This window comes from Danaus plexippus, chromosome Z (assembly GCF_018135715.1).
Source record: "Danaus plexippus chromosome Z, MEX_DaPlex, whole genome shotgun sequence".
Classification (NCBI taxonomy): Eukaryota; Metazoa; Arthropoda; class Insecta; order Lepidoptera; family Nymphalidae; genus Danaus; species Danaus plexippus.
This window is the reverse complement of record NC_083559.1, coordinates 3,329,779-3,446,096: the sequence shown is the minus strand read 5'-3', so window position 1 is coordinate 3,446,096 and position 116,318 is coordinate 3,329,779. Positions and strand designations below refer to the sequence as shown.

At 32.7% G+C, this 116,318-nt stretch overlaps 6 protein-coding genes and 2 long non-coding RNA genes across 25 annotated transcripts; 3 read left to right on the top strand and 5 right to left on the bottom strand.

Moving 5' to 3' along the window:
- Window positions 1–5,276: 5,276 nt before the first annotated feature.
- LOC116777512 (USP6 N-terminal-like protein) lies at window positions 5,277–15,304 on the bottom strand. Of its 5 annotated transcripts, none has more exons than XM_032671106.2 (7): window positions 15,015–15,303; window positions 14,757–14,944; window positions 12,767–13,595; window positions 12,462–12,697; window positions 10,958–11,019; window positions 7,434–7,626; window positions 5,277–6,578 (listed from the first exon to the last, which is right to left on the bottom strand). In XM_032671106.2, exons 2-7 carry the CDS (start codon window positions 14,897–14,899, stop codon window positions 6,227–6,229), a joined length of 1,815 nt encoding a protein of 604 aa, XP_032526997.1. In that variant the 5' UTR covers window positions 14,900–14,944; window positions 15,015–15,303; the 3' UTR covers window positions 5,277–6,226. The 5 variants fall into 5 exon arrangements, with proteins under 5 accessions (XP_032526997.1, XP_032526998.1, XP_032527000.1 ...); XM_032671107.2 differs by having other exon boundaries at window positions 15,153–15,302; XM_032671109.2 differs by having other exon boundaries at window positions 7,443–7,626; window positions 14,757–15,304.
- Window positions 15,305–17,091: 1,787 nt separating this feature from the next.
- On the top strand, window positions 17,092–25,439 carry LOC116777751 (medium-chain specific acyl-CoA dehydrogenase, mitochondrial). 3 transcript variants are annotated; one of them, XM_032671456.2, is made up of 10 exons: window positions 17,092–17,351; window positions 18,070–18,166; window positions 19,050–19,217; window positions 19,966–20,069; window positions 22,439–22,519; window positions 22,760–22,890; window positions 23,151–23,259; window positions 23,996–24,136; window positions 24,261–24,450; window positions 24,965–25,439. In XM_032671456.2, exons 1-10 carry the CDS (start codon window positions 17,334–17,336, stop codon window positions 25,198–25,200), a joined length of 1,275 nt encoding a protein of 424 aa, XP_032527347.1. In that variant the 5' UTR covers window positions 17,092–17,333; the 3' UTR covers window positions 25,201–25,439. The 3 variants fall into 3 exon arrangements, with proteins under 3 accessions (XP_032527347.1, XP_032527349.1, XP_032527348.1); XM_032671458.2 differs by lacking the exon at window positions 19,966–20,069 and adding an exon at window positions 19,537–19,637; XM_032671457.2 differs by lacking the exon at window positions 19,966–20,069 and adding an exon at window positions 21,654–21,754 and having other exon boundaries at window positions 17,093–17,351.
- Window positions 25,440–26,022: 583 nt separating this feature from the next.
- Window positions 26,023–26,546, bottom strand: LOC133319908 (uncharacterized). Its single transcript, XR_009753366.1, has 2 exons — window positions 26,459–26,546; window positions 26,023–26,279 (listed from the first exon to the last, which is right to left on the bottom strand). It is a non-coding gene; the product is annotated as an uncharacterized LOC133319908 (long non-coding RNA).
- Window positions 26,547–27,274: 728 nt separating this feature from the next.
- On the top strand, window positions 27,275–74,574 carry LOC116777749 (nuclear hormone receptor FTZ-F1). 4 transcript variants are annotated; one of them, XM_032671453.2, is made up of 9 exons: window positions 27,275–27,654; window positions 56,476–56,769; window positions 65,256–65,878; window positions 67,983–68,241; window positions 68,378–68,478; window positions 68,744–68,886; window positions 69,371–69,430; window positions 69,864–69,913; window positions 70,205–74,574. In XM_032671453.2, the coding sequence occupies exons 1-8, from the start codon at window positions 27,474–27,476 to the stop codon at window positions 69,910–69,912; spliced, it is 1,710 nt and encodes a 569-aa protein (XP_032527344.2). In that variant the 5' UTR covers window positions 27,275–27,473; the 3' UTR covers window position 69,913; window positions 70,205–74,574. The 4 variants fall into 4 exon arrangements, with proteins under 4 accessions (XP_032527344.2, XP_032527343.2, XP_032527346.1 ...); XM_032671452.2 differs by lacking the exon at window positions 27,275–27,654 and having other exon boundaries at window positions 55,901–56,769; XM_032671454.2 differs by lacking the exons at window positions 27,275–27,654; window positions 69,864–69,913 and having other exon boundaries at window positions 55,902–56,769.
- LOC116777752 (uncharacterized) lies at window positions 61,604–66,955 on the bottom strand. The gene is made up of 2 exons (XR_004354078.2): window positions 66,273–66,955; window positions 61,604–61,826 (listed from the first exon to the last, which is right to left on the bottom strand). It is a non-coding gene; the product is annotated as an uncharacterized LOC116777752 (long non-coding RNA).
- A 92-nt stretch (window positions 74,575–74,666) lies between the features above and the next one.
- On the bottom strand, window positions 74,667–76,349 carry LOC116777552 (3-hydroxyacyl-CoA dehydrogenase type-2). Its single transcript, XM_032671170.2, has 6 exons — window positions 76,188–76,349; window positions 75,938–76,102; window positions 75,657–75,821; window positions 75,408–75,536; window positions 75,236–75,344; window positions 74,667–75,060 (listed from the first exon to the last, which is right to left on the bottom strand). Exons 1-6 carry the CDS (start codon window positions 76,194–76,196, stop codon window positions 74,873–74,875), a joined length of 765 nt encoding a protein of 254 aa, XP_032527061.1. The 5' UTR covers window positions 76,197–76,349; the 3' UTR covers window positions 74,667–74,872.
- Window positions 76,350–79,183: 2,834 nt separating this feature from the next.
- On the top strand, window positions 79,184–84,925 carry LOC116777138 (fibrinogen C domain-containing protein 1-like). 2 transcript variants are annotated; one of them, XM_032670517.2, is made up of 8 exons: window positions 79,184–79,875; window positions 81,263–81,413; window positions 81,814–81,909; window positions 82,244–82,400; window positions 82,476–82,740; window positions 82,907–83,033; window positions 83,235–83,394; window positions 83,958–84,925. In XM_032670517.2, the coding sequence occupies exons 1-8, from the start codon at window positions 79,272–79,274 to the stop codon at window positions 84,099–84,101; spliced, it is 1,704 nt and encodes a 567-aa protein (XP_032526408.1). In that variant the 5' UTR covers window positions 79,184–79,271; the 3' UTR covers window positions 84,102–84,925. The 2 variants fall into 2 exon arrangements, with proteins under 2 accessions (XP_032526408.1, XP_032526409.1); XM_032670518.2 differs by lacking the exon at window positions 79,184–79,875 and adding an exon at window positions 80,542–81,156.
- Window positions 84,926–86,275: 1,350 nt separating this feature from the next.
- Window positions 86,276–102,772, bottom strand: LOC116777137 (polyhomeotic-proximal chromatin protein-like). Of its 8 annotated transcripts, none has more exons than XM_061526120.1 (28): window positions 102,520–102,772; window positions 100,344–100,998; window positions 100,047–100,211; window positions 99,731–99,949; window positions 99,237–99,389; window positions 98,663–98,785; window positions 97,558–97,649; window positions 97,052–97,199; window positions 96,418–96,508; window positions 95,151–95,320; window positions 94,691–94,813; window positions 93,455–93,650; window positions 93,068–93,231; window positions 92,849–92,958; window positions 92,645–92,762; window positions 92,449–92,566; window positions 92,115–92,224; window positions 91,574–91,672; window positions 91,340–91,426; window positions 89,035–89,217; window positions 88,453–88,582; window positions 88,126–88,247; window positions 87,785–87,914; window positions 87,561–87,652; window positions 87,406–87,487; window positions 87,142–87,299; window positions 86,411–86,627; window positions 86,276–86,330 (listed from the first exon to the last, which is right to left on the bottom strand). In XM_061526120.1, the coding sequence occupies exons 1-27, from the start codon at window positions 102,552–102,554 to the stop codon at window positions 86,412–86,414; spliced, it is 4,089 nt and encodes a 1,362-aa protein (XP_061382104.1). In that variant the 5' UTR covers window positions 102,555–102,772; the 3' UTR covers window positions 86,276–86,330; window position 86,411. The 8 variants fall into 8 exon arrangements, with proteins under 8 accessions (XP_061382104.1, XP_061382108.1, XP_061382103.1 ...); XM_061526124.1 differs by having other exon boundaries at window positions 92,849–92,955; XM_061526119.1 differs by lacking the exon at window positions 102,520–102,772 and adding an exon at window positions 101,399–101,468 and having other exon boundaries at window positions 92,449–92,563.
- Window positions 102,773–116,318: the final 13,546 nt, after the last annotated feature.

The following is a 116,318-nucleotide window of genomic DNA, read 5'->3' as shown; positions in this document are numbered from 1 at the left end:
ATCTTAAAAAAAATCCATGATTTTCTCGAGTTCAACGTGTTTTTTACGAAAGGCATTTTGTTCTCATTATAAATCTATTAAGAATTATTGTAGGCATATATTACAATAAGGGTCATAATCATAGCCCTATTGGTGTCCACTGCTGAGCAAAGGCCTCTTCTCACATGGAGTAGGTTAGAGTATTAATCACCACGCTGGCTCAAGTTGGATTGGCGATTTCAACTTACACTTCTAAATTATCAATCCAGGTTTCCTCACGATGTTTACCTTCACCGTCTGTCAGCGTTGTCTAAATATTCTTAGAAAGTAGACATAACTCGGACAAAAACCACACAAACTTGCCAGGTTACGAACCCGCGCCCTCATCCATGACTGATGACAGGCACGCCTTTACCACTAAGCCAGCACGACAAAATTAAACATTGAGGGTATTATGTAAAAAAAACACAAAATGGAATCTACAATTTATTAAAACAGTACACAGCTTTCACATTGATACAAGCTCAGTTAAACCACCGACCAGATATTGGAAAATCAGTAAAAAAAAATAATTATAATAATAATAAAACAGACAAAATTATACAATAATGATTATAATTTATGGCTATAATAAAATACACGCAAATAATTTTAATTTAAATGGTAACTTAATTACAATACGTCTAACCCAATTCAGTAAGCTCGGCTTGAGTTGGCATCTTTGAAACATGATATAGTTTACAAATTTCATTAATACATTATAGTCGAAACGGATGTATTAAATGATGTCGTGTTATAAGGGTGGGAATCTTCAAAGCGGATGACTTTAAGAAAAACATTAATATGCTTAGCACGCATATGCCACACAGCATGCGAAGCTCGTGTAAAACGATTGCCTTTTTTAATACTACATGCGAAAATGTATGAACGTAAAACTGCTAAGACCACGTAAGTAGTATAACAGTGCTGTTTGATAAACATACTGATACGTAATCTATGAGCTGAATTAAAAAAAAAAAACTTAACTAATAAAAAAAAAAGTCATAATGAAAACTGTAAACGATACACAACTATTAATTCCGATCGGGTGTATTGTGAGAAGCGTGTTTGAATTAATTTGTACGGGTCTCTTTCATACTCTGTTAACCTATTGCATGAATTCAAGCATCTATATACTAATCACTTCATCACGTAAACTTTAATAAGGCTTTTAATTATTGGAAGAAAACTGTTTACAATTTAATCACTCTGTTCGTTAATCTCAAATATAAAAGAGAATATAATTCTGAATCGGATCCCTATAAAATCATTTCCATGGCAAATATAAAGATTCTCTTTATGTTCCGATCGCTGGTTATAAATCTACAAAGATTTCAAAAACTTTCACATTTCCTAAGTCCGACACTATCATCTCCCGTTTCGTTTTCCTCCTGCATATGCAAGCGAGTCCTAATCTGTGTAGGTATATTTGGGAGCCGTATCTGCCACGAAAATGTAACGTCCTAAACCCGCTCACGGTATTCGAGAAATCAATCAAAACTAACTATTAATATTTAAATACTTCTCCGTCTAAATATGAGTATATAACGAATCAAATGATGTCTTATAAATAATTTATCAGTTGTATTTTTATAACATCTCTTAGATTATAGGCCGCGACGCGAAAAAAATATCGGCGAGAACATTTATTTCTAGCACCTTCGACTATTTATCACGATATCTATTTAATACGTTATAAAATATTTTCACAATAACACTGTTATTTATTTGACATATAATAATATCGGCGTGATTCTATTTTAATTTTTTATTTTCGAACATACTAACATATACGTTGTAATTTACAAACCACCTAAGAGTCGTGTACACGGGACAAACTAACAACGTGTATGTTGAACACTTATATTGTAAGGCTAGTTAAAATCTTCAAAAAAATCACTAAACCGTTGTCAAGAAATCAATGCTCAGTCTATATTCGAACAACTAACGTTTCATAAAAAATTATTGCTTCTTCGAGTGTACTTATGTGTTCTATATAGGGCTTATTACATTGGTTATTTCCACTTCACGCGACATCATACGCATCGCAAAGTAACTTTACTTACCCCGGCGACGATGCGTACATGCCTTTATACACAATACGCAGAAGAGGTAGGCAGAATAATCGAACGTCCACAACAATAACAATAGATTTAAAAAAAAAAATCCACATTTCAAAATGTTGATTCCTACACGTGAATTTATCTATTACGAGGAAGGCATTAGACATACGATCTATTGAAAATATATTCAACAAACTTTATATAAACGAGAAGATTCTTTAATAGCTAGTACTAATTAGGTATCATAATTTTCACGACGTTTGTTGCGAACTAAACTCTGTCAACACACAAAATGAAACTTACATACTATTGAGAGGTCATAAATGTTTGCGTTTATATACAATTCGTGTGCATTTTTCACTATAAAATATAAAAAGCCTCAAACAACACAAAAAAAAAATTCAATATGTACAATGAAATAGCTTTTAAAGCTGGCGTCCACATACAGCAGAGTCATTTATAAAAGTATATATATATATATTATAATACTATGTTCTTGTACCGTATTATTAAAAATTTTAAAATAATTTGAGCATCAATTCTTTACAAACGTCTGTAATATTCGATGTTCTATTATATCGTTTTATACTCTGTGATGGAAATTGTTTTTTTTTTGTTTTTTTTTTTTGACACCCGCATGAGATTTCGCATCGAAAGGTCAGGACAAAAAAAAATCAACTGGACGGAAATGTTGAATGTTTTTATAAAATGATATGAAACGAGGCTGTGCGGGAATAAAATTATTTCGTTGTCTGTCAATGAAGCACTTGATTATACGGATATATTATTACGGTGTATCTTATTTGTCTGCACGCACTACAGCTTTAGAACAGCCGAATATTAAGTGAGTATTGGAATTAGAGGTAATGATAAGATAACAATATCAGTGTAATAAACGAGTAAAGCTAAAACTACCAGCTAGCTATGGACCCGCAAACGAACTCGTACGACCCAACGCAATCCCTAGCGACGTACCAAGCATCCATCCTAACGAAACACTAATAGATCCATTACCCGGCTACATATTAAATATAATTACATTACATTGGAATGTGCTATAAAATTTTAATATTCTGTGTATTTGAATAATTACGACCTCGCTTTGACGTCATAGAAACGAAGAAGGCACACTAAAACTAACCCAAGACGTTACGAATTAACACCTCTATATTTGTAGTGCCGTACAGCTACCACTAGTCTGAACGATCACACTTCAAACGGATAGTTAATAGTTTTTTTTTTTTCATCAATAAATCATCGTGTTAGTATTACGCGATAGTATCAATGTAGATTTATGAATGAAAATATTAAGACTCCGTATAAATTGCGACGATTCAATACTATGGTAAGAGTGCATTTCGTAAACACAGTAATCGTCTTAACGAAGATTCACGAAAATCTACGAGGTCTCCGTTTTTAACAATCCAGCCGCGTGAGTACGGGTTATCGACCTTTCAGGCACGTACTAAATAACAAAAAAGTGCGTTTTTTTTTCTAAATATGCTAAGCAATAAAAAAAAATGATCCTTAAAAAAAATATACAATTATTAATTACATGACATGTACATGCGCAATCCGTGTTTGCACTATTCAAATACAATGCATTGTTTGTAAATAAAAATAATGATGGCACATATTTTTTTGATATTTTTGGATAACGCTTTCCAAATAAACAGATCGAATAAGTAGCTTTGTTATAATATATTTGAGCGAGGATATTATAATTTACAAAAAAAAAAAAAAAACAAAAACAGAGATTCCTTTAAAAGATCATAAGTGCCACAAGTTATCACAAATCACAGACTTTTCGCTTTCCGCTTTAACAATCGAAACAGCTGATTCGAATATATCGCTACACGAGAGTTATAGAGGGTGCAGACGAGAAGTCTCTATTAAAATAGTATAAATATATTGTACTAACCACATTTACTTCATAAAACATTTTCGCTCCTTGTAAGAATCGAAGCGGTTGTACTTGATGCGTTGTTACAATGTTTTTTTTTTATTTAAAAAAAAAAAACTCCGACAAAACAGAATTAGAGTAGAGAGTAACGGTTATTTTATTTTCATCGTCAATCAATTTTTAAAGTACAATATGTACTTTATGACATAGATTACATGAAAATATTTCGTCATAATATAGCGCGTATTACGTTTTTAGATTTTAATAAAAGCAAACAATATTGGAAGATCGTCAAAGTCATAAAAGAAAATACGCCGCAATAAAAATGTCTCAATGAGATTATTAAGATGTGTAATTCTGTCAACACATATATATATATATATATGTGTGTGTGTGTTATAAAGTGAGAGACAAGTCATCTTTGATTTATGAAAAACAGAAATGAAATGATTTCAGTTTCCGAGTCCAGGACATAAGATTCAAATGTTCTATATCCTGTAAGCTTAACACGAGTTTGCATTGTCATCATATACGAAGCGTCTCGCGTTCCTCATTCAACAACTAACGTTAATGAACGAGGGTTTATGAACGAAAAACTATTAACGCTCCGCATTTGTAAAGTATATTTGACTGTATTGACAAATTATAAATAAATTTAAATGAAACTAATATTTTTCGAATATTTTTTCGGATTTTAAAATAATAAAAATTATAAATAAGCTTCCGACGTTTCTAAATGGAGCTGCAACGAAAATTATCCGAAACCAATACATATTTTTGTTGGTCAATATAAAACATAGATCAAATCGTTTCCTAGAACGATCTTAAAAACAATATACATACTAATAAAATAATATTATTATTTTTCATAATTTCTGAACGCGTAACGGAATGTCTTTTCATATTAAAATAATGTAGGGACAGAAATGATATTCAGTCTAGAATTTTTATAACATATTAAAATTAATCTGGAGTTTTGTTACAATACCAAAATTATATTATTTTTTTTTTGGATACGACAGTAAAAACCTACTTAAATAATTATTAATTATAAATTTTAAATGATAGCACTCACAAGTTATGGCATTAATTGCACGCTTAGTCCAAGCTTGCATAGGAGCCTGTCGTTTCTCTACAATGACCTAATATAATACATTAGAGTGAGACTTTTGAAAGAATAAACTTACGAATGGACTAGGCATGAAAAAAGTTATGTTATACCCAAAAAAAAATCACTAACGAAATTTTAATACCACGATGACTTGGTTATCATGTTTAATATTAAACATAGCTTTACATATTTCCAAGTTAACCATGTTTTTTTTTTTTTTTGGTAGGCATTTCGTTTGTATCCCGAATAATGTACGCTTGTACATTCCAGTGTTAGGACTTAATAAAACAGGGCTAACCTTATTGATTCTCTTGTAAACAAAAAAAGGGGTCTTTTTAAAAAAAAAAAAGGATTTCTTAATGAAGCAAACAGATTCTAAAATCTATAACGTTTCTTGCTTCGTCTTAAGCAAATTGTGACGAAAGTAGAACTTTTTTTTACAATAATTTAAAATTGATTTTTCATATAATTCTCGACATCCAGATCCAACGTATTTTGGATCATAATTTCACCATATAAAATTGCCATAATTTTGGTGCCTCATGTTATTTAGTGAGAGTGCTTTTAAATAATACCCCTCCCCTTCATTTGTGTAGGTAGTAAAAATTGCATAGTAAAACTAATGACCGACCGTTTTTAATTTTTTTCATTTCTGAACGACTTTTTTAAGGGGATTTTTGAATGGACAACTACATATTAATGCAAGTGCAACATAAAATTGCAAAACCACCAATGGCACTTCACTAAAACTACGGTTTTCCGATACATAGTTATCTTATTAAGCAGATATAACAAAGACGGTCACTATAACGAAATAATCATATTATATATATAAAAAGCATATATATATATATATATATATATATATATGTGTGGAATGAGATTCGCTAAGACAATAATAAAATAAATATTTCCATACTAACTTATAAATATATATATAACATATTACAATAATAATGTTTCTTTACTCTTCGTATTCCATTATTTTAAAGTTTCTAGCCCTAAACAACTTTGCAAACACATCTACCTCCACCGCCTGTAGCTGAACTAATCAAAGCAAACTCGGGCAATATATAAAATACTAAAATATGACAAGTAAATCAGGAAAACGGTGTTATACGATGATTATGACTACTTATATTCATACATTCCTGGATGGGAGTCGATGTAGCGAGGTGATATTATGCGGCCGGAGTCCACTATCGGCGTCAGGAGCTCCTCCGAGGAAACTTGGATCCGGATCCTATTGTCCGGTACATTGCTGCCGTTGGTGTAGAAGTTTAGGGAGACAGGCTTGTGGTGCTCGTATTTATATTTGGATGGACTGACCGGCTGTAGGTGTGAAGGGCTCGCGAGGGGATTGTATGTGACGTGGATCCTGACCACGTCCTCTGACGGCGAGGCAGATGGTGGGTATGGAGTCGCCCTGGGCGTCGACTGGGCGGTTGGCAACCATTGCACGCTCAAACTACAGTTCCCGCAGCTGTAATGTTCACGCAAATCAATTTGGATTATATATAAAAATTTCATCACAGCCAGCTTTCTGCAACTACGCGAAGCCACTACGAGTGGTAGGGTATTCACTCTAAAGCAGTGTCGAGAATTTTTTGTAGTACAATATAAAAATTTTTTTTTGGACATTACTCTATACAGATCTTAATAGAAGAATTCAAATTTATAACAATAATTGTACCGATTATTTGTATATTTTTCTATCCATTTCTCCTTCAACCTGAAGCTATTTCAAAAATTATTCATGATACTAAAAGAAACACACAATGAGCTGATCCAAAGATCTTTATATTAGCTGTACCTAAAACATTCAACACCGACAAAACATGTGATGACATCAAACACGAAACGTGCAATCAAACATTCTCGTAACCTTCAAGTTAATCTCTACAGCGTATGAACAGCGTCGGTGACCGACTGGACACTGAGATAACATCCGCAAACAAAACAACGATGGTGGTCTTTATGTGTGTTGACATTTGATGGCATTACAAAGCAATCGTTAGCCGAGTTACTTTACGATCGCTGCGGCATGAGCTTGGTTATCCAACAGTGAGCTACCGACCCACCTTACTCTTACCGAAAATCTGTTAAACTCAGTCTTATAATCTCCCGGACGTAGCTAAGTATATGTCTTAGTTTGTGATCGCCAGCTCTGCCACCGGATCGCTTTACTGCGGTCCCTTTGACCCCACCTTGAGTACCGGATATCGTTACGGTAATACATTCAATAACATCGACAATTATACAAGTGTTTTCTCGTATGACATGATAAAAGGAAGGGGGTGGTCTGTGAGAGGTTCGTGATCTAGTGCGTCTATCTCACCCATCTGACCCAGTGCCGTCGTCGCTGATGTTGCTGTGGGTGTCCAGCGAATTGTCGGGAGCGTGGGACCTCCCGCTGGAGAACACGCTGAGGTCAGCGGTACTGGTCACGCTGGTGTCAGCGAGGGACCTCCTAGACCCCAAAACGGACACCGAGTCCTCGCACCGCACACCACTCGCTACGCCGCTATGATCTAGAAAACCACTACAACCTTGAATCCTTTATCATCTAGACCCCTCTCAACTATGGTTGCAGTTCTTCAATGAACTAAGTTTTGGTCTTGCCACAACTGATAGCTATGTTTGTCAAAATTAAATAATTTAATTATATCGTCGCAATGATTACTGAAATTAATAATAAATAAAATATATATGAAAAATTGAGAATTTAAACTGAAAATAATGATATAATTGGATATATAATTGTGCATGTAAAGCAAGCTCACCAATTTTGGCTTAAAGATGTATCATGATGTATATGAATGCAACCGAAACTAAGATAAGCAATTTATAAGTACTGGCCATAAATTCAATATTTTAAATAAAAAAAAAACTGAGGCATCGATACCGTAAAACATTAATTACGTGTTGTAATTGTAATAAGATTAATAAATATTTTTGTGTCGTGTCATTATACCCGCCATTAAATACAACTGTCACCTGTCACATGTCATCTGTCAAGTTAAATCATTCACACGACAGTAACTATAGACAAAATTGTATTCATTATAAGATACAGTTACAAAAATTCAAAAATATACATTATCATTAAAAAAAATATTCTAGACTTTTGATACTATTGTTACATCTTATTTAAATTAACAGTTACATGGAATGTCATGAAAATTAGAAATCTCTCTATTTTAATAGGTTTACTCGTAACCGATGATTTAATTTTACTGAAGTATCAAATTAATCGAGACCTCTGTGTTATAATTCATAAACTTATTCATCGAAATTAGACATCACATTGGTTTAGCGTCACACGAGGACATTTCTAAGGCATTGAATTTGTGGCCAGCCATTTAAAAAACACAGAAAAAATCATGCAAAATACACTTACCTCTAGACGGGAACGCGCACACAATCATAAGCAAAAAATGTGCCCAAAAGAACACATGCAAGTGTGACAAAAAAATCTCTGCTCGCAACCTAATCGAATTAACAACCCTTTAGTATTAACAACGGTCTAGCGTTCTCATTGTTTCCTGCGGCGAATTTTGGTATTGTCTTTGATCAGATAGTTCGGTGGTGTCTTGGTATAGGATGGGAAGGGTATGTCATTCAGGATGTTCATCGAGGCTTGGGATGTGTGGAGAGGTACAGCATTTTCATCTAAACGTAAAATTATTTCTTGAATTATATTTAAAATATTTAATTACGAACTATTTAGAAACTGAAGACTTATTTTAATAATTAATACGGCAATACTGCTGCGATATAACGTGGGCGAGTGCTAAAAATCTACCATGATATGTTATATTAAATATATAAGCAAATCATAGAAATAGAAGTGCTGTTTAAAATATCTATGTGATTTCTAAACAACTGTTACTTCTAGAACATACCATGAATAAGGTATATTGTAACTACTTTGACGTGTCTTCAGATCACAATTGGCGGCAAAACTAAAATAAAAAAATTATACTTTTAATGTGCCACCCTAGAACAGTATGACTAGGATTTATATTTCATCTAATAAAATACGTTAACATAGACAAAAATATATATTTAAATTTCCATGTCTTCATTTTCTAAACGTTAATAACATTAACACTCAATGTTTTAGATATAAACAATATAAATAATACCATAAAAAGCAGACACAATGTATAAAAAAAAGATGATAGGGGTGGGTTTATGTGTTGATGGCAATGACGAACAATTGAAACATCGATTAAAACAATTTCAATTAGGTATGGAGCAGAGATTCAATGATGATTTGACAAACAACGTCAAAATGCAACTGTTTTGACGTGTCAACGTCTACGTCACTAATTAAATAACCGGTACAATGTTAAACAAACAAAATCGTCCCAAAGTAAATGTTTATGTGTTTGTTAGTATCAATAAGAGATGTCTCATTAAATTAAGCGTGTTAATTACTGCGTGTTAATGACATAAACCCACCTCCGTACCACCATACATGCTGGTGCACAAAATGAACGAAAAAAATAAATACAGTGAAGTTTCGAGATACGGGGGTCGCCGAGCATATTGCTACCGATACACTGACGCTAGCATACATCACATGAAATAACTAATAAAAACTATATAATACAACAAATCTAAACGAATTTTTATTTTACAGGAATCGAATTTAACCAACGAAATGTATCGTTTGTACTGTTTGAAAAACTTAGGTTCCGATCTCTAAGGTGGCTGAATGAAATATTAAAACTTTAAATTTAATTAATTTAATATGAACACATGTACTATAAGTAAAATATAGATTTTTTTTAAAAAATAATAATGTAAGAAATTATTTCTGTATACCTACTATATGAAGTTATAATTTGGCTCTCCACATATTAATACTTAAATTCGATTTGGCTGCCTATAATGACATTATTAAATTTTATACCTCATATAATAATATATCATCAAATATTGGCAAGAAATATTTAAGTTAAAGTATTAAAAGGGCAGAAAGGAATATTAACAATAACATATCTATATTTACAGTCATGAATAGATTCCTTGTAATATCTTACCTAACAATCTAATTATTGAAATAACAATGTCGTATAAGCAACATACAAGCACCCCATTATATACAAACTTAACATCTGCTTTCACATAAATCTCCCATACAATTTTTTAATTTATAAAAAATGGGGAAACTTTTTCATATTGCATTGTTCATCCGATTAAGTATGTGTATGATTAAATCATTTTTTATATATTCTATTCATAACTATCTCTTCATACATTAATCTATTTGAATTTGTGTGTAACTTCCTCGTTAATATACATTTTCTTCTTATAATTAATACTATATCCAAGTGAGCTTCAAAAACTTCAATTTATGATTTTTATATGTGATTGTTATATCAGATCCTATAACTTCTATAGTGAGGGTTTTATTCACAGGAATACTATGTAAACAATGTATCTCAAATACAGAGAATACATGATGTGTTCGATTTGTACTTGAAGGTAAATCACATTTATTTTTAAAAAACTAATGTAGCAATTAATATGATTATCTAAACAAAATGGCGAAAACAATATAATGGAATTTATAATACAATAGCTAACTATAATCATTAATTAACAATGATCAGCATGCATTATAACTATGTATAGACTCAGCGAAATATCAAGCGGCATAGTTTTTTTCTATTCAACATCTGATTTAAATATAATCACAGTTAAACAATAACGATAATATTATATATATATATATATATATATATATATATAATATAATTTCTTTACTTAATTAATATATAAATCAGATGTGAGTTTATAAATGTGTGAAGTGATCTGAGAGGGAGTCATCGGTTGACAGTGACTCGTTACCTGACACGGTGTCACTTTGGGATACTCGGAGTTCCTGAAGCTCCAACGCTGCTTTCTCACGTCTGAAAAAAGGTAAATATCTGTATCATTAAAACTCCAATAAAATAAAGAAAAACAAAACAAACATGAAAATACGGTTGAAAAAAATATTTTAATTTCTACCAGATTATCTATGGTCTGAAGTTAGGGATGGTTGAAGTTCATATCCTTGGGTGGTGGATATTACCAGAAAGCAAAGTTCAGTAATTAGATACTAAAGATATGACCCTGATAGGAATATTACAGAGGCAGATTAAGCAGGCGCTGGACTTATATGGCCGGTTGATCTGCTATGGTCTCTGAAGTATGTTTATTTAAAGCGAATTTAAGTATTAATATGTTATGCATATAGTTCCATGTTTTGTTACATTGGCTGCATTTAATGGGAAGTGTAATAATCAGTTCTTCGTAAGTAGTTTAATACTAAAGACAAACAAGTTAAAACAAGCCACATCCAGTTTTTTTGGGCCGTAGAAAAAACTTTTCTTATAATTAACCTTACACTGGATCTTCACCTTAAATTATGCTTAAATATACAAGCATACAACAGAACTATCCATAATTATCAAGTTTAATAGCTATAGATATTAGGCAGTGTTCATATACTGAAGATTTTTTTATTTTATTGCCGACCGTTAGTGCTTCTCGACATCTATTGACAATAACATAAACATTTCAGACAATATTTATAAACCATGAAGAATTACAAGACATTTGTGTGAGTTTTATAGTTTCTGAGCACCGCTATCAGTGATGATTCAGATTTTTTTTATGTTGGATCAAATAATAGAAATAACATAAGGTCTGATTCAACACAAATTCAAGTCAGAATAAAATGTAATGTATTATTCTAGTACTATTCATACAATAGGGACAGTTGTGATTATTAATACTAAAAACTAATTCAATGAAAAATCCTTTTTATGTTTGTAGTAACGACTTATAAAAAATGTATGTGGTATCTCTATTCTAAAATGGAACAGATTTTTGACTTTAATAGTTTATCAGCTGACACAGTAAATATGAAAAGTAATTTCTAAAGTCACTAAATATAAAACAAATATATATATATATATATATATATATATGTGTGTGTGTGTGTGCGTTTCCTGCCCTATACATTAAATATATTATCCTTATAATTTTATATAGCTGACAGATTATCAAGACTTTTTATTATATTTTTACCAAAATAAAGACTTAAGATTCCAAACATGTTTACAATAAGTATGCATTATGTATTTTAAAGTAACCCTTTATGGCTAATAATAGCTATGGTTAGCTAAAAAAAATTTTGAATTCAACAAACCACTCTATACTTTTTCATTGATATATACAATACTTGTTTAATATATTTTATCATTACTGCATTGCACCGTCACTTTACATTATAGGGCCGTAAAAGATTAGCGTTCCGGAAAAAATCGTACATATATATATATATATGACTATATGACTTATGTACCTCAATATGACAGTGGCTCTGGCTTGCTTCTCGGTCTCCGAGAAATTTTCAGCCCTCTGACCTATTTTGGCCTTCTTATCCGGCTCCACGAATGCCCCTAGTTGTCGTTGGGGCAGTTCCGAGGGCGGTGGCGGCCCCGGATAATCAATCTTGGCTCTCTTCAACTCATCCATGGAACGCTCCAAATGGTGAATGACTATATCGTCCTCGTAACCGAAATCTTTATGAAGCTTAACCTGAAAACGTCAGCCAATTAACCATTTTATCGACATCTTATCGGAATGTGTCGGACACTATAATGATACCTGAATATAATTAACTATAAGATCCATGTCATTCAGCTTCATTATTGCCTTCTTGTGGAGTTTCAGTATTGTGTATGCCATCGCTGTGATAACGCGTTCCCCATCGAGAAGATATATATCCCACACTCTCAAACACAAACTGAATGGCACTCGTTCGACAAAGCACACAAAGAACCATTTGAGAGAATAAAGAATAGCGTCAAGGCCGAACTTATCGAAGTGTTGTTTCAGCTTTGGCATGAATTTCGTTAATATTTTATCGTGATGCTCTAAAAATCTCGTTAACTTCGGGAATCCCTCTACGTACAATCCGTGCATGGCATATTTTTTATCAGACAATAGAATTGCCAGTGCCCAAAACGCATCCTCCTCGTCCATGTACATTAACAGCACCCCGGCTAAACCGGACATACCCTGACAGTAGCCAACTTCAGAATTATACATACTATAGGCACAAAGGACATTAAACAGAGAGCACTGTTTCTCAGAATACCGTTCCCTATAGAACTGATGTTCACGGAACTGTCTGTTCACATCAGAATCTATTTGTCTTACATCCGTGGACCATTGCTTTGCAAGTCTAAGCATCTCCTGGTATTTCCCAACGTTTGTAGATTTCATTGAGTTAACATTCAGCAGCTTACACCATATCTTTATTCGTAGTGAATTTGGAATGCCTTTATATATTCTCCTGTGAAGTTTCTCTCTTGTGGCCGGCGTATCCCAGGAGCCGAGCATTTTAACCCATTTCTTCTCTCTTTCGACTTCCACATTGACTTTTTGCGGAGCCGTCTTGTGCAACAAACGCTCATCATGGATGAAACCATATCTGAAAATATTATTACAAATATAAATATTTATACCACTACAACTCACCTTGTCATTATTTATATAATGAGATTGTAATATACTGAAAACAAATTCATTAAAACTAGTCGCAAAGTAAAAAAACACAAGCACTAATGCTATTTATACAGCCTTATATAAATGATAAATTTATTAATTTATTAAATATGTTAGTTATTACTTTTGTATGGTTTTAAGTTATAAACAAGTTGAGTTTTAGATTTAGTAATATATTTTCAACTTCTATTCTAGAGTAATACCAATTGACACTTGTTTTACATATAATTTGTACATCATATTAAATAAAAAATAAATTTATTATTTATTAGCGAATTTTACTTCAATTTTTACAAGAAAGTCTCTATATATTTGTGAAGTATTTATGCTTAGCTGTTGCTGTGAATGTTTTGATAGCAATTACAGCAAGAATATTTCAAAGCTATTAAAAAGTTATACCAGAGGTTGTAATGAGATTTAATTATACATATTACACTACTTACTTAAGCACAACACATATTATCTGTTAAATAAAATCTAGAAGAGGCTTACTTCATACTTAAATGGTATGGAATTAAGCAAATTCATGTCAAAAGCTTATTGTAATAAGTGTTTTATCAAACAATAACAATCATTTCGAACATTTTACCAAAAAACAAATGGTTTTTTAAAACCATTATATGACCAATGAGTTTAAGAGGTATAGAAATCAATTCATACAGATGACTTTATCCCCGAGTAAATTGTTGCATAGCTAAATAATAAGACTAGTTTTATACTCAAAATATTAATGAGGCACTGAAACAAAGTAGTGGCTGATGCAAATGTATTAGAAATCGCAATGCTGATTTTATACTCTACTAGAGATACTATATGATAGTCTAAAAACTTCAGTCTGAAGCTAAGCAAATATTCTACATATTAAGAATAAAAATGAATATTATTGGATGTTTATACTCAAAATAACTGAACAATTGCCATGCCTTTCACATCTGTGATTTTTAAATATTCTTTAGTCATTGGTGTAAAATAAAAAATAATAATCGCATAGGATAAAGTGTTAACAGAAGTTGTGGTACGAAATAAGATTTTAGCTTAATTTATATATATGAAGTAAATATAAATTATAATGAAATCATTAAAATACCTATCAGTTTTATGATAATCTTCAAACTCGGGATCCTCCCAGGGGTCTATTTGACCGACGAGATTCTCGCGTCCCCTTTCGTATCTCTGAAAGATACGCTCCCGCTCCTCGGAAGCCCGTGCCAACAGAGCCTCCTCATTCATAACCCAGCCTGCTTGTGCCACATACCGATTCAACACCTACACGACCTAGAATCGTTTAACCGACTTACTAATGCGCCACTTGTGCTTCTTAACTTTCAGTCACACTATCACCCACATCTCAGACTTTTAACTTATCTCGCCCGTAACATTTTGAATGACTTTTTAATAATTTTTACTGCAGTCTTAGTTCATGGACGCCTTTTCTAAACAAATTCAAACCACGGAATAATAGATCATCTGTTGGATAACATACCGCGAACTAGAACAAAATGCTCTTTTTGTATACTATGTTTGAACATAAAAGACATTTCTTAAATTAATCATTTTTAACATAATATTATATTTTTAACGCCATAGAAACTACACGTCCCATGGAGTTTCGAGATATCAAAAATTAACTACAATTATGCTTTTATTATCTGTGCTGTTAGCGTATCTATAACCAAGGAAACGCCCCTTACAGACAGATACAGATACAGATTGTAAACTTTGTTTATGATTTTAAATTTTATTTATTTAAAGTATAAATAAATTTCTTTCAATTTCACACAATAAATTAAATCATACAAATCAAAAACCCATTGTTAAACATAAAATTTAAGTATTGTATCCCAAAAGTTAGAAATATGTTTTTATTTCCATTGTTCTATCAGTTTACCCCCTATACAAACTCCTCTATGGTACTCAAGATATATTAATCTGTTCTGTAGACAACATTTATTTCCACTAACATTATATTTTGATAACTAACCCAATAGTTTTAAAGATAAATATAAATATATAAACTAGCGTTACAATAACGTGTTGGGATATTTTATTGCTTATATATTATGAAAATATAATTTAGTTTAATAATTGAATACAGAATACAAAAACTCGATAACATATTTGAACCACCCATGTTTTTAGATTTAGGGTCGTAACTTCTTGCGTAACTACTACTAAAATACACTACATTATAATAAAACACGTCACATTTTCACACCACGCTAATTATTTACCATCATGAGAAGTGTATATTATAATAGATTTTTCAGTAGCATTAAAAATTTAATGTTCCAAACTTTAATATTGTATGGCATAGTGTTTTACTTTTCTTTTTTTCCACATTCATCAAAAAGAACCGGGAATATTATTCTTTTTGCGGACAAATCTCCAGGGTCTAGAAATTATAAAAACCATTCTTGAACAGACCTAAAGAGATATTTTCCATAGAAATGGGTGGACATTGGATGTTTGTCGTAAAGACGCAACTTTCCCAGTTTAAGTTTAAACTCTAACATGATAATAGTTTTAATTAACATAGAAGGTCAGCCTTTCTTATTTTATGAAAAGTACCAGTGAAGCAAAAGTTTCTATTAAGCCTGCAGTGCAAAAGTTATCCTCGCATTTTGCCACATAAGAAACCAGGAAAAGGAACGAGGTCCTAGTAAATGGTAATAAACCTGTTAGTCTCACGGTACTGTATTCTACTTGTGTACATAGATATAGAATAGTACGGAACATTACGTTTATACTAAGTTTCTGGAATACAATATGCATAGTGATTACCTTACCTTTTAGTAATTATCTCCTGAATATGACCTAATAGATGATAACATCTACATTACCGCAGTGAGATGCATTAAGACGTCAATAGATACAAAAGTAGACGAATCGCTTTGTTCTCTGTTGTGGATCTTTCCGGTGCTAAATCCTCTAGTAAGGGTAATACGCTACTTCGTTACTAAAAATTGGGAATGGTTTTGTGATGACATATTTTTATAAAGGTATGAATATCGTTTAAGTACCTATGTTTCTTTATATTTACACTATTACTTTTTTTACAGCCATGGAAAGAAAATTATTGTTTATATATATCTATTTGTTAATTTTTCTACTAGAGACCATTGGTTATTTAATTTGTAGCATTTGATAATAATTATGCATTTTTTGACTCGATTACCATTATGTTGCTTTAAAACAAATATGATTTATATCGCATCTTACAGGTTCCAAAAAAATTATAACATCAGGAAAATGCTTTTACAAATTTAATAGAAGTAACTAAACTAAATACAGTAAAATATGGAATACATAAACTTCGGTAGTAATTACTTGGTATTTCTCATATCGATTTTAGCGGGAGAAACCGATATTTAAAAGATCGGAGAATCGAAATATCGAACGCATGATACACTTTTGTTATCATCCGCCACTTGGCGTTTAAATAGCGAAAGAGCGTGGCGAAACTCACTATTGGTTGACTTGTTTGGTTTGTTATTAGTCTTGGAGGCTGGAGCAGTATTAGCTCCGACTAAAAACAAATTACTACTGATAGAATTTAAAACGGACTATCAGTTAGTCGTTATATTGCTCTAATAATTTAGCAAAAAAGTTTAGTGGCACTGGGCCCAATAGTTAAGTTTCATTTTAAAATCACTTCTTAATCAACATGAATCCTCTCACACAAGTAAGTAGTTATTTCTTTATTTTATTGAATTATGTCGTAGACTGAGTAAGTTAATAACAATTTTGCTATTCTCGATTCTTACAATTTTGTAATAATGATGTTCGCCATAATAAATACAAAGTTCAGTTTATGTAATTATATTTTCCCAACGTAGTCCAAAGTTCAATGTCCTCTTTAAAAAACGTTTATGTTTGTTAACGAGCAGAAGGTTTTTAATTAAAATTAACTTATAGCAAATGTTAATTTTTTAAGTATTTTACTTGGTATTTTGTATATTTCGTAATTTCTCAAAATTTTACTGCCTATTAAATTGTTTGAAAATTTTGGTTTTTCGAATACTTAAACATTACAATTCATTTACATTATTTTGTTATATTTTATTACATTTTAACACAATGCATGTATTAATTATTATTACTTATTGTGCATTGAGAAGAAAAAGTCTAAGTTGCTACTTGTACAATTTTACAGTAATTAAGTTTCTTTGTTAGAGGCACTCTCCGACGTGATGCATTGTATGCAAAATAATTGCATTTTTTACCAAACTTGTTGTTTTTAATTAACTGTAAAGCTGTCATTAGCTATCATTCAAATAAGACTAACAAGGTGCACCACACCGTTGCACGGATGAAGGCCATATTATAAAAAACAGTATGTATGCCGTATGAACTATTACTGATATTTTATATGTGATAGTTTAATTGTGACTATGTTGCAGGTGGTAAGGGCAACTCGTCCACTGTACCGTAAGCTGTCCACAACAGCGACGCTAGCATCGGCTCCAAAACCCATACCGCCAACAGGGTTATGTTTCGGTAATACAATTATTATGTTTTTAGACTTTGCTATTTTAAGTCATGTCTTACGTACTTCAATGTCTATCTTATCATGGATTTAACTTCTAAATAATCATAAAATTTTATTTATCATCCACCTTCACATCTAATATGATATACAATAGGTGGTACAACATAATTTTACTCCTTTTATCACATAATTAATCTGTTATAAATTTAACTGATTATAAAGGGCGAGCTTATGTTGAAAAATAATAAAAGTTATCTAAACATGAACGCAGTAACTCTCAAAAGTTTGTGTACTGTTTTAAAAAAATTTTATTCAAATATGTTTTTTATATTGTTGGCTCTATATTATGAAATATTATGGATGATATCTGTGTGAGTGTAGGGACATGGTAACAAAATTAAATGATTCGTAATGCAGTTCTGCAATACTTGAAGTGCATTCCGCAAGAATACTCAAATACAGTTGCTTTTATGTGTTTATCCAAGCTTTGCATCTTTATTGCCAAATCGAATGTTCGAATTACCAATGTAAAAGAAGTTGTGCCTTGAATCTTATATAAGTTATATATATTAAAATGTCAAATTTCATTTTTATTTATAATAATAGTTAGCTAAATTCAAATTATCTGTTTGATCATATTATTTTCATAATATCAAATAAATTTAATGCCATGAAAACAAAAAATTGTGAATATATACCAAAAAATTTCAATGATGATGTCTGTTTGAATACAAAAAAAAAATCTTTTTGATTAATATCAATATTTTTTGGTATCAAAGTCATATAATAAGTTAAGAGTTGTGGTTATTGGAAAACTTATAAACTGGTAAAGTGATGATAAAACTTTCTCAACTCGTACAAGCTGGGTCAAGTTTAACTTATTGTTTACAGAGTTAAGCGAAGAGCAGAAAGCGTTGCAGGATCTGGCTCGGAAGTTCACCAAAGAGGAGATCATACCGGTGGCTGCTCAATACGATAAGAGCGGGGAATACCCGTGGCCGATCGTGAAGAAAGCATGGGAAGTCGGCCTCATGAATGGCCACATCCCAGAACATTGTGGTAATGTTATCTTGCCATAAACATTACTTTGATTATAATCCTTAATCAGCTTATGTAACTCGTTTCGAAACTTACATTTGGCACGTGTAAAATTTACATAAAATTTACATCTTTTAAATAAACTACTCTGGGTTCCTTTCTTTTTTCCGTCAAATTTAAAAACTTGTAAAATTTGTCACAATTTTAATATATGTAGCATGTAGGTTGTCAAAACTGCAGTTGTCTATGGTGACCTCACTTGTAACTCGGGTTGGAAGCTAACTACTACTATTTGTTTATGGTAGGGTCTCAAAGTATATTAAAAATATAATTTCCACAGGAGGTTTAGGTTTAGGTGTGTCGGACAGTTGTCTTGTGTGTGAAGAGTTGGCCTTTGGCTGTGCCGGTATTATGACGGCGATTTATATCACCGAAGTTGGAGTGAGCATTACTGAATCGTTGACTTAGTTGTTAATGCATGTTTATAGTTAAAGTAGGCCTGCACTGTTTGTTACTGAACATTGAACGGTTTTTTTTTTACTTTGAGATTCTTTTCTTTCTTGGGCGGGTCTTTTTTATTTCATTTGTTCTAATTTGTGAAGAGGGATGTCATGCGGGCGTGTTTTATTCTTTCTTTTTGTCATTCCATATCAAGTTAAACTTATATACGAAATAAATGTATTTTCGTTCATATAAATAATGCTCAGCTTTTTATCGGCTACAATAAAGTATGTCTTTTAGTGTAGTAGTTGAATAGTACTAATTTCAGGGGGCATTGGGAACTTCGGAGTTTTTGACGAATGCATTATCGGTGAAGAGTTCTCCTTTGGGTGTACCGGGATAGCCACTGCCGTTGGCGGGACGGGTTTGGGAGTAAGTCTCAACATTTAAAATGCGTAGACCAGGTGTAGGAGCCGACATTTGTACGTTATGTTTCCCAGGTCTCGTTTTGGAGATTTATGTCTGTATACGTTTATTTTAAATATCCGTGTTTTATTTGTTTTTTTTTTTTTTTTTTAATTTAAAGCAATGATTGTTGAGCTTAAAATTGAATTGAAATCCGAGAGAAAATTTGACGATCTCTCGATTATTGAGATTCAGTCGCTTTACCATTCAAGCTGGTGCTCTGCCTCAATTCGGTGAATTAAGCGTTCTATAAATTTAACACTCACTTCGTGCGAATCCCGCTTTTTCTTACAGCCCGTTAACATTATCGGTTTTTAAACCGGTATAACGACAGTCAAGCACTATCCAGTCACCACTAATAACATACATTAATAATAATTATCTATAAATTATTCGGTTGTAATACATAATACTATTGATAGTATAAATTACTGTAAATGTTTTTTTTTTTTTTGTATATCTTGTCTAGAATTTTGTTATATCAATATTTTTATACGCTTCAATAGTCATTACGGACTTATTTTATATGCATCATTAAGGTTTTATTTCTCATTTAAGCACTTATTGCAAGCTATTACTGGACTTCAATCACGCTTAGCTTAATTTTGTTGTCAAACAAATTTATGGTCCTATCCCTCTCATTTGTGGATGTTGTTTTCAAAATTTAAGTTTTCTAGAATTCTGCATACTTTTATTTTTGCATTATGCTAATTTGACACATTGTGATCAATGAAGAACTCGCGAATTGCTTAGTATTAGAAAATACAACAAAATATATTATTAAATGTTGCCAATTTATTTGAAATTATTAACTAATTCAATGAAGAGTGTTGCTGGGAGAAAAAAATAATAAAAATGACATTGGTGTTCCATGTCAGCCAGATATAATTTTTCGATTCACAACATAACAACTTTATGATATATTTAATCTTTTGTCTTAATTCTCAACGATAAGTATTTATTTTTTCATTATAAATTTCGTACTTTCTGATATTCCCATTGTTGTTGGAACTAAAATGTTGGAGATATTTTACTAATTATAATAATTTACCCTACATATGTTGTAACTGAAAAAAGTTAGTGGGCGTTTTTTGCATTAAATCACTTCATATAATTACATACCATATAATAATCTCTGGCAGACATACAATCTTTGCATAAGTCTAAACTACCATTTACATTATACAAATACTTCCATAATAAGTAATAACTTCATTCGGACTTGGTGTTTAAATTACCTATGCCATACATTATATACTTTTTTAATATATAATCTTATTATATATTGAGATTTAGCTACAATCGGTTACGATAATTGACTTGCACTGCACAACATATGACATTGTTTAAATGTAACTAATATTTTTCGGAATTACTACGCGTATTTTATTATTTTTAAAACCTACCTACTCCCGATTTATCGGTTACTTTTCAGCAACCGCGATCACGGGCAGGGATGTGAATTGAGATTGATTTATCGCAATAAGTTTTTTGGGTGTAGGTGATTTCGAACATCAAGGTCACCGTCTAAAGTGGGTATTGATCTTTTAGGTGGTATGGACGTTGGTGTATTTGATGGGTGTTTGGTTGCCGAAGAGTTGGCATTCGGATGTACGGGGATCATGACAGCAATGGAAGCAAGCGGTCTGGGTGTGAGTGTTATGCTGTTACTGTTACGCTACTTGCAGCTTCGCTTCCCTCATCCATTAATTCAACCCAAATTATAATTACATCGACATAATTTCTAACACGTATTAACTTAAATGCATTTATATGTCTAATATAAGTCATCCGACCCGCATGTCATATTAAAAATCGTTGTTCTATTACTCCAAAACGTGATCTAAATTATATATTTCTATAATTACTCGCTATTAACGTGCCTATCATCGGCACCATTACCGTGAGTTTGTGTTAAACGTTACACGGACATTTTTAAGTTTAACATTCATATGTTAGATTAATAATGAAAATTGTAAGCCGTTCTGTGTACTACGACTACGCAAACTCGTGGACTACCGAGATATCATAGTTTTGAAAAGTATTCTAGTAATGCGTTACAATTTTTTATTATTTCATAATATAACCAAATTGTAATATGACATTTAGATTTGTAATTAACTGTCATCTAAATTAATTGAGTCAATTGTATTTTAATAACTTCTAAATTAAATTCACATTAAATTTATAATGATAATAAAGTGCATATTTATAGTATGGATAACAAATTGAAAATATAAATGTCGTTCGTCTCTATTGGTCTCGATAGCATTGTTTTTTTTTATGATTTCCTGCTCCCGAAATGTTTCTTTTCTTACAAGCCGTCCGTGTTTTAGCAAACCCCCGTCATCATAGCCGGTAACAAGGAACAACAGAAGAAATACCTCGGCAGGCTGATTGATGAGCCCTTAGTGGCGGTAAGTGTAACCCCAAATAAAATATACATAACCTAAATTCAGTTTTTATTATGAATGAAATACTTTTCATATTAGAACAATTACTTTGGATATATTTCATTGTATTGATCTTCCTGGTATCAGTGAATTCAGTGTTACAGTCTGTATAAAGATTACTTTAAATTGACAATGAATTTGGTTTAACATCGTAATAACGTCAGTTTGTATGAACAATTATTATATTATATTGTCTAAACTCAGGCGTACTGTGTAACTGAACCGGGTGCCGGTTCAGACGTGGCCGGCGTCAAGACCAAGGCTGAGAAGAAAGGCGACGAATGGATCCTCAATGGTCAGAAAATGTGGATAACCAACGGCGGTGTAGCCAACTGGTAATGAACTATCTTTATAAAACAAACGAAACCGTGACATTTGATGACAGTTGTCTTCATACCATAGACAATACTTAGACCAGTGCTGAATTAGACCATAGAGAAAACACTGTTTAAAAATGAGCAAGCATAAAAGTAATTAATTTTAAATAAAACAGAACAGAATATGTATCAAGCATTAATAATACAAATTAATAGCGTTAAGATCTCTAATATTGTCATTTCAATGATTTTTTTAATGATGTCCTCATGTATACAAGGTACTTCGTGCTGGCTCGTACGAATCCTGATCCGAAGTGTCCAGCCAGCAAGGCCTTCACCGGCTTCATCGTGGAGAGAGATTGGCCTGGAGTTGTTCCTGGACGCAAAGTTAGTATCGAACACACATATTTTTTACGTTCTATATTTATGCGTAGACTTTTCTTAAAGCATGATAAAATTAGGTAATATCATCACCCCTTCATTTCTTTTACATACAGAATTATTGTTGTAACTATAAATATTTTTGGTTTACAAACTAAAAAATCAGAAGCTTTTCTAAGTTTGAAAATAAAGAAACTAAATTTTATCGATACTATTTTGTGAGATGTTTCTTACGTTTTTATTATGATGTATAAATACAATTATTACTTTAAGAATAAAGTTAATTTCAGTATAATTTAATTATATTTCGATTATTCTCTGGTAATTTTTAGTCCGACTTACTTCGTATCAACAAATATTAAGAACACTATCAAGTACAAGAAAATTAATGACCTAATTTGTAATTTTCAAACATCGTCATATTCTTGTGTATTGTATGTTTGACTATATCTAAAACCTGCTACTTGCGTTCAAAAATGGGAACATATGAAGCAAAATCGGTGAAATAATATTTTAGGGGTTATGATGAAACAAAACATTTCGTTCTTTTTTATATTTTTTATGCACAAAACTTTTGTTTTAGCTTGAAAATTATACTACCAAATATCATTTCTTTACGTATGTATAAAAAATTGCTGCTAATTGGGATGTATTTTATGATAATATTTGTAAACAATTTCTTACAACTTTTCAAAAAAATATCTTCTAAGAATTTTTTTTACCGTATTCCATATAAATACAGGAGCAGAACATGGGCCAGCGCGCGTCTGACACTCGCGGTATAACCTTTGAGGATGTCCGCATACCTAAAGAAAATGTCCTCATTGGTGAGGGCGCTGGTTTCAAGATAGCCATGGGAGCCTTCGACAAAACACGCCCACCGGTATTTATACTAATAATATATATATAGTATATATGAAATTAATATTTTTTTTTATAAGAAAATTCAGTTTCAATATTACTATTGCCTAATATTTACAATTATATAATAATCATCGTTATCACAGGTTGCCGCAGGAGCCACAGGTTTGGCCACTCGAGCTTTACACGAGGCCACTAAATACTCTTTGGAACGCAAGACTTTTGGGGTGCCAATCGCTCATCACCAAGCGGTTGCCTTTATGCTAGCTGATATGGCCATCGGTGTGGAAACTGCTAGACTGGCCTGGCAGAAGTCTGCATGGATGGTAGACCACGGTACGGTCTCTTTGAATTAAGAATATCTCATATTTGTTCTCTATTAGACAGCTCATAACACAATTCAATCGGCTTGTCCGTACTTACCAACAATAATTAATGTCATAATGTATCTATGTTAATATTTAATAGAAAAAATTAGAATGTAAGGGTGAAGTCACAATAGTAGTTATCTGTAGGCAGGCAATTGAATTTTTTAAACAAATTTTTGGTTTATATAATGATATTATATAAAAATAATATAAAAGAGCTTGGTCGCTGTGACCTACATATTATCTTTAAAGCAAGTGCTCACATCTTGGTATGTGTATTTTTTGTTTTAATCAAAAAAATAGCTAACTTTTATAATATGTAATTCTCAGAAAAGATATTTAATAAATGAAGGTTTTCTAAAACATAGTTACTCCTAAAATCTTTTGTGCCGATCTGATCCTGGTCCACTTCAATAATGAACGGATTAAATTATACGCCTTCTTCAGCAGCTACATATTAATATTTATATCAATTATTTCAGGCCAAAAGAACACAGTCTTGGCGTCTGTCGCTAAATGCTTTGCGTCCGAAGTGGCAAACAAGTCGGCCGCTGATGCAGTCCAAATATTTGGAGGAAACGGTTTCAATACAGAATATCCAGTAGAGAAACTTATGCGCGACGCTAAAATATACCAGATATATGAAGGAACTTCCCAAATACAGAGACTCATCATCTCCAGGGAGATTCTCACGGCAGCCAAGCAGAGTAACGCATAATGTATTCTGTTATTATGATTTGTAAAACTTCTATTGTCTATATTCATATATACAAAGTTTTGTAACATGTTTTTTGTAAATCACAACATATAATATGCTTCATGGTTTTTAATATGCTTTTTAGATGATAAGCAAGTTTGGATTGTTATTTTTACCGGTTTAAGAAATAAATTACATTATACCTTTTGGAACAAAGTATTTATGAATGTTAAGAGAAATTAAATAGTTTGTTATATTTATTTATTTTTTACTTTTTTAAAAAAAGAATTCATTTCATCAATCCCGATCACATGTCAAATCTGTCGGACAATTAGAAAAAAAGTATAATGAGAATGAGAATTATAATAAAGTACTCAAAATTATAATTCAGCCAAAAAATAAAAACATTTAAATTGGCAACCTATTTCATGATTAAGGTGTGAATGTGGCCATAGCATAAAAAAAAGGAATGAGAAAAAAATTAAATCATTCTAAGTAGAATTAAAATAATTTGAATAGTAACATTTTCTTACTGCTCTGAACTAGAATTTCAATAGGTTGTTATTGGCACGTGTATACAGGGTTGACAATTGAGATTTTTTAACTAATACCAAAATTTTATACATGAAATGTTATCACCCGACTGGTCTTATTAATGGAAAAATATTTTTATTTTTCCAGTACCTTATTAATTTTTGGAATTAATAGATATAAATCATTTAAAAAACCCATATACGTATATTTTTTAGTGGAGTCCTTATTTTATAAGTAAATACTAGTTTGGAGGTTTTAACATTTTGATGGAATTCAATGAAGATAGGAATGATAAATAATATAGTTCCGTTTCAATGACAAATTAATCTTAAACTATGCTTCTTAAATTATATTATAAATTTCATCGACCTCTAATAATGTATTTTATAAATACTGACATATTAGTAGATATGGCCAAATAGGTAAAATAAAGGCCTCATTTAGAAAATAATTAAAATAAAAAACAATTCCTTTTTTCTTCATTTGTTTTCGCCTAGATAGCGCTTGGATGTTATTCTACCCTTTAGTAGCTGCAAATAAAGCCGTAGGTGATGAACACACCATCTCTGCAACATACCGTTCATTTTAGTCTTGAGTACACCAAAATTATCAAATGAAGCAAACAAACTGTCCTAGTCCTTTTCATTACCTCTTAACATGTCTTTAAAATAGCTCTTAACTGTTTACGTATACTTTTCTAAGTAATTTTTATTGATCAATGCTTTATATTTGTAGGACAACTTACCCGTGCTTATTGGATGTTTCTTTTTTATCCACATACTTATTAAATATGAATTTGGACACAAAGTTGTCAACCATCGGTAATGTATATGTCAAATGTCAAAGTCTATTTGCTTCTAGGTTGTTTTTAATTAATTAATATTTTTACACAATTAATGATTTAGCTTCAAAGAATATTTTTTATAAAATTTTTAATAACTTATTTTTCTAAGTTATTTAAAAATAATTTTGTTAATTATTTATTCTTTATTTCAACTGGCAACTGAATGTTATTAGTTTGTTCAATAGATGGCGTTTCTTTAAACCGGATGTTATAATCAAATTAGGTTATTTAAAAAGTATTAAAGTTGTTTTAATTGAAAGTAATATTATTATTACGCATGAAACAAAAAAAACATTAATTTATTTTGATTATTTAAAAACGAAATATTTAAATTGTTTCAGTTTATGCATATTTTTTGATCGCACTCAAACAGATTGACCTACATTCAAAGCCCTTGTGAAAGAATTGTGCAATAGAAACGGACATTTATTACACAACTCAACGTATTCATAAGCAAATGTATTCATTTTGCACTGTTTAAAAGATTTTTTACAAAATAAACCCTCTTGAGATAGAGCATTTAAGTACTCTTAAAGTATTGTTCTTTCTCATACAAGATTATATTAAGCGCATTTATTAGATTAAAAATAACACAATTAAATATTCGATAATTTTACTGGATATTTAAAAAAAATAGGCCATGACACACTTTTTTCGAATTAGGTTAATTTCTTACTGCCCTTTACCGACTTATTTCAATGTCAGTCATGAGTAGAGTAGCTCTATTGAACCCGAGTTATGTCGGATTATCAAAGTGTAAGTGAAGTGGCCTAGAGACCTACATTTAGTGTTTTATAGGGAATTATTGATATTTATGTAAAAAAATTGAGATACAATATTTTTCTAAACGTAGTAGATGACATTTTACTTTTCTTGCGGACAGCTAAATTTAGTTGTTTCGCTTAACCGTCCATAAATGATGCATGAAGACTCTCCGAAAATGAGTGTTACGCAGGGTCTGAACGCTTCGATGAGCCAGCCAAAGAGTGATATGGTGTTGGAGGGCACTGTGGAATATGAAATGACTTCCACAGAGGCTAAGCCGAGCGAAAATATACAAATGGACCTTAAAATTGCGTATGCAGATCCTTTAAATGGTACGTACACTTGTTCTGCTATTTACATATTATTAGTTATGTCTACATTTCTACAAGAACCTATTTATAGATTACATTGATTCAGCCGGATGTGATCGTTGACGAAGTTTAAGGCATAAATTTCATCACAGACCTTTAAGAGATCATTTAAAAAGAATAATAGTAAAACGTGATATTATAATACATAAACATGTACCTATATTAGATAATATGATTCGTATTAGAGTCCACTTAGATTTATTGCTCTCAATAAACTTGTTTTAGGACATGAGGCCTCTGGTAATGTTTTATTAATACTTATATTCAAAGCGGACAAGTGCTGGTTGTATAATAATTACATTGCATTGTGGAGACTAGAGGTAGAGGCTACCTGCTCGGTACATTCGGTCGCACGGTGTGGCAACGTCGCATTGGCTTTTCGCGCTATCCTACAATAGAATGGGTTATGTGAAACGGTGTTTTTAGTCATTGAAACCAGTTGCTGTAGATAAAGTAACTAAAATTATAATAGCGTTCCGTCACTGAGCGTGTCGTCACTTGCGATCGCTTGATGGCATCATGGTACTTGGTATGCCGGTGGTGCGCTCGCCGGCGATGCTTCTTGATTTCGTTCGGTGTCAGTGGGGCACGTTTGATTTCTGCGGTCCGCAGTGCATGACTACTGACTACAATACACGTCTCTTACATGATGTTGAGTAATAGTCCTGACGTGAATAATGTCAATTGCGCATATATAAAAAAAAGCTACAAGATGTCGTTTTGTGGCTAAGGCTTATTTTATAAAATATTTTAGTTTTACATTCGTACGTTACGATCTATAATGTAAAATTAATGATTATTGTTATTCATAATGAGAAACGATTAATTTTGGATCATCTGATATTATGCAGTTTCTAAAACAAATTCTAAAAATATAAAACAAACATTCATATTAGTTAAAGGCATCACTGTTTTGTTGGTATTGCTTTGTTCGGAAAAAGTATGACTACTTGTAAGTTAATTGAAACTGAAAAACATTCGCCACTAGATGGCATTGCCAGTGCCTTCCGAGTTAACGATACATTTAACATCAGCTCCACTTATCAAACGAAATCTTCATCATGTCAGTAGTTATATTATACTATTATATGTAAAAAAATATCGTTGAAATTCAATAAACGATTTACTTGTAGCATATTAAACTGACATTTTTTTTTATTATTTGGAGTGTGCTAGCAACTTTTTTTATTATTATTACAGCGTAACAATTAGCTAGATTATGAGAAATAATTATTTTATTAGGTAACAGGTGTATATATTGAGACGATAATTTCGAATTATTCTCGTGTATTTAGCAATAAACAGCAAAATATAATTTTCAATTTTATATAATATGTCCAAGTACACTTGAATTTCTTGTTTCTTAAATTTGAAGAGCCAATTGTAAGTAGTATAACGATATTATTTTTCCTAAAAATTTATGTTCCCAGATAAAAACAGTTCCACATAATACATATCTAGGACGGGCCTGGCTGCAGTCGAAACTATATTCATATAAAAATTTTTATTGAGCAGGTCGAATTCACTTCTAGTGTTATAACTCAGTGACTGATTGGTTTGACATTGTTATGCATTTGCAACGAGTATGGTCAGTTAAGTTGATGGAAAAAATAAGGGTTATGTTTTATTAACTGTCGGAAGCCGTGGACGAGACTTGTAATTTTGTGGGCTAGCTCTGTTCCAGTCACAAATTTCCTGATATGTCAGGAGTCACTGGCTGTGACCAACAGGTGGTTATCATTAAACCAGTCTTCCAGAAACCTTATGTTAAAGCATATCAAGTGGCTTTTTTATTTTATTTTTTTCATAATTTGTAAATAATATATACTGAATACGGTTTTTTTTATTCATCGCTAAGCCCAAAGTTATAGGTCGTTTAACTAAAGGAAGAATTTTTTGACATCTATAATTATGGCGTTCGTTAACGTAACGCGTATCGTTATTCCAAATTGTTCACATTGTCCCAAAGTTTCGATTACTAATTGGACTTCAAGATAAGGAAATGATCACGGGCGCTTTCATCTCGTCGGCCCGTGGCCATGGTTGCTGAAAAGTAAGGGTAACGTCTAGAAATTTAGAAATAACATAATAAAAAACGCGTTGTTCTCCGAAAACCTTAATGTCATTGGAATGTATATTCCTATCCGTAAAAAAATTGATATATTTTTTTTTAATGAAAATTTTTATTATAGAGCAGAGATTCATTAGTTTAATGATTACTAAAACATTAGTGACGTTAATTACTTTGAGGTATTTCAATACAAACCTCAACTTTGGCTAAGGATAAAAAAAAAAATACTTATTTAAAAAAATTACATTCGTTACAAAACCCCATTAAAACGTCCCCCGGATGATTAATATCACGATAAGTTCAATTAAAAAATTATATTACTGAGTAATTTCTTTGTTTGACATCATATATATTATATTAGCTTGGGACATTATGTAAACTTATGACAAAACAGTACTTAGGTATATCAAGTTATTGTGACTGAGTTTAAAATTCTCCGCCTAGGTGATTTTGACATTATACGATAGAAAAAAATTATACATCATAGTACATGGTTCCATTCGCCTTGAACATGTATTTTAGCGTTACGAAGCTTAACATACATTACAGGAATTTCCAGTATATATAAAATTATATGTACTTGTGATCATCACGTATTCAGTATTAATAATAATTAATATCTAATACTTAAATTTGTGATGTAGAATTGATTCCATTTATGGTTTGATTGCCCAAAATCGGTATTGTACTTGCATTGTTGCAAGACCAAGACCTAATTACAGCAAGACCAAGACTGACTGTGAAAGATTTAAGCAAGAAAAAGACCAAGCCTGCGAGACTCTTGCGTCTTGTAGTTAGGACAGAGTATCGTTTCAGGAAGTATAGGAGTTCCGGGTATACGCTTAGGGACTCTATGAGATGCAATATATATATTTTTTGGAAAATTGGTCTTAAGCGAATTACGAACACTAGGTACCATAAACAAACGTACATAGCGAATGAAAATATCCATTAAAAGAAAAAAGAGTGTATGTCTAGTTTTGACTTGGGGCATTGTGTGTGATAGTGAGTGGTGCCTTGTCGGCATCATCAAAGGTCGGGTACTGACCTCTCATAGAAATTTTGCAGCTATTCAGAAGTACAAGGTCAAGCGTGCAATAAGATTTATGTACTGTTTAGGAGCCCGAATATAAAAATATATGAAAGATCTGTTTAAGTAAATAAATAAATTGATATATTGACTTTAGCTTCTGTGTCAGTTGATTTTTGATATTCTCATGAAATGTTTAAACATTTATTAATTTAGTTGGTCTTTACCATGGCTAAGTTAATTTAAGCTCAAAATGTACCTACTCTGTTGCGTTGTTCTAATATCTAAAGTGACGTTTTATAATTAGCGACTGGCTAATAGCTAATTGGAAGACTTGCGAGAATCTTGCCGCAAGACTGGGAGTGCAATACCAAGACCAGGTGTTGATGCAAGCCCAAGACCAAGACTGGCCAAGTCTCGTCTTGTTCTTGCGTTTGGGTCAACACTACTTTCGGATCACGCTTCCGACATACCGTGCAAAAGTAAATAAGTATTGCTATAAGAAAAAATAATATAATATATTGTTTCGTACAGTAAGTAGTCTTATACTAATATACGTAGAATTAATAGTACTTTCTTGGTACTGTTTAAATGGACAGCTGGTTTTTCAAATTCTACCGTATAGTCTTAGCCACATCATTTACGTGGACAAATATGAAAATCTATGTTAATTAATCTAGTTCAGATGTCCGGGATTACACACCGTTAGCATATTTCACAGATATTTTTTTTTTTTAATATATTCTGAATTAATTTTTAAATTCTAATAACATCTATAAGAAAAATTCAATTAGCACAGATTATATATAAATCGAATATTTAATGTTCATGTTACCTGAATGAATGTGTCCGTAAGTGAAAGATTTAAGATACAAATTAATGATAATTTGTAAACAACTATACATTAGACGGATGAAATAAATTTGTCTTCATCAAATACTAAACCTGTGGAGCAAAATTATAACTGATGTTGGATGATAAAACGAATAATATAAGCAGTCTGATTCAGTTATCAATAACTAGCAGGTTTCTACCGGTTTTTGTTTAACGAAACTCTAGTTTAAATTTTCTCGATGGATATAAGTTAATAAAAATTTATTATATGTTAAAAGTATATTCGTATGACGAACGATAATGACACTCTGAGACCTCTTCTCGTATATTAAATGACGCGCTGATTCCGCTCATCCTATTAGCAAATAAATACTAATTGGTAGAAAAATATTGGAATTTTACCGTACACTACTATTATTTCAACATTATTATAAGAACAGTTTGTGTGTGCTTGTGTTATTCGAATTCCTTCTAATTCAAAATTATCGTAAGTTTATTCATTTACTTTTTAATTTAGGAAAATATCGACGAGTGTACCAAATATATATATGTATCATTATCTTAAAAGATCTCTAAGCCCAATATTCAAATTAAAACACACAAACAAAGCCACGAGTAACATCAAGTTTATAAATGTGATTTAACAGACTTCATTAAGTAACAAGTCCTCAACAATAAAGTTATAACAACTTCCCCAATAGAGAATTTCTATATTCTTCTAGAAAACATAAAAAAATCTTTATTGATTAGATTTTTTCAGACTGAACTTTTAATGGTCGATGTTAATTCTTGTGTTAAATTTCTTAAAACATTATTATTATCGTACTCTGTTAGGGTATTGCGTCATGGAGAGCGCTAGTCTTTCACTGCAAATTATAAAATGAATATTGAATTCTACATTGCAACCGTCTACGTGACATCAACTATCTGCACTCTACCGACGAATATTTCAATGTCTACACATCTGCATCTGTCTCTGTGAGAAAATTTACTTGTTAGTTGTAATAAGCAAACTAAACTGTAAAATAGATTTATTCTTATTGAACTTAAAAACAAGTGAAACTAATGAAATTAAATCGAATATGTTTTAATCTCGAACTCGGGGCAAGGTTGGTGCGGTCCTAGCTAAAAATAGATGTGAATAACTTTTAAGCACGCATGCTGTGACACAAACGATAACGGTTTTCTATATAAAAACGCCGATTCTATATATGTATATTACACGTAAATTATTACCATGCTGTTTAAAACGCGTTATAGCTTAATGAGAATTGTAAGTAATTTGGACGATAATTATTCGTATAAAAACAATGTTTTGTTATGGAGTGGTCTCCTATCAGCGAACCTCGTCAGTGACCCACTGACCCAGTTATGCGTAAGAGCGACTATCGTATATCTAACAATATTAAACCGTATTTATATTGTACATAGAATTTATAATACAAAAACGATATTGTTCCTGTATTTAGAACGAAAGTTTTATAGGTAAGCTTTTCAAACACTAACTACAGTTCGACCCTTGTTGAAATCTGAATAATGTAATAAATATAAAATATATATCATCAATATAAACTATGGATTAATTTAGTAATAATTCTTTAAGTTATTTAATCTCTGCTTATATAGTCAATTACTGTGTAACCCACGCTTGTTAGCACCGACATTGTTGCTTCTAAATCTTTAAAAACAATAAGCGAATATATTGCGCATTCACTATAATAATAACAGAGTAATACTCTTATCTTTTAAAAGTCATATGTAACCGTGTTCATAGCATACGAGGGCTGAAGAACGCTGTAAAAGAATTTATGAAAAAAAAAAAAAATTTGTGCCAATAAAAATAATTCGAATGACGCCCAGCTCCATTGACCTGACATACATGCCTTTGCCAACAACTGTGACACAGTTTTAATACAAAAAAAAAAAAATACTAATTTAATTAAAGCCACTGAAACCTTCAAATGAAACTGCATGAAAACGCTAACAGCTTACATTATTATACGGGGTTGTAACAACAATGTATTACGACGTATTGATACAGATGTGTACACAAGAAATCGTTGTATAAAATAAATAAGTCTAGAGTAATCTCAATTGTCCTAACATGAAAGACCTGATAGAGTCCTTGTAGGTGATTTTCAAAGTGAAATTTGTTATAAGAATCAGTTTTGGGCGTTTTATTGTTAGTCGGTTCTTTGGTTTAACAGAATCACTATTGTAAAAATAGCCTTCTAGCAACTTCCTAAGTATTGGCCTCTGTATGGCTTCTGTGGTAATACGTCCTTGATATTTAGAAATTAGGTATTAATCGAACACTGATAATAGAGAATTATATGTAGTTATGTATATCGAAAAATATGTTGTGCCAGGTATTTTTCTATAGAATATAGTTAGTGGAGTTTAAAATGTAAAGGATAAACTGAGTTGAGGAAACAGTTACCTACCATCCGCGTTTACAGCGAGTGAGTTAGTCAAACTAGATGCCACAACATAGACTGCGGGTATTACGTCGCTATAGCTGTTCAAATTTTATATAACACCTTGCTAATCGATACATAATATCTACAAATAGTATTTATTGATTTATTGATTTATTTATATCCTTAATCCTCTAAGGATTAAAGAAAAATGAAATTGTTTTCTTTTTCTTTTTTTTTTTTTCAATATATATTTTTCTTTTTTATTAATTGCCGTTGTTAAATATCGTAAAAAGACTTAACAACAGAGGTATAATTGTATGTATATTTTTTATATATAAATTCACTCAAACTATTTTGTTCTAGAAAAGTACGGTCGTGACGTAATGATTTCGGAGATAAATTCGTTAAGGTGACGGTGTCGAATTTAAAGGTCTCAGTAAATATGGCCTTCGTGTACTGTGACGTAGTATTATCACAATATAATATTAAAAGAATCTTCAATAAGTTATAATAGTATCTAATGAACATCTTAAGTTACTTTTAATAATTCTGCAATTAAAAAATTCCATGAACTTGTAGAAAGAAAGCTAATAGGATTATATCTGTCTTCTCGTGATCCGAGATTATCAGATAAGAAAATCATTAAAATATCCTTAGGTAGGCGGCGACGGAATGAAGCATTAAATATTTTTCACAATATATTTATATAGTTATAAAAATTCAGATTGATTTTTCTTTTTCATCTCACACAATGGATTCTCACCTCGATATGACATCGATTATATCTTATGATATACCTCGTCTTTCAGGTTCTATGGATTACGCCAGTTACTAGAATAAAACCTTTTTAGTCATATAGTTTCGCGGCTTTGGCTGAATAAAAAAAAAACTTTTTCACTCTATTCTTCCATGCCTCTTAATCTTTAAACGAACAAAATGGTTTTATAACCTCAGTTTTAAACTGTAAAATATATAAATATTTACTGTAAAAGGCCATGTTGTTTCATGGTCGGTATAGAATTGATGTTTATGTTAGGGTCACCACGTTTTACTATATTTATCACAAAAACTATATTTAGACTATCGTAAAGGCAACTATCCCAATAAACTGATTCAGTATTGTTCGTTATTTAAATGTCTTTTCTATAAATAATTAAAGATAATAACAATTTTCTCAACAATTATTGTAAATTTAATCGTTTAATAATTTTTAAGTTTCTATTCAATTACCTTTAATGTATTTTTTTTATGAAGTACACCTTGCCTGCACGTGACCCTCCGTTCAAATAATAATGTGGCCAACAGTGTAATCCCTGATGCATTAAGTTTTTGTTATTCCTATTTAATGAATATAATATAATCTATATTTCGGACACTGTCCAGTTATCATAAATACTGAAGGTATGTCTTGGATGACAACACTATATGTAGTGTAATATTTTAATGTGATCTGTGAAGTACGTGTTATATAGAAGCCGATTTGAAATAGTGAAGGCAGCGTCCGGTTTTTGTGTATTCAAAACGACAATTTGAACATTATCTGTGTCAAGGTGTGGATCGAGTGTTGCGCAAACAGTTTTTGATACAACGCTCGCTTGCGAGGTGATTAATTCGATTTGTGGTGTCGCAACAAATAATACTCACTGTATTTTATAGTGTGCTCGAATTTTATGCCTCCCGTGAATCGATTTCAATTTTGAAGGTTAGAATAAAGATGGTTGTGGTTATGTTAATCTAATATATGAATATGTTACGGAACCTCATGACGCCGTACTAATATTACGAAACTAGTGATGGGTAGTATAAACGAAAAAAAAAAAAATTACATCGTTCATTCAAATAAAATTAATAAATTCCTATTGTGATTGTCGACGAGAGTAAGAAATTGCTGTACATTCAATAACAGATGTATGTAATTACATGTGTAAAACGTGGGTATTAAAAAAAATCAATAAAACAGTTTAACAATGTCCCCTTAATAGCTTGGTGGCCCTGCTCTCGATAGCTCTCCTTAGATGGCTCACAAACAGACTAGGTCGAGGAAAACAACCGCTATGTCAGAGTCATAAGTCTTTTCTTGTGTATACATACAATTAAATACATCACAACGATCGTTCTCACACACCAAGAAAAAAATCGACTAATCGTAAATACGCAATGTACGAAGTTTTAATATTCTTGAACCGTGTATCAAATAGATTGTTAGTGTACTGGTAGCTGAGGCTGTATGGTCAGTTTTACATAGCATAAGTTTATTGTTACGGTAATGGCCTCAAAACTCAAGGTGTTCAAAATTTAACACAGTTTTTTTAATTTTTTTATATACGCACCATAGTTTTCAATGTTTCTATGGTGATATTTTAAGTTTGTTCCCGATCTTATATGTGTGTGTGTCAATGTTTGTTGAGATAATTCATCATTAAATCTCTTTTAAGCCGATTGGTACAGATGCAAAACAAAATATCTTGTGTTATGCATGGATATAATATAATAAGATAAGTTTCTTATTGTTTTTTCCTAAATCTATACATATCAAGAATTATTCGTTTCACAATATCAAAATATAATTGTTTCGTGATAATAAAATTCAAAATTGATTATAGTAATAAAAAAAATCAAATTGTTGCTATGAAGGTATATAGAATTTTTGTAGTTTGAGTTTTAATAGCTTCTAAATATTAAAGGCTTGTGTTTTCTAAACATGTAATATCGTGTTTGTAATTTTTGCTGTACCACTTATTAGTGTCTTTAAAAACCGCCTTTAATAACAATCGAATCAGTTCTAAGGTTCAACGTGTTTGAAAAAAAATATACTAACAAGCAGTCTAGTCGTTCAGCCGGGCAGCAAATACCCTTTAATATGAGTAGAGTCTCAACGTTTTCAATTCATAAATCGTAGTATACATCAGCATCGGCGAAGATCTATAAATAACGTACTTGGATACTGTCCGTTTGGAGGTGAACAGGCGAGCTCGTGCTAGGCGTACAGACGTACCGCTTATCTCCAGTTGTAACGTCACAACGACAACAATGGCGCCGGCCTTCGCCTACTTACTCGTTCGTACGGATCGAGCCTCTTGGAATCATTTAAAACATATATTTGTATGTTCATCTCGCTCTCGATATTTATTAAAAAAAATAAAATAAAAAAAAAACAATATTAAAATCATAATAAATTTGATATCATTACGACTTATTCATCAAAATATATATACTTTTCTCATGAGCTACATTTTGTTTTAAGTTATGTCTCTGTGACGTATTTTATTGTTGATAATCTCAGTTCAGTTCCAATAATTAAAGTTTCACACCTGTTGAGTCTATACATTTCGTAAATTCCTCACGGAATACGAAGGAACGAGATTTTTTATCGTCAGTTCGTCAGATGCTTACCAAATAACGCTCGACAATAAGCATTGTGATTATTATAATAATTTTAATATATATATACCTATTATGTGCTAACGTGCGACATAAACGTTTAACCTACATAAAATTGTGTCGACTGCGGTTCGCTTATCCTCTGACCCGGTTTATATGAACTTGACCCACTTTGAGCTACATATGCCTGAATAATTAATATATGTATACACTCTCGCTAAGATAAATACCACAGCGAGAAATATATACGTGCGACAAGGATAACGCCGCCATAACCAGATAATGGTTACAGCGTACCAATTAATATCTTAAATTGAACTTAATATAATTTTCTATCTAATTGATAATGATTTACGAGTTATAGAGAACATACCATCCGTTATTGGTTGCTTTGGAATTATAGACAGCTCTTGATTTATTTATCTATATAGATGGTATCGATTAGTTGGTTTTATTGTACATTTTATATTATTTAGATTAATGTATTATATTACGATTTCAAAGTTCGATAATGTTTTAGATTGTGTCATGTGTTTTCTAAATTATAATGATATCGTTGATATATGTTTTGCTCTGGCTGTAGTAATAGATTGGTGACAAATATAATGTTCACTAACAGTAGTATCCGTTCCAATGCTGCTTCCAGTACCAATTTCTGTTCCCCCTGACCTACATTCGTGAACTTGGCACATATTCGTCATAACCCTGGTTCTGGATGCGTTATTGAGATCAAATTAATTTTAACCGTACGTCGCGTCGTGGTGCTTAGAAGGTAGATTTTCGGTTATTTGGTTTCTAAAATTTCAGTTAATAGAGTGTTTTTGATTTTATTATTTAGCCGTGACGGTCGTCTAAAGAGAAATATTACTAACTCTATGATTTTTGTGAAATTTTCCTATAGTTTTTATTAAAATAGATTAATTATTCAAGATAATTAATTTTACTTTTCAATGAAACAATTTTTTATTTCTTTTCATTTAGTACTTTCTCTGTATATTTTAATAATTAAAAACTTAAAGCGTATTTAAACGGTTAGCAATAAACTAGTTAATTTTAAACATAAAAAATTAATTATCTTTATATAGTAATTAACGAATAATTAAATGGATTATATTTCTCAGCCCTTACTAATTATAGATAAACTCTTGAGTTAAATGCAAATACTATTGATCAGACAATTGTGTCGAGGCCGCTGCGTTATTGAAAATGGTCCGAAGCAAACAACGCAGCGTCATGAGACTGATAAAATTATATATAGATATAATATTATATATACAAATCACATCACACGTGAAACATCGAAACTATATATGTGTCTGACTAATGGGTTTTTTATTTTTGTGATTTGTAAATTTCGTACATATTTCAAAGGAAACGCTCACGTAATAATTCCACCGAGACCTTATTTCCCATGGTATTAATATATGTAATAATATTTGAGAAGTCCTCCAACGGAATTATCGCTTTCCTATAAGCCAAGGTCAATTATGGCTGGCTGTGAAATTCGATAACATTATACCCTATCGGCAGCCACGCTTAATATTCCCGGGGGTGGGAGCCACTGATTGCCATATTACATCCCATCATATATCCTTTAATGAAATAGGCTTTTGTCGATACAATTTTTTTTTTATATATATAAAATATCCCAATTTACATAAACAAGATATAATAATTATGTAGAGCTCATTAAAATTATAATTTCATAATGATACTTACAATGAATAGTAATTATATATATATATATATATTTATTTATTTAATTGTATAAAATACCTGTGCATATAAATGTTGTGCAAGGTTGATATGTCTGTGTACATTTTCCTTTCATCTCTACGCAATGCTACCTTGACAAAAATATTTCATCAATTAAATTGACGAAACCTTGGGAAAGTTACCGCAACCTTGAGTAATACGATATTATTATATATTTTTTTGTTGTTTTATATTTATAATTCAAATAACAATATGGCTATATGTTTATTAGAATTTTACAAGGAGTTATTGTGTTGTTATTATTTTTTTTGTAATTACTTTAATTATTTATAACCTCAGTTCATGTTTCCAGCCGTCGTTGCCTTGATCAATAATTTAATAGTTTTTATATAACTAGTGATGAGATGTTGACCAAAAAATGGTTTTACGTGAACATTCTTTTCATTGAAAAACAACACAAATATGGTGTAAATATTGTCAAATTATTTTATATTATTTTTTTTTAGTTAAGACAATTGTATTATAAATAATAATGCATTTAATGTTAGTGACTATTTATACTAAAATACACCATTCACGTGAAAATGGCTTCATATTAATAAAATTATATTGAGAAATAAACTTTATACAAACGAATCATCATATCGTTTGTCGTAGAGTATCACTTTGTAAAAAAAAAAAAAAATGTATTCGCAATACCAATGTGATGTATAAATTTTAACCGTGCAGTACCGACATGTCTCCCGGAGAGCTGTCAATTGAAATACGATACAGGAGAACATTATTATCTTACAGCGTATTGGACATAAAACTTATGTCGTACACGGGAACAAATACATGTCAGCCTTCCTCTTACGTTAGAATGTCATAAGAGCACATAATTGTATACGTAGGACGCACCGAGCGACCTCGCCGGACCAAAAGCAGTACCACTGTCACTGGGTAACTGTGTCAGTGTGTCAGTAGGGCGCGCGTCATCTGCGGCCGTGTCCCCCGGCCCCCGGGCCCCGCCCCCCGCCACCACAACACCTCACCCTGCCTCTCCCGCCGCATCAAGGTCCTTAGAGATTGCACATGGGTTTGCTCAACAAATCTAAGTTTTCCTAATAGGACACAACTAATCATAAGCTAAGGTTACAATTGATCGCAATGCCATCGAATGTATGCGCTATGTAAACATCTATGTGTATTTTTTCAGATATACATATATAAATAAAGCTTTCGGAACAGATTCTTTAAATGATTACTTGTAATAAATAAATCGTATGTTCAGTTGCTCAGTGTGAATTGTGTCAATCGATCATAGCTTCTCCTTGGAAGATATCGATTATACAATTATAAGCGTAAGTAGGTGAAAAATTTAATGCTAGGAAATTGCCTTTCACGTATTAATATTTCATGCTCACCTTTATGATTTTCTGTAAGTAGATTTGCGATTGAGTCGTTCTCGTCTGGTATTGGAATAATTTATTTGATGCTTCCATACCTTATTCCGTCATATGCGGACTGTTCATACGTTTCATCACGAGACCCCAACAGATGGCCGCAATCATATACAATTTGGTCATAAAAGAATAATATAAGGCCGGCCAGTGCTGAAAATTATGAAAAATACAATGTATAAGTTCATCTAGCAAATCCATTTTTATAGATAACAACATGTTGTACGGTTGTATTAATTATATATAAAAATATCTGTATTGATAAGACTCGATAAATTGGAGCGTAAACATTGTGAAGATGATATTCGCAATTTATTTATTAGTTCAAGAGAAATAGGTCGCTATTGGCAATCGGTGTTTGTCTCAAGCTAGATGCTATTAATAAATGATAAACAAGTATTATATATTAACTAAACCTAGTTAACGTGACCCCTTTAATATGCATCACAAATAAAACGCTATCCAGTACTGATGACAATGGTACTATGTACTAAAACTAAGTACCTGTTGTAGGTTATCATTATTATTAATTACACCATTTTTATATGACGTCATCGTTTGCAATTAAGTACTGACGTCACAAGTGCCCTTATATTTCAGCCAAGAAATTATAAAATATTAAGTTAGTAATTATTAAAGCATGTGTTCAACGTGAAGCGTTTGCTTGTATCGGGTTAAGATATATCTAATTGGTGGCGAGTTTTGAGGCAATCAATAAATTTGTCAATGCGCAGATTTAAGGCGGGTCAGTGGTAGGGGCCCTGGCATTGATCGAAGTCAAGTACGATCAAAACTAACCTTATCACCCGCGCCCAAACTGATAACAGTATTTTAAAAACATTAACAAGTCAATGATCTTTTTTTTTCTCTGTACGTTTCTTCTGAACTTATTTTTCTCTAATAAACACCTTCAGGTACAATGCTGAATATTATATTAAATAAAATTATTAACAAAATGTGTGCTGTTAAAATTTTTGTTTAAAATATTAATAGGCTATCAAATTTTCATGTTATTTACTCGGAAACAATGTATTATTTATCGTTTATGATTATATTAGTTAGAGTACAAACGCCTACGTAAAGGACTTGATAGAGATATATATTTTTAATATAAAAAAATTAATCCAGGCTGTGGATGTATAATAGCTACATTAATTCACCCCTTATATAAATTAATTGTGTTTTTATATTTGGTTCTAAATATGTTATTGGATTCTTATTTATGACAGTTGTATGACATGTACGTATGTGGCATGACAGTCATTGAATTGCATCTTAGCTTAAGAATATTTGGTTGCTAAGGCATTGTGCTTTTTTGTTTTGCATGTGTCTGCGCTGAATAATGTCTTTGAAATGTTAATTCCGAACGGGAGGACGAGTATCGCTAGGTCGAAGTGTGTATGATTGTCGTTTAATGAAAAATAATCTTTATAATTATTATTATATTTGAAAAGAAAATATGTCATAAAAATTATATCGTCGTTTGTAACGTTTATACTATAGGTACATTGATTTTATCATTTTACACTAACAATCTGGGTTATTAAAAATAATTTGAGATGTGATGTGATGTGTGAGATTTATTAAATACTAAGTAGATAGTTCCCTCAGCGTTATACAATATCGACTTGAAGTATACACATATATACATAATCTGTCACGAATTTCATAAAAAAAATTTCAATTCCAAAGAAATTACAGCAACGAACCTCATTATTTCAGACTAAAATTACCATAATTGCGAGGATATAAAAGCTAAATAATAAAATTGAGAGCACGGTATCCCAGGCAAGGAGGTTCTGCTATATGTAAATAATTGTATTGATATATACATTTTATAAACCCTATTGAACATTCAACGATTGATTTCTCAGAATCTTTGTCAATTCGTGATCGAACGATACATTCCATTCAACTATCATTTTATGAACTGGTCAATTAATTCTGTATCATGACAAACAAACAACGTCTGATGTATTGTATTTTGTTCCTGAACTCATACTATATGTTCGAAATTCCGAAATGTCTGAAGCTAGGTCCATATAATGAATCTATTCTTTGTTCGTCAAATAAGTTACTCCTGCAATTTCTAGAAAATATTTAAACCAAATGAAAGTGTATGTACGCAAGACTATTTGTCAATATTTTCAATGTATTCGTCTACGACTGGGATCAATCTTAATCAAGGCATCAAAGAGACGTACAGACGTAACTATAAGGCTCCTTCTAAAGGGACAGATCACGTTTTATCCATTAGTATCATCAGTACTTTTACTCCAAGTTTATACTCACATTATGTCTGTCAGCACTGTGTATTGTGACGCTGGGAATTTATGGTAAGCATAGTGCTATTTACTGGAATCAATGCATAACTTAAGTATCAGATGTATAGACGTAGGGTCTACTAGTTTTTGAATTTAATTTATCTCACAACAAGAGCTCTGTCCACTGGTCAGATATTATATTTTTATTATAACGAAATAAAAAAGTCATTATTGCTTTTCCATTAAAAATTTTCTTCATATTCGTTATCACGTTTTGTACGAAATCATGACTATTTAGGTAAAGTAATTAAATATTTTCCATTATATACAATTTATAAAAATAAAATGTTTTATTATTTGAGAAATATAACTTTTCTTATAATAATATTAAAATTATCAGTTTCAATCTGAAAATAGATCATTAATCCCTATATAAAAAAAAGTTAAAGCGCTTTGTTGCTTTAATGAGATTTATTTTTAATCCAAGTACTACACTAATAAAGACTAGTTAAGATAATACTTATAAGTGTAACTCGATAGTTGGCAATACATTTCTTACATCGCTCGTTATACCTGAATGAATGATGTATGTCTATATATTTAGCCCATGTTGTTGTCATTTAAAAGTAAAATAAAATTAATATAAAAGTTATAGGCAGGTAATTAGATTTAAAATTATATTATTAGTATAGTGAGGCACCATTTTTAGGACAAACGCCTGTTAGTTCCAAAATTAGACTTATTAGTGTTTCTCCAAAGTAAACAAACAAAACACATGTAAACTATCTCATCAATAATGATATAACTTGTATTGGTAAAAATAAATAAAATCGTAAGCCATCGATGTATGAGTGCACATGTAATGTGTACAGCGGAAAAAAATTATGGAGAATAGTTACGTAATTTTATTGTATACGTATTTATATATTTAGACCGAAGCTAAGCTGTTGTTGTTGATTTTATAGTAATTTTTTTTTTTTAATATTAATAGATGTGAGTGCGAGTGGGCATTTCGAAATGAGCATACGATTAATGACTGTAGATCCGACTAATAATCCGACCGTGTAATTTGCTAAATAAAATTATTTTTTTTCGTTTATTTTATACACCTGTATAAGGAATTGAATACCTTATAGAAAATTTCTACATAAAGTCTAAATGTGTAGGTATAAAGTTAGTCATTTAGACGAGGAACTCGTTACCTTAGTAATGATTGATCTTTTTTTCATTTATGATACAATTTCTCTAGTCTCTGATCATACATATCTATTGCCGATCTTTCTCGAATGTTCTTGTACGCGTATAACACGCACGTTTGAGCCCCAACACCATAACGCTACGTTTAGATACGTTAAATTAAATGATGAGGTGCAGTTAATGTTTGATTTATCCATATTAAGCAGCTTTCTGGCAAATTATCTGTTTCCGTTGTTTCTTTAGTGAATCGTATGGTCGGCAGCGCGTCGTTTCTACCGACAGCCTTGTGCCACTTCCAGATGTCTGATATGTTTGTATAGTTGTATGTTCTGATGATTATGCAGCGCGGTCGATCTGTATGTATAGATTCACAGAATCTGAACTGCCGATGTCTATAAATCGCATTGCTGGTGTAAAAATAAGGATCCATGAATACACATAGAGAGTGTTGGGAAATCCGTCCGGGCGAATGTTGAATTTTTTTTTAAACTAATGGACCTATAAGTAAAACGTATGTCCGGTTGTGAGGATAAATTTTCGTGTGAAATATTTGTTACGCTTGTACTAGTAGCTCTCGTTTAATTGTTGGTCGATGTCAATTACCTTGGATCGATCGCTAATTGGGCATTTAAAACGAAAGCGGTCTCTTTGTTTGTATGCAGATGTTGCTAAGTCAACATTAATATATAACAATTACGCAAAACTTCAACTTGCGGTGCAGTCAAGTCTCACGGTATCCTGTAACTTTCCGTATGTTTTCATTTAATTTTTCTCGTTACGATGAATGTAAGACGTATTCCTGTTTATTCAAATCTTGTGGCAATCCGTAGGTAGACTCCGTATTCATGTGGGCCGCATCATTGAAGTGTTTTGTAATACGCTAAAATCGTGGTAACCAGGCCAAGGCTCTGCTTATTTACATGTACGTGAGAAATAGCGTTCTCAGTGTGTGTTTTATATTAAAACTCACGAAACTAGTAAAATTGTATGTATAAGAAGCGTTTTCATTATATCAAACAGAAGACTACAAATATTGTCTTTCATATGCCGAAGCGTAATGTTTTGATACAGTAAATTTGAATCGTTAGAAAAACCTCGATAGAGTTTTCAACTAACAATCATGCTAACGGTGAGAGAGAAACAAAGAATATTGTTACTGGGTCCATGTTGCAAAATATACGTGAAAATATGTATTCGTTAAAGAGTTCCTTGGACTAAAAAAATCAAGGAGAACATATTTTTGAATTAATTTCGAACTCGTTTTATGACCTACTATAACAATGATATTAAAAATTCAGTACTATTTTGAATTTTGTGTCTGTTTAATATTAATATAATTTTTTGTAACTTACTGGCTATATATTATCTATTTATTTCTTTACTAGGTACAAGACCTGGATACGCACGGGCTCTTTACAAAAAATATAAATTAGCCTATTTAATTTTGAGAATTATTAAACTTATATTATGATAACTTTCAAATGGTAAGCCCGATTTAAATGATTTAATAACTAATTTACAGATACTGATGTAAGCTTGAAAACGAAGTAATTTATTTTGATAAAATTTAATATCGTATTTATGTAATTAGCTATCCAATAAACTCTTTAGGAATGCCAATTTTTTAAAGTTGTAAACTGGATATAGTATGTTATCCTTAAGGTATAGACATATGCTACCACGGACTTTCTGTAGACCTATATAAGATACACAATTCCACCATACATTATTTTGTTATATCTCAAAGAATTTTGGCAGCGTTTTCGTTAAAATATCTCAGACGGCTCATGTTTTCCTGGCATCTTAAACAAATATAATTAATGTAAACCCAAGTAAATACAAAAACTTAACAAATTATACAATAAAACCTTCCTCGAGAATCACGCTATCGAGTGGTGATAAAGACTTGTAAATCGGTGCAGTAGTTTTTCAGTTTATCGCGAACAGACAGACAGACCGACGCGGCGAGGGACTTTGTTTTGTAATATGCATTGATACACGAACCATGTAATAAAATTCAAATAAATGTTTTCGATACATAACTTTATCCCATTAATTAAAATAAAATGTCTTAAATATAGATTAAACATTGTCATTTAAACATTGTTGTATACGTCTCAAAAAATAGTTTGCTTTATTTGGCCGTTCTTCTCGTTAAAGGGATCGGCTGCCATGGCAAAACTTCTATCTTGAATAAACTATAATACTTATTAAATAAAAAAATATAATTTTAATTATTAAATTATTTTTCTTGTCATTTATCGTAAAATTCGCATAATTTTCTTCTCATTATATTATTTCAGCATTAAGAACAATTTTATTTTTCAAATCAATTAATCCTAATACTATATTTACACTCTCGCCTCGTACCTCGTCTTGTGCTTCGTCTCGTATGACAGCTCGCACCTCCAGACGTGAGCGCTGCGAGGCGCGAGACAAGACGCGAGGCGAGCCGCGAGTGACTATTTTCACTCTCACCTTGTGCTTCCACTCGTGCCTCGTCTCGCGACTATGCGAGTGTAAATCTACTATAAGATGTCGCATAATGCATTTCGTCAAATAAAAAAAAATGCTGTCTTAAATCATGACTTTTATGGCATAATGTTGTATAATATTTAACATATATAGTAACATTAATAAAATAAATCCTTAACGATATAACGATATTGTCTTATCTATAAATTACTAATCGGAATACGTATAATTTATGCATTAATTACTACAAAGGATAATGTGGGTAGTGTGAAGTAGTTTTTTTTTCTTGCAAGCCGGATTTCAGCGGAAGATTTCGTAACTTGTAGAACTTTCACTTTTAAAGCAACAATACTCGCTTGTATCTTGTGATTTATCACCGATATTACATATTTAATAAGATTATTTTTTTTGACTTAAAATTTTAAAATAAATTTTGTTCCCAATAAGTGAGAGTAGCCAACCTTAATGTTTCCTTTTTAAATCACTAAAAACCGTCTCTATATATGACATTATATTATTTGTATATATCAATAAAGTAATTTAGTAACACTCTACAAGCCATTCTAGTAATATCTTTCTAGTAATGTCTTACTGCTCGTGAGCAAAATATTGTGATACATTAATAAATAATCGATACAATACTTTTAATTCATTGCATAATTGTAGTAGTGCACGATAAAACAAATAAAATTTAGCCAATCGAAAGAAATTAAGTATCTGTTGAACTAAATTTAACATCGTAAAACGCTACAAAATCTGCGTGCATCATTTGCCAATTGCGAGCTTCGATAAAAATGGGTCAACTTATAATATCCAGTGCAGTGTGATAAATATTGCTTCTGGCAATGTTAGCTGTCTGCTGCACTCATTCGTACTGATTGTTGAACACTCAACATGTTCGTACTGAACTCGTTATTGTGTCCTTATATTATGACGCCAAAGTTAATTTGTGTATGGAATAAATAACACAGTGAGAAACTAGCTCTGATGTTTTAGAAGAGTGAATATCGAAATGATTGTAAAACGAAAAATAAAAAGCCGTTTCAATTAGTCCAAACTGTGCCGAACAAACCTAGTAGGTACCTCGTTGGCAAGCAGTTGATACTTGGTACAAGCGACACAGAAAAATATTTTCTCCCTCAATATTTCTTGCTAAAACAATATTTATTACGAAATAATATCAATATTTTGAAGTCTATTTCATATTTTACGGTGAATTACTGCATATTTGCGCTATTGTATATAAAGTGTTGGTTTTTAAAACTACAAAGCTGTCTCGAGACAAGTGTACATTTAATAAAATGACGAAAAAAAAAGTCGGGGGGACAGTTGTTCTGCGTAGACCGCTGGTTGACCTTGAATACCTTCCAGATAATACTTTCGCAGAGAAATATAGCTTTTGCATTCATCTCATTAAGGAAACGACGCGTTCGCTCAACTTGTCGGCTCTTTATTTATTGAGAATATTACTAGAATAATAGCTCAATACACATATGAGTACACGCGTATATGTCTATATACATGTATCAGTCGTTCCTGAATCGTAATCAACGTCTTAATAACATAAATTGTTATTATAAAAAATTCAATCACATGATCTAGAAAGACGCTCGGCATCTACTATATTAATCTAAAACATATTATATTATACATACATTTAATGTGTCACGAGATGAATTAATAAATGTTATTATGTGTGGCACAAAGAAACCGAACGCCAATAATTCGCTGCGAGATTGTACTGTTTTGATAATAGTTCTCTTGTTTAAACAGATATATGGGTTGGTTGGGATAAAGAAATATAAGTGGAGTAAAGCATGCATAATTAAATAGTCACCAAGGATATATCCGACTAAAATAAACCATGTCAAACAATATGTTATACTAAGTTAGATAAATTAAATAGTAAATAGTATCCAAATTATTCCTAGATATATTTCTAAGCATGGGAGCAATTTAATGCGGACCTTACACTTTCTGTGGAATAGTATCCGACTTCGAGCAATTTATATAAATATCGTAGGTAAATATAGAAAATTAAGCCAATGATCATCTCCTAACCAACATCATTGTTTAATTCAGAACACCGAAATAATTTATGTGACATCAATTTACATAGCCCGTATTATATTCAAATTGGATTCAGTGACCAGGCGACTCGTAATGGTTTACGAGATTTAGTCATATCTTTTGTAACTCACGTTTTCTCAATATATTTAACATATATCAATACAATATCTCTCTGATACTGTGTATAATTTATGTCGTGTTTATGAACGAGCGTCGAGCGAAACGCAAATCTGTTTGTTACATATAAAAGGTATTTAGAAGAAACCATTTTTGCACGGATAGGTCTTCACTACGGCGCTTATCAGCTCTGTTTATGGTAACGGCCAGCATTATTGTTGTTTACAATATATGATGTTTACTGATACATTTATTCGTTTTCTTATCAATAAATCTGATACATGAACGGTATGAAGTGATAACTTGCGTTATGAGCTGTATTGGATGTTATGAGAAGAAAACTAAAAATAATTTTGACATTTCATTGAATCAAAAATGTTATATTTGCTGTTGTAAACAATTGTATATTTATTTTTAAACGTAAAATATTGTATTGTGTTATGGAAGCATTGAAATCCATCCTTTTCAGAATTTCCCGCAGTCCCGTTTCAATGTATTTATACTGGAAATGTATTCAGATTTATTGAGTATTTATATAAAGTTACTTTATTAAAACCAATACACCATAACGCTATACAAATTGATGCTTTTCATACTATTCCGAAAATAACGTATATGAATGCTTTCGAACGTTGAATACATGATTCGTCATTGAAATTGTTACAGAGTTTTGTCATTTGTTTCCGACGTGTTATAATAAACCTTTAGATAGATAAATTTATTCAGATTTTATTTTTGATTTTTTTTTTGTTTGGGAAAACCTTTGTCTTTTTCCAGAACTTTTAACCTTTCTCTTTTGAAATAACATTTCTATTGAATTTAAGTGAAACATATTCGTGTAACTAACTAATTGATGTGATAATGTGATTTTTAAGACGCGAACTAAATAATGAGTATTTATATGACACGAACTTTAAACAATTAACTTAAAAAAGTTCCTATCTCAAAATAAAAAAAAAAAACTATATTTTTCTTGAGAATCTGTTAATTAAAAACATAAACCTTTGAGAAGTCTGATAGTTTTCACTAGAAATCAATACACCAGCTATGAATGCATCATAAATCAAATATTAACTGTTAAATTTGCTTTATCACTATTTCATTCAACATTTTAATAGTTTTCCAGTTTCAATATGAAACCTGTATCATTACGTTATCACTCCGATTGAACTGAACGTGACGCCAAACAAATGCTCTTATTTGTTCATAATCTCTCCCATTCTGTGAATTTAACGGTTAAAATTCTAAAGAAAATATAGTTAACATAAAACCGAAAATAATTTGTGTGGTTTATCTTGTCTTAAACGAAATCGATCCCGATAGATTTTTACATGTAGAATAATCGCTAAAAAGTAATAATAAGAGAATAACATTTTCTTGATTTTCTTTTAAGCACACATGTGGACCAGTATAGGCTGATGATGATGATGATGATGACACATGTTGTTATGATGGGAGCCTTAAAAAGCTTCTAAACCTTATATTTAAAACTTCTCACCCATCATCTAAAGATTCTGTGACGTATCATCCAACCTAGTACATACCACTTCTATCTCTGCCTAAGAATATGGATATAAATTTTGGGATATTTTGATGTGAACCTGTTATGTTATTTTCCCAAAAATATGTGGAATATTTTGAAATTGAATATCAAATGTCGTCGTGAGAGAATCTGGTAGGTATATCAAGAGGATTGATCGAGAGCCAATCAAATAGCTAAATAGCTAGTCATTGTTTTCTGTGACACGTTAAATATCGTTCAGCCCAGCCCTTTAACCCAACAAAAACCAATGCGGCTTATTTTAATAAGAGCTCTTTAAAACATCTTTTAAATCTTATAATTTTTATTAGCTTCACCTGTATGTTTGTTTGTAACCGACTTCTTTGGGCGCGATTTTGACCCACTTCAAACGGCCAGATTTCGTTCAAACTTTGTAGATTTATCGAGTACCAATGACAATACACTAATTTGATAAAATTATTCCATTTTTCAATTAGCACGATATGATTTTTGTTAATTTATATAATTTTCATCTATAGTCGATAAGGAAAGAAAATTAATTAAAATTAAAAAAACAAGCTATCATAAATAATACAAACTAAAAAGTGGAAAATAAGTAATAGTTTAAAAAACTAAAAAACACGTTTTTTATAGAAAACGGAACTAAAAATAGAAAATCAATTTTAATAAATTAAATTTAAGGAAATAGTGTTAAAAATTTCAATAAATATAAATTAATAATAGTGTGAATAAAAAAAAATGTATTTTATTTTTAAAAAAGCGTGGGGTGCTTTTTAAGATATTATCGAAATGATAATCACTCTACTCATATCTGTCAATAAAATATTTATAACTATTGACACCATGCACCCCACGCTTTTTTAAAAATAAAATACATTTTTTTTTTATTCACACTATTATTAATTTATATTTATTTTTGTATATTCTCTCAGCGCCAGCTTCTACACTGAGGTATGTAAAGAACATTCAGTGTATTCGTATTAATGTAGGCCGCGATTGTTTCTAACAATTACAAATAGAAAATTTCCATGTATGTAAGTTATTTTGAAATGTACACGAATAGAAATAAAAGTTTCTCATTGGTAAGGATTCTGTTTACACAATGACGAGCCAGCGCGAAGGTCAGGTTCACGAAATTGGGTCGCTCCGCGGGGGGATGGTATTGGCCTTCGAATCGAACCTTATATTATATACAATGCTTATATTATATTACGGAACCAGTCCCATGTAATTGGGCATAAATATAAATATAGCGATGTTTTGATCTGTAAAAAAATTATAATCAGAAATCATGTTCCACGTGTTGGTGCAGATGACAGCAGACTGTCATATATAATTTATTCCATGTTACATGTAATTTAATGGCAGTGTTTTTTTTTTAATTTTTGGCTCACAGCTGTTTAAAATATTTTAAAATCACTTATGTGTACATTTTGAATGCGTCCGAGATTCTGGAATTGGGTCACCAGTTTCTTTGCAACTGTGGTGTTGGGCAATTTGGCTTTGTTATTCCAAACACCTATATTGGGGCGGCACACACATACTTCTTTGTCCGCTTAAATAGGTGAAAGTGGCTGTGTTGTAACTTGTTAACAATTAAGACAAACTATTGTTCCACATTGTTTTTATTTTTTTAATGTATGAATATTAAATTATTATATTTTTTATTTTTGTGAATCAAAAGATAGCGTAATTTGTAACGAGTATGTTTTTAAGACCTCTCGAGATAATTAGAAACAAAAAAAATTTACTATAATTCCTAAAAACATTACTTAACAAAAATATTACCAAATTATAGTAATAGAGATTATTATCAATGGAAATTTATCCATCTCGAGTTCAAATAAACAATCTGCTGTCTATTAAAAGCAAGGGATGGCAGTGCTTTGTTTCTTAAAATTGTGAGTACAAAACCTGATGAATTCACGCGGGTGACCCAGTTAACGTAAGATGAGCTATCATTGACCCAGTGGCCGAGTGAACTTGGTTTAAATACCCTAAATATCCCGGCCACCCTCGTTCAGCCGACCCCGACCGCCCCTGGCCCTAAGCGCTGTTTTATTTAGCCGTGCCTAATAAATGTCTTGTACCATTTACATTTCAAATGCTCATCAACTTAATAGACATTGTTAACATGTCGTTACAGCAACGCCAGTTTTTTTTTTGTTATATTGTATTTCACAAACAAATTTCGTTGAAAACAAATCAAATATCCTCTAATGAGTTGTAAGACTTTCGCGAGTTTCATTAATTTAAAAATCATATCCTCTATATTTCATTTCTTTGATTTAATTTACTATTTCGTGATATTTTTGAATACTGTCGACATATTTATATGTAGTTTGTTTTGATGTTTCGGAATATTTCTGGCATTCTCTTGTAATTTTTTTTTATTTTATTGTCTATACTCTATACCGTAAGTATTTCTAAACTGCAACGGACACCTACCTTGGCTTTACATGAATATAGTATGGAGTGCTTAAAATTATCACGTTTGCAACATGTTAAAATTTAAACTTCGTCCTTATCTTAAACAAGATATTTTTATTTAACTAGAATAATGAATAGCGAAGCTTTTTGCGTCTTTAGATGAACTTTCTCATGCATAAACATCTGAAAATTTTATAACTTCTTAGCTGCAGTACTGAAGAACACACGGGCTATTTTCTCTTAAATATTAATAGTGTGACTATGGAGCTGGGCTCTCTAAAAACCCTAATATTGTAAATAAGTGTAATAAAACCAACTTAAATATATTATTTTTATGTAAACAATTTAAAAAAATCATTTAACTAATCTACCCATCTCATGGTTGGCCATGTTTAATAAAATATCTCCACTTCTATGCTAAAATTCCATTGCCTAACAAAGCTATTGAATTTATATTATCATATCACGCTATAAAGATTCTGTAATATCATACGTCTAGTTTAAACGAGTGAAATGTTTTCAATGCACGTTTTCTGGGACTTTTCACGGTTCAACGATAATTATGCGTCTGTTGCACTTTGACAGAATGGTGTTATAATTCTTTAGCTCGTACTAAGAAGAATCTTGTAGAAATAATTTTCTAAGCTAGGCTTAAATTAATTCCCTTTCTTCTCATTCAATGTTTCTTAGATGATTATTTTGCTCGTCTTTTTGGTCTTGTTCTCGAAAAATTTAAACCTTTAAAATTAATGTGACCGTTGATTTTATTCTGGTACTATCATAACTTTTTAGTTTATATCAAATGTACAATCAATCACTGCTAGGCTATAATCATATTTTTGTCAAGTAAATATATTTTTATAAAAAGTTATAATTTACCTAATCACTCAAACCACGAGAACATTATATATGTACGTGGTGAAACAATTTCATTTACCTAAACTTTTAATGTAATTATAAATTCACACAAACAAAATGAATACTCGCAAAAAATAACGAAAAATTTAATATGCTAGTTAATGTTAAGATGAAAAACTAGCACTCGATCTAGTTGTTAACTCTATCAAAAACCGCTTGACACAATAATCTGAATTTAGCGATAAACTCCAAAAATGTTTTTTTTATCTAGCAGTCTCATTAAACTGTTCGTGGGTTTTCTTAATTAGCGATAGTCATTGTGCTGGCTTAATTAAAAAAATTATACGAGTTTCATTTTTTTTTTGTATGAAACAAATTGACCCATTTCCAAGCCTGTATGCAAATTGAGATGTTCTGTTGCTGCAATGTTTCTATTGCTCTTTAGATGTTGTTCTCGTACTGAGGGTTCATGCAATAATTTGTTTTGTCATATATTATATTATTTGAATCTTATAAAAAATTGAATATATGTATATTTAATTCTCACTTAAGTTCCAAGTGGAACCATACCAAATTAATGTTAAAATCTAAAACGTAAAACGTACAACGAATACAGAAAAGCCCGCATAAATGTTTAAGTTACAATATGTTGTATCGCTCTGTGATAATACAATTGGCTGTGCGCCTATTACTTCACTATTACGATGAGCTACATCTTGCGTCAGAGGGCGGGGAAAGTGTGACGTCAGCGGCGCGCATGCGAAGAAAGCAAAGTTGCGCATGCGACCGCTCAGCGGGCACTTTTGCTTTCGCAGGAGGCCGCCGCGTCTCGCCGATAGCGAAAACGGTTATACCTACCTTCACTGTCACTTTTTGTACGTTATTCAGGTCTCGATTATGACATCGAATATTATTGACTCATTGCAACTTACACGTTGTGTGCTTTTAGAGAGGCTGCGGATAAAGATGGCAGGTTGTTATTGATTTTCGGTGTTCTCGTAATTGATATTATACAATGTGTGTAGGTTGATTAAATATGCACGATATATTTTGGTAACTATCTATCTATATAGAGTTAAATTTTTCTATCGTTACTGGAAATTTTTTTGTAACATCTCGTCGAAGTGTTTTTATCGTGAGATCCGACTTGTTAACCTCTGGGTCACTGGTGACATTAAAATAGTATGTGTTTTATACCCGATAGTTTAAATAAAATTTGAAAATTCACAATAACTTTTATTTGTATAAAATCTAGCGTTAAATTATTATAGAAGAATCATCTTGATCTGTATAAAAAAATAATTATTCAGTCCACTGTTTCTTTCAAGTCATTTGCCTTTTTATTCTAATATGTTTATAAAAAGAAATACAATGGAGTATTTAATATTTAATCATAGTTTTAAATTCACAGTAAAACTGACGTGATATTTTTATGAAAATTTAATTAATCTACGAGTCTCGCTGGTTACCATGATAATTTTATAGTATATGAAGTATTTATGATGAATAAGAAAAAAGAGGTTGTTACTTCGTACGGCCATGAAAATTAAAACTCTAGTGTGTTAATTATTCTCTGTGGTCATCTTTCTCTAATGACACGCGTGCTTCATGCCAGTATTCACAATTCATTACTTCTCTCAGCAAGCACAAGGTTGTCACAGACAGTCACTCGTTCGTGACCCCTCGACTGATTTTAACCAAAACCAGGTCAAGATCTTAAATTTAATTCTTTTTTGATACTGTGTTGCTCCGTCTCTACACCTCCGATATGATCTTTAATACTTTCTGTTGGTTTTAATGTAATATATAACATCTGTTTGTACAAATATGTTGATTGATATTTGAAATTTTGTTTACTAAAGATTATCGTACGCATTAGTGTAGGTTATATATAAATAATAATAGTTTTGAAGGTGTCATTGTTCGAACTTTACGTTTTATTAGTCGAATCTGTAAATATGTTATCGAAGACGTCAATACTTTTATAGAAATTTTTTAAGTCCCCTAGATGAGTATCCTCTCTGATGGTACAATGATTGTAAGGGTTGATCGTGACGACATAGTAACTGCGATGTGTAGTACGTTTCTGCTCGACATTTACTGTGCGAACGTAAACATAAGCTCGTTTGCGGCAACCCTGCCCTGGTGTGGCACCGCGCGCAACTGGGTCAGTGGGCCGCCCCCCGCGCCGTCCCCGAGCGAGCGGTGGCGCAACCGCTCGAACGCGCACTAACATAGACCTGGATCGCGGGAAAGTGGGTCACCGACTCACTTTCACTTATTACATGGGCTCCTAATCGTTTTCCATTGTACGGACGGGCGGGGGTTTGCGGGTAGCGGCGGGGCGCGCATGCGGGAGGCGCCGGCACGCGCGGCATTGTCGCCGGCCGGCCGCCAGTCGATCGTGGAACGTCTAGCGAGCGGTACATGTGCTGCCTCCACTCTTACAACACTCACAACGATCGTAGAGACGCGCCTTGTCAACAAATTATATATATACTTTACAACGCCACACCGCTCTTCGTTTCTGTCTCCGTGTTCGCCGTCAGAATATAATTCATACCAAGTATTAGAGGAAAAAATGTGCTGGATTTATGTGTCTTTAAGTATAGTGATTGAACAGGTGCAGCTCGCAAGCGGCAGATAGTGTTGCGGTCAGACCGCCAGTGAACTCAGTGACTGTGTGAACGTTGTCGCGGTTGAACGCCGCCGTAGGGATCTGTACAACCAGCCGCTTAGTGCGGCCGAGTATGACGATGGACCAGCAGACAGGCCTCATGTCTCTAAACATGTCCCCGTTCGACCTCAGTCCGGGCCCCGAAGGGTCCGGCTCGGGCGGTGGACCTTCGGGTGCCTCCCAGCAGTATGTGCCACAGGGCGCCGCTTATCAATGCACATCAGACCAACAGCCTTTCGGCTACGCAAACCTGGATGCTTCATATCTCTTTCCAACAGGTGCCGGAAGCGAATCTGGAGCTTATTTACCAGCAGCCGGGACTGTCTGCGATCAAACCGACACCAAGGACGTCATAGAAGAACTCTGTCCCGTTTGTGGGGACAAGGTGAGCGGTTACCATTACGGGTTGCTCACTTGCGAGTCCTGTAAAGGTTTCTTCAAGAGGACCGTTCAGAACAAGAAAGTATACACCTGCGTCGCGGAACGCGCCTGCCACATTGATAAAACACAGAGGAAACGATGCCCATTCTGCCGCTTCCAAAAGTGTCTCGACGTCGGCATGAAACTAGAGGGTAAGTCCTATCAATTAGTACATTCTATTAATACAAAGTTTTATAAAGCAACTTATAGTATTTAGTCTGGCAACACGATATACACGTAGTAGAAGTAGGTCAAGTAGGCAGCAGCTACCGGTCCGGATGGTATTACATCATAAAGCCGAAGTAAAATTCAATGAAAGCCGAATGTTTGCATCAGCGAGAATTCCGTAATGGAACTTCATTTATGTTTCATTTTAATGATCTATAACCGACTTCGAAAAATTAAGTATGTCACGCTTACGAAAATACTTGTCTCACTTACGTAGTCTTCGTGATACAATGATTACAAATCCGAATTACCACCAGAACGACAGTGTTCGGTACAGAATATTCAATTCTGAACCGGCAAGCGGAGACAATTGAAACTTTAATTGACACAAAGAAACATCGCATAATACTTATTTGAAGTGCTCTATGTAAAATACCATCTATGTTTCTGACATATAGTTTTATGATTACGTGTTTTTCATAAAAAATGCAAAAAATCGATAATATTTTCCCTCCTCCAACTGTTAAAGTTTTTCGTGGCTTTCTTTGAAATATATTTGGTACAGCTGTAAAAATGTCAAAAAGATTTTCAAAGATTTTTTTTCTAGTGTATTTTACAAAGCGTCCTTAAAGTTGTTTGCATCACTCGAATCTTTTATTACAGATTAAAAAGGTCTCATGAAAATATATAGAGCGCATGCAATCTAAATTATTTGTCTAGCCCTCGGCCTACACACCAATTTCAAAATGACAAATGGTGGTTCTGTAGATATATAAACGACAATTGTTTCGAACATTCAGAGCTCCGAGGATTTGGTGCGGCGACAGAATGTTGCAAAACACTTTTAGAACTAGAAATATCTTATTTCAGTAACAAATACGATCGAAATCATAGTTTACTTGAATCGTACATAAAAAAAATATATTGGACTTGTTTATGTCGGTGGCAGCCACGAATTCTGCGTCTGACTGTAATCTGCAAGTTTTTTTGTAAGCGCCAAAACCACTGTGACGCAACTTTCGAAAGTTTCATACCTAGAGGGTTCTTATTTCTTAAGTTTAAGCAATCCCCTGTAAAAACATGTTGTTTCTAGTCTTACTTCTTACACAACACGACCACTAGCCCTGTTGTATCGACAAGAAAGGGGTCGATACAACAACAGGATACATACATATTAGTATCTACGTCAACGGAAATAGCTATGGGAAACGTATAGTTTCCGCGGATTCTTTCTAAGTTTAGTTTTTTGCGAGTCATCATTGACATTCATAAGATATTATAAACAGAAAGATTCACCTGCTACCTCAATTAATTTGTAACAAATTATTCGAGGTCGCCGTAACTAGTAGAGGAATATCTGCGTTAGCGATTTAATAATAAACATTGTTTGACACACATTTTACGGCCTTTAGTTCGAATGGCATTTGGCAAGTGCACTAGTTCTCAATAAATACGACCGTTTAACGTTAAAATAATATATAAATTGTATGCGGGCGTGGTATGTCATGTTTTGACGAACATATATAAGAGAGGTGTACAGGTAATAGTTTTAAAGGTTAATACGTTGTTAGTAGATCGCGAGGGGCGTTGTATAAAACGCGGATCGTTCTAAATTTAAAACGCGCGCGGCCGCAGAGCGCCCTGACCTAGTTGCCAGCGGGGCCGCGATGCGGCGCGCGCGCTGCTCACTGCTGTGCGTGCATGTACGCAACGCGAGGTTGCCGCTGTGTGCGTGAGACATTCGCCATTGCGAGTTTCGCCAGATGCTGCGATGTTTGCAACATTCATTAATTTACCTGCACTGAAATTTTCATTAAACATCACCGACGGGAAGACGGGCCCTTATCACGTAGAACATACTGCGCGAGGATAGGACCTTGAACTAAATTGATATTATAAAAATATATGTACCAGTTTAAGTGTTTTTGTTTCTTTTTGAAACGTTTAATCGTAATCAAGTATACTTGAGTATCGTCCAACTGTAGAGCAGTTGAAATTATGTAATACTGTCGTTTCAAACAAAACTAGTTCACAGGAATCGACCAGAAGACACTTCAGTAACTAATACACTTCTATTGGGTCCTGGTTAGCATAAGCCGCGGTTCATTACTATGAAGGTCGATCAATTACATCGCCTAACGAGAATATTACATACTTTGTCTTTCCATTTCTCCCTTGTCATTGAATTGTTACTAAAAGTTCCCTTGCTGGGTATACGTCTTATACGTCCACCAAATTTTTCGTCTTTGTTAGAATTTTTACTAAAAGTCTGTAAAAAAACTCGTATATTATCCAGTGAGGCTCATTAAAATCATATCAGCCGTATCAATACCTACCAAGTGGCTCTGTCATATGTATATGTGGGTCTAGGTTTATATATCGATAGAAACACACGTGAGAGATCAAAGTTATTTAGAAATGAAGAGTATATTAACAAAATATAGCTTAATGATTTTCTAATAATCAAAAACCGTAGAAGTACACACAAGCATTGCTAGAAATACACAAAGATAACAAAAAAATAATTAGTACATTATTACTTGTAATAGAATCAAATAAAAGGGCCACTAACCCAAAAAAATCTAGTAGAATCTAGTTGGAATTTAACGAAGTCTCGAAGTTATCAACAAAAACCTCTGAAGTAGTGGCACAAGTAACTCTGCGTCATAAAGTTTTATTCCGAACTTTAATGCTTCTGTTGCATGTCGCAGCTAGTATTCAAAACTGCATAGACTTTAGGCATAAGAGATTGTAGAAATTTGTTCAAAAGTTACCTAGAGCAACTTAGTTAACGGAAAGGGCGTTGCTTTCGATATCAGCTCATAATAGAACGTCTCCATCGAAGTTGTTTAATGACGAGAAATTCAAAAATGATTTGAATGTCTTTTCTGGAAGGAAAGTTCGTCCATGACCAAAGGATATTTAAATATATATAACGTTTAAAACTTCAATTGTAAGCCGTTGTATTCTCACCACGACATTCCACGCTCGCTGTGATGAAAGCGTTGCACTGCAAGGAAGTCGACTTGAGAGTTTTTTTTTTGTGTGTCATATAAAACTCCACAAAAGCGTCAGTTATTTGCTTAACGCCTAACCCTCGCCCACCTTCCGCGGCCTACATTTTTATGATGACGCAACACGTCTTAACAGAGTTCGATGAATGAAGCAATCGAAGGCACCACCTCATATATTCGTACACAATCCTGTAATTATTTTTTTTTTGTTCAGATACTGAATATATTCTATGCTTTATTTGTATACGTTCTCATTGAAACAAGTTAATTCATAAATAGAATACTATGTCCTCATATTACCTCTCAATAGTTAGTAATTGATTTATAGACCAAGTTTCAAGCTAACATTTCCTTCAGGATGCATCTGTGCCAATATTTTACGATTGAATTATCTGGGAGTTGAGGAAATTTGATTATTATCTGCCGTTACTAATTTAATATCAAACGGACCTCTGGTTCGTTCGATTTGTATTTATTATATATTAAAACAAAATCTAAATGTAGAAAATTCAATGTACTCCTCATTAAACTACTCTCGCAAGTTTATTTATAGTGAGCTAGCATTCCGCGTATTTATTTTGAATTAATTTATTATAATATAGTATTATCTTACTTACTAGTTAACCGACATTACGTCATCCATTCGATTGCTTAAATTTAATACCAGCAGCAGCAATCTTTGTAAATTACCAAATCGTATTGTAACGTCACTAAAAATAAACATTTTTTTTTTTTTAATTAATGTAAATTTTCGGTCAAAGTAACCATTGTGTTATTTTTCTAGAGTTGAATTATTTAGATATATTTTCGTAATATTCAAATATGGTATTCAAAGTTGCTGTAACTTACAATCTATACAGTCACGAATCATTTCGCTATTAATAAAATTCAACGCTCGAACATTGACATTCGCACAATTTAGCGATACTTTTATTTTAAATCGATGTTGAAATCGTTGCTCAGTTGTAATGCAATGCCCTACTGGTAATGTAACGGCTGGAGGTTTGAAATTACAAAATTCTCGTTAGATTTAGACTACTGATTCCACTCCTCGAACGTATGTACACAAACACATGAATTATACTATAAGACTATAATAAAAAAATCACCATACATTTAATAAAACAACTAAATAATAATATTCTTCTGTGTGTGTCTCTCAAAATTGGAGCATTATTCAAAATATATGTAATAATGCAATAAAACATATGTAAGATGACACAATTCTCACAAATCGCTCGACCTCAATAGCTGTTGCGAGAGGCTCAGTGCTTGCCCGACCTGAACCGCGCCTTGTGCAATCTACTACGGTGCTGAATTAACAGCACCACAGTAGATTCCGCTTTCGCTCCTCTCAACACTCGCACCACAGTAAAAAATGTTATTTCTCTACAAACTCATCAACGTCTTTTTCAAAACGGCATTCTAGCAATTTCTTTCTGTGTGATTTCTCGTGTTTATAAACCTTGAACTAGAATTACATCATTTGAGCTTACTGTGTTAAAAATGCTAATTTATTTTTAGATATTTCTATAAATCATTATCATTTCAAACGAAACCCCAAAGGTCATCCTAATTACGATCCGTATAGCTGCTTAGGAAGCACTAAAAAGCAATAATTATATTCTCTCTGCTTGCAACTCCGTACTTAATATTTTAAATTGCCATTGAGAAATTATACTTCAATTACGTAAACTTATCTGAGCCACTGACATACAAAGAACTCAAAACCAGCTACGGCTTGAGAAATCCTCGTGTAATAATTCGTAACTGCTTAATTAGGAATAAGTAAATACAACAGTGCTTCAGTGATTTCCAAGCTGTTTATTTAGGAAGGAAGTGTAGGGAAGGTTCACAAAGGATGGGCAACCCTCGTCGACGCGTTAGCCGGGTGTGCGGTATTCGTTCGCTTCTAGTAAGTTTCGACATGAGTCACGAGCGCCGTCGGTGGGGTGGGGTGAGCTGCGCAAGCGTCGTTTCATAAGACGACTCAGTCGACCTGTCGCAATGCACCACCCAAATGTGACCTGAACACGTATAAAATACATCAGCTCCTTAGATGAGCGAGCGGAAAAATTTAACACCTACACTAACATTCGGCGCCGTACGAATGTAGCCCAAAAATGTTGATTGGCATGAATTACGTCGCCAGTAATGTCATGTTGATAATTTTATGGTTGGTACGGTGAATGTTTTTATGTTTTACAACAGCTACGTGTTCCGTCGTCGGAGCTCGATAGTAATTTATGTAACGGACAAATTGTTGTAACATTGATCTTCTGGTACAAGATCAAGACAATCTCGCTTAGTTCCATCGACGCAGCATCTAATGTGCTCAGAAACTTACATTTTTGTTTGCGTTATCTAAATGGAGGTCAATAAAAACTGGCTAACATCATCAATTGATTCAGCACAACAAATATAATGTAATGATGGTTGTTACACGGACCGCTGGCCGCCCCCCTGATCGTGCCACCTTACATTATATAACGTCACCGCTTACAATGACTGTATTACCGTTGAATAAGTTCTGTGGTTCCCATGCTTTGAACGTTTTAAACGTCTAACATGAAACAGATTCAAAAATCTCTAGAGCGACTTATTGGTGTTTTCCTTTATTCAGTTGAAACCACAGTCTAATAAGATTACGATCTTCATATCAGCGATTGGTTTTTGCTTCGCTGTTTATTTTTGATTATTGCTGTTAGAAGTATAATATAATATAATAACATGGCGTAGCAGTAATTCGATGTCAGTAGTGTCGGACGCTAGCGGCTCGAGACAGATGTTAGATCATAATAAAAACGCGCGCGCCAGCATACTATTTCGGCGCGCTGCCTTGACCCGAATCGGTTGTTTCGACAGCGGCCTCGCACACCGGGCCTTTCTATTTTTTAGGTATTACCTGTCTTATTATTACGACAGACCTAGGGGCGTCGCCATTTTGGAATTATCATATTTTAGTTCACGGACTTCTTTAGTCAGATCGCAATACCGAAGTTTAACCGTTCATTTTTTATATCTACTATGTGAAACGTTAATGTTTGACACCAAGGAAACTTCGAGCTCTAATGGTTCTATAACAATATATCTGGTGTTATGAACGACACTTACGTAATCAGAACTCATTAATCTGGGTCAAATAAGAATCTAGTTTGATTCTCATCAAAGACGTCGTCTTAAATACGTGGATAAGATCTTGACACAGTTCGGTAGATGATCGGCGATGATTTATCTCGGGGCTCTGGTGTTGTGTAATGAGTGAGCGCTCCGCTATCTAGGGCCGCGATCATGTACGTGCGTTCCTCGGTGGGAAGCATTCGCTGCCGCTCGGCCCCGCTCGGCTCCTTCCGTACAAGGAGGGGAAGGGAGCGGAGGGGCGAGAGGAATAGGAGGAGGGGAGCGTGGACGCTTCAGCCTTGACCAAGTTTCACTGACTCGTCGGCACAAGGAGCGTTCCCCACCTCGTCCCGTCCTTTCGGAATACTACTGTTTTTTTATCTCGATGACACGATTACTCCATTTGAAGGCCCTCGCTCTTGTAGCGAGATCTCAAAACCATTAACAATTACGACTTATAAACGGTCAGTTAAACTTACATAGGTCACTTCAAGAGCGTTCATTTCGTGGTGCAGTCTTGACAAATCCTTCACTCATATCGACCTTGACCCATCTCGCGCAAGTGGGTCATAGATCTGAACGGCTGTAGGATATTAGCTCTACTCTCTCGAGCATCTATTTTGGCCTCCTGCTTGTTTGTCATAGTGCCGCATGTTTTTTGATTTGTAAGAATGACCTTGACCTTGATCTAGTTTGGTCATGTAATAAACGGCTGGCCTCGTTACGTTATTATCGGCTACTATCGCGTGCTTATTATAATAACATTAGATGATTAAAGTCTTAACTGTTCCTAATACCGATTTTAATGGTCCCCAACTATTATTATATTTGTATTATACGCTCGTTGATAGATATATATTCGTTCCTTTATCTCAGACTTCGGAGACACGGCGATTGGAATTGAAACGTGAATTGGAATTGCTGTAGCAAATAAAAAAAAAAAATAGCCGTACGGAAACTTTTAAACATTCACATTTAATATACCGAGCTATATGTATCAGGATATTATATAGTTAGTCATAACACCTACCTTAGTCACAGTATCCGGTTAAAGAGTTTGGTTGAATGATAAATTATATGTCATTTAACTATTACTTATAAAACACTATAATCTATCAATATCTTAAATATGATTTGTTTGCATGTCTTGTTAAATCGTGATGTTATTACGAGAAAAAAATAATCAACGTATTTTTAATTAGTTTGGCTGTATCGTAAATTTTATTAAGAGAACCCTAAAAATAACTATGTAAAGTCTCAAATATAAAATATATGTGCGTAAACAATTTCAAAGCTGTACAAAAATATGACAGAAAAGCAATTATAGTAGTGGTGCCATTAAACCGTAAACCATCCATCAGAAGTCCATTAGCTTCAGTAACATAAATGCTTTCATGAAAACATTCAGCAGTGCGAATCCCGCGCCATCGCTAACAGCACTTAAATCCGTTCCACAGTTTGTCTCATTTAGATGTTCCACGTGCCCCATAACTGCATCCTTATCGCACTGAGCCGTTGGCTACATTAAAAACTGGTTGTTATTTTTAACTCGACGGTTGGGCGACTCACAATTTACTGAAAGACCCTTTTCCGTTCCTCGTTCACATGTTTACTTACAGTTAACAATCTAGTTCTTAGTACTCTGGATTTGTTATCCGCTTTTTCGATGATACGATTCCTTGATAAGTTGTATATCGCTCCAGTAGATTATGTTACCGGGTTGCCAGTTTAATTCTTATCTCAATGAAACCTTTGATTATATACAACATTTATTATAATCTCACTAAAGTAAATCTGCATAGCTTTTTATCAATAAATGTTAAAGCGAAACTTCGTTCCTTCAATATGGCTCAGTATTCCAATAGTCTTATATTCGTTGCCGACTAAAAATCTGTACGAACATAAATTGCTGCTATCGCAAGGAACTCTCGCTTAAAATTTGGAATTCAGCCAGAACAGTAAAGAGCGCTTGAGTGTGTGCGTCGTAAGGCCGCTGTCCTAAATTTCAAGCCTACGTTATAAAATATTTATTGAACAGCGTACAATAATAATCAATGAAAGGAATCCGTTCTCACACGGGCCATACCTCGCGTCGGCATTTTATCACGTTAGACCTGATAACATTTATATCCCTTCCATCCAGCATTTAACCACTTCGGATGTTTATATAATATTTATAGATAACATTTTTTTTTATGTAAACCCGTCTGCCACGTCTGGATGTCTGTTATCCAAGGCTTAATATGATATAGTAATATTAAGAATTCAATATCTGTGAATAATTTTATGATTTGTTCTAGTAAGTAATTTAAAAGTCATGTCGTCTCTTGTTCCAGCCGTACGTGCGGATCGCATGCGTGGCGGACGTAATAAGTTCGGCCCCATGTACAAACGCGACCGCGCCAGGAAACTGCAAATGATGAGACAAAGGCAAATCGCTGTTCAAACGCTGCGGGGATCGCTCGGTGACAGCGGGATCGTGCTCGGTTTTAATTCACCCTACGCGTCTGTGCCAGTCAAACAGGAAATACAGATACCGCAGGTGTCGTCGCTGACGTCATCGCCCGAGTCGTCGCCTGGGCCGGCTTTGCTGGCCGCTCAGCCGCAGGCCGCCCAGCCTCCGCCTCCTCCTGCACACGACAAGTGGGAGACTCACTCTCCTCACTCGGCGTCCCCAGACGCGTTCGCGTTCGACGCGCCCGCCACCACGGCCGCCACGCCCTCCAGCACGGCCGAGCCCACCAGCACGGAAACACTGCGAGTGTCGCCCATGATACGAGAATTCGTTCAGACCATCGACGACAGGGAGTGGCAAAATTCACTGTTCGGACTCTTGCAGAGCCAAACCTACAATCAGTGTGAAGTGGATCTGTTCGAGTTAATGTGCAAAGTGCTGGACCAAAACTTGTTCTCTCAAGTGGATTGGGCGAGAAACACCGTGTTCTTTAAGTATCTAAAGGTGAATTTCCAGATAAGTATGTAAATCCTGTCCCCGATCCTTGAACCCTTTCCGAGGTGTACACCGAACTGCTGGCGAATGTTGCGAATATTGCTCTGCGATTTCATTGTATATATACCATTGAGATATCATTGATTTGAATGCTATATGTCAATGGCGACGCGAATTATAATTATTATCTAATATATAATACATATGGAGTGTGTGCCATGTGGATGGTAAGTAGAGGCGCGTGTGACGCATCAGACGGTGCGGTGTTAGTGGCAATCGATAAGTCGACCCACCCGCGCCCCCTTTAACCAACTGGGTCAAGTTCCCACGACAAGCATTCTGCCCACTGCTGCCGTTTTCGTTCCACTATAAAGACCGCTGCCCCATTTCGAGGTTTACTTACCTTCAAAGCCTCGTACGACCATAACGCGACACGTTAATGAGATAGTAGAAGTCGTATCGATAGTTTATTGGTTCCAATAACAATATAGGTCTCGCCGGGGGTAAATGTAATATGTGCTGCCTGGCGACGTTGTTGTCGTACGCTTACGCAAGAGTCGCAGCCAGTCACGTGGTTTTGCGACGTTGCCGCACCGCGCATCCCGCCGTCTCGCTCCGTCAGACAACTTCCACACCACAACTAGCAATTTTCATTTGTTCCAAATGACGCGACTTGTTTACGACCCATTCTCGGAATTAGGCCGGCCAACGAAACGTGTACATGAATCTCGCGTTTTATCACTACCGAAGAAAAATATACGAAACGACGATAATTCCGATTCCAATCCCATTATAGATATGTTTCGGCCCGTTCCCTACCGTACTCGGCGGGATAGACGCGTGATGTTGATGACCTACGCTTTCTCCAGACGGATGTGTTGTAAGCGTTCGGGACGGCAACGCTGTACTTTCCTTGCCGCACTTGACACATTGCCCGTGGCCGAGTTGCCGCGAGAAAGCACTTTTTACCCGCGTAACCGCTAACGTAACTAGTTACGTCTTGCTTTCTCTTACATAATACTCTATAACTATTCACCGTCGGCCGTGCCATAGACTATGAACTTGTGTGTCGATTGTTTTTATTGGTTTTTATTTTTTAAATATTAATTTCTGAAACAGAACGTCAGTTGTACATTTAAAAAAAAAAAACGCTGACAAAAAGGTTTTATGAATTTAAATAAAAATATTACATGGCAAAAATGTTTACATTCGATCATCATAACAAAAACGTCCGTAAATAAAATTTAAATCAAGATTGTGTATTTATGTGGATGGATTTGTGGCATATTGATACGATACCAATGTTATCTGTCGCGCGGTTTGATTGATGCGACTTTGACCCACATACTACTAGGCGAGTATCGTCTACCGAGTCCGGCCAAGGGAAAACTAACGACGGTGTTCACTATCATACAGCCGGACGTTTATTAATACGCGCTAATCATAAAGCGCCGTCTTCATAGCTACGTCGCGTCTCGTACAACGTACACAAACATTGATCTGTTTCTACTATACATCCGATAAATAAAATCGATTCTCGTATATAATTTAATGTTATCTAATCATCGTAAAGTTTCGTAATAACTATAGTTCTGTGAGCCCAGTTTCATTCATCGTTGAGCAACCCAGCAATAGACCATAGCTCTAGAATACATTTGTTATATTTCGTAAACTGTGAATTTCGCTCGCACGCCCCGTGTATTCTAATGCAACAAGCGACTTATGTGGGTCACGGAACGAGTGACGCCAACATCGGCTCCGACTTGTCAGATAGTGGTTCGGCTCGAGATAACACAGAAATTGTTAATGTAATTGGCACGAGCATTTATATTCACTGATACAGCTCGCGCGTAATGAAAACGGCGCGGCAGATTCGAGGTATGATGCTCCCTCCGCATGGTACACTCGCCGTCATATGTCCCCCCTCGTTATGAATACAGTCTGGTATCGCTGTGTATGGATTCTGATGTGGCTTACGTAGTACTAACAAGCCTGAGCGAACTTTTTTATGTTCCGTTCACTTCGATACTAGAAACAAGATAGATCCCAGCGCTCTGACACGATTAATGTTCACGATATACGTGTTGTGCAATGTCTTAATATATTGTTATAGGTAGACGATCAGATGAAGTTACTGCAGAATTCGTGGTCGGTGATGCTAGTGCTGGACCACCTGCATCAGCGGATGCACAACGGTCTGCCGGATGAGACGACGCTTCACAACGGCCAGAAGTTCGACCTGCTGTGTCTCGGATTGCTCGGTGTCCCATCACTAGCTGATCACTTCAACGAGCTCCAGAACAAACTTAGCGACCTCAAGTTCGATGTGTCCGACTACATCTGCGTCAAATTCCTTCTACTGCTTAATCCCGGTTAGTATTATGCATCATTTATTATATGCTATGCGAAGGTCATTTTCATATGCATATGTAACTATTCTTGCCACCCTATTTATGTGATACATAGTGTACAATGTTGTGTTGTTTGAAGAGTACTGTCGGGTTTCAGAGGTGAGGGGTATTGGGAACGTGAAGTGTGTGAGGGACGGCTATCACACGGTGCAGGCGGCCCTGCTCGACTACACGCTGACATGCTATCCCGGGATAACGGTAATGATATAGTTACATACAAACAGACATACAACACGGGGACCTTACTCCGATCAGTAACAGCTATTGACTATTAGACAGCACGACGATTACTTCACGATTCCGTTGACATTTACGTTCGTGAAGTATTCGGGTCGCGTTACAAATAATAATAGAAAGTTCAGTTACTTTGAATAGTTTAAATTTATGATGAACTATCTATATCTAATCTATTTTATATATATCGTTATATAATTAATAACAATTATAATAATGTTAATTACAGGATAAATTCGGCAAATTAGTGATGGTTGTCCCTGAAATACACGCTCTGGCTGCACGCGGCGAGGAATACCTTTATCAGAGACATTGCGCCGGACAAGCGCCAATGCAAACATTACTCATGGAAATGCTACACGCTAAGCGCAAGTAAGATATATAAATATATATAATACATATATATTATATACCACATATCACACCACCGATTACATGTTGCTATGCTAAATACATAAATAGGACAGTACTATAAAACGTCATTGCGTTATATATTATAACATGTTAGTGAAATCAAAATATAAATTACAAAGATAGTTAGGAAGATATGTAAAGCGTTTAAGCAATATACTAACATATACAAAAATCTATAAAGCTCAACGAAATATAGTATATTAATTATAAAAAAAAAAAAAAATACAATCATTAATTAGAATAAAAAAAAAAAATAATAAGCTGCGATATTATAATTAAAAATAATATTATCTGTGGTGTGTTACAACACCGACTTAATAGTTCACGCTCTGTAAAACACGTTAACTATCATTCGCTATATGTTACTCGTGTGTTAGCTGTGGTATACATTATGTATATGTTATGTACTATACGGTGTGAATATGTCGATGTCTTATTCTAGGCCCAATGTCGCCGAAATGGTTAACCGCAGCTCGGAGCACACGTCGACCCTAGACAGATTGTACGTTATATATATATAATATATATCATAATAATATATAACAAAAGAGTTGCCAGCTCTATATTTTTCGTGAATTATCATTTTTTTTGTAGCTGGCAACTCTGAACATCAGCTTCACTAATAACGGATTATAGTAAATAATGTTGTCACATTTATACCATTATTTATTTATGTAATTACACATATATATTTCTATATCTCAATATAATTTTTTGCATGCAAGCCGTTTTTAGTTATACATATATTAGTTAAAACGTCGGTAGGGGAAATGTTAGTAGTATGCATATATATATAACTTTCCTGGACGTTATGTGTTAGGCGGATCGTTTTATAGTATGACATATGAGTATATATATATTAACATCGCTTGATGTGAGCAATTAGAATTATTTATATCAGCTAAATGGACATTATTTTAATTGGTGTTCATCAGGTGCGGTTTCCTGCCAAACGAAACGATTGAGCCGCAATCTCCTATATAGTGTAAGCGTTGTAGTACTCACAGTGCACTTTGTTCACTCAGCACCGAATCGGTCAAGGAATAATCAACTCTATGCCATGTGTATAAGACATAATATGCAATGCGGCTTAATCGTTTAGTTTTGCACCAAAGAAAATCTAATCTGTCATTTGTAGATAGAAAGCATTACTGTATTTTATAATTAACACTATATGGTGACGGTATATAATATGTATTGAGTAATATTTTATATATATATATATATATATATTTATATATATATGTAATAATTAATATTGTATATATTATTACAGATCCTGAAATAATGAAGTTTGAAACGTAGCTGTGAATGCCGGCGTCTGAGATGATATCTGAGGGGATTATCATTACAATACATTACTTATATAGTGTTAGATAATAAATTGGTGTGTGATTAATAAGTTATTTAGCGTCTTGAGACGCCTAGTCCCAATACGTTCGTTTATCACCATAATCTATGTAAAATAAATACAGTATATATATCTATATATATATACGTATATTTATATATATATAACAGTACATGTAAACCGTCTGTGTTGCTACCATTAATTTATTGAGCACTATTACCACATCATGATGTTTTAAATTTATTAAGTGTTAGAATTAAATAGTATGTCGTAAATTAATGAGTGGCGTTCTAAATATATATATAAATATATAACAATACATATTTTAGGAAAGCGTCTGTGATTTTATAATGAAAATGTGGAAAGGTTATTCGTTAGTGTATATGACCATTATATGTCTAGTGTATTATGTGTATGGGTTACTTATGTACAGGCGGGATGTGTGCCCGCGTGTTTATTGTAGTTAATGGGCTGAGAAAAAAATTTTAGATTTTTATTAAAGTTGATATTTGAATATTAAATCCTTCTATGTATATCACTATGATGTAAGAAAATTAAGCACTACATGATCACGTTAAAATTTTACAGTTGTTCCATTTAAAATGTTTATCTAAATGTTATATATGAAAAATAATTAAAAAAAAAAATTATCTTTATTGATTTTATCGGCCGTACCAGTACAAATAATTAATAAAATTTCTGTAAATATAACTATATATAGAATTTAACAGTGATTTATGCTACTTATAATGTAATTATGTAAAAAAAAAAAATATTTCGCGAGAAGCCTTAAAAATCATAGATTTTTAATAAATATGGGTACTAGCGTCTACAGGTCTATGGCCGGAGAGGACGATGTATTTTTATAAATCATATTGTTCTTTATTAACATATATAATATGTTAACTGAAAGTACATTATTTCGTATTTTTCTAACATAAAAATATAAAAAAAATATAATTATAGTAGTTTACGTATTTAATTATATTGATCAACTTGTGGAGACGGTTATACATATTGTATTAAAATTATATTGTAACATAGTGTTGTCATTGTGTGATACCTGCGTACATATGCGTTGCAAATCTGATTTGAGAACGTTCTATTTTTGTTTTTCTTATTATACATATATATATATCCATCTATATATATATATATATATATATAAATATATATAACATTAAGACAGTTTGTAAGAGCAATGCGGGCGGTGGGAGGGTGTTAGGAGAGGGGGGGGTGAAATGTACAATTTGCTTGATATTGAATAAAAACTTAAGTTTTGTGTCACTAGATGGCTCTGTTCGTTGTGGGACAAGTGATTGTATGTTATATTGTTATATATAATTATAATAGTTATACATTGCACCAAGTGCGCCTGTAATGTATTTCGCTTCAACGATTAAGTACATGTAGTTTGTGAGTTATTATTATTTCTTAATGTAATGTAGGCTCGTAATCAGCTTATGGCGTGAGTTCATGTTTTATTGTTTTTTTTTTTTTTTTTATTAATTCTGTAAAACCGTCCAGTGAATACTAATTTTAAAAATTAAATCACCTTTATTTGGATACAACATTTTTTAAATTTAGTCTACTCCGGTGCGTATATGGCTGACCGTCGATATACCAAATGACTAACCGCTCTGATATGGACGCTTCTAGAACTTGGTGGTACTGTTCCTGGTTTATGGTTTTTATAAGAAAATTAGACCCTACCGTCATCTTCGTTTATATGAGTGTATCATAAATATATCAGTGATTGCGTGCTTCGACTATAGTCTTGTATTGGAAGTATAGATAATGTGATTCGTTGTATACAGTGAAGCTGTGTCTGGGACGGTGCGCTCACGTCAGTTATCACTATCACCTGCACAGTATACTTGTCGCGGACAAACAACGCACGCAGCTTCACATGGCTTTAGACGTTTTATTGAATGCAAAGCTGATCTGTGATGATATGGAATAGTTAGTTACATTTAGGCTGTGTGTGTTATATTTGTCCGTTTTTAGGGCAGGATTACATTTTGTGACCAATTTTATAGTCATTTCTATATTTTCAAAACGGTTCTATAAATTTTTGTTACACCACCCATGACACACGAGTGGATTTCTCAGAGTATAACAATTTTTTTTTTCGAAATTAAACAATAAAAGAAGTATATATATGTATATGATAATTTTTATACTCAGGTATTAGTTTGTTACCATTATTATTATTTTTTATCTCAGTATTTATATATATTATGTGTATATATTTTAAGTGATTTATATTATTTATGTATAACAGTATTTTATGTGAACGATATTATTTGCTGCATTAGCGGATGAAGCATGCATGTAGTGATGTACGTTTTACCATTATCATTAATATAATCATTTTAATATATTTAGTATTTTATGTATATATACATATGTATGATGTAATCGTGTGCCATTAATGAGTTTTTTTTTTCTTTTGTGGATCTCATTTATTATCTGTCCACAAAATAGAGACAATAACAGCTTTCAATGTATCCGAGTTGATTGTAAATTCTTTTCGAAATCGATAGCTATCGTTAGCTCCGTTGCTCGCTTCACCACGAAACACGATACTATTTATTTAACACTATATACTTATATATGTATCGACGTATGCTTAAATGTAACTATTTTCTAAAATTTAAGATTAGTTTGTTAGAATAAATGTTATGTTGTATCTAATTAAGATATGAATTAAGTAATTGAAAAACAAAATATATATTTATGAATAAAAATTTATAAGTATTTTTAAAGTGGTAAGGTTCGCGCTGGGTGTTGTTCTCGGTTTTAATGTTGGGGATGCTGTAGTGGGCGTAGTGGGGTTGTTATATTAACTGGAATACGTTCTCTAACATCTCACGCCTCCCTCCAACATTGTCACTAGCACATAGGACGTCCAAACGATCGGTAGTTCATACAGCAGGCGTTCCCATACTTAAATGTCAGTTTGTATGCGTCACACACATTCCAGAATAACGCTAAAACTAACGCTTACGAATATGACGAGCGCGTTACAAATTTTGTAATTTAACCACTTTGTTGTTCATTAAATGTAAGTTTAGATTTAATCTCAGTCGACATTGTTTATTTTAGTCTGTGTATAGTATTCTCTCGATTTAAGTTAATGATGTGTTAGTTAAATATATATATATATATGTATATATATATTTTATATGTATATATATATATATATATATATGTAAATTGGTACGAACGAACGGGCCGGGGTCCGTGTTCGTTTTAATTGTAAATTTTAAGTACCTAAGCGATTCTGTTGCACCTAACTTTATTTCGCGAGTCGTGTTAGATGTATTATATTATGTAATTGTAAATATAGGTAGGGTGAGGTTATAATAAAAGAGTCTTCACACAATCTTAACTGATTATTGTTGAATTTTAATGAACGGGGCTGGCAGTGAGCGATGCGATGTCGCATTTTATATTAAAAAAAAAAAAAAACTTATCAATTCATCGGACACTTGTTATGTTATATGAGTATTTATGTTTAACTGTTTTGTAAGGCGGCGGTTAGGTGATAGGTGACGAACGAAAAGCCGGACGTCCGCTGAGACCATCGGGCTCTCTCATTCGTAAATCGGAACTCGTCCCTCGCATCACGGTCCAGTGACCACCTTTATTATATTAATATTATAAGTTATAGTTGTTAAATAAGTGCCCCGGATGATAGTTAGCGTCGACCACAGTCGCCCAGCTCCAATATTAACTGAACAAACAGCATATGATGATAGTTTTGTGTATCGTTTGCATAACCAACGGACATTATTACATCATCTGTTACTATTGCGTGTAATTGCTACAATTGTATAGTGAAACATATTCTTTTCTTTTTTCTCTTTTTATAACTATAACTTAACGCGATCCTAATATTGTGTAAATGGATGTATTTTTTACGAGTTCAGTTAACGGTGGAGTGTTTTATTTCATATATATATGTGTATATATTCTCAATATTTACAGCAACAGCGTTGTGCCGTGTTATAATTACCTCACATGTCTTTTGTACATTAAAAAATAATAAATATTGTTGTCGCTACAGGCTAATAACTTATTTTTACTGGCCGTTTTATTTAAAATAATGTCACATTAAGTTTGAATGTTTAAGGACAACGATCTACTGTAGGCCACCTAGACATGTATGTGACGATGTCAAGGGACTCGTACTTCGTCAGTATATTTATTTTTTTTGTGAGACGCACGTAAGCGCCGGTAGCGAAATGTTGCCGGCCGTTATTGTAGAAATAAATAATATTTTCGTTTAACCTGTTGTTTGCTTTACAACCGCCAACAGACAGACATAACACATGTCAATGTCAACATGAATACGGCTTGGGTTAGTTAAAAAAAAATAATGTCTGTTTCACAACATTACAGTCTTTATTAGTGACTTGTTTAATGTCAGTTTGTTGATTATGGACTCTATGGCTGCCGAAATACGTCACTAAATGGATTGACGTGTGACGATAAGCGATAACCCGCAGGTCGTTAAGATCATGAATATATAACGAGCTCATTAAAAAAATTCACTGATAGTTCTAAAATAAAATTTTTGTAAGTGCTCTACTGCATCCTTAAAGCGCCATCTATCCGTATGGTCTCGCCATTGAGCATGGGATTTGTGATGATGCTTTGCACCAAGAGAGCGAACTCGTGGGGCTGACCGCACCGTGAGGGAAAAGGTACACCTGCTTCCAACTCACGAAGAACCTTTTCTGGCATTGCATCCACTAGTGGTGTCCGGAACATACCTGGAACCGAAAAAATATGAAATGTTAATGGTTAACAGAGAATATTTAATGATAAATGAAAATTATTCAAAGACTTAAGCGAAACAAAGGTAATTTGAATATGATTAACCTTAGACCTCCAATGACCTGCATGTTCATTGTAAAGTAGATGAATATTGTTAAATAATGGACATACCCGGTGCGATGGTTACAACTCTGATTCCTTGTTTTGCTAGATCCCGAGCGATGGGTAGCGTCATCCCTACAATACCAGCCTTAGACGCTGAATAAGCTGCTTGGCCTATCTGCAACATATATACATTTAGCATAAATTGTATAAAAAATTTATAAATATATAACGTTCTTACTTGTCCATCAAAAGCTGCGATACTGGCAGTATTAATAATAACACCCCGCTGTCCGTCCCCATCCGGAGCATTTTTAGAAATCAAACCAACTGCCAGACGGATTACATTGAATGTTCCAATTAAATTCACCTTAAATAAATTAATTTCATTTAATTTACATATTATGTGATAAATAAAAAAATACTTAAAACTTTGCCTTGTGGCATAAAGCATTGCTATGTAATATGATATCAAAACTTGATAACTAACATCAATTGTCCTTTGGAAAGCCTTTAGGTCAAACGGCTGATCTTTCTTGACATTGTATACTCTGCTAGCAGTAATAATACCTGCACAGTTGACTACCACATCCAATCTCCCGAACTTATCAACCGTTGTCTGTAGAGCATTTTTTACATCCTCCTCTGATGTAACCTGCAAAAAAAAAATTGTTATTTTTAATTAGCATAGTACTATGCTAAATATTGAAGTAATCAAACAAACAATTACACTCATTCTAATAACCCATTAAAATAATATAATAAACGAACATCAACTGGCACAAAAGCAGCATTTCCTGCAAGCTGTTTTGCTGTCTCACGGCCCTTACTATTTGGGAGGTCACAAATAACGACCCTCCCTCCATGCTTTACCAAATGTTCAGCGGTTCCCCTGCCGAGTCCCGAGGCGCCTCCTGTTACTAAACCTACGAGACCCTGTAATATCAACAGTTATTTAAACAATACATATTCTAGTAAAATAAAACATAGAATATAAATTTTCAATTATTTAACAACGCACTTTAAACATTTTACAATAATTAACTGTTAAAACCGAGAGTAATTAGAGGCAAATGAAGTTAAAGTTACGAATTATGTAATAGCTGGTCAAACATTAAAATATTAGCCTATGTTGTGTTATCAACATAAGGTTGCACATACTAGATAACGTTGTTGAATATATACTTACTACTTTACTCAATTAATTTCGTTTGTTTTGTTTTGACGTTTATAATTCAAAATGTAACAATGTTATCAAATTATAAAGTGACGTTTTAACAGAACGTTATACCTAAAAACCATAGACCTTTCTACAACAAAATCACAATCTGAGAAAATGGATAAATAAATTTATTAACTTTTAAATTTAATTAAAACGTTAAATGAATTTGGACTTTTGATAAATACATTTTTGATGAGTTTTAGTTTAAGAAAAAGTAGTTAATATATTTGGGGAAATAATTTAGAATACAAAAAATGATTACGAAATTGGTATGAGAATTTTTTGGAAAACAAAAATCAAGTAAAGAGTAAATCGTAGCGACTGAGACATAGTAACTAATTAAAGCAGACAAGTACTTTTGGAACACGGTGTACAGAAGTCCGAGGTTAAAATATCTAAAACTAAGAAAATGTGGCGTATGTTAATTTATCTAAAAAGACTTATTAAATAATAAAGCGCAAAGTTTGAGGTTATTGCAATTCCGGAGACAGTTACTAGATGCTAATAACAGTAGCTACAAGCTATCTGAGTACCACACTCATTAAACGAAAAAGCTAAAAAGGCTAAACTTTTTTTTATTCAAAATTATCTACAAGACAATTATAACCCTAATTTTGTGAAATACTTCTGGGACCTGTAGTCATTAATTAGACATCATACATTGTCAGACCAAATACAGATTTACCAATTTATCATTCGACAAATATGCGCTCATGGTAGTGTCAACGTTGGTACCTATTTGAATGTAAAACTGGAAATGATTATGTGTCTTGTTTGACTGTGTAAACTCCTGGCAATTTTGTGAGACCACTTCTACAGAAATTAAGGACGCTATCAGGAGTTAATTTGATAACCAGCCTAAAGAAAGTAATTTTATTGAGAACATGTTACACTTTAAAAATTTGTATTTCCATATTTTTTGGGGTTTAAAAATCAAACGGATTTTTTTTTTATTTTTACAAAGTATTAGTGTTCATTTTAATTTCATTTAAAAACACAAACAAAAAGGAAAGTATATAAAAAAAATATTTTAAGTGTACCTATTAAATTTTTCTTTTAAGTCGGTTAAAAAGTTTATATATCCGTCCATTAGAGATTTATGTTTTAAAACGTATTATGAAAATTTCGAAAATCATGAAATAGATAATCAGTCGCCGTTAACTCTGCTGAAGGTCACGGTTGAATTTTTTAACAGACACGAGGGTATACCTCTAAACATAAGGCTTTAGCAGTCTGTCATCCATTCTGCTTTATTTACGTTGTAATCTTTTGGTGATTCAGAAATGTTATTCAGATAAATTTTGGTTTAATGTAACCATAAAACCATTTATTTTTTGAGATGGTGAACACCTTAGTAGCTACAGGGTACAAAGATAATTTAATATTTTCGTAATGCATAATATTTTCAATACGTCACTCTCCAGCTTTTGTACAAAAATCTTCTGCTTTGCTATTCTTAAAACAATATCCTATCTAACATCTGTCTAATTTTATATACAACTCTATAGTGAAACATACATCCCTATTGTAATAATAATATTATTAAAATTAACAATACTGGTCATTCTTAATTACTCTCACAGCCACGGCGAATTGTATTCACTGACCTCCTACAAACAATATAAATTATTTAAGTAGGTACGTCACACAAACAAACGTATATATATCTAATATATTGGTAAGATGTATCGTATTAAATAATTTAAGCTTAAGTAAATGGTTGACAAAGAAACTTAGAATCGTATAAAAAAAAATAGAAGAAAATAGAACTGCGCCCTCAAAAGTTAAATATTGCATTATATATACAAAATAAATAATTACAAATAAATGAAACTAGTATTATTCGGATTTACTACGCGGATTTTATTATTTAAGGACGAGGTGTCTGCCCGTGATCACGGTTGCTGCAAAGTAACCGAAACGTCGGGATTATGTAGTTTTTAAATAATAAAATCCGCGTAGTAAATCCGAATAATACTAGTTTCATTTAAATCAATACTCGCGAAAATCTTAGATCTAATTACAAATATTTTCCTAAATGTCGATCCTATCAATCGTCGAATTATTTTCACAAGCTGAGAGTATTTGTATAACATTGATACCCACAGTAAACCAGGAGCCGCCCGGTGTACTGACTGGGCTCCAAGAAATTTTTCCTACTTTCATAGTGCCGAACTAAATTGTTGGTCTATGACCTATGTACACATCTGTCATTGTCTAATGTTATATGAAGGTCGGTGAAAATTATTTGTAAAAATTAGACATTCTATTTTATGTCAAATAAAATTTCGAAAAAGTAGAACAAGTGTCCACTGGAAGTAAAAAGGTTTTTTATAACTTTGTCTTTGATTCAAAAGTATCATTAAGTTAGAACCTCTGATGTAAAGTTTAACAAAAAGACATTCCCGATAATTTTTGTAAAACTAATTTCAGTACAAAGAACTGTCTTCACCTCCTTTTGAGAGATTAAAAGCTATATCTGTGTATTAGAATTTGTGTTATTAATTACTAAAATAGAACATTTTTTCATGCAGTTTATTGACGTTTTTTTTTAGTTTTGATGTATTAAAATGGTTTTTAGTTGATTTTGATTTTTCTAAGAAGGGAAAAAATTTTCCTCCTTCTTCATGCTATAAAGTATTTTCCTTGCAAATTGTAATACAATAAATTATTTAATTAAAAAAACTACCTCCGTATATATTTTGTGAAGATTATTAATTAATATATATACAAATATGTTTTTTAAAAACACCTCTCCGAACCAAAAAAGAAAAAAAACATTGTTTAAGTTACTTTTCAAAGCAATTGATAGTTGTGGTTTAAACAAGATCACGTTTTCGTAAGCAAAATAATATAGATGTGTCCAGTATTACAATATAGATCATGTGTCCAGTATTTAGAAAAGAAGTCACAACATTCGAGACCGCAGGAGGAAAATGTTTTAAAATAACTTATCTTCATTTTAAGTATGTATCGAGTGACGATCATTACAACTTGCAGCGTGGGACTCTACAGCCGATTCACATGGCAACGATGATGTCTAATGTAATTATAGCTTTAATATTCCTATATGTTTCGTTTTGTTACGGCGGAAAACATTTTACACCCAAACACAACGAGGACGAGGATCTGGAAATGTACAAGGAAGAAAGTTCGAGAGGTTCGAAATATAACGACACTGTTCTGACCCCAACCACGAGACAGAACACTAAAGGAGAGATCGTAGTAGAAAAATTCGTTGAATCTCTCATGTCCAGCGAGAAATACTTAAAAATAATAGAGACGATTGAAGATAGAATGACTCATTTAGAGTCAATATTTCATGAGAGGTCCAATTCAATACTCAAATATCTGTTGGAAGTCTTAAGAGCCGTGAAGAACCCACCAGCCGAAGTGATGGAGAGAGCCTTCAAAAATCTCAAACACGACCTGGACAGGTTGAAGTATTCAGTGTCACAGAAAAGTGGGACTCCACCTAAATTAAGAGGTTTGTACGATATTTATATTTTTTGATTTATTACTAACATGCTAATATAAATTTCTAACGGAAAATTCATGAGGTTTGCTAAATGTCTTCCCTTGTTTTCCTTCTATTTTAAGTGACTCAGTTGTCTGATACATCGGCCTTGCTTTTTAACGTTTATCTAAGAGTTATAACAAAAAAAAAAAAAATAAGTAAAAGATATGATTTTGCTGACGAAACAAATAATAAGGCTAGAATAAACGCAATAATGCTGATCAAATTTTATGTTACTTTTTATTATTGTAATCATTTATGGAAATTGAAACTTAAAAAAATATACCAAATTAATTTGTGAGATCTCTCACGGCATTTTATTTGAATGTTTAATGTAAACCAAGACAATTACCATAATTATTATTAGGTATTGTTTATATTTAACTAAACAAAAAAAAGCAAACAATTAAAAGTAAATTAATATATCAGCTAGCTTCCTATAAACATCTAAGGAGGTATCTAACACTAGCATTCCTCAATAATAATGAATGAATAACAAAAATAATGAATTAAAGATGGTGGAATGGACATTTAAACAAGAGTTGTTTATGAAAACAAAGATGTATTGACATTATATTAAAACGATTTGTATAAACAAGCACGAGAAAAAATCAGTGAGAATCATGAGGCTGGGAACATGAGGCATTTGTGTACTGTTGAACGTTCAAACGAGAATATTGTCTTTAAAGCACATTTATTAAATAATAAAATCACACTGATACTCCTCATTTCTCAGTTATATACTATCGTATGGACTTTAGTGGTCACAGTTCATAATGTTTTGGAACGCTAAAATTTTGCTGGTCGCAATATATTTTTATGTCGTGTCAACGGAACCAAATCGAGATCGGCACCCTAGACGGAAAAATGAGCGTTTGGATAGTTCTTTGTGGAAGAAGGAATATGAAAGTGAACTGACCGATGCTTTGCTGACCTCGAAGAGGGCAAAAAACCTCACTAGGTTACCGCAATCAACCTCATCAGACGAGGCAGTGCTCGAACGATTGATGGAAACCATAACTTCTAGTGAGAGATATCTCAAAAAGATCGAAAGCATTGATTTTCGTTTAAACAGACTAGACATCGAAGTACACGAGAAGACGAATTTGATGTTGAAACGCTTGACCGAAATCAACACGGCGTTACAAAACCAGGGTCCGGATAAAGCGGATACAAGTCTTGATACGCTAAAGACCGACGTGGGACAGCTAAAATATTATTTTGAAAACAAACTAGGTCCCATAAATAAAGGTGGGAACGTCCTCGAAATGATGCCGCGTAAATTAATTAAAAGTAAATTGAAGTCTTTATATTTAAATTGAATTGATGAAATCATGGAAATATTTTATTTTTTTAGTGGAGGACGGCAACTGCAACTTGGAGGGTGCTCTCGACAGTCGCCTCTCGTTTTTGGAAACGAACATGAAATCTGTGTTGAATGGTGTCGAAGCTATAACAGCGGTCATATCGGAAGTGAAAAACCGGCAGAAACTTAGGACATTTAACAAGTAAGAACTAAATATGTATGTAGTTATATTAATTAAAATATTCTCTGAATATTGAACTCGGTATGAATATATTACGAATCGTTGTCTATCAGTGTGTTTATACGTTTCTATAATTGTTATTTCTCTGCCAGCATAAATTCTGTTTGTGAAAAATTTCACTAATTTTATTACAAATCGATGAAATTCGTTTGGGCTTGAGTTTTTCTAATATTTTTTACGATTTTATTAAAGAATAAGAAATGAGAACATCGTTAAAATTAAAATAAAATCGATGAAAGTTATGTAAGTCGACTGAATTATACCGAAAGCTTGTTTCCTTGATAATGTTAAGTTAAATTAAATTTACTATATGTGTTTTTATAATTTTTTTTTTTAATTTAATATAATATATATTTTTAAGAAACGATCAAATCACTGGAAACTTAGACGCCACAACTTTAATCAGTGAATTCAGAAGAGTATTGATGGAACAAAAACCTAAGAAATGTGATTGCAAGTAAGTGTCATTGATAAATTCCTGAACCACAAATTGTTTTTGTTATTGTTTTTTAAATGTTACCAAAGAACAAAGCCACCTTTTGTTATTCTTATGATAACATAAACTGTGAAATTTACAAATATATATCTGTTTATATATTTCCTATATAATCAAATTTCTTTATTTACCTAATGAGATCTAAATTTACCGCCACTAAATAAAGCAAGCAAGAGATTATTAAAACTTAATCGTAATCCATTGATTTTTCTAATGGGGGACTGCTGAGACAAGTATTGTAGGCATTTTACTTTAAACCTGAACATATTATTTTAAATGTACTTTAAATGTTCAGATTGGGTCGTGTCGATCGTTCAGAGAGGTATCCCACCGACTGTCAAGAGATCCAAGCCCAAGGTTTTAACGTCACTGGCATATACAAGATCAAGCCCGAAGACATGGAGCCTTTCTATGTGCTGTGTGATCTTAATACTGTTGGTGGAGGGTGGACGGTAATAAAAATCAGAGTTACAAATATCAACATCATTGGGTACAATATGAAAATTGAAATGAACATTTTTTTAAAGGTCATACAAAATCGTTTCGACGGATCCCAAGATTTTTACAAAAATTGGAACGAATACAAACACGGTTTTGGTAACTTGGCCAGCGAGTTCTGGCTCGGTTTGGAGAAAGTGTATTATCTAACTAATCAGAAATTATATGAGCTGAGAGTGGAAATGGAGACACAAATCGGACAGGAGGCTTCGGCTACATTTTCCGTTTTCACTATCGGACCTGAATACGAGTCCTACAGGATAAGTACGCTAGGTACTTATCGAGGGAATGCCGGTACGTGTTTCCGTTACTTGTATTTGCTTACAAACTATTTAATTTTTAGTATACTTATTGACTTTTAAAATCATCGTAAACGGTAGTACCAACGTAGGTATATGAATGAAAACCTGGAAAAATTGAGTTATTTATCCGTTTATTTAATTTGTAATTCGACTTAAAGGTGACTCGTTATCGTATCACGCCGGTCAAAAATTTTCAACCTATGAAATTGATAACGACGAATGGAAAGATGGTTCGTGTGCGGTTGAACATGGCGGTGCCTGGTGGTATAAGGAATGTGACAAAAGGTAACATTGGCTTGGGAAAAGGAGTTCATTGTTTGCTATAGTTTTTTATACAGCGAGCGAGATTTCATAAACATTATTCAGTTTATATTTTAACCGTTTGACTCTATTTGTTAATTTTTGGTGTATAAAACAAACTTTACACAAATCTTCGACAACTTACTTTACCTTTTATCTGATCTATGACAAGTTCTTATTGCACAGTAACTTGAACGGTAAATACATGAGTGGAACGGAGGAGAACAACGGTCAAGCAGTTTATTGGATCTCATTCAAAGGACCGAACTCGCCTCTATCGAAGACCAGGATGATGATAAGACCTCTGCCGGCCAGCCGACCACAGGAATACACCGAACAATTGCGGGTGATTTTACTTTTAGAATATATATTTTTTTATAAGGCTCCATTCGCACTGGAATCGTGCAATATTTTGCCAATGTCAACGTATTTCTGTTGGATGAATTATAATATTGAGTACAGTGACTTAGATTATTAAACATACAATTTAAAAGACATATTGCTATTACGCCAAACTTAGGGTGTTTAAGTTTAATGCCACGTTTGTGCAGTTAAATATTTTTAAGAGGAACGTAAGAGGTTTCCTTAGTGTTGTGCTCGTGTAAAGCAGGAACAACTTTCATTTGTATATGCAACAAATATATAAAAAAAAGAATGGGAATGTAACGAAACTGCACAGTTTAAGGCTTGGTGAAGCAGTTATATTAATAATCTCAAAGATTTTTGTATTAATTTTAAATGCTAGCAAAATTTATTTAGCGATTTCAGTTTATAGTTATTTTTTGGAAGCGCGTCAGTTATTCTTTATAACTGAAGGTCAAGTCTCTGGAAGCTTCTCGACGCTTTGTTAACCATATCAAATTGGTATCATTATATTTTATGTCATTCTAAGTTATTGTTAACTTATAGAAGCTATCTGAGAACCCAAAACCGGATGTAAAGCGAGTCCGCGGCAAGGAAATGAAGAGTGCTTACGACGGCGGTCGAGCCAGAGCGCCCTACAGATACGAGGATAGCGTGCGCCAGGAAGTCTTCTTCCCGAACTATACGTAACAAAATCGTATCTAGTAACGTTTCAATGCACTATTTACTTATACTTCTTGTTAAGTCACTTATTCGTCTTTTATTTTATCGGTGGATGTTAATGGGTGATGGAATAAAAATATAAAATCAGTCTCATTCGCTTTATTTATATCAGACGGGCTCCACGATTCAGTTGAGCAAAGTATCATGGACATTTAACATTTATTATACATCAATATTATAAATACAGAGTAACAAAAAAAAAATCTACGCACATGAGAACGTTTCGTAAGTCTACAGTAGTCCGCCTTATGTACACATCGAGACCACACACATTACACATGGCAGTGCCCTAAGCCGTTGTAACATTATACATATAGTATACACACTAAGTCTAAATACGTATTTAGTAATGTTGATTGACAATTGAAGTTTATTTTATATCATGAGTAAAGATTTATCTCACAAACAAAATGGCTATCTAACGGAGGGATTTCGAGTTAATTTTAGATAATAATGAAAATAATTTTAATTGTAACTAAATCTATCGATTTAAAAATATCTCGTTTAACGGCTCCTAACATGAAACATCAATATTTACAAAGTACCACGTAACATATATAAGAGCAACTAGCATTAAAATGCGAAATTTGTTTGTCCGTCATAGACATAACACAAGTCATAGACATGTCTAAACTCGATACCATACTTACTTGATAATTCTTAACCAACTCCGAGTACATTCGTTGAGAGCGAGTGCTTGATTTACAAGGTAAAAAAAAAAAAGAATATCTTATCGCCCTATATAAAATATTAAGCAAAAGACCTTATATATGATATGAGAAAATAAAAATCCCAACGAATGTATAAATGAACTTAAAACATTATTTACATACATTAATTCAAATTAATCGTAAAAATTAAACAACTAAGCACACACTACGCGAACTAAATAGCACCATAGATTAAATCTTTATGCCATCATAGAATATTTGTGAAACATTTTTTTTATTAATTTAAAACAATTAAAAAAGCACATATCTACATACTACAGAACGATACTAAAACCACTTGACGTCTAATACGGACGCCATCTTGATGACGTCACAATACAATAAGTCGGTACACTTAACTTATTGCACACCCACCTACATTATAAATTATATGTTATCTAATAATATAAAATATCATAACCACATTAATAAAACGCTGTTAAAAACGCCACTAACATTACACAGCGACATCAAGACGACATTTATTTAATATATTATTCATTATATATATGTATATATATATGTATATATATATGTATATATATATGTATATATATATGTATATATATATGTATATATGAAATGACAGTTTCAGTGTCGGTGTTGCCATATCAAAAGTTTTATGAAAGCGGCTTCAAGCAGGATTCAAATTAAAATAATCAACGAATTCACATAAATATTATCATACAAATAATTCGTCATGGTAAATGTTTCGATGTTACCAGATTATAAAATGTTATTAAAATTGAAAGGATAAAAAAATCATAACAGTAGTGTATAGCTTAAAATCTAAATAGGCGGAACTTTCGACATATGTCCTGGGTTCACGTTTGCATAAGACGAATTGAAATATTTTAAAATTATTTATACATTATTTTTTTTAAATTTCACCTTGTCACTCATAATAATAGTAAGTAATTAATGCCGAAACAGTAGTAAAATTATATAATTTAATTTGCATATATATCGATAATGTTTATGCGTGAAACGGATATCAATGTACAGATAAAATAATAATAATAATATAATTATGATAGCATAATATACTTTATACACATACATAGTTGAGTTAAACTCAAAATATTCAAGAAGTTTCAAACTTCAGGATCAACTTCTAAATTGCAAAATAATTTTATACTATAGCAGAGTTAATTTTGATGTACCTCAATAGACATAGATAAAAATCCTTGATAAATACACTACATGAATATTTTTTAGGCCAAATTATAAATTTAGATATGCATAAATATATATCTGTTTGTATTATATATACATGATACACCCAAGTCACCGTCACAACGGTTGAAACTACAACACATATAAAAATTAATAATTAAACCACATACATAACTAACTCGGTTATTCTAATTAAACAACTCCTGTAAAATTTCACTAACAATCAACGACAGTCTGTGAAAATCCTCGTTATCCTTAAACACTTCGTCGAAGATCTTACAAAGCTCTATGAAAGAGCTTGGAAATAAACCTGGAATCAACACATGTATATTAGTAATTAAGCTATATATATATATATATATATAGTATATATATGTATATATATATTACCTCAGTCATGATCATTTGTCTGTTCGCTTTCCGGCCGCAGCGAGTCAATGCATGCGACTATCTTTAGTGCTGGTCCCAGCTTCATAGAGAGCGCCATAACCAGGTGTTCAGGCTTAATGAGCAGCAGAGCCTCCCCATCGACCTCCTGCATAAGGAACTCGTCCGCGTAACCAGCACAGCCTGGGATACTGCGTATGAAGTCGCACACCTCGGACACCTGGATAACAATATATAATTATAAGTTTCCCATATGTCGTACTACAAATTATTTATGATATCTAGCGTAGTTACCAGAGGGAAGGTATTTATTTTAATATGGAAAATTAGCTTTGAGCTTATCATTAAATTAAAAAGCGTTTTCAGTAAGTACTAACACGTAGCGTAAATTTAGTACAAATTACAATAGGACGCTCTTCTGTATAATTCAAAAATATTATACATATGAAAGTTTGTAGGGCCGTATGTATTGTTTGTTGATGATTCACACAAAAACTACTGAACGGATTTCGATGAAACGTTACAGTAATGTAGCTCAGTCATCCAAATGAGACATAGGCTATAATTTATCCCGTTCTATGTGATAGCTATATTATATATGACGTCACGAGCCACACGATAGATGTCGCTTCAAGTTAATTACATAGTAATGACTGATGTTTCAAAACATAAAATATATCTGTCTGTACCGTTTTCAAGGTACTGTAAAAACTAGTGTAATGTAATTAACTTACGGTCCACTTGTTAGCGTTGGGTATTTTCGGGGACTCCTCCGACGGCGCCTCGGGCTGCGGTGTGGGATCAGACTTGGAGCTCTGTGAGCTTTCACTGGACTCATTGCTTGATGATATCCTTGGTAGACTACTGCCGTTTTCCAACATTTGTTTCTTTCCTGCATACAATATAGTAACTTATTATATGTCTGATAATATCTAGGTTCAATCTCCTATATTTTAGTTTCAATGTATAAACTTTTCTCTATATTATAATATACTCACTGGGCGGTTCGTCTGTTGAGGGCAGTTTATTCTCTTTGTCCTGCTCCTTATCCGTGCCCCACTCGCGGAGAGGTCTATTAACCTGTAAAATTACATAACCATTAGTAACAGATCGAGTAATAATCAATTTTTTTATAATAATCAATCAAACTTACAGCAAATGGTTCACCAGCTTCCTGAATAACATAGCCCTCAATAACGTGGGTTAGTATATTCGGCTTCACCATGGCTTTCGGCAAGGTTTTATCTGCAATAAAATCGAAATATATTAACATATAATATATGTAGGAGGTAATATATATATATATATATATATATATATATATATATATACATATATATATATATATATGTGTATATATCTCAAAAACATATTCACCATGAGCTGTCTGCTGGTTGATATGACGAGGAGGACATTGAGCTGGTTTGAACAGCGAGTTACTTGTTACCGGCGTGGTTATGGAAGTGGGAACAGTTGCTGTTGTAGAGCAAGCCAGAGTTGTCATCACCTGGAATTAATAACGTAGCTTCTGGATATTCTTTTGACAATACATTAAAAGACAATCACATTTAAAATAGATTTTTTCTTCATTATATTGAGAATCAGTTCAGATTTATAACCTTAGTTTTTTTACATACAAAAGGCAAGCTTGTTATACAATTTTCTCTAATTATTTAGAATATTTTCTTGTCAACTGATGTATTCATAGTTCTATCAACCTGTGGCGTTAGAGAGGTGGTGCTCTGGGCGCTGCTGGTGGCTGGTGAAGCTGTGGTCGCTGGTTGTTCCGGAGACTCCTTACTTGGGCTCGGTTTTGGAGTGTCAGTTGGAGTTTTTGGACCTGGTAACATAAATATATATATTAGTAGTCCTGTAAGTATTATGGAGTATATTAGATATGCATATAGATAAGAAAAAAGATATGTCATACAATATTTATATTGTTTTTATGTAGCTAACCATCTGTAATGATTATTTGTATTTTAAGTTGTCCCACATATCTTAGGAGGATATTTTATTACATTAAATAAATATTATACACTAACCGGAAGCGGTAGTGGTAGAGACAGCAGCGTCTGCGCTGACCGTGGTGGTGGTAGGACTTGGTGATGATACTGTTGATGTAGCGTCGCTGGTATCCATTGGCTGTGATGACTGAGGAACAACGGAGCTTTGCTGTTCATAATAATTTAATTTATTTAATAACTTAATACAATTGAAACTATGTAAGTTTTTCCTATAAATTTGTCATTGTCAATATCTGCTTAGAAAATTGCTACACTTTATCAAATTAGAAATTATCTTTATATGGAACCAATTATATATCATAGAGAGGTGGGGTTCAGTAAAATCTCATCAAAATTTACTTCATTTTGGTATAGTTTGTAAACCATAGCCGGATATTTGATGCCAACTGTTGAAAAACAGATTAATATATATAAAGATAATTCCTTTTACTATTGAAATTTAAACAAATACATTTTAAGGCATAATGTTACATCTTTATAAGATTTAAAAATTAATGTATCATGTTTTTAAACTAAGGAAGTAAGAATGAGTTGATGTTTAGAGAAAATCAAATATAATGAATGTACATTAAATTAGGCTTAATGACAATGTGTACTGACCGGTGGCGGCATTTGTTGTGTCTTGTCTTCCTCACTCTTCACATGGAGTAGGGTCTGAGTCAAGGTCTGTGAGAGGGTCTGGGACAAGGGCAGCACGGACCCCTGCAGCGGTGCCGCTAGAAGACCAACCGTCCCCTGGCCCTGTAGAGTCAGTTGCGGCGAACTTAGATTGTTTGTTGTTACCTATTCGTCACAAATATTCAAATATAATTTGAATTGACAATAAAAATTCTAGAATTTACTGCAATTTTATCACCAGCAGGTTATTATTTATATCTTATTGTATAATTTGATATGTGCTAACATTATGCTACACAATATTAACAACATAAAATTGCAATTGAATTCTATTGTTGATTACATACTTTTGATTATAACAATTCCCTTAACTATACTGTACTACATATTTCAAAGATAGTCCATAAACTGCTAAGCCATTTCATATAACATACATAGTTCAGGCGCTTTAGGCAGCAGTTGTAAAACAAGAGCCAACATTACATTTATAACAAATGTTTTATCGAAATTAACATAAATTAAGATTATACAACTATATTCCAAATAAGAATAATCGAGTTAAAAGAACATGCATCAGAACGACTAAGGATTTCACTGTAAAGAGTGGCATGCGAGAAATTAATAGTTAAAAATTACATACACATAGTGTTTCGACTTTGATTCCAAAATTAACTTTTTTTATTACGCTTTTATTGTTTCATTTATATAAAATTCTTCTTACCGTTGATATATTACGCAAAATAAAAACAGTAAGCTTAATTCGACATTCGTTATTTAAAAAAATATAATAATAATAATAATATTGTAATAGACAATAAATTGTCATGCGACATGTATAGACTTGCCATAACATATTATCAGTGGCGTAGCTACCAAGGGGCTAAGCGGGTCAGTGCCCCGGGGCCCTCAAGCTCAGGGGGCCCTCGAATCCTTACCAGAAAATCTCAATAGTACTGAACTTTTGAAAATTTCTCTCATTTTCAAAATAAATATGACAGGTGATAATTAGAGTTTAATCATGGCAACTCAGTTGTGAGACATTCCAAATTTGTAAAAAGGGAATTCCCCTAATTTATTTGTGTGGGTTGACAGTGTTATTAACGTTTTCATCAATTTCTCGGATATCAATATCTGTATATTATTATTTATCGATGTGCGTTTTTATGATACGCGATTGTGTACTTCGAGTCAAGATTTTTTTTCGAGATGGTTAAAAAGTTAATGTATCAGGAGTAAGTACGCGTATGTCAATAATTTTTTTGTCCTGGTCCATACAAAAGTTCAATTTTATTTGATTATAGTACGTATACATAGTTACGTAAAGAAATCTATAGATTACTTGCATAATATATTATGTTTATTTATAAGCAGTGACATGAATAGAATTAATTCTTGTTCAATTAAATAATATTTATTGATTTTAATAAAAATATATCAAGTATCAAGACGATAGGTTGGTACCACAGCAGGTGGCCATATAAAAGCACAGTGGCGACCCCTGGATTTATAACTTTTTATATAAACGGATAATTTTTGTAAATAGCTTGCAATGCTATTTCTTTTTATTGCTCAATACCTAAACCAAGTAATAAAATAATTGTAATTTATGTTGTTAGTGTTAAATAGTTTGTATATTTAATGATTTTACTTCAAAAAAGTTTACCAGTTTTGATAGCATTGGGCCCCATTTTTTTATTTGCCCCAGGGCCTTGGTTACCCAGCTACGCCACTGCATATTATATATTTTTAATAATGAACAGTTATGAGGGTATATATCAGAGTGTGAGATGTTAAATCCTGATGGCAAGTCTATAGGATAGTTGAGGCTACCTCGTGGTGTAATATCGCCGGTGAGACGACGAGTGGAGTCAGCAGCGATCCATCGAGCGCCAACGCGGGCTGTATATACCCAGCGATACCAATTATACCCAATATTTTATATATTCAATAATAAATTTACCCGCCGTTCGGTAAATCATGACAGCTGTCATCGTTTGACATATTTGACAGTTTACAATTGTCATTAATATAAGGACAGCTATACAGATGGTTAATATTTCATCTACACGATCTTTATGTACCAGTTACTATAGTTTAGAACTTAAAGAAATAGTTTAAGTAGGTGGATACAACTATGTTACCGAGCATAATAAATTAATTTTAATTAATATCCGTACAGTTATTTCTTATCATGCAGTATCGTGAATGATAAAGTCAACTCGATCAACACTATATCGTTGGTCCCAGATTCGGAATATCATTTTACTATATGTTTTGATGTACATACCGCTTGCATCTGGGTGGTGTGACTCAAGCCGGTTGGCTGTTGAACTGCCATGCCAACAGACGTCTGAACGAGACCACTGCTCACCAACTATATCAATATAACATAAGATTATAAAGCAAATCTTACATATGACAAAATAGTATAAAAATACCTCCTGCCAAAACTAAGTAACTTTGTTTATTATAGATATTAAAAAAATAAACTTTGAGTTAAAATTCTTTTGACAATATTTACCTGTGGCTGTTGAAGTGACGGCACTTGGGATAGTGAGTTTGGTGGTTGAGTACTGTTCAATTGACTCACTAAAGCACTTGTTTGGCCGAGACCGCTCAACTGAAAATTATGAATAAATTAATTATGGAAATTCATGACACAGATAAGAAAATAATTTATTATTTTTATATTATCTGTGGTTGCCTTTTAGATTATATTGAAATTTTTCAGATAGAACATCATTATTATGTTATAATTTCACTATTGTTTTTGTAACCAATATATCCACTTTAATTTTAATCTATGATTAGAATTAATTAGTAATTTTCTGTGAATAACATAATTTAGGACAAATCAAGTAACATTAAAACATGACTGGTCTATAATCATTAGTTTAAAGGCAGAGATTTTTGTTGTTTTTTTCTGTGGTAAGAATAGTTAGTTAATTTTAAATAATATTTTTTTTTTTTTATCGTGTTGGACTATAACCAGAGAGTGTTTAAGCACAAGTCACATATATAAACAACTATAAGCTCTTTGTGTGTAATGATATTTTAGTTACCGAGTGTAATTGCTGCACCATAGACACAGTTTGCGGCATCCCAGTCATCGGCAAAGTTTGGGACACAGAACCAACCGGAAGTGTACTCTGCTGCATGCCCAAAGTCATTCCTGTAAAGAATTTATAAACATGAAATTTATTGTATAAATCCAATACAAAATAAAAATACACCTTAATTAATGTAATTAAAAACTTGTCCATTTTGTATGGAAATTTAAATACTAATATTAATATGCATATTTTTTTTTAAGAAATTAGAAATAACGATTCATATCGTTCATTTTCAAATCTGCTATTAAATTTCTTTGCAAACAATACTGTATACTTATTTTACCTTGTTGTTGATAATGCTGTACAATCTGGGTTTGGTGTTGCTGTTGAAGTAGTTGTTGTTGCTGCTGCTGCTGCTGTTGTTGTTGTTGCTGCTGCTGTTGTTGCTGCTGTTGCTGCTGCTGCTTACATAGGTTATTTTTATTTTATAGTGAACATTTGGGTATAGTAATGAAATTTTGATTTTCATTGACACCCACCTGAATGGACTGCTGTTGCTGTATGATTGTCTGCTGCTGAATGTTCTTGTTAATCGTCTGTTTTTCCGACACGCTCGAAATTTGAGCCATCTGTCCACTAGAATTCATAACCAGCAACCTATAAATATTACAACAGTAAAATTATGTTTTCATTATTGATTTGTGATAGTTTTTTTCTGTTTTAATTATTATGTTGCTACTAACTGTTTAGTTTGCTGCATTTGATGCTGCATTTTGTTTGTTTGGTTAGCAGCATCTTGTTTGGCTGCCGGTGCTGGGGATCGTACGCCTGGCTTGCCGCGTTGCTTTGCCTGCTTATATTGATTTCACATATGATTACATGAATATATACCTATAGAACCCTAGATACCTGTCTGTAAACGATTTTTTTTTTGAAATCATTTAGATGGATGAATGTCTTACCTGATTCTGTGCTTGGTTAGTATTAGTCTGGGTGGAGACAGATGAAGCGGGTCTGATGCCGCTGGATGGTAGAATGTTGGAAAGAGGACGAGACGTCTTCGTCATTCCCTCACTGGAAGCCCGGGGCTTCGACGTGGTCGCCGTCGCACAGGCCACGCTCACATCTATAGAAAATATATAATCAGTCAGAAATGTGATAAAATCTAAAATGATTTGTTGGAAAACAGGCAAAAAACACTACATCGTAACACAAAGTATTCGCTGCAAGAGAAATTTTCGCCTCAACATCGCATAGCATATAATATGATAGCAACTAATGTTTATAATATGTATAAAACAATCTACATGTCATTGAAAGTTAAACACAAAAAAACAATGGATACTAACTGTTGTGTTGAACGTTATTCTGTGGTGAGTGTTGTATGAACATGGATGGGGCGTCGGGTTGGGTCCCCCTAATGAATATAGGGTTGGGGGCGAGCAGGCCCCCCGCGGGCAGGGCCCCCGCCTGCAGACCTCCTGCCCACACTTGCGGCAGGGCCCCGGATATCTGCCATGGCGCGAACTGCATCTGACCACCCGTCTGTAATTGTTGCTACATTATCTATATGTTTAAAATTATCTATATATATACGTATGTTATGTCTACGTTTGACCCTACATGCGTTCTCGTGTTTACATTAGCGGAGGGCGGAATCACATTATCAGCTTGCGACGAAAATGAGATTACGATTTGTTTGAAGGGATTTAGTACATGAGGGTTGTTGAATACGAGGGGTGTGGGGATAATGTAATTGGTTTTCCTGGCTACTTGCTAGTTCAATACTTGAAATAAAAAAAAACGCACTGTATAGTATCAAGTGATTACTCCGGTCGTTGTAATCTATATATCTATAATAATTGTAGATGTATGTCTTATATTTGTAGCTTTTTCGTATGAAAAATATGATTTAGCACATAAATTAGTTTTCTATGGCATTTTCATGAGAGGTGCCCTAAAAGTTAACAAAAAAATATACATATATATAAAATTGTAAAATATTTTCTTTACGGCATTTGTTAGTGACGTGTTATTTAATATAGAATAAATATAAATCATTTGTATTAAAAACTATAACCTTTTACGACTACATGTCTTCAAGGTTATTTGATTTAATACTAATATATAGAATGTGTATATGCCCTTATGAATAACTAGAACATTCTAGAAATCACTGAGCATCTTTATATGTCCTCAAACGGCAATACTATAAACAGATAAGCAATCGCATGATTATATTTTAAAAATAAAATAAAATCAAACAAAAAGGATAATCATAAATAATAAAAAAAGACTTTTATACATTAATTAATATAACATCGCTTTGCATGACATAGCATTATATGGTGTAACATTCGCTATACAGCCTTAGACAGAATACACAAAAACTTGAAGCAATTTACTTAACCTATAATTTGTAGCATAGAGCTTTAAACATATAGAAGGTTCAAAACAATTAGATAATAATATAACATCTAGAATTTATTGTATATGTATATGAAGTCTATAGTGAAGGAGGATTTGGGGGGTATATTGTAAATGGTGTGGCATAGAGTTAATAATGTATAGAAAGTTCATAATACCTGTAGCGGACTGATGATCTGGGCTTGCTGTTGGCCGAGCACGGGCTGGGACACCTGGACGCATTGCGCCTGCACCGGCACCGCGCTACCGACTTTACCACCGACCTTCCCACCACTCATCACCTAGAAATTAAATGATATTGTCACTATACTAGAAAGCCAGCTGGCAAGAGAGCTCTGTGTACTGAACAAAACGTAGAATCTAGAAGTATAATAGTATATAATAAATTTAATTTTGTTCATAACAGCAGTCTTTAAGAAACCTTCGTTAGAGGTTTGGTGTACTGAAAAAATTGTTCAATCTAGAAGCATAGAGATTAATTTTTTTCAGAAATATTCAAAACTTTAAGGTAGGTTCATGTTAAGTATAATAATATGTAAATCAAATTTCATTTATGTAGAACTAACATCGGCTTAAGTCTTGTTAAAGTAATTTATTAATATATATTTTATATCATACCTTGTGCATGTCAGAAGTTTTTTGCTGTTGTCCTATCCCAGACACAGTCGGCTGGGAGTGAGCTGGTAGTATGCTCGACTGTGAGTTGATCACGCCGAGTGGACTGAACACGAACGTCTGGTTCTGGGTTGTCGGGATAGCCGGGATAGTCGTGTATCCCGGGAACGGGGCTACACAAATAACACGCATTAACAACATACACTAACACTAACTATCATTAACATTATAACATAGTAAACAGCCAACATCCTCAAAACTGAACAAAACTACGTGCGAATGATATGATCGTGAATGAACGTGATAGAAATTAATATATTTTTTGTTATACATATATATTATTTTGTATACATATATATATATATATATATATATATATATATATATATATATATATATATATATATATATATAAAGCTGATAAATGGTTGCCATTTATCACTGAAAAATTATATATTAATGACTTTAACATAAATCAAATATATATATATATATATATCTTGAATGACTTCGGCTATGACAAATAACTTACGTGAGAAGCTTAAATAAGATTAACATACTACAGTCTAAAAGCTATACCTAGAGCTCTATGATAACAAAGAAAATATAAGCTTCGTAAAATAAAATTTATAACACAAATAACAATATGGAACCCCGAAATAAAAAAACCAATGATTGACATTCACTTCCAATAAACCACGAGACTTTAAATAAATACTTAAACCGTTCAACATTTTTATAAACCTTGATCCTGAAACGTAGTTAGACCTGCAAAATTAACTATACAACTAAATGGAGATACTGTCCAATTATACAACCATTTTAAACCTAATAAGTAATAACATTGTGATTTTAAATATATTTTGCGGTGCTACGCCATTGTTGAAGTTGAGTGTTTAAAAAAAAAACAACAATGAAATGTATACGAACTTCTTTGTTCTAAGAACTCACGTTTTTTTTATCACAGCGAATCCTTCTAAGACTTTATTAATGAAAAAGTTTTTATTTGATATTTTTTTACACAAGCTTTTATGTTTTATTATCTATGCCAAAACACATGAAACATATATATTTTAATTTCATGACGTACTTTAATATAAGTGCATTATTTTCATTAGATTAAGTTCAGCATATTATTACGTGAAAAAAAAATAGTTATTAACTGACGCATGTTTTTTTTTTCAAAAACTCAATTTCTGGGTAGCGGTGTGTATTTTTTCATCCGATCATAGTTAAGTATTCATGGTGTATATACGCAAGTCTGACTCACCAGCCTGTCCTTGTAGTACTTGTTTGCCCTGGGTCGTCAACATATGCGGAGCCAGCTGGTTGCCCTGGAACGGCTTCCCCGCAGCAATGACCTGGTAAATATATAACAATCATATAATGGCTATAACGATTCCTATAAAATTAACAATAAAACACATATAAAGCTTTACAAGAAATACGTAACAGTCCCAAACTGCTTTACCCACAGCGAAACGCTAATACTACTCAACGATAGATGGCGTTTGGCGACTGGCAAAAAATACTAATGACAATTTCATACGCGTCAACGTCAAAGTCAATAAAAAAAAAACTCCATAAAAACCATGAAAAACGTTTGAATTTAATTTTAATTTATTTAAAAATATAAACGTTTTACAATGTACATTTACAATGTTTATTTAAATAACAAATACGCATAGACGCATGTAATGTTGATGGAATCATTTTATTGTTACATAGTATATTGTTGTATGTTCTGTAAATGTAAGTAGTTAGTTTAAATATAAAGCAAAATAATTTTCTTTAACAGCACCAATTCATAGCCTTCCTCATATCTAATAAGCGTAAATCAAGCGATTTTTTAGCTGGAAATGTACGTTTAATCTTATGTTATGGTATCATGGTTGATGGGGCACCTGTATCTGGGGTGAATTGATTCCCGGGTGCAAAGCTATGTTCCCCGGCATCAGTAACGGCCCTTGAGCATTATACAGCTGTTGAAGGTACGTGCTGTTCTGCAGCGGCTGCTGGATGACCTGCACGCGGCTGTGTCCCCACTCAGCGCTGTTAACATAATCATACACATTAGTATAATAGTAATTTATCGAATGTAAGTGGCGTACTCAGATGTACACAACATTTATACTAGTACTAGTCTATATACAATTAAAAGCCGATGAAAATTTGTTCAGCAGTTATAAAAATCGATGTGACTGACTAATATATATATATACATAGGTTATTTAGTAATATATATATGTGTATGTGTGTGTGTGTTTGATATTTATCTTTAATGATTATAACATAAGACATAATACATTAAATATTCAGTTAGAATTAAGTTTTTTTTAAGTTCGTCATATGTTAACAAATATCAAATTTGAAAAACGTTTAGAAATATATATGTGAAATGAATTTTAACCTTATCTGTTGCGGGTGTTGGGTGTTCGGCAGACTCTGTAATGGCGGCATTGCGGCCTGTTGTTGCAGCCCTCCAGAGCTCTGTTGCTGCACCTGTGCACAGATTATTACGTATTAACCACAACTGTGACGTTCAACAAACCAAAATATACACACTACGAACAAACTAAACTTGTATACGTATGATTTAACATAGTTTGAATATGGAACAAATATACGCGGCACACCGCAAGTCACAACTTGTATGGAACTTTCTGGAAACATCTTGATATTTTGCGATACATTAATGAGTTGTATTGAATTATTGATTAGGTATTAGATATTAATGGATTTGATGTTTGTAAATTATTAATTCATTTTAACTGAACTTAATATTTATCTATCGTGGATGTGTTATGTTAGGAAATATATTATTTTATCGGTTCTTGCGCCACGCCCTATGTGAGATTCGGTTACCGCTCCCCTGTCACAGCAGGGGAGTAGCAATTGTGATTCCGACTGGCTCCCCTACACCATTTGTACGTAGGTATATCTAGATAGTATAGTACTTCAACGATTGATTAAAATATATATAATATCCTATATTTATATATAATAAATATAGGATTTTTTTGGATTTAATTACAACAATATATATCCAAAAAATTAACATATATAAGGAGGATATAATCAAAACGGTTTAAATCAGTTTCTGCTGTATGTAAGTCGATATCGGGGCTAAATTAGCAATTAGATGCGGAATGCTGAAACCCTTCTATAGGGGTGACGGTGAAGGGTTGAAAACGAGATTAGCATTTGCAACTAGCGATTAGTAGGATCAAGTACTAACTACATAGCCATAATTAACTTCACTAGCAACATATCTTACTTCGTTTGCCATATATATATATTTTGAATAAGTTAAAAAAATCATAAATCCACAAAATATCAATTTAAATAATTTAATATTATATCAAAGGGCTTATTATATTATATAAAAAATATAACTCGAGCTTTCATAGCAAAAGTGAAGCTTTGATATAATAGTCATACTATTGAATAATAATTTAAGTAAAAAAAGCATTAAATTAATCATTTAGATGAAAATCCTGATCATTCATCTATACCTGATGTGGTGCCATGCTGCTTGGCATCGAGGACACAACTGTGACCGTCTGGTGGTGCTGGGTCGGCTCGTGCTGAGACATGTTGATCTGCTGCTGAACCACCTGCGCCTGACCATCAACTATCTACAAGCAAATAACACATATGTAATATAAACTTTAAATAATCTGTCACACACTTAATACATATGTACATATAACTACAATATATTATGCTCAATATTTATATGGACATGGTTTTGTTAGAGTGATTAGTATGCTGTATATAAATAAATTTATATATATATATATATACACAGCCAAATCGCATGTTATGTACTAAGCGATAGATTTCTTCCAAATATATGCATTACAAGCTGTTTTTAAGTAAAACATGAACATGCATCATATAGTTATATATATATATATATATATATATATATATATATTAGTTACATATAGTACAAAACAGCTATAGAATAAGAGAACATGCTAATAGACTTCTATAGTGTTGTGAATAGTTATAAATATCGTCGAGTCACAAGTTATGGTCCCAGTGAATGTGTTATGATCCTATCCTGAGGCCCTCAACACTAACCTGTTGCGGCTTAATGTCTCCGCTCATGCTGGTTTTTTGATTTTTTTCGTAAAGTAGATTAACGTTATTTTGTGGTGACGCGAGGAAACTGAGATTGATCTCGCCGATGCCGGGTACGTTAAACTGCTGTGTATGTACCGGCTGATTCACAACCTGGCGATAAATTATACTCATAGTCTCATATGACATTTCTTATGCTATGAATTATTTTAACATGGTGACCAGCGATGGGTGACCCATCATCACAATTTCCTGTTCATTTTGTTTTGCATACACCATACCATGAACTGTGTGATCAAAATAAATTTCAATACACAGAAACTCTTCCTCTACAACATTTTTGGGCACTGGGACCAGATGTGGTACTATATAAACTAATTGTGTTAGCATACAATAAATTCTAATACACACAAAAAGATTTGACACAAACCCATGATTAATATGCTTTATGTTTTAGTGCTTTCATATAGTTATATGTATAATTGAACAGTAACCTGAAGAAATTTCTGTTGCTGTAGGTCTTGTTGCTGAGATAATTGCTGTATATCAGTTTTAGGTTGCTGTTGTTGTGATTGTTGCTGTTGTTGTTGCTGCTGCTGCTGCTGCTGTTGTTGTTGCTGCTGCTGCTGCTGCTGTTGTTGTTGATGCTGCTGCTGTTGTTGGGCTTGTTGTTGAGCGTGATGCTGTTGTTGTTGTTGAAATTGTTTTTGCAACTATAACAAACAATGAAATTAGTCAATTGTATAAGAGCACAAAAATATATATAAATGTATTTGATATTGTTAACTCTAAGTGAATAAATAAACTCACCAGCTCCTGTTGATCTTGTTGGTTTTTGAAGTGTTGCTGTATAGCCTGACGCTGCAAAACTTGCTGTTGCAACTGTTGTTGGATTTGTTGCTGTAATTGCTGTTGTTGGAGCTGTTGCAATTGCTGTTGCTGCTGCTGCTGCTGTTGGATTATCTGCTGTTGTATCTGTTCAACATTATTATTTATTATTAAATAAAATAAAATTGATCATAATAACAAAAAATGAAAAATTTTAATGACTCAATCAAGTCCACTTATAAAGAGACATACATTATATAGATTATATATGAGACTCACTTGTAACTTATCATCTTCTTCCTTTTGATTTCTATAACGATATTCTTCACCTTGATTATGAGTTTCTGGTTCAAGCTTTGGCTGTTTAATCTCCGGTCTGCGGAAGGTACTGTTTTGTTTGTCAAGAGCTAAAAGTGTATTTGCAGCTTCATATTTATCCTCGAATGTGATACCAGCTTTCTCTGCGAGTGTTTCTAAGTATTGTAAAGGCCTCTTTGTGGCTTTCGAGTTACCCTTGGGCCTGTCACTTTGACTACCACCAGGTGACTGTTTCGGTGCTGTTCTTGTTATAGTAATGCTGTTTTTGTTAGCCTCATCCTTTTTATCATTTTTAGCTTCTAATGTGAAATAATTTTTAGGATAATTGTTATCTTTGTCTTTTTCAACACTGTGACTTGTGTTTTCTATTAATGTTATTGTAGTTGAGTTTGCAACTTTTATTGTCTTTTCTGTTGTCTCCTCTTTTGACTGAATCGATGTAGTGGAGCTATGCGATGAAGATATAAGTTTTGGGACATGCTGGGCTAAAGCATTCTGCACATCAGCTAGGATCTGTTTATCAAGTGGCTTTGGCAATTGCTGCTGGAATCCAGGACTCTGCGGCTGATCTTTATCTTGGTCTTTCTTCTTTTGAATATTTTCTAATATTTCAGACCTTTAAACAAAGAGTATTAATATTTAGTACAATGTAAACTAATGAAATTCTTTATTACATTTACTTGGGACTAACTTCTTTCATAACCACTTGGTCTCAATATACCTGCACATTTCAGCCATTATTTTGCAAATTAGAATAAAAACTAAATATGCTTTGAACGAATATTCATAGAATACATAAGAACTATAATATATCTTTACACTATGTTTATAATGATATGTTTGTGCATCAGTCAGTAAAAGTACGCGTTAGTAACAAAACAAATAACACGGTCATGTAATTCTTTGATCCCGCATCAAACGAAAGATTATAACATATAGCTAAAATACTCAAGAATAAAACCATTTAATATAAACTACATATTTTGCTAGATATAAGTATAACTGTAAACTAATACCAATCAGAGCAATTAAATAATTGGTCGTCAACTGTCAATATCATACGTCAGTGAATCTGAGAACTGACAACTGACAACAATAAACTATAGATAGAGCAACGAAAAACCGATGTAAGCTCGGCTGCCAATGGACGCTCGTTGAAAAATTAACATTAAGAAACAATATGTGTTTATATTTTCCTTATTATTGTTAAATATATTTCGATTATGAGTTTGTTCTGTTATCATTGTTAACATAACTTGAACAGTCTCGTCTGTTCAGTTTGCAATTTTATAGATAGGCCTTAATACTTATGTATTTTTTCCAGTAATTTAAATTTTGACTTTTTTTTGGAGTTCATATTATATTTCATTATTAAAGAATTATATACACTTATATTATATTTCAAACATGCAAAACAATATTTTGTATAATGTTCTATTCCAATAATAAAACGGTATTAGTGTTTTGATACTTCTCTATAATTAGTAACAAACAGACCCATGCCACATTTTTTATACGTATACTTACCATCTCCATTATAAATATAGAGCTATGCAGCTATTTAGGGACAGATACCTAAATGAAAACGGGCCGTCAGGCATTATATCACAAGGGGAAGCAAAAAATAATGAAAATGTGCGAGCAAGAGGGCCTTATGCATACGCGTGTGGCGAATGAAAGAGATAAAGGCAGAACACTAAGGGAGTTGGAGGGCGAACCGGTTCTGCATGTGTGCAGACAGACGTTACCCTTCCCCCTTCCCTCGGCAGCCGACCCTCGGCTACGAGGGCCGTGTATTGTCGGCTTTCCCCGAAGCGTTGCAATAATAATAATACCAACTTACTCCCCTTACTAAACGATTAAAATGCCCTTGCCAAACAATATTTTTTTCCAAGAGCTTAACATTTAATTCATATGTGCTATAGGTACATGGGCTATTACTGACGCTTTTATGATGTTAGACCTTTCCATTTCTTCTCGTGCCTATTGAAAGTTAACTTGCAACCAACGTTGGCACGATTGTTAAAGCGCGAGTCACACTGATGACGAATAGATATTTTAGCCCACCATCAAGCCACACGCGACGCATTCAACCACACTGATTCGCAATCGTAAAGTAAAAAATAACATAAAATACCTTTTGGTGTAAAAACCATAAGAACAACGTTCCATCGTTTCAAAATAAAGGGTTAACTTAAACGTAAGCGCCGACCCATGCGGCAGTAATTAAAAGAAAAAACAAATAAAAAGGTAAGGATCGAGACATTCGCACAGGTGAAAGTGAACACGACACGTATTATCGACGAAAACGACATACAAACACACTTTATCGATAGTCCGGTTCTCGTCTCATTGTAACAATAACCTTCATTTCGAATGGCGAAACACTACTGTGGAGAATGCGCGCGTTGCGAGCTACCACCGTCACGCCGCACCTATTCCCCTCACTTCCCCTCACCTCCCCTCACCTCCCCTCAACTCCCCCGTTAGCTGAACGCTCTCCATCACGCATCTCCAATGGTACGCCCGCTACGGATTCTGATGTTTCATTGGTCGATTTACTTTACGACCGTTCCACAAACAAAACCGGTTACCATGAACAGCCTGCAAGGGCGCGAGGAACGAAATTAGCGTTTCTGCATTATTATTATTATTACTGTTGTTATCTCACTCTGTCCCTTTTTAAATATTTAGTTTACCAATGTGAGATTCTCTTTTGATTCATTTCATATTTCAATATTCCGTTGCTATTTTAATAAATTAAAAACCGGAATTTACAGTTCTTATATATCAAATTGAAATAAGAGTATTTCGGGTATCTAAAAGAGCTACCATTAACGTAATACCATAAATCCTTAACTCGCTTTTGTAAATTTCGTACTGGCATTAACAAAGAGTTAAAAACTTTCCTAAAACATAATTAAAAAAACCAGTTCTGTATTGTTTTACGTCCAATAAGGTCCAAAATGGCAAAATATATTTCAAATTATTAGGGCTTCATCACCACAAAGGCTTCGCTATGCCACCCCTCTAATCCACGTCTACCTGAGTTAGGGTGAAAGCACCCTATTCTGATGAATACAGCTACAATTCAATAGGTGCTACATAGACGTACCAATACCCATACGTATAATTTCCATGTAACACATTTTCGTGCCAGGTATATAAAGAATTTAATTTATTAATGGTTGCTTTTATCCGTCATAATTACATTTTAGATATAAAATGATGGAATCAAGGCGTAGAGTATATACTTATTAAAGTTTTCCTAATACAGTAAGTTTATGTTAGAAAGCAATAATCTGTAATTATTATTCAATAGCGGTAATTAGTGTACACGGAATATATATATATTTAAGTGAAGCCGATTCGATTCATTAAAATTCCCAGAAAAATCTAGATTGTAACCAACTGTTCGTTTTTGATGCTTAATGATAATTCGTGGGGGCAAAAAAGCTCATGCTGTTAATTTGGTAGAGCGCCATCTTTGCAACGTAAGAAATGTAAAACAACGCCATCTACACATTATATCGAAAAGTTGTTGGTAGAGTCGTTGAGTAAAAATAAGTCTTATGTTTTACCGTAAATTTCAATAATAAAATTACACTCATTGCTTGGCTTTGCATGACATTGCCTAAAAAACATTTTAATTTTTTTTTTGTACTAATTCCAAGCTCAAATTTTTCTCTTAAAGTTAGAGAAATATCGTGTGTTGAATATATATAAGAGGATTTGTCTAAAATTATTTAAATATATAATTCATTTTTAAGACTTCAAAATATTTTATAAATATAGAGTTTAGACTTTTCTCACTAGTTTATATTAAAACAATATTAAAGTAACAGTATAAAACTAAAGTTGTATATATATATATATCCTAATTGAATATATTTTTTGGCACTCAGAATATACTATTTTCTTTATTGTGTTCCCAGCGATTGTCTAATAACAATGTTAAAAGGAAGTTACTGAAACAAAAAAATAATTACATAGTTACAAATATATATAGTAATACGATTTGAGTAACTATTATCATCAAAATAATAATACGATATTGAATCTTATATCTTTGGAAATAGAGCTTAAAAGCTTTTAGAATATTCTTGAAAACTTAAAATTCCCTCGTTATATTATCATTGCTGGTCAAATCCCCTTGTGTAATTCGTGAACAAGATTCCAAAAGAATATAATAGCATTAATTCTTAAAATTCTACCTGAAGAAAGGCGTATAACTCTTGGGTCGGTCCCATCCTTTTGTGATAATATATTAAAAATTCTTTTTTGTCGTTTAATGTCCAAGCTATATTTGGGAGGAGCGTAAAGCAACAAATATTGCCGCCATCTTAGATTATAATTTAAAAGAACATTTAATAAAAAAAAAAAAACTTATAAAAGCTCTACATAATATAAAAAGGTATTGATAGTTTAAAAGGCTATCAAAAAGAATCTATTTTATTGAATACATATATATTTTTTATACGTTATAAAATGTAAGTCATTATTTCTATGCATATGAGAATGGATACGAAATTTTATTATAATCATGTGTATTAGCTGGTGAATTGGGTTCCTTACACGAAGTCTTTCCTAAAACCTCGCAGTAGTTCCTTTTCATTATTATTCCACACCACACGTAGACTTTTTCTGTTTCTTCCTTCATCCATTATTCTTTTTTTTATCTCTTTCACACTTATGGACGGTCATTAGCAGTCTCGCTTGCTCTATAGCGTGGGTGTAGGCCCATCGGACAACGACCTCTACAACAGCTGTATTCGACAAAATAATAATAATAATTGCCGAAACTAACTCATATAAAACTTGTAGTTAATTAGTAGTGCTTTCATTAGATTTTTTTTTATTGTTGTTAAATTGCCAAAAATTATTTCGTCAAATATAGACTCGTAGAACACTGCCTAATATTGCCACCTGCACTCCCAATTCCTAAGTTGTGAGTCCCAAGAGCTTAAGATAATGAAGGATAATAAATAATATCAGTAGTGATTTCTTTTAAATTTAAGTTGCCTTTTTTTTAATTGGTCAGAAAAGAAAGCCATTTTCATTATCTTTTATTACTAATTAGCTTATAAGTTCGTAACTTATAATCTATTTCCAATTTGAATATTCTACCGTTAAAGTTGTTACTGTCTATCACCTACTTTAAAATAATAAAAAAACACTTCTCTTCGATATCGCCACTACCGAAAATAAATTAAACATAAGACGTACTAAATCGAAGATAAAATAAATTTTTAGAAGATTGAGGAACTAATAATATAAAAACCGAATATTGACTAGCTAGGTAAGAAATAACTTAGAGTTGTAGTTGTATTTAATCAGTATGTGTTGCCAGTGATGACATATGGATCCGAAACGTGGTCCTTCACCAAACGGCTTATGAACAGACTCAGAGTTGCTCAGAGACCTCTGCACGGAGTCTCTCTACGAGATCGAATCAGAAGTAAGGAGATACATCGAAGAACGAGAGTCACCGAGAGTCACCGACATAGCTAAACGGATTAGCTCGTTGAAGTTGTTGTGGGCAAGCCATATAGCCCGGAGAACAGATGGCCGTTGGGGCCGAAAAGTGCTCGAATGGAGACCACGGATCGGAAAGCGCAGCGTCGGACGTCCTCCAACGAGATGGACGGACGACTTAGTCAAGGCCGCGGGTCCACGGTGGATGTAGGCCACTTCCGACCGAACCGCTTGGAAGTCGATGAGGGAGGCCTATGACCAGCAGTGGACCTGGCCGGCTGGCTGGCGGGCTGAAGTAGTACTAGTAGTAGTTGAAAAATTAAAACTATCAAGTTCCAATGACAGGAACCTAGAAACGATTTTTGGCGCCATAAATATCATAGATTTTTAGGTTACAATGAATTGAACTGTCGACTGTTGAACTAATTATTTACATCTATAAAAAAAAATTAACCATAAATGTCAAAAAATACTCTAATTGGAAATTGCACAACCTCTGAACATATTAAAGAATGTTAAAGTAAATTTATCTAAATCATTTAAATAATTTCTATTATTCTAGATTATTCTTTAACATAACGTCCAGTAATTTTTAATAACTAAATCGATTTCGAATTAAATGACCGAATATTTGATTGTTTTTCCGTTCATAAATCATATACCCGAGCATGTGTGAGATTTTACAATTAAAAAAAAAAATATAATAAAGATGTATGTAATCTGCTTAAGCTATATTTATAAAAAAAAGTTTTATTGCCATTCAGCCAATTCATCTCTAGGAGACTTCTCTTTCTATCATTTCGCTTTCTCTTTCCCTCTCTCTATGTTGAAGTTAATCAACGTATTCGTCAAATTTAACTGATCTTATTTCAAAACTTCATTGAAGTTATCAATGTTAGAATAAGTACATTTAATTTTAAGATTTCAACTCATGAAGTCGCTTTCATTACAGAAATATTTACTTATTTTGGCTACTATTCAATTAATTTAAAACCGTGACACAAATCAATTGTACGCAGTACAGCTGTTCTCTATACACGGAAATTAATTTTGATATTTAGTAACATTCCGATGTAAGCACACATTGGATGTACATTCTGAGTTTATCCTTATTTTGTTGTTGTCATAATTATAGTGTAGATAAAGGTATAAGTCAAATATTATGTCCGCTCTATACGGGAACATTATCAGTTAGTATAGTTTTGTTTTTCTTTAAATATACAATTTGATGGTTTTCTTGAAAGTTATTGAACCGCTTGATATTTCTTTATAAGTAGGTTTAGTTCCGTGACGTCATCGACTTCGCTTCTAAACCTCCTAATGATGGAGCGATCATGTTACGCCGCTAACCACCACGTATACTTCTTTCTCGCATGCATTGGTTCTCATTCCGTACGGACACGTTTGGGTATATGTGGACCGTGTTACTTGGAACATGGATCATATGTCCAACAAAAAGCTTGATTCTGTTATCTATCTGAGATATTATGAATGCCAAGATTTACACAAATCTGGATATCCGTGGAATACCGAATTATCAACATATTTTCATTGATGACTTGATGACTCTCTTTCTCCAACACCAACTCTCTCACAATCACTCATTGTAGCATATTTTTAATGTATACTTATAATAGCGATGTGGCTATAAATGCATAATAGTTGCTAAAAATATATAGACCTAACACCCATTGATCAATTGTACTGCACCCGGGTCTAAATTCATACTGTCTTTGCAACGTAGTATATAAAAGAAGTAAATATATAATTATTAGTATAATAGCGCTTTCTAAAATTTTCTTAAAAATAGCTTATAGTTAACAATTACAGACTTCTATGTGTAATTAATTTTGACCACAACGCTACGTAATAAAACGGAACTTACATAAAATCTTTCGTTAAGTTATGCTCTAACATTAATTCCTTCTATTAATGAGTGTCAAGTCTATGGCCTGCAAGACTTCTATTTGATTTCAATACCTTTATTATACGAAAATATATATCTACATATAATCCCCGTCAAACTACGGTCCTACCCTATCATCTTAATTTTTAAGGGATGCCAACACAATGGTCTACCCTTGAATTAATCAACTGTGACTTAAATTTTCTCTATTATAGCGGTCACGTAGTTAGGCAATTATTTGACATTTCGATTCCGATGTAAGTATAAAACATAATGAAATTTAATTCTAGAGCTTTTTGTCTGACCCTACTTTTGCTTTCACTTACACAAATACAAAGCTTAGCTCAAGCCTCTCGGACTATAACATTTTCGATATATTTCCGTTACAAAAGACAAATATTAGTAAAAACAACTTTTTCAGCAAAAAAAAAATCTTAAAATAATTTAAAAGTCGAATTCATGTATAATTAAATAAAAAAGAAGTTTAAATTAAACCAAGTTAAAGCGTTTCATTTAAATACGTAGCGGTTATATTCTTTAATAAGAAATAATCAACATAATATGGAAGCAAAAAGTTAAGTGACCTCACTGACTCTACATCTGAAAAGGCTGTGGTTATTTGGAAGATAATAATAAAATAAACAATAATATATTTATACCTGTTTTATTTTTCATAAGGATCTCTACTATTTACAAGGATTTGAGACAATATGACTCAATTTATGACGTGCCCTTTTCAAAACTGAATGCTTACCACTGGTTTGCAACGTCACACTACATACGAACGTTGCGAATGGAAAACAAGAAACGGTCAAGTATGTCGTGTGACGAGACAAATAATATTATTTGTTTCATTAGTTATGTTATTTGTAAAATCAAAAAAATTCTATATTAAATAAAAATTACAACCTACGCGAAAGAATAAACGAGTGACAGCGTATAATTTTTTCTATTAATATAAATATCACCTACACTATACGGAATTAAATGACGTAAGAATTTTATTAAGGAGTTCATTAATATTATATATATATATATATATATATTATAATATATATAATAATATAATATAAGTACATAAACAGAAATTCAAATGTATATATATATATACATTTATATACATCAATCTCATCTATAGAAGTAAACAATGCTTACCTGTTGATGTAATGGGCGAAACATTACACTGAACATGTATCGGCTATCATTGACGTGAGGTCCAAATACTAAATTTTAGTATCAGACTGACAATAAAATATTACGTCTTACAGGAATTTTTTGGAGAAAGGTACACTTACAGCAAGTTTCCATGGTTTCACTACATACTGAAAGTATCTCGTTTCTCATTCAATAATGTACGTTAGTACTAAGTATAATGTGATGAGATTTATGAATGAAAACTCACAAGCCTCTGTGTGTAGTGTGATGCAAGCTGGGGGTAACTTACAGGTTATCGCGATATTAAGTCGTTGTTCCAATAATAAATTTTCAAGAGGCGCGAAATCGTTCAATGGAAGGATCGTTCAGAAACAAATGACTTATGTTTTTATCTTTTAAGATATATCAAAATATTTTATACCACACACAATCTTTTACAACCTAATTAAACGGTAACATGAACTTTATTGCTATTAAAGTATTTATTTAAATTAACCATGACATAACGTAAGAAATTATCAAAAAATATAACCAATAACTCGTCGAGTTAAAAATATAATGATGTACTTACAAATTTACAGCTCTCAAATAAATATAAACAAATTGCCCTCAACTTAAATAATCGATAAATTTATCAAGGGACAATTTCAACAAGAGCTTTTCGCTATCATTATGATACAAGAAATATAAAAAAAAATCGTATAAATAAGAACAAAAACACTTCAATTAATTAATCATGTTTGATTTTAAACATATATAAATAATATGTATATTTGATAACTTACGTATTTTTGCGTATTCGAAATATAATTTCAACATCGACCTCGCTCATCATAGCAACAGATCGGGTACATGTTATATAGCGTCGCGAGGTGCTAGGCACCGCGTCATTGACTTCTACAGGTGACAACATCTTCGCAAAGCAATATCTAGCACAATATACGAAATATAGTCTCAAAACAACCTTAGCCAGCAGCGGTGCATTCACCACAACAAACATATATTTATTATATTAAACGCACAATCGTACTTCTAATACAACCTCCGCATTCAGAACGTTATCCGAGACATAAAACTGTACATCATTTAAACAGTCCTCACTAAACGTTAGATATATATAGTCCTGTTCACGTTTGTATGTCATAGCAAGCAAAATACGTAACTTACAGCGCGTATAAATCTCTGTCATCTCACGAGTGTAATCTACGGTTCGCTGGGGCTATAGTGAGTTACGTACCAGCTGTATCGATCGCAGGGAGGCAGCCCCGCAAGTTGCCGTTACACGCAGTCGCGCCACCCCCACATATACACCGTAGCTGTGTGAATAATATGACGTACGTTGACCCAGGTCCGAGATTTTCGATTCATAAATTTGACTAGTCCGATAATCTTATTGTCACGCACTTCTAATCTTGTATACTTAATAATATACGCAAAATATAAAACATCTAATTGTGCCGTATTAGTCATGAATATAGAAAAAAAATATGCGCTTTGTATAATTGTTATATGTATATGTAACATTTAAGAATTACATAAATAATATTATTTAAAGGAAAATTTTTCTCATAACGACGATTTCTAAGCTTTCCATTGAAATTCTAAGACGTTTGAACATTCGCTGATATGAAAACTTATGACTGCATACAATCGTGAGCTGATTACTTTCCACGAAAGTTATTAGATTCTTCAGATGACAAATTAAATGTTGAAATCTATATATTGTATCTGTAATAACTATCTCTTTATGTTGTTTTTATCTGATATATTATTTATGTAGCGTTTGTCTTTATAAGTTCTTATTTTTATAATACTTATTAAATCAACGCCATTTGTTTTATTATGTGACTGTCTACTAGTTTGCATAGTCACAATATATACGCAGCGTTAACTTTTTTTTTATGTTAGTGTCTGTGTAGGTTCATGGATGTAAAAAATGACACGATTCGAATGTATGTGACCTTTATTCCTGTTATCAATCTATACATATTATAAAACAAAGTCCCTCGCTGCGTCTGTCTGTCTGTCTGTTCGCGATAAACGGAAAAACTACTGCATCGATTATTAAACAGTCATCACCATTCAGTAGCGTGATTCTCGAGGAAGGTTTCAGTATATAATTTCTTAAGTTTTTGTATTTACTTGGGTGCACGTTAACGATATTTGTTGAAGATGTCGGGAAAACGTGAGCCGTCTGAGAGCTTTTAACGAAAACGCTGCCTAAAGTCTTTGAGATATAACAAAATAATGTATGGTGGAATTGTGTATCTTGTATAGGTCTATAGAAAGTCCGCGGAGGCATATGTCTATACCTTAAAGATAACATACTATATTCATTTTACAAATTGAAAAATTTGGCATTCCTAAAGAGTTTTTTGGAAAGCTATTTACATAAAAACGGTATATCAGTGTTATCAAAATAAATTACTTCGTTTTCAAGCCTACATCAGTATCGGTAAATTACTTTTTAAATCATTTAACTCGGGCGTACCATTTGAAAGTTATCATAATATAAGTTGAATAATTCTCAAAATCAAATAGGCTATTTTATATTTTTTGTAAAGAACCTGTGCGAAGCCGGGGCTTGTACCTAGTATGTAATAAATCAGTTTAAAATTAAAAACAAACGAATGTAGTTTTGTTTTTAAAAAAATCAAACATATTTTTGTTAAAATATCTTTTGCTTGTATTTTGGCAAATAACATTGTATAACAATAATAAATATAGTTATATTTTCAAAATTAAAATATGACTTTCGTTTGATTTGTAGTGAATTAATTAGTTTGACCTGGTTCTCTAATACATAACTAACTTTGTAAGAAAAAAAATAATTATTTTATATATTCTACAAAAAAAAAAAAAAAAATTAATCAATTCTGTGACGAAGCCTTGCTACCTTAGAAGTAGTGAAGTTCAAAGGAGCGTGTTCTCTGTAAGATGTCTATTTAAATTTAATAAACGCAAAATGTTTATGAACATTCTAGATATTTAAAGGGAAATTAAAAGCGTAAAGAAAATCAAAGTCTGATTGGACGTAGACATTGTAAAGCTTCTCGACATAGAGTCGTTTCATCATCTGAGCTTAATAAATAACTTTGAAGTAGGTAGACTAGAATTAATTAAGTTGCGTTCTAAGTATTCACTTTTAATAAGAAATCATTTCTTTGAACTGTCATTTATTATTTGAATAGGACGTGAAATGACGGAATATTCTGCTAGTTTTTCTACTCGTTATTAATTTCACTGTTTTGATTGTAAAGAAAGTAACTCGTTTTTATACTCGTGCATTACGAAACAGGGCAAGCAATTAAAAGTACATTGTTTTAACTTCAGCGAACGTTAAAAGACTTCGCTGTCTATTGATAGGTCTACGTTTGAGGTTTTAACAAGGGTATACTCCTGTTTGATGTCCGTGCTTTAGTCAATTTCCTATGACATAATGCTCTAATATGTTATAGAGGGACTAAGAAATATCGACATTAATATATATTTTTTAATTTAACAATGGTTTCCTTATAAACATCCAACTGAAGTTGCTAAGTTGCTTAATATTGTCTATACAATAAGATACGAGGATTTTAACTTTTCAATTTCATAAGACGTATTCTAGAAGGATGATTTTGAAAACGTAATTTGAATATGACGCCGTTATTCAAGAATAATGCTCTCAAACACAAGACCCTGATCTTGGATACAATAGCGGATCAGGTAAAAAAGGGATGCGTACCCAACGAAACTAGCCAAAATATTTTTGTTAAGCTTCTCTACTGAGTTCCTACGATTTGGCAACGCCGCTGTCAATTGTTATTAGGCCCGGGGGTGGGAAGTGTGGCAACGTCGCACTGGGATATGTATTAGGCGGATAGACAACACATCAAAGAGCAGTTCGCCAACGGCCGTAGACAATGTTATGTTAAAAGTTTTAGTGTCAGCGGTGATTTTCGTGTCCGTTAACCTAGATTTATGTCAGTTATATCTTCAGGTTTCCACCAGAGCCCCGCGTTGCTGGTGGGTGACCATTGTTTACACGTCTCTGTGCCAAGCGATAAGTGTTTATGTAAATCGAAATGAATCTCGTGTGTGCTTACTGAGCTTGTTTCGGTCTTGGTGTGGAATGTAGCGTTCGGCCAAACTTTGTCCTTAAAATACTGTTTAGAAGTTATATTTGTCTGTATTTGTGTATTTTTTATGTATAGGCCAGTTGATTTTGATGACTATCATTAGTACTAACAAATTAAATTTATAATCACAAAAACTCTAAATGTAAATAACTTCTGAGACAACACATCGTAGAAGAATAATACAATCAAAGAAAACTTTTTCAAATATGGTACAAATAAAGTAACCAAGGACGCAATAGAAGATAATGAAATCTGAGACATTTAAATAAAACTAATATTTTCGGGTTTACTACGCGTCTTTTTTTTATAATTTTAACTACATACTACCACTATTCGATTACTTTGCAGTAACCATGTTCACGGGCAGACGATACGAGAATCTCATAAAAACGCAAAGTAAATCTGAAAATATTAATTTTATTTAAAAGTTGTAGAATATGTAAATTTATCAAAATTGTCAAAAATATTACTGTGAAGCTTTTTTATTTAGGACCGTCAGCTTTTTATTATGACTGTTAAGATATATGGAGGTGCAAATTAAAACTTTTTTACATTCTAATATTGGTATCATTGAAATGAAGATGAAATTACTCTACTTCCAATCAGGTAGAGATGATTATTTTCTGGGCCAATCGTGAAGATGTACCTCATTTTTAGATATTTAATACTTTATATTACAAGTTAGCCAAGACAAGTTAATTAAATATGAGTAAGTAAATTTTATTATAAATATATCTTAAATTTAAAATGAAAATAAAAATTGTTTGCATCGGTAAAACTAAGCTTTTGATAAGCATAGGTATTGTTAAGAGAAATACTCAAACAAAAATTCAAAGCTTTCAAATAGAATTTCTCAATAAAATATGTAACCTATTTGCCGGCATCGTCTCTAGGTATGCCTTTGTAGGATAAATTCCTTTTACATATGAAAGGTTGTGAAATGGAGATTTAAAATATTCATCGATTTCAATGTGTTTATATTTATGTTAAAATCAAATAAGAAAATAAAGCTTAGTCTACACATCATAGAATAGTTTGATTACCGATCACGTAGGCCATAAATCTATTTCCATTTCAATACCGAAATTACTTTGAGAAATTTGATCTGCTGAGATTTATAATATTTTTTATAATAATCTAACATAAGAATAAAACTCGCTTTTGTCTTTTATAATATTTGATTTTTAAACAGAAAATGAGGTGTTACAAAGCTAGTTTGATTTGACATTAACTAACTAAACACAGATCCTAACAAGGTTTCACAACCATCGGACGAAGTGTTCGTTTTTTAAAGTTTCGTCAACGAAAAAACTTTGAAACAGCCAGTGTTTACGTTTTCAACATAAAGTTCCTACTAAGCGTACCGGATAATATTCATACGACCCAAATTGACACAGTGTAAAAAAAGTTGAACTGTAAAATAATAAATAAACAAAAATCAGAGCAGAGGGCCCCTAATTTTTTCTAATGTCACATTGACAATTTAAATTTAGTTTAACTTATTAATCTCTATACCTAACTCTTAAAGACTGACGAGTCTAATGTAGAATTTTCCAGAACTTCACTTAAGCTTTATAAACATAAAACTGTTATAATTTTAGTTTGTTATAAAATTAAACGGTGTTAATTTTTTGGCAGAATCTGTTAGACGTGTGCTTACTTAAAATGTCACAATATTATTTATCTATATGACTGTTCAAATTACATCAAATTTATTTTGTATTATTATAATGTTATTTTAAATAAATAATCTACTTAGGTTATATATTTTATAATGATAAGATCAGTTTCAGTATTGTTATTTGTTTGACTTGAAACAAAATATATTTTTCATGTTATAGAAAACCTTTGTTGTTTCCGTTAATAACAATGTTCTGAGTAAAGCTCTTTGTTGCCGTATAATATGTTTTAGCAAGCTATTGTTTTGATTTCAACATTATGCTCGTTCGATGTTAAGTAGTAAGTGTTATAAAGTAACCTATTGTAATACAAAATGTAACATGTCTAGAAGATTGGATGTTTTGTTTCCAATGACGTGTTAGCAGTCAAACGTTTTAAGAGGTTTTGAATTACTATTATATTTTTCAATTATTTTAACCGGTGAATGTAGATAGCCGAATCGGTAAATCTTTTTTTATTATTTCACCCACGACTTGAAGCTCATCGTGTGATATCAATTTTTTTTTAAGACTATCCATATCGGACAGTGTGAAGCCTGTTTGTCAATCAAGATTTCCGAATTGATGCGGTTATAGACAGATTATATTGTGTCACGCGTAACTAACTAAATTTAAAACTTTAAATTTTAATATTCGCGTTTTTTATACATTTTTCAAAGTAAGTAATACCTTGTTAACCGTCTGAGACGAGAAAATAACATTGTTTTCAAATAAGTAGTTCTGTTTTTAATAGCATTGAATATTCTTCCAAAATGTTTACATTAACTGGCTATTATTTTGGAATATCTGTGTATTACAAACATTATGAGTGATTAGTGACTGTCTGCCTACCATCAATTATTGATTGGTCAGCTGTCAGTGAGTAAATTAATATTTTTGACGTTTTCTCTATCCATCTATCGAATGTTGCATTACACACGGCCGGAGGGGAGGGGTGGAAACCGGAAGACAACCAAGGATAATATGGAGTCCATAACTGCTCGTATTAGTTGCTGGTGTAGCAGTTACATTCTCACCCACTATTGATAGTGTTACGCGGTATTTATACACCCTCAGCAATGATTTAGATGATAAATTTTTTTCGTTTTGTATTTTGTTTGTAATCAGATTTAAATTGAAAATCACCTACAGTTGAATTGTAAGGTCTTGAGTTCCGATATTAATAAATTAAAAAAGCTATTCAAATATCGAAACCGATTTTTTAAGGGTAACTTGATAGAACACTTGCGTACATTAAGAAAATACTTTAACGTCCATCTTTGTTTTATAAAAAAAAACTCCACATTTTCCGTAACTTTGTTTTGAAATAGTTTATGTGAATGGTCATATTGTTTTGCCAAAACAACAATAATTATAAAAACTTGATGTGAATCTATGTACCTTTCACTTAAAAAAAGTAATTGTCTATAGTAACAATTTCACATAAAACCTTTTTTATTTATACATAAATCAAAATACGGCTAAATTAACTTTTTCATTCACACGATGAATCTTTATATGAAAATTTTTACTCGGAATTCCGTTGAAAGCTAATTTAACTCACACCAGGAGTATGAAATTTTGTTTTGTTCAATGGCAACTGATGAAAATATATTTCGAA

What these genes read in the sequence shown, in the direction of transcription:
- LOC116777512 (XM_061526507.1), bottom strand. Translation starts at nt 14,899, where the DNA reads ATGAATGAGGAGGCTCTGTTGGCACGGGCTTCCGAGGAGCGGGAGCGT. An exon ending in GATTATCATAAAACTGATAG is followed by an intron (nt 13,596 to 14,756) that starts GTATTTTAATGA and finishes TAATATTTTCAG; the next exon opens with ATATGGTTTCATCCATGATG. An exon ending in CCAAAGTGACACCGTGTCAG is followed by an intron (nt 7,627 to 10,957) that starts GTAACGAGTCAC and finishes GTGGTTTTCTAG; the next exon opens with ATCATAGCGGCGTAGCGAGT.
- LOC116777751 (XM_032671456.2), top strand. An exon ending in TTGATGAGCCCTTAGTGGCG is followed by an intron (nt 22,520 to 22,759) that starts GTAAGTGTAACC and finishes GTCTAAACTCAG; the next exon opens with GCGTACTGTGTAACTGAACC. An exon ending in TCGACAAAACACGCCCACCG is followed by an intron (nt 24,137 to 24,260) that starts GTATTTATACTA and finishes TCGTTATCACAG; the next exon opens with GTTGCCGCAGGAGCCACAGG.
- LOC116777749 (XM_032671452.2), top strand. Translation starts at nt 56,271, where the DNA reads ATGACGATGGACCAGCAGACAGGCCTCATGTCTCTAAACATGTCCCCG. An exon ending in CATGCTATCCCGGGATAACG is followed by an intron (nt 68,479 to 68,743) that starts GTAATGATATAG and finishes TGTTAATTACAG; the next exon opens with GATAAATTCGGCAAATTAGT. An exon ending in ATGCTACACGCTAAGCGCAA is followed by an intron (nt 68,887 to 69,370) that starts GTAAGATATATA and finishes GTCTTATTCTAG; the next exon opens with GCCCAATGTCGCCGAAATGG.
- LOC116777552 (XM_032671170.2), bottom strand. An exon ending in CTGCTTTTGTGCCAGTTGAT is followed by an intron (nt 75,822 to 75,937) that starts GTTCGTTTATTA and finishes TTTTTTTTGCAG; the next exon opens with GTTACATCAGAGGAGGATGT. An exon ending in CTTTCCAAAGGACAATTGAT is followed by an intron (nt 75,537 to 75,656) that starts GTTAGTTATCAA and finishes AATTTATTTAAG; the next exon opens with GTGAATTTAATTGGAACATT.
- LOC116777138 (XM_032670517.2), top strand. Translation starts at nt 79,272, where the DNA reads ATGTGTCCAGTATTTAGAAAAGAAGTCACAACATTCGAGACCGCAGGA. An exon ending in AAACTTAGGACATTTAACAA is followed by an intron (nt 81,414 to 81,813) that starts GTAAGAACTAAA and finishes TATATTTTTAAG; the next exon opens with AAACGATCAAATCACTGGAA. An exon ending in TATAAGGAATGTGACAAAAG is followed by an intron (nt 83,034 to 83,234) that starts GTAACATTGGCT and finishes CTTATTGCACAG; the next exon opens with TAACTTGAACGGTAAATACA.
- LOC116777137 (XM_061526117.1), bottom strand. Translation starts at nt 101,442, where the DNA reads ATGATATTGACAGTTGACGACCAATTATTTAATTGCTCTGATTG. An exon ending in AGCAACAGCAGTCCATTCAG is followed by an intron (nt 92,567 to 92,644) that starts GTGGGTGTCAAT and finishes CTATGTAAGCAG; the next exon opens with CAGCAGCAACAGCAGCAACA. An exon ending in CTCAACAGACGAACCGCCCA is followed by an intron (nt 87,300 to 87,405) that starts GTGAGTATATTA and finishes TATTGTATGCAG; the next exon opens with GAAAGAAACAAATGTTGGAA.